This window comes from Octodon degus, unplaced genomic scaffold (assembly GCF_000260255.1).
Source record: "Octodon degus isolate 3935 unplaced genomic scaffold, OctDeg1.0 scaffold00254, whole genome shotgun sequence".
Classification (NCBI taxonomy): domain Eukaryota; kingdom Metazoa; phylum Chordata; class Mammalia; order Rodentia; family Octodontidae; genus Octodon; species Octodon degus.
Window position 1 is genome coordinate 2,451,239 of NW_004524830.1, and position 109,131 is coordinate 2,560,369.

General features: G+C 54.3%; 2 protein-coding genes across 8 annotated transcripts; one reads left to right on the forward strand and one right to left on the reverse strand.

Moving 5' to 3' along the window:
- Positions 1–19,087: 19,087 nt before the first annotated feature.
- Slc6a6 (solute carrier family 6 member 6) lies at positions 19,088–71,110 on the forward strand. Of its 5 annotated transcripts, none has more exons than XM_023706360.1 (15): positions 19,088–19,250; positions 28,666–28,709; positions 45,654–45,893; positions 46,544–46,678; positions 47,729–47,963; positions 53,498–53,630; positions 57,143–57,277; positions 57,894–57,997; positions 58,108–58,232; positions 61,065–61,177; positions 63,804–63,941; positions 64,548–64,650; positions 65,014–65,114; positions 66,441–66,611; positions 68,081–71,110. In XM_023706360.1, exons 3-15 carry the CDS (start codon positions 45,665–45,667, stop codon positions 68,219–68,221), a joined length of 1,863 nt encoding a protein of 620 aa, XP_023562128.1. In that variant the 5' UTR covers positions 19,088–19,250; positions 28,666–28,709; positions 45,654–45,664; the 3' UTR covers positions 68,222–71,110. The 5 variants fall into 5 exon arrangements, with proteins under 5 accessions (XP_023562128.1, XP_004646167.1, XP_023562131.1 ...); XM_023706361.1 differs by lacking the exon at positions 19,088–19,250 and adding an exon at positions 22,256–22,274; XM_004646110.2 differs by lacking the exon at positions 28,666–28,709.
- Positions 71,111–74,530: 3,420 nt separating this feature from the next.
- Grip2 (glutamate receptor interacting protein 2) lies at positions 74,531–91,686 on the reverse strand. Of its 3 annotated transcripts, XM_023706390.1 has the most exons (20): positions 91,559–91,686; positions 90,535–90,621; positions 90,012–90,087; positions 89,371–89,516; positions 88,812–88,959; positions 88,556–88,725; positions 87,736–87,885; positions 86,594–86,780; positions 86,145–86,290; positions 85,789–85,869; positions 84,817–84,883; positions 84,596–84,741; positions 84,383–84,527; positions 83,178–83,317; positions 82,692–82,871; positions 81,834–82,005; positions 80,844–80,955; positions 77,631–77,774; positions 76,641–76,787; positions 74,531–76,309 (listed from the first exon to the last, which is right to left on the reverse strand). In XM_023706390.1, exons 1-20 carry the CDS (start codon positions 91,605–91,607, stop codon positions 76,151–76,153), a joined length of 2,652 nt encoding a protein of 883 aa, XP_023562158.1. In that variant the 5' UTR covers positions 91,608–91,686; the 3' UTR covers positions 74,531–76,150. The 3 variants fall into 3 exon arrangements, with proteins under 3 accessions (XP_023562158.1, XP_023562159.1, XP_023562160.1); XM_023706391.1 differs by lacking the exons at positions 74,531–76,309; positions 76,641–76,787; positions 77,631–77,774 and adding an exon at positions 80,116–80,150; XM_023706392.1 differs by lacking the exons at positions 74,531–76,309; positions 76,641–76,787; positions 77,631–77,774; positions 80,844–80,955 and adding an exon at positions 81,075–81,188.
- Positions 91,687–109,131: the final 17,445 nt, after the last annotated feature.

The following is a 109,131-nucleotide window of genomic DNA, read 5'->3' on the forward strand; positions in this document are numbered from 1 at the left end:
GACAGGCAGTGCAGCAAGCTGTTACAGATGTCCTGTGCAGCTTGAAGACGGGTTAGAGGGCAGCAGCAACTCAACAGCAAGGAGAATTGAATACCGCTCTCCGATTGGCTACTTGTAAACCTCTTGCCCAAAAAACAATGGCCAAGGATGTTTGTGGTTTCCGTGAAATTTCAGGACATTCCATGATCAATTATTAGTTAAGTTCTAAGCAAAAATCTATGAAGGACTGAGGCCAGAGCTCTGAAACATGACTTCCCCAGGGTCCACTCTATTTGCCTTTCTCTCTGCCTAGGGTCCCTCTTGGTAAGCTCCTATTCATTCCTCAATACACAGTTGAAAACCATCCCTCATGGTCACCCTCCTATATCTCTACACGCAAAGTCAATTTCTCCTCCATACCCATAGGAGAATTTGGTGAGTATCTGTCCCATTGCTTGGGAAGGCCTGGGGGGCAGAGGGTCTGCAGAACCCAGGGAAAGTATACAGTAGGTACTTGATTACTGTTGACTGACTGGAGGCACAGATGAATATACAAAAAAGTGAGTGAATGAAGTGTATGTGATGGTGTACACCTATAATCTTAGCAGTCTGGGAAGCTGAAGCAGAAGGATCCCAAGTCTGAACCAAGCCTGGGCAATTTAGCAAGACTCAGCATCTCCCCTGCAGGCTGCTGGCCAATCTTCCGGCGTGCCTGGCAAGTGAGTTTGTCACTGAGCAGCAGAGTGCATGGTCCTGGAAGCCAGCTGGGCTGGGCCTTGGACATGGCTCTGTTGCTGCCTAGCCAAGTGGCTTTGGACAACTCAATGGACTGCTTGTACCTCAGAGTCCCCATCTGTGAGTGGGATGGCAACAGCTGGCTCACACAGCTGCCTGGGCTGTGTGGCACCTTGGAGGGCAGGGAAGACCCGGCCCTAGCCCCAAGACCCTGCTGTCAGGAAGTGGAACACGGCATTGCTGTGAGCGTTTGATTTTGGGCACTGTTTCTAAATGCCAAATGCTGGGTAATTCGTTTGCCATCTGTGAGTGACCCTCACCCCCAACTAGTGTTGCCTGTGGCTCCTGGAGGAGGGCCTTGAGGCTTGGAGAAGCCGCCCCATCTGTAGGCAGTGCAGGATGGAGTTGGCAGGATTTCTGCAGCAGTGCTTGTGGGCCTAGTTCTTGTCACAGGCTAAGGCAGAATTCATCGCCTGGTGTCAGCTCAGAAACACAAACTCTGGGGTGCAGTTGGGCATCAGAGAGCCCTAGGAGATGGTGCCCAGTGACTGACTGGGCAGGACATGTCCAGAAAAGATCAGGAAGCCCTAGTCTGCAGATGCCCGTGCCTGGGCATGGGTCAGTCTCACCTCACCAATGCCCATCACCACAGTCTACCCGATCAAGCCTGGGGTTGCAGCTTCACTACTTCTTCACTGCTATCCCTACCTTGGTCCTGGAGGAGAAATGGGAGCCAGGGACTCAGCCCAGCACCCTATGGCCAACCTCCAGTATTGCAGGTGACAGGGACGAGGCGAGAGCCCAGGGAGTCTACCTTCCCAACCCTGAAGCAGAAGATGGGGGATCAGGGTGCCCTGTGGGCTCAGCTCCCTGGCAGTGCAGCCTCAGGAACAAGAGAGCCCCATTTGGGAAGAGTGAGAGACAGCCCAGGCAGAGATCCCAGGGTTCCCCAGGCCAATCTTGCCCACATGAGTCCAACCTGACACCTACCCTTGGGACTTGGAGACCTCAACTGCAGCCTGAGCAGAGGCAGGAGCTCTGGGGAGAGCTCCTCCCAGGTTTCAACCCCAGCTTCTTTGCAGGGCCACTCTGTCCCAAGTCTCAGCACCACCCCTTGTCCTCTCAGTGTCACCGATGTTGCATGGCCAAGGCTCCAAGGTTGGGGCACCCAAGAGAGCCAGGAGGAAGAGTGTGTCTCTGGGACACTGCATGGGTGCCGCCCTCATGTTTAGAGGATGGAGGTAGGGAGGGCCTTATCTCACAGGAGGAAGGCAAATGACATCTGCATCTTCTGGGACATCCTGGGGATTCTATGGAATGGTAAGATGCCCAACCCAGTCTGAGCCCAGCTGCAAAGTGTGCGGGGAGCAGAGATTTCTGTCTGCAATGGTATTATGGATAGCCAAGTTAGGCAGAAATGTCGTAGGCCATCAGACAGGGCTGGGCCCCTGAGGGAGTCAGTGCAGAGGAGGACACAGCACAGCTGTGGCCAGAGGCATATCTGTTGGAGGCCAGGCTTAAAGATAAGGATGAAATGACCAGGCCTCCAAGCCTCCCCAGGGGATAAGCAATATACTATAATTGGTATCACCTGGCCAAGGGAAGTCTCGCTAGACATCAGTTGCCCAGGGGGGTGACCAGGACCTCCTGACTCACCTCTTTCAGAAAAGTCCTGATTTTTCCCATGCATATTAGCTGGGTGATCTGCTTCCCCATTGGATCAATTACCTAAGCGGCTATAGTTACAATCTTATTTGTTGATCATAGTTCCATCTCACATTGTAGCCACCCTATGATTTTGCTCTATAAAACTTCCGCTGGAAAGTGGGGTCCTTGATAACCTTCTTTCAAGTTCCCTCTTACCTCTCTCAGGAGCTGTGCCTCTCAATAAAATTTCCTACTCTTAGCCTCTGTTGTTCCTTAGAATTCATTCTTTGATTTTGGGGAGTATGAACTTGATGCACTGAAAATCTAGCCAGTTTGGAGTTATAATATTGCCTGTATGTCATTAGAAGGTCCTGTATCAATGGGAACATTTAAAAATTTCACGTTTTGCATTTTTAAACTTGGTGGTGAAAAAGTGGGATGGCCCCAGACCTTTTTTTAGCAAGGCCCTTGCTGTGTAGTCCATGCTGATCTTGAACTCACTGTATAGCCCAGGTGATCCTCCTGCCTCCGTCTCTCGAGTGCTGGGATTGCAGATGCACACTGGAACAGAGAGGTGAGAATAGGTAGATGGGAGAGCTGGGGAGGGCTCAGGGCTGCTGCAGAAGAAGGGCAGCATGTGGAGACACACCTGCCTCTGCTCACACTTCCCAGGGCATGATGGGCATTAGCAAAGACACTCCTCTTGGTGCTCCTCGCCAATTCTGGCCAGATCAGGCTGGGCACTCAGCAAGGGCAAGAGGCCCCAGCTCAGGCTGGTTACTGCGTCTGTAGCATCCATGTTCCAGCACTGGCTATCTGCTTCCCAAACCCTCACTCCAGACTCTGGGTACCACTGTGGAGTAGACACCAGCACCCCCATTGCACAGATGAGGAAACTGAGGTTGAGAGGGCCCAGAACTCTTGAAGAATCCCCCAACTGGGACTTGAATGCACTGCCACCTTTCTAGCACCACCTCAGGCTTCGTCGTTGCCCTGCCTCACCTGAGCTCCTCACCACATTGGGCTCAAGTTCCTGCCAGGTGAGGCAGAGACTGAGATCCTGGCTCAGCTCTTCCTGGGCTCCAACAATGAGGCTGCTTGAGGAGGGGGGATGGGCGGCTGCGGCCTGCAGCAACCCTGGTTCCACCAGGCCCCGAGGGCAAGTGGCTGTTGGTATATCTGTGTACCTGACCAACTGGTCCAGTGTATCTCACTGTCAGGAAGCCCCGCGACTCCTCAGTCCTGGCTTGGGTCCTGGCCCTGCCACCTACCTGCTTGGTGGTCTGGGCCAGCATGTTTCCCTCTCTGGGCCTCCATCTAGGCAAGAAAGCAGGGGTATCTGCATTGAGGGATTTTTGGAAACATTGCGGGGTGAAGTGTGGCTCAGCACCCCAAGAGTGTTGGGGGTCAGCTATCATTGTCATTATCCTTATTATGATGATTTTGAGATTGAGTCTAGCTACATAGTCCAGGCTGGCCCTGAACTATCTGTGATCCTCCTGCCTCAGACTCGTAAGTCTGGGATCACAGGCATGTGCCATTGTGTCTAGCTCTTCTGGCAAATCACCTATGTATGATATCTCATGTCTAATATAATTCCAAAACAGCATAAATGGTTGTCACTGTCACTTAGGGCATAATGGCAGGGAATGAGTCTGCTTGCTCCATACAGATGCTATTATTTTAATTTTTGGTTACAGTTGCCTTGAGCCTGTGACTGCTGAGCCATGGACGCTGAGGCCACCATACCACTGTGAGCACATAGGATAGTGTGTACTGGGTGAGTCCTCATGCCCCCCTCTAGGTGCCGAGCCATGTGTCTTGTCACTGTCCCCTTGCTCTGGGCCCCTCCAGTAGACTGGGGCACAGCCTCTAGGCCACAGTCACCCCTGTCCGGGATGGACCCTGATTGGCTGAGTTGCCTATACAAGTCAGGCCTGCTCAGCTACCAGGCCCTAGCAAGGGGACAATGAACCCAAACCTTCCAAACAGGGAAGGGAGCATCGGATCATCCTGGGATGATGTGCTTGGGTGTCAGGGTCCTGTTTGCAAGGCCCACTTGGCCCCCCAGAGCTCTACAGGTCTTTGACCTGGAGTCTTGGCAACTTTAGGGTCCAGGCCAGGGACAGTGACTTGGTGGTAGTCAGTGCCAGCACTGACTCAAAGGGGCTTGGAGGAAGCTTTCTTGGGGCATAAAGCATATAGGGGCAAAGGCCACACCGTGTGGAGCCTCTTGGTTTCCTCACTGTGAACTGTGAAGCACAGAGCATCACTAGTGTCACGGGGTCAGTACATACGAGGCTGTGCAGGCCTGGGCTTCTGCCACAGTCCCTGCCTATTCCTTCTGGGCAGCTCAGACCTTCTAACCAGGCACAGGAGCCCGACAGATGCAAGTGTCTCCTCTTCATGGCGGACAGAGGCTTAGTGGGCCTGGCACTGTGCTATCCCTAGCACTTTCTGCTCTGAACCTCAGTCAGGATGGGACAGTGTCCACTGTCACAAAAACTAAGCAACTTTGGCTGCTCTTGGCTCTTGACCTGCACGACCTCTCATAGGTGGCACCTTGCAGTGTCTCTGGTGCATCTGCTGAGTGACACTAGCACCCACCTGCCAGATGGGGCAGGGGACCCAGAAAGGCCCTTCATGGCAGGAAACAGTGCGGGTTCCATGAACTACCAAGGCCCAGGGCCATGGGGCCACCTAGGCAGGGGACAGCTGCAGTGGCTACCTAGGGATGAGGTGCAGTCTCCTGCCACTCAAGGCTAGCTCAGCAGAGCACACTGCACCCCCTACTTACTGGGTGTGGTCTCAGGCAAGACCCTCCCTTCTGAGCCTCAGTAGCCCTGGCCAAGGAGTCAGTGACTGGTGCAGGATCCCAGGTACTCCACTGTCCTGACCACTATTGACATCTGGGATGAGGCCAGAAATGAGCACGGTTTCAGTTCCAACAAATGTCCCATGTTCGTAAGTGCCTGGTGTCATCCTGTAGGTTTCCAGGAGGCTGAGGTGGGAGCCCCTCCCCTGAGATGAGAGACGGGTGAGGGCAACCACTGTAAGTGGCCCAGGTATGGGACAGAGAACTTGGAGTCCCTTGCAGTATATGGGTACGTGGGCCTCTCCATTTCTTTCCCTTGAATCTGTGTTGGGGTGCAACGGGGGCCAGATCTGTCCCTACCTCCTCAGCTTGGGAGGAGTTGGGAAGACAGAAGCCCTGGGTTGGTGGGAGGAGGCTGGGAGGCCTGGGACCAGGGCAGGTGCCCATGGGGAGACTGGGACCTACAGGAGGGGTAGATGTGGGGCTGCAAAGGCTGAACTGAGGTCAGTGAGCATTCAGAGGACAATGGGAAGTCGCAGAAGGCTCTATAGAAGAGACTCAGGGAACTTCAGGCCTACAGCCTGGGAGCAGCTGGCAGGGCTGGCTGCCAAGAGGCCTAAGTCAGGAGGGTCTGGTGTACCCATACAAACTGTCTCCTAGGAGTGGGGACTGAGCTGGGAGTGTTGAGGCCGAGAGGAGAGGCCCCCATCTGCACAGGTGGAAACTGAGGCCAAAGGGAGGGTCCTGTCAAAAGCCATGTATGCCAGGAAAGACCTGATATCAGTCATACTATGGGGGAGAAATGGCTCACCACTGTAATCTGAGCACTCTGGGAGGCTGAGGCAGGAGATTGGCAACTTTGAGCTCAGTCTGGGCAACTCAATAAGACCCTATCTCAAAAAAAGGGTTGGGGAGCTAGGGATGTAGGGATGTAGCTCAGTGCCAAGGCCCTGGGTTCAATCCCTTTAGCACCAAGAGGAGGAGGAGGAGGAGGAAAGGAGGAATGAGGAGGAAGCAGGAGAAGAAGAGCATCCAGCAGAGGGAACTGCATGGTTAAACCCCATGTGGCTGGGGTTAGAAGCACCTGGTCCCCAGAGAGGCAGAAGCAGGGCCCAGGGGAAGGAGCTTCATCAGGGACTCTTCTGGGAGAATTTGTGCAGACGCTTCCTTCTCCAGGAAGGGGATGTGCAGGGGTACCAAGTGCTTGGTTTTAGAGTTTTTATTTAAAAATGATCTTAGAGCTGCAGGTGTAATTCAGTGAAAGACTGGTCTCCTAGCACTGGTAAGGGTCTAGTTCAGGCTCTAGGGCTGACAGAGGGAGAGCAAGGGCAAAGTAGGGAGGAATCAGTGGGTCCTCCCAGGGGATGGTGAGTGCTGTCTGTGATCTGGACTCTCCCTCCACCTCCCACCTCCCCCAGAGATGACAGATGGCCTAGGTGCCCTGGTGCCCTGCTCTGGCTGGGTCTGATTCCGGTCCTTACCTGCTCATCCACCATTCCCTAGGTGACTTTCCAAGGTTACAACCTGTCTGGCCTGAGTGCCGTTTCCCCCACACAGACTGTGCGAGGCTCACCCTGGGCTCCTGAAGCTGTGACCTCGCCTGGAAATGGTGATTTGTTGCAGAGGTTGCCTACTAATGTGAAAGGTCCTGGGGTCCCCCAAGACATCAGGACCACCAGAATCTTCCCAAGAGGGGGACTGAGACCTGAGACAGACAGGAAGATGACCACAGGGACTCCTGTAGAATGCCAAGTGGAGAGGCTCAAGCCAGGTGGCTCTGGGGAGTGACAGAAACCCTAGAATCCAGAGTAGAGGGTGGGAAAATCTTGGAGACTTTCACCCTGCCCTTTTTTGTTGTTGCTGTTGTATAGGGGAGCAAACTCATAGTCTTGAAAGTGTAGCATAAGGTACACCCCCAGCTCTTTTTATTTTTTATTTTGAAAAAGATTTCACTAAACTGCCTAGGTGGGACTGGAACTTGTGATCTTCCTGCCTCAGCCTCCCCAAATACAGGGGCTACAGTCATGCCTAGCTGCGAGGTCCCTCAGGGCTCCGAGGAAGTCCCTTCTCTGCTTGCCCTTCTATTTCAGGTCAGGAAACTGAGGCTCTAAAAGGTTTGGGGCTGAGGCTGAATGATCCTGAGTGCTATGAGAAGTTCTGGTTGGGGCCAGGCTGTCCCAGAGTGACACAGCTGGCTATAAGCTCTGAAGACAGCCAAGCCCTGGTGCTGACAGTGGCTGGGTTCCTGCCCTAGTGATGGTCACAGATCTGTGAATGGAGGATGTCAGGGCCCTCCGACTCCATCCCCACACCTTCCTGTGGCCCTGACCATGTGGAAGCACCCACTGGTGACATCCTCTCCTTTGCCCAGCTTGCAGAAAGTGGCATGGGTATCAAGGGATGAAGGAGACGCATGGTGACACCCCTGGCCAAGATCAAGTTCACATGGGGCCGGTGCCCACCACTTACCCTGTCTGCCAGCACAGTGAAGGTGTGGCTTCTTGCTGTCCCCTAGTCACTCTCAGGGACCCACCCCAGACCCCTCAACCATACCTGAACTCTTTTTCTGTTTATCTTGTTTTTGAAACAAATTCTGGCTCTGTTGCCCAGGCTTACCACAAACTCAAGGCAATCCTCCTGTCCCAGCCTCCCAAGAGCTAGGATTATCAGTGTTCACAATCATATCTTGCTTGATTCTTCTCTTCCTGTCCCCCCTTGCCCTGTGGTCTGCTCTTGGTGACAGACAGCAGGGTGACAGTCATGACTAATGCTCTTTCTGACCTGGGCCTGGCCTCCCCTTCAGTGCTGCTGGGACCTGCCACTGGCTTCATGAAGCTTGGCTCAAGCTGACCCTTGCAGAGCCTGTGGCCTGACCCTACCCTGTCTGGAGCCCCACAACTGCCCACAGCTGGAAACTGAGAGGGGTGACAGGGATTGTCTCAGCTGTGTTGTGTGGCCAGGCATCTGTCATTTGTCCTCCTGAGCCTCTAACCCCTGGGAAGGTTGCCTGGGGGTACTTGGGTCACCTAGGCCAAGGGACTTACAGGCTCTGGGACTTAAGCCAAACCACCGGCCAGGAACAGAGGACCTGTGGGGGCCCAATCAGTGTGGCCTCGGATCAGGCCATAAGTGGGAACAAACCCGGCTGTGCTGCCTCCCGGCTTTGTTTATTGTCTGCAGGCTAGGAATAGTTTGAATTGTTGTGTTGAGGGGGGTGGATAACTAAATAGAAGGTGGCCACAGAGAAGCTCAGGCAAGCAAGAATGCAGGGGAAGTTGACTGCAGAGGGATGAGGGACAGCTGTGGTTACCTGGGCGCCTGGTACCCCGGCCATGCCTTCTGGGCAATATCCACTACTGGGATAGTCTTATTATTTCTGTTTGAGTTTTGAGACAGGGTCTTACTACATAGTTCATGGTAATCCTCCTGCCTGAGCCTCCTGTGTGCTGGGATAACAGGCATGTGCCACCAGGCCTAGTGTAGTACCCTTAGCGGGGTAAAAAGAGAGATTTGTGCTCAAGTAAGTTAAAATTTATGAGGGGAGCCAGGCACATCAGGATTCTGTTTTCTGGTGCTGGGGATGGAACCCAGGGCCTCATGCATGCCAGGCAAGTGCTCACTATCGAGGGGACACCCAGGTATGCCTTGGGGGTTTTAAGTTTCCCAAGTGTGATGGGGCCTTGGAGTGGGGCTCTGTTGCCAGGGCTTCTACAAGCCCTGGGAACTTGTAGAAGATTGCAAGGTACTGCTCCTCACAACCTCTGCAGAGGCTGGATGGGGACCTACAGCCTCAGATCCCAGACCTGCTGGTTGACAGGGTCCTGGGCTTTACGGGTAGAGAAGGCCACTCTGGGTCACCTTGACTAAGCTGCTGTGGGCACAGAAAGGAAACTGAGGCAAAGTGAGGAGGTGGCCATCAGGGCTGGAGTCACTGGGAGTCCACTCTGGCCATCCGTAGAAGAGAGGAAATCACACATGTGGGGACAGGTACCCTGTGAAGACCACGTGGAGATGGGGCACTGGCTGGGCACTGCCTGGCCGCACTGCCAGGCTCTGGGACTAGACAGACAATGGGGCCCTGGCACCTTCCATCCCTGTCAGATGGGCACAGACACAGAGGGAGCACAGGGGCCATAAGCTGGGCCTCCAGGCTAGACATGAGGCAGCAGTGGGGGAGTGGAAGTGGCTCCTAACACCTTAGTGCCATGGGGACAGTTGCTACCCCACATTGTCAATGGGATGAAGAGAAATTCGTGTGAGTTCATGTGTGGTTCTTTTTCTTCACTTAACATTTTCTTTATTATTATTATTAATTATTATTATTTTGTAGTGCTGCAGGTTGAAACCAATGCCTTTATACTGAGCTATATCCCCTGCCCCATTTTTATTTCTTCTTTTGGGCAAGGTCTTATTGAATCACTAAATTGTCTGGTTAGACTTGAACTTGTGATCTTCCTGCCTCACCTTCCCAGAGTATAGGGACTGTGGGCATCACTGTATACCTGGCTAAAGGATCTTTGGATTCCAGAGGCCTGGCCACCACTGTATGCCCTGCTTTCTTCCACCTTTAGTTCATGGCAGATGGTACTTGCGTCATGTTGGAACTCATGGCCTGTGGTTTACTTGTAGAAGTTGAGTCAGTCTGGGTCTTGATGTCCAGGCATGGCAAACTTCTGAGAAGAGGTGACCAGTGGTCATCACAGACCTCTCCCCATACAGCCCACCAGGCCCTGAGGCCTAGGATAGAGCTCCAAGTCAAAAAGTGCCTCTTGCTGGGTGTGGTGGTGTGCACTGATAATCCCAGCTCTTGGGAGTAGGCTGAGGCAGGAGGCCGACAAGTCTGAGGCCAGCCTGAGCTACTTAGGGAGACTCTGCCTCAAAACAAACTAAATAAAATACCTCTCTTTTCTTCAGGGCCTGCTATGAGTCACTCCAACTCCTCCCACAAGCTCTGGTCCTTAAATCAGTATTGCTGTTCCCATCCAGGGCTTGACAGGTAAGTGCTGCTCTCGGACCCAGGGTTGCCAGCTCACAGATGAGCTGCTCTAGAAGAAGGGGTTGTGGTGACCTGGGGTGGCCCATTACAGTATCTGCAGCAGTGGCCAGTGAACCGCACTCTCTCTGTCCCTGGCAGGTATGGTTTTGGGGCCTTCTCCTGTTCCCACCAAGGGGAGAAAAATGTGAGCCCCTCTCCTCCCCCCGACTCCCGCCATATCTGTGGTGTTTTCTGATGACCCCTGTGCTCCAGGTCCCACTGGGCACTGCCCAGGTTGGGATGCAGGCTTCAGGAGGGCCCAAGACATCAGGATGGGGGTACTTGAGGGGGCACAGTGTGGGCCACACCTGGAAGTAGGGTTGGGAGTCAGAGTTTGGTGTCTCCTCAAAGGCCCCTTCTGCTGCCAAGAGCTCACCTGCTATACAGGCTCTGTCTGCCAGGCCCAGGCCCAGCAGGTGGCACAGATGAGCCAGCAGATAGCTGTGGTACTGGTGCCAGGAATTGTGACAGATGGGTCACTGCTGCAGTCTGGCCTTGTACTCTGGGGCTCACAGGACCCTCCTGCCTTTGCCTCTGCTAGGCATAGAGCTCAGTGAGGAGGCTGGGTTTACTACTTTGAGTTATGGATGAGGAACAGGCCTCACAGCAGGTCTGTGTCACACTTGTATGTCCCTTGGCTTTAGGGAAGCTCTCCCTCATGGTCATTCTGCAGGACAAGTTCCTTCCCAGCATTCCCTGAAACAGAGGCAGGAGCACTTCCTGACTGCTCCTCTTTTCTCTCTGTGACTCTGTGTGCTTGGACAAGTTTGCCTGCTGCATTGTACTGGGGGTTTAACCCAGGGCCTTCGCACTGAGCTGCATTCCTAGCCATTTTTACTTTTTGAGGCAGTGTCTCCTTAAATTGATAAATTGTTCAAACTGGGCTCAAGCTTGAAGATAGGGACTCATTGGTGTCTCAATGTACCCTGGGGAGAAACAACAGCAGGAATAAAGAAAGGATAGACAAGAAGACAAGATCTAGGTTAGGTGGTAGCCTATGCCTGATTGGCAAAAGACCCCCAGAACAATATTAGGGGCATTTATTTATACCTTTGCAGTTAGCATCATGTGACAGAAGGTGGCCCAGTGACTAATAGCTGACATTGACCAGGCAGGATGCTTTTCTCAGGACTAAGGTAGCTTGACTGCTTTAGACACTGAGACCTAGTCCTGTTCTCATACATATGACCAGTTTCCAACTTCAGTGGCTCCCAACATCTCTCCCTTTTTTGTTTTGTTGCAATTGGAAAAGCTGTATTTGGAGAACTCTTTAGAAGACCTTTTCATTCTTTTTTTAAAAATGTATTTTTAGTTCAGGTTCTACAGGGTCTCACTACACAGATCAGACTCATAGTTATCCTCCTGTTTTCAGCCTCCCAACTGCTGAGATTACAGTTATGCGCCACCATGCCCAGTCTCAGTCACTGTCTCAGCGTGCCCTAGGGGGCAGGGCTGGGATGGCATGCTGGGGATGGAACCCTGGCCCCTGCACCTGGCTAAGCAGACCTTTTCATTCCTGATGCCACTCCAAAGATTTTTCGTAGTTATATTCAGCAATTTAACCCTATGTAGTCCAATAGTCCACAAAAGTAGTGAGTTATCAGTACAGTTGGCAATTGTCAGAAGTTGTTAGTGAATTGAACCTTTAACAGGTCAGCATATTATTATGGTGTTTCTTTTCACATCTTGTGGTTACTGTTTCTGCTGGATAGTTAAGATCAAGTTAGAGTGAGACCTGTATTAATAAGAATTAACTTCCTGATCTCTATCCAGGCCATTTAAAACTCCCCAGGATTCACCTTGGAACCATGTCCAGCACCTCTTAGATCTTCTGTCAGTATCAGCCACCTGGATGAGTCATGGCCATTGCTTGACCAACTGGCTTTCTGTGAAAGCTTAAGAGGTTTTTTTCTTTCCAGGTGACTCTCTCTAGACACACTGTTGATCACTTTCCTCTGTGTTTCCATAACCTCCTTGATCAGAAAATCAGGGACTCTGAGTTCAATCCCTGGTACCACCAAAAAAAAAAAAAAAGAAAAGAAAAGAAAGAAAGAAAGAAAGAAGAAAATCAGGGACTCAACTGAGTTACAGGATGTTGCAGCAGAGTTCTCTTATGTCCTCACTGAGTTAGGAAGGCTAGGGCCAAAATACTGGCTATCCGCTAGGCCATCTGTCTCTACTTTTTTTTGTCTCTAAATCTCAGTTGTTAAACATCCAGAAGAGAAACTTAATGACATTATCCTGTAAATGGAGCCAGTAAGTATAACATTACTATCTTATCTGAATATCAAACACCTAAGAACATAAAATAGAACTGTTATTTTCTTTAAGATATGGATATTCTAATATTTAAATTCTTATAGAATGTTAATGGATGACAGTTACATATTTTTACACACAAATTTACAAATCAAAGCTATATGTAACTTTAGAGCATGACGATCCCGGTGACATTTTGTGACATACATTTTCATTTTGACATAACATAACCCCCTGAACCAATTATCTCTATGTAATACATAAAAAGATTTAACCTAGTTTGTCATTCTTTCATAGGATATACATCATAAGTTTTTGTTAAAGGCAAAGGTATAAATCTAAAAGAAAAATCTTATCACAATAAGCAATCTTTGTTTTACATTTTGGAATACCTGTACTTCCAGAATGATGAATACATTTAATACATCAGGAGACCAACAGCTGTGAATTACCATCCACATGAAAACCTTTGTTTCTTAATTTAGTTTTGAATCAAGAGCACCTTTTATGAGAAAAATTATTGTAATTAAAAAAAATAAACTTTATCTTTCCCAATGACTAATTTATTTTGGGTGTCTCCCAAAAGATTATTGAGATGACTTGGGGTTCCTTATTGATGAACAAAGGCTGGTCACCCCGGTATTCCCCAATTGGAGTCCTGTCCAACAATTTCCCCCCACTCTAAAGAGTTGTTGTTTAGTTACCTTAATTTTTAAATGAGCTCTTAGTAAAATGGTATCATTTAGGCTAGCTGGTAACTTAGGAAAAGTTACCATGCTTTGAAGTCTATAGCCCAGATTGTATTATGAACAAATGGTTGAAAAAGAGAAAAAGTTTTGAGCTCAAATAAAAGGAGGAACAGCTGTTCACAGAATTACATATAAACACATGAACAAGTACACAGAACACATAAACATCTTTACAAAATAAGATTGCACTCAAATACATTTTTGACCAAATTTAACTATAGTAACTCTATTACAATTTTTAGAAATTTGTAATCATATATACACAGATTTTGTTATTCTTCAATTAGCAGACATCTCTTATCAGAAAAATTTTGGAGAAATAGAATCTTTTATCTATAATTAATATGTATGTTTTATATTTTATCTTAATAATGGTAACTTTTAATTCAATTATCCCTCTATATTTTATCATTTATTTAGACTTTTGATTTCCATTTTGTCAGTTCCTTCAATAAGCCCCACATCAAATCTAGTCTTATCGTTGCCAACTTCTCCAGATCTGGCGTGATGATATAGCCTGACAGCATGCTCTAGTACCCAAATAGGTTGCTCAGCATTCTCTGGAAAAATACAAGCATCTCCTCTGTCCCAGGTAAGTAGTGGACTGCGTCCCTTTCATAGTCCAGGGCAGAGATCTCTCTACCTTTCTTAGCCTTTCGGTTTTACTTGATGGAATTGTCTCTCTGCTGCTGTGCTCATATCTGTAGAACTTAAAAAGTTAATGGTATATATTGCCAAGTGAAGCCTATTATGTGGTATAAATTTTGTAGGGAAAGATTCCCCCTTATGTTTTTGTAATTGAATTTTGATCATATGATGAGTGCATTCAACAATTCTTTGACCTTGAGGGTTATAAGGAATCCCTGTGATAAGGGAAATACGAACTTTTACAAAACTGTTGGTGGCAGCACTTGTGTATGCTGGGCCATTGGCAATTTTAAGTGTTCATGGGCAGCCAAGGGCACTACAGGCATCCAGTAAACAATGACATGTTTAGCTGCATCACCAGTGCAGGCAGGAACAAAAATGAATCCTGAAGAAGTGTCCATTGAAATGTAGACCCAGCATAAATAACCAAATCCAGGAATGTGTGTGACATCCATCTGCCAAAGATGATTGGGGTGAATTAGGGATTGGCTCCTGTAGAAGGACTCCTGCAGAAAGTGAGGGAAGGTGTATTATACATGAGAAACATTTTTTAAAAAAATGTATTTGGTACAAGGTCTCACTACCTAGCTCAGACTGATAGTGATCCTCCTGTCTCAGCCTCCCAGCACTGGGATTACAGGTGTGCACCACCACATCTGTTTTGATGGCTGGTATGGCACTCCCAGGAACCTGAGGCTGGCACAACATGTTGTACCAGGTATCAAACATAGGTCCTTATACTTGCCAGGCAGGTGCTTAGACTGCCAAACTTTCTCCCATCCTAGTGGCAGTTTTAATGTGGCACAATACACTATAGACATAAGCACTATCTGAAAAGAGGTTAATTGGAGTGGATGAATGATCTTGCAGGGCCCATATGACTGCTGGTAATTCAGTCTTTTATACAGAAGAGAAACCTATTTTCTGTATTCTGGAAGAGGAAGCTGTTACATCAACTCTCCTACCCAAAAGCTGACCCCTGTGTGAAGTTGGAAATGCCCCCCTGCTACGGGTACTGAACTTATTTTTGAAGGGAAGGCAAAGGGTGTGAGGGAAGCAAATTCAATTAATTTACCTGAAGGATAGTGACAATCAATAACACCAGGAAGTTAGCCAGTGCAGACTGCCAAAAGAATGAAAATTACCATAAAGATTTTTGTTGGACTGAAGAAAAGGGAACAATGATAGTTTGCACCTCATGACAAAGGGTTGCATTGCACGCATTCATCCACATGTGATCAGTTCTGCCACAGCATTATGACAAGGAGTAATAGTTTTATGTGGAGTATGTGGCATATGTAACTATTGTAAGGGACCCCAAGGCTGCCAAAGAACCCCAGTGAGCACATGCTGAGTTGGGAAAATAACTAAAAGCATTGGCAGAGATGGGTCAACTTTAGAGATCTGAGCATTAGAAAGAGTCAGATTAACTATCTAAGGCAGTTCTAACCTCTGTTGTGTTCTTTTAGAAGTAGGGGCTGAGTCTCCCTTGAGAACATAGAAGAGAGGACTTAAATCATGAGTAGTTGCTTAAGAGCTGGGTGGAGCCAATCAGTGTTACCAAGTAAAGTCTGAAAATCATTTAAGGTTGTAAGATGTTTAACCTGGATCTGAACAGTTTGGGGCACAATGTTTCTGTTGAATGAGGTGTCTCAAATATGAAAAGGGTGTCATAGTTTATACCTGTTTGGTGGCTATCATGAGACATCGTGAAGAGTATCATCTAATTGGATAAACATTTGATGTAAGATGGATAGGGACTCATGTGCTAGAAGAATATCATCTATGTAATGGGTAAGGTATGCAGATGGATAGGCCTGTCGTACTGCAGCCACAAACTCTTGGCATAGTTAGACTTCACCATTTCCTGTGGCAGAGAACACCACTGAAAGTGTCACATAGGGGCCTGATTATTAATAGAGGGTAAACTAAAAGTAAAACTTTTTTTTTTTTGTCTTGAGGGTAGAGGGGGATAGAAAAGAAACAATCTTTTAAATCAATCACAATAAGAGAAAAATGTAAAGGGATAGCTTCAAGATTGGGCAATCCCTGTTGCAGCACTCCTGTAGGTTCCATATTTTGGCTGCCCACAAGTCCTATAGCAGTTTCCATCTTCCTGACTTTTTTTTGATCACAAAAATTGGGGTATTCCAAGGGCTATTGGAGTATTCTAGGTTTCCTGCCATCATCTGTTCATGAGCTGACGTTTTCTTCTCCTGAGTGAGGGGTTGCTGATCAACCCAAACAGGGTTATCAAACATTCACGTTATCTTGGACACTGTCTGTGGAGAGGGAGAGAGATCAAAGCCTCTCCTGAAAAATGTGAGGATGAGTAGCCTATTGCCAAAACAGTCCCTTTCAGGAATAAGTGGAAGAAGTTGTTTTGTCCCTTGCTTATTTTTACCAAGCCCTTGAGAGGAAAAGAAAACTTGTTGCAGCAACTAATGCCTTACCAGGAAGTTAGATCTGGCCAAAAATGGTCCCATGTTATGACCCCATAGACTGGGGAGGCCATAAGGAGAGAAATATCCAAAAAGGCCTTCTGCATCCCTCCAAGTTAGCACTATGATAGGGTAAGAAATCTTGCCCAACCACTGTAGACTTGTAGTGGCCACATCTAGAGGCTATGCTTCACGCCAGTGGTGCCAGCACTAACTGCAACAAACATTTTTTTTTTTTTTAAATTTTATTGATTTATTTGTGTGTGTGTGTGTGTGTGTGGCCAGCTCAGCCCACCAGGGGGCGGGGCTGACTGGCATGTGGTGCTGGGGGATTGAACCGCATAAGGAATTTTGTGTGTGTGTGTGTGGCCAGCTCAGCCCACCAGGGGGCGGGGCTGACTGGCATGTGGTGCTGGGGGATTGAACCGCATAAGGAATTTTGTGTGTGTGTGTGTGTGTGTGTGTGTGTGTGTGTGTGTGTGTGTTTTGCTCCTTGAATGCCTTCAGGGCACTTTTGCATGGCTGGAGTGTTGTGGGGATCAACTACAGCAAACTGAGGCTGCCAGCATTGTGGAAGCAGCCACTTAAAGAACTGAGCTAGGGCTGGGCCCCCTGAAACAAACATTTGCACCTTTCAATATTTTTACTTCAATAGCCAATTCCATCTTGGGGCGGTTTTGTTTAATCTGTTGAACCAATAGATGTTAGAAGATCTAAAACCTCTGGACTGCTTTTTCTTATTTATAAATCTTCCAATTTTTGCCAAGGGAAAAATGGACCAATTGAACAACATGAGTGTCTGAGATGATCTGAGCAATGATTTGGGTAGACTGAATGATAACCTTGATTTCTCCTATATATTCAGCATGGATGACACCAGGGAAAACCTGAGACAAAAGTACTCTGAGACAAAAGTCCAGAGACTCCAGTAGGAATAATTTGGGGCCCCATTTTAGGAGTTAATAGGGATCTAGAGGAGAAACTGAGGCCCATGCCTCTGCTGTCTGTTGTCACTTACCAGAGGTCAGACACCCATGTAGCAGGGGCGGGTGGGGCTTGGGGGGCACTGAGGAAGGCACCCCCACTGTTTGATGTGGCTGAGGTGGGCCCCAATGAAAGTTTGCCTACATGGGTCAGTTTTCCACATCAGTTTTAGATCCATTCATTTCTCCAGTGGTCTCCCAGAGTGCTGGGAATAAAGCCATGCATAGCACACTCAGCTTCTAGTGCTGTTTTCTGGTAGAATTAAGGGCTGGAGGACTAAGTGCCACTGGTTACATCCAGGTCCTGGGACCAGGATTCCACATGGATTATCTACCAGATGAGTGGCCTCCTGACTTGCGTCCCTTGGTGGCTCTCTGCAGTTGAATATTTTGTTCTTTATAATAAAGAAGGACCAGCCAAATAGTTCAGCAGATTAAAGCGCCTGCTGAAGCAGAATCAGGGGCCGGGAGTTTGATCCCCAGGCCTGATCCCAGGCCTGCCATGCTGGCCCCACCCCTGGGGCACGCTAAACCAGCAATTGAGACTGGGCATGGGGGCACATGTCTGTAATCACAGCATCTGGGAGGCTATAAACAGGAGGATCACTACGAGTCCGAGTCTGATCTAGGCAGTGAGACTCTGTAGACCCTGCCCTAAATACAAATAAATAAATACAGTAAGGAAATACTAGTGCTGGTCTCCAGCAATGTTATAAGGAGAAAGGCTTACATTTACAGGTCTTGCACAGAGCCTAACACACAGTAACAGCTACAGGTAACTGAGGCTGAGGCAAGAGAATCTTTAGACCACAGAGCCCAGGTGTTCAGGGTCAGCCTGAGCACATGGCCTAGCCTAGTCGCAAAATACAGTTAAGTGTAGTTGGGCATGGTAGTGCATGTCTGTGATCTCAGGACTCAGGAGGCTGAGGCAGGTGGATACTTGAGTTCAAGACCATCCCAGACTACATAGCCGGACACTGTCTCAAAGAAACCAAATATCTATAAATAACGAAAGGAATGACGGATAAGCACCCGCCCTGCAGGAGTTAGCAGACCCCTACATTAGAGAGGCCCAAGAATCAGACCCCTCCAGAGCCTAGCTTGATCTTCTGAGCCTTTTGTTGCCCTCCATCCCCTTTGGGTCAGACTCCCCCTTCCACCTTACCCCTTACTACTTGCCCTGGGCTGGGAAGTCCAGGTGCAAGGGTCACCCTGGAACCACTCTTGGGTCTTTGGCCTTTCTGCTTTGATTTGCAAGGCCCACATGCCCAGGGAGCCTGAGCCCTGTTCATGGGGCGGGGGGGACCCGCAAGGGTGGGGGCCGGGGCGCCTGCGCCCCCCTGGCGAAGCACCCCGGGCTTACATCCCCGGGATAAGGTTGGTTGGTTTGTCTGTTGCAGACCGCGGGGAGTCCAAGGCTCTGGACGCCACCGGCCAACGTGCCCACACTGGCTTTCAAGTAGAATCCCAGGAGGCACTGCCCAAGGCATTGGGGAGGCTGCTCGGTTCTCCCCAGAGCCCAGTGGGAAGTAGCAGTGTTCAGAGATAGTTGCCGCGAGGCGTCAGCGCTGACACGAGGTAACAAGCTTTACTAGCCGGGTCTTTGTGCTCCCGGGCCGGGTGAGCGCGCCGGTGCGAGGCTCATGGGCGGAGCTGTAGCTCGGGCCCCGCCTCACCCCGCCCTCGCCCTCTTGGCCCCGCCCCACTCGGATCAGACTCCGCCCCCACACCGGGCCCCTCCCAGGCCCCGCCCCACTGCCCCGCCCCGCCGGTATTTTTCCACCCGGCAGGATGGGCGCTGCAGAGCCGCCTGCTCAGACAACAGCCGCGCGAGGCCGGGACGCAGTAGTCGCCCGCCACCCGCTCCGCGTCGCCAGCTCGCGCCCGCGCCCCGAGCCCGGAGTTCTGGTTCTGGTAGGCTGGCAGCTCGGTCTGGGGGAGCCGCACACGCACGCCCAGGTAAGCCCGGGCGGGACCTTTCGCTGGCGGGGGTCGCGGTGGCCGGGGCGCAGGCCTGGTCCGGCGGGTGGGGGCGGCATGGTTGGGCCCGGCTCCCGGGGTGCCTGGGTCCCCAGTCTCGCGCTCACGTCCGCCGGCGGGCGCCGTGTGGCCGAGCCCAAGGCCGAGCGCGTGGCGCTGTGTCTGCCGCGTGCACGTGTGTCCCCGAGCCGTTGTGTCCGGACGCCGTCCGGTGCGGAGCGGGTGGCGGGTGGCAGGCGGCCTCGCCTCGGGGACAGGTGGTCGGGGTGGCCACGGAGGCGCGGGGACAGGGAAGGGGCGCGCCCGGGACAGGACTCCCGCAGTCCCGGAGCGGACGTTCGCGTATTCCCCGGGCAGCGTTGGGCCCGGGGACCATCGCCGGGGTGTGTCGAGTACTGACACCGGTGTGCTGGGCACTGTCGCCGGGTGGTAGGCAGCCGGGCCTGGCTATTTTAGTCCTGCCCGGCCTCCAGTGCCACCTCCGGCCGGCCCCTATCCGGGAGGTGGAGGACGTGGTGGCCGTGATCGGGGGTCTGCGGGCCTGAAGTGTACATGAGCACAGCGCCCCGAGTTGGCATCGCCAAGGAGCACAGAAATGTCACCGAGGAGATCTTTTTCAAATTAAAACATTTTTTTGTTGGCTAGAAGGGAGGGGATCTGGTCCAGCGTCTGTAGCCAGAAGGAGTTTATTTTTATGAGAGCGAGCGGGTAAGCGCTTAGCAACCGCCTGCCCGCCTGCCCGCGACCAGGGAGTCATCGCAGGGAGTCATTGCGGTGCGGGGTGGCACGAGCCGAGGGGTGGGGCGTGCAGGGGCGTGCAAGGATGTACTGCGGGCACCTCAGGAAACTGTGACTCTAGGGAGCTGGTAGGATGGTTGGAGGTCGCCTTAGACCTGGATGCACCCCTGTTGGCCATGGACATCCCTTTTGGGCTCAGTTTTGTCATCCTTAGGATGGGCAGGGTATGTCAGTGGGCTGGGGAGGACTGTGACCTTGGGTGATTCCCCAGGCAGTGAGGACGCTGCCCCCCTGCTGTGCGCTGGAGAGGATTGAGCCAGGCTGCCTAAGCCGTGGTAAGCTGTAAAGCCGGTGGGGCTGTGGGCTCCGATTAGAGGACATCACGCGGCCCCAGGTCACTGTGGAATGTGGCAAGGGTCAGGTGCAGCACCAAACCTTTGTCCTTTGAAATACCCTGCACCTCACCCCACAGTGGCAGTCAGCCTCTGTGTCCTCCCCAGCTGCAGCTGCTTGGCAGAGTTGCTTAGCCTGAGGCAGTGCCACCCATTTTACAGATGGGCTGACTGAGGGCCTCCTAGAAGACTTAGCGGGGTATGGGCAGCTCCCTCAACAAGCAGTAAATTTGGACTTGGGAAGTTTGGTTACTGATTTCTGGGGGTACGTGGGTTTGGACTAGAGCCTAGAAAGGACTATTCAACCCCCATGTGTCCAGGCCTTGTCTGTCCCAGGAATGGGAGCCTTTCACAGTCCCTCCAGAGGTCCCAGTTACATGGCAACTGTGGTCACTGGGTGCATTCCAGTGTAGGAGGGCTGAAGTCAGCTGTAGTAGGGACTCTTGAGAATGTGCCTAGTACTGCCCCCAGGACCTGGGTAGTAGCTGGGGTGTCCTTTGTGGCAGCTCAGAGCACCCATTCTGCTGGAGGGCCCAACACAGGCAGACGCTTGAAACTAGTGTGCCTGTGTCCAGTGTTCACATGGTTGCCTGAGCCAGGGCTCAGATCTGTGGGTTCAGTGGCAGGCTGCGTCTGCAAGCCCTGAGGTGGCCTTCAGGAGAGAAGGAGGTTCCATCTGCAGCTTAGCTGGTGATGGAACCTCTGCTGAGGCAGCTCTGTGTGGTGTTGGAGTTAGGGTAGAAGCTCGGCTGTCCAGGAGCTCATGGCTGGGGTGAGGGCTGTAGGAGAGAGACTGTGCTGACAGGGAGACTTGGAGACCCAGCATGTTGTTGTTGAGCAGCATGGCTTCTGAGGGCAGGCTGTGTCGGTGCTACTGTCTTGTGTGGTCGGCCAGGATGGCTCGCTTACCTGGTTGGGGCATAGTAGGTGCCAAGACACCATGGCATAGAGTGGCCGAGTATGTTTATAGAACATGTCCCCTGGGTCCCTGCTAGTTCTGGGCAGGCTTTGCCAGGAGCGAGATGGTGGGGCTGTGGGTGCTGGGTAAGTGGCTTGGGTTTTATCTGGAGGGCAGCAGGGATAGAAATAGGATTCCACAAGGTTTAGGGACAGCAGGGCAGAAGCTGTAGAAGCCAGGAGCCTGGGGGCACCCGAGAGAGCCTGGTGCTGAGTGAGGAACTGGGCAAGGCTCCAGGAGATCCGGGGTGGCTGGTGGGCAGGGCACGGAGCGCATTCTGTGCCAGTGAGTCCTGCCCTGAGCGCTTTCTGTAAACACGGGGCGCGGCCTGAACATGCTGTTTAACAGGTACACAGGCCATTAAGTCCCAGCTGCGGCCTCGCTGGAACCCGTCCTGGGCCTTCAGAGCGTTACTGACAGGGCTATGGGGTCACCTCCCACTCCACCTGGTCTCAAGCTGCATCTGGACGCTAGAGCAGTCCAGATGGAGAGTGAGGATCGCTTTTCTGTTCCAAAACCAAGCCCTGTAAGCTGTAAAGGTGTCGCGGTAGGGAGCAGTGTGGCCAGGCATTAGATTCATCTGGACAGGGCACAGTGGCCCACCTGTGCATGGCCTTTGTGATCCCAGCACTGGGGAGGCTGACGTAGGGAGATAGATGGTGGCCAGGAGTTTGGGGGCTATTCCTGGCAACCAAAGCCATCCCTGGTCTCAAAGAAAAATAATTATCTGGTAGACTTTAAATCAATGGAGGTGGGACTAGAGTCTGGGAATATGTATCTTAAAAGTTTTGTGTTAGGAAATTTTTCCCCCCATTGAGGTGGCGTTTTCTCTCTGCTCCCCAGGCTGGGCCTGAGCTCCTTGGCTCCAGTGTTCCTCCTGCCTTAGCCCTGACCCCAGAGCACTGGAACTGCAAGGTGTGTGCCCCTGTACCTTCCTGGACTGTAACAAAGTACTGAGGTGCTAGACGGTGTGCACAGTGTCAAGCAGGCCAACCCCAGGCTTCATCCCAATGCACACATAGATAAATAAGTAAAATAAAACATGAGGTACCTGGGGTCCCCATTCCTGTCCCCGCTGTCCCAGCTCTCATTATCCACAGTGAAACCCGCAGCCTAGAGTGTTAAGAGGAAAATGGCAGGAAGGAGGACTCCTATGTATGATTTTGGTACACATATTATAGCTGTTCTGTTTTATTACCAGCGACGTTGTTAAACTTGTAGGGTCCTGATCTGCCAGCATTGCGGGCTGTGTATGGAGGGGAGACCCTAGGTAACTCTCTCTTGGGGTCACTCCGAGGGTGAGGGGCAGTGTGGTTGCTGCAGGACAGTTTCACAGGTCAAGCTGCTGATGCAAGCAGGAGTCTGTTTTCAGACATGTTTTCATCTGTCTGGGAGTGGAGCTGCATGCATGTTGACTCATGAGAAATTGCCAAAAGACTCACATTTATTTATTTACTTATTTGTTCCAGTTTTTTGAGACAGGATCTATGTAGCCCAGACTGGCTTTAAACTAGTGATGATCCTCCTGCCTCAGCCTCCTGAGTGCTGGGATTGCAGGTGTGTGCCAGTATACCTGGCTGAGAAGATTTACTTAAATTTAAAAAAAAAAAAAATCTTTTATGTATTTATTTGGTACAGGGTCTCACTACACAGCTCAGACTCATAGTGATCCTCCTGCCTTAGCCTCCCCAGTGCTGGGATTACAGGCATGGGCCACCACATCCAGTTTTGGGTGCCAGCTCGGCTGCACAGCATGAGTGCTGGGGAATTGAACCTAGGTTCTTGTGTTTGCCAGGAAGGTGTTTAGACTGCTGAGCTATCTCCCCAGCTCCGAGAACATTTACTTTTAATCACATAAATAATACACCTCAAGTGTTATAAAACTGCAAACTAACAAGAGATCCTCTCAGCACTGTCAGAAAGGCCTGCACACCCTGCTATTCTGTCCTCGAGGGGTCCCTAGGCCTAGCCCTGTGATCACATCTGGGTCCTATTCCCATTCTGACATCCCCTGACCTGGCTTCTTCCAGACCTGCCTAGCAGGCTGGGTGTCATGTGGTCAGAGCAGAGTGGTGTTGCGGTGTTCTTGGGCTATGCTTGGTCTCTCACCAGTAGACCATGTGTTCCTGGCTCTGTCAGAATGGAGCAACCTCTATGGGCTCTGCCTGTGGGGCAACTGTGGGCAATCTCCATACCCTCTGGCCATTGACTTGCCCTGGGGGCAACAGAGAAGCACCCTGGGAAGGAACCTTTATTTTTTCCTTTTTCTTCAAGGTGGAGTCACTGTGTTGCTCAGACTGGGCTCCAGAGAGCCTCCTGCCTCAGCCTCCTCATAGCTAAGACTCCCCTCAGGTATGCTCCTGTGCCTAGCTGAGAACCCCTGTTTACTGAGCATCTGGCATGAGGCATTGATGTCCTTCCAGCACCCCAGAGGGGAGCTCACTCACCAGAGAGGTGGGTTGGTCCAGCCCACACATCTCCAGGAGGCTGGATATCAGGACTACAGGGGAGAGCCAGATATCAGGACTTGGGTTGGTAAATCGGATTAAACCCTGAGCCCCACTTGTTCTTCTCATGGTGCGTGTGTATTGAGCACCTAGTGTGTACCGACAGTCAAGGAAGGCAGTGATAGATAACACACTCTGGGCTCCAGTAGCTGGGGGGCTGACGGACAGTGCTCTAGGACAGGAGCAGGACCCCAAGAAGCTGATACTGTGGTCAGGCGGAACAGAGAGGAGCTCGGCTGTAAGTGGCCCGTGACCGTTCCTACCTCCCTTCCACTCAAGGTGCATGGAGTCTGAGTGAACTGTTGGGGATGGTGGGGCTGTCTAAAGCACCCTGTCCACACACTCCCTCTCACTAGTGAGCCTGTGGATGCTTCTAGGGGCTAGTGGAACATCCCGTCAGGGCCATCACCATACTGCAGATGCCTCCTGTTGTTGGGGGGGAGCCAGGAAACACCCCACCCCTCTATCTAACCCTATCCCAGCCCCATGCCAGGTGGCTTATACCTCAGCCCTGGCCTTGTGCTTTTCTGCTGCTGTTTTCTGAGATGGGTCTCAGTGTAGCCCAGGCTGGGCTTGAATTTACTGTGCTCCTCGTGCCACAGCTCCTGAACGCTGGGATGGCCAGTGTGCGTCACCATGTCCTGCTCTGGCCCTGGTCAAGACCCCAGATGCTGGCATCAGCTGGTGAGAAGGGACGTGTGAGGCTGAACCACTGCTGGGCAGGTCCCCAAGTGGGTTCTAGAGGGAGCTCCCTGGCAGGGCAGGGAGCTGGCACAGTAGGTGATGGTCCCAGGCTGAGGGTCACAGGATGGGCTGGGGATCCTGCCTCCCACCCTGTGGCTGCTCTGGCTGTGATTTCAAGGATTGTCCTTCCCTCGCTAGATGGCACTGGTTGTTGGTTCTACAGAGAGACAGTGCCCTGCCCAGCAGTTGCTGCCTTGCCAAGCCTCCATGTGCGGCTCCAGCTCAGGTGTCTTCTGTGGCTCTCTAGAGCTAAGAGGTCAAGTTCACCACTTCTGTGGCGGACACTTCCTGACCTGACACTTGCCTCGGAGCCTCTGCACTCTCAAAGTCTGGCCAATTTGAGAACCTCAGGCTTATGGAGCTCTCAGGCCCTTGCTTCCTCCCATGGCACCTTCTGCCTGCTCTTAATGGAGCCTTGCGCTGCCTGGTCAGGAAGGGTTTGCACTCTGAGCTCTGTAATGACCCTGCTGTGTGCAAAGTGTGTGGAGACCAGAGTCCTAGGGCCCAGCAGCCTGCCCTACCCAGAGCCCAAGTTCCTTACTACTAATAAGTTCCTGCTACTCTTCCTCTTCTTCCTCGTGCTTCTCTTTCCCCTCCCCCTCCTTCCCCTCCTCCACTTCCCTTCCACCCTTCCCTCCCCCTCGTCCTTCTCTTTTTTCCCCCTCTCCTCTTCCCTTTCTCCTTCCTCCTTTTCGTCCTCTTGTCTTTTGCAGTACTGGGCATCAGCCTTTGCACTGAGCTACATCCTTAGCTCTTTTGAAGTTTTTGTTTTGACAGGGTCTTGTTAAATTGTCCAGGCTGAGCTCCATGTTGCCGTCCTCCTGCCTCAGCCTCCCAGAGTGCAGGGATTACAGGCATGTACTCAGTGCCTCGTTCTGAGACCTTTTGCTGGCCTGACGGGGGGTATGAGGAGGGAAAGTGCTCCCACTGGCAGTGGGCATTTGGCTCTTAGTGCCATACAGGCTCCCAGTGGTGCCCAGCACAGCACAGAGCAGCACAGTGCTGGTCTCCTGCTGAGGGAGGATTGTGATGCAAATGTGTGGGCAGTCTGGGCCTGGGGCTGGCACTTACTGCATGGAATGTGAAAGCCCAAGGTTCGACCTCAAGCACTGCAGAAAGACAACACAGTTCTGGGACACCAGAGGGTGAGGTGGCCAGGTACAGTCAGGGCTGTCCCCAGACTCTGCTAGTCCCTGACCTTGTGAGTCCCGCTGTCTGGTCCTGGTGCAGGAGGGACACCTGCAGGACCAGCCCCCCCCCCAACCCTGTTAGCCTGCACACAGCCTGTTGGCCTCCAGAATTAGGGTCTGGCGCCCTGAGGATGCCAGGCAGGATGCATGGTTCTGGGGGACAACATGGATTTTTTATCCACTCTGACTAGAAAAGTGTACTTTAGAGCAGACCTGAAGCTGAGCATAATAGGCTGAGGCAGGAGTATCTGAGAGTTCTAGGCCAGTGAAGCTACAGAGCCAAGACTCTGCCTCGAAAATCCTCACAAAAAAGACTAAATCCCCTCACAAAAACCAGGAAAAAAGAGAAAACAAAGCCCCAGGCTATGGGAAAGGCTGTTTATGGCTCCCTACCCACCTACAGAGCTCCCCTGGGGCCTGCTTGGCCCCAGGGGTTTGCGTTAGTTTTCTGCCACACTGGGGGTAAAGTCAGGCCTTGGCCTGCTGCCCCCTCCCCACAGTGCCTGTTGCCTGGTGCTCAGATTGGAACAGTGCTGCTTCCTTGGGTTTGCAACTGGGTGAGCAACTGATGACCACCCATCCTGGCACCACATAGTCTCTCCTGTCACCGCAAAGTCCCTCGCTCCACTGGGCTCTTGTGTCTGGGCTGGGCCACTGCTGCCTTCCTGGGCAGCATGTACCAGCTGGGGGAACTCGGTGTCTCTGAGCATGAAACTTATATGTCTGCAGAGAGGAACAGAGGTTGCCAGGCCTAATCTGCCACCTGGGTGCTATCCCCTGCATCTTACTGCTTGATGACTGTGACATGTGCGTCCTGCCGAAAGATTTGTCAGGACTCATTCAGGACAGAACCTCCAGGTCCTACCTTGTTTGCAGCCATGTGGAGGCAGGGGTGGGTGGGCGGTCTGGGGCTCTCTCTCATGTTTTGTTTTGTTACCTGACTTCAAGCCTGGGAACTGGGTCCAGGAAGTCCCAGTGGCTTAGTCACATCATGCGGCTATGACAGGATGATGAACTGAAGTCATGATGACAACAAGTGCTGGCCCTGGACTGGAATCAGACTCACAGTCTCTCTTTTCATGCGTCAATGGGGCCCAAGGCCTCATACATGCTAGACAAGCAGTCTACCTTTTATTTTATTTTGTGCTAAGTCCTTGCTGTGTAGCTGAGGCTGGCCTCGAATTCAAGGCGATCCTCCTGCCTCAGCCTCCTGGGTGCTGGGGTTGCAGGCATATGTCATTGTACCTGGCCATTATCTTCCTATCTTATATGTGGAAGCCCCGATCCTGGCTGAGACCAGGTAACTCCCCCAAAGTCCCAGGCTGGGAGCTGGCAGGGCCAGGCCCTGGGCTGGTGCCATGTTGGAAAGGCTGCCTAGGGGAAGCCTCTTGCTGCTCCCGGTCCTCAGTCCAAAAGCCACAGGAGACTTTACGGCAGCCAAGTAGGATATAGGATGCATGCTGCAGAGGCTTTGGCGGGCTGCCCCAGATTTGGTTAGAGCCCTCCTCCCTGCTGGGTCAGGTCGCCTGCCATGACCTGGTGCCTGACTCTCTTCATACCCCATGGTATTTGGGGGCTTTGGTGATGGCAAGGGGCTATGGCCAGTGCATGCCTGCCTGTTCCCAGCAGGCACCAGGTGTAAGGGGGGGTGCCCATGTTTCAGCAGTAGCTGGTTATAGCCCCACCCCAGGCTGCTGCTGGTCCGTCCCTTCACGGGCTCCCCCCATCCCATTTCTGAGCCAACTGCACTGTGAGAAGCACACCCAGTTGGGACAGATGAGGGCCATAGGCATGGGGCTGCCTGGGCACCACACAGCAGGTGACCTTGCAGCCCAGCACTCGCTGTGCACATCCTCTGCTGCACTGAGTCTGGAGACCCAGAAGAGAGTGAGGTGATGAAGCCAGTCCTATTTGGCATGGGGGCTGCTCCTGCAGGTTTGCTGTGGGCAGAAATCAGCTCAAATCTAAGCAAACAGGAAGCTTAGTGCCTCTCCTCAGGACCCTGAGGAGAAGGCCAAGGCTGAGTACTTCAGGTGCAGCTGCATCCAGGTGTGGAGTCTTGGCCATGAGCTGGTCCGCCTTTGCCAGACTCCATGTCCCTCTGTGCCCTGTGCATTCTCTTCTCTTCCACTGTTCTCTGTTGCATATATGGGAGGCACTCTCCAAAGCCTGGAGGGCATCTTGGCCATTGTTCCTGTTGTCCAGCTGTGGTTAGTGTGGTCCTGACTGGGGGAGGAGGGTAGTGCTTTCTGAGGGCCATGGTGCCATTCTCTGTCCTGCAAGAGCCACCCTCCTTGGTGCCCTTTGGGACTGAATTCTTTGTCTCCCAACCTACCTAGTGTCACTGGCTGCACAACCCCTGGGATGGATGAACTCAGCAGTGCCTTCATTCCTGGTGCCAGCTGTGGGATCTGGCTGTAGCGGGTGCCTATGGACTGTTGATGCAGTGTCCACCTGCAGCCCAGGTGGGAAGCAGAGCAGGGCAGGCTGAGGAGGAGGACAGTACCCAGGGCCCACATCCTCCCAGACCCATTATTCATGGCGATGGAGACTCCAGGGCTGCAAGGCCAGTTCCACATGTGCCCATCTTCAAGTTCTGGAAATCAGGAGAGGATCCTGCCTTATCTAACTCCTCCCCACCCAAGGGGTTTTGGAAAACCAGAACACAGAGTATGAAAACCCAAAGCAGAGCTACACCACATTCCCCGAGCCTGCCAGGTCTTCTCCAGTCCTGGGGAGTGGTGGCCCCTGGCTGCCTAACCCTGACTTGGAGATCAATATGTGAGGGAGGGTATGCATGAGTGTGGGTGCATACCACCCCCACCAGCCACAGACCCCCCTGACAGTGTCCCCTCCTCTGTGCAGGTCCAGATCCGGAACCGCAGCCCCCACTGAGGAGCCTCCTGCCTGTGAGTAGTCGCAACATCTCCGTACCCTCAGCATTTAGGGATGGCCCTCTGGGAAGGTGGGCCTGTTTACTTATTCGGCTTGGCTGGCCTTGAACTCAGAATGATCCTCCTGCCTCAGCCTCCTGAGTGCTGGGATCACAAATGATGTGTACTATCACACTCAGTTCCGAAATTTTTTAAATCTTGAAAGCATTGGGGGTGCTTGCAGCGTAGGACAGTGAATGGCTATAGCCTCAGTGCACTTCCTGGTCTTGGCCCTAGCCCCACTCACCCCTCTCCTCTGTGTTCTGTGGAAACTCTCAGGCCCAAGGCTTTCTGCTGAATCACTGGGCCAAGAGCAGGCGTGGGCACCCCTTTACCCAGTCCTGCTGAGTTTCGCAAGAGTAGAGCCATTGTTTTATGGGCCCCAGCCAGGCATCCTGGAGTCCGCTATCTAATCTCCAGCCTTCACAACTTGCTGATTACCTACAGCATTGCTTGGTTTGCTTTCAGTTCAAGGTCACGGGTGTCTTTAATGGCCTCTTCAGCTGATGTAGTTGATTTCAACCCTGGCAGGTCACCCTTTCATCCCCACCTGCTTCAGGAAACACCAAGATGTGGCGTGCGCAGCTGCCCAGCTCCAGGCCTAGTCTAGGTGTTCCACATTTCTGGGCAATGTTGTCCTGTGTTTAGAAAACAACAGCCCCTGGGTGTAGTGTCACTTGTCTCTCTTCCAAGCACTGGGAAGTTGAGGCAGGAGGATCATTGTGAGTTGGAGGCCATCCTGGACTACATAGTGAGATCCTGTCAGGGCTATGTCACTAGAGGTCTGGGTGCTGGCTTCTCTAGAACCCACTTAGCTGGAGGGGTGGCTCTTACACTGTTGGTACTATGGCTGGGCACTGCTATAGCCTCTGCAGACTCTGAGAGCTGGGCACTGATGCCGCCTGCACAGCAAAGGTGAGAAACTGAAGCCTAGATAGGTGATTGGCTCTTCCAATGCCATATAGCCCTTGGGAGTTAAACCTGGAGTTCTGATCTGGAACATACAGTGTGAACTCCCAAAGCCTCAGGAGGTGCCTTCTACCATGTGGCTAGAATGTGCATCTACTTCCAGGTGGAGCCTTCTGCGGGGCTGAGACTTCCCATACCTCCTCTGTACCCCTTAGAGCCTGGGTACTGGCATAACAGGCCTGTACCACCAAGCCCAGCTTTGACAAAGTCCTTCACCCTAGACATGGCAGATGCCAGGATGACCACACACTGTCACATGAGACCCAGTCACTCCTGAGGTGTGGCCCTCCTCCTGAAGGTGATCCTCTTAATGTGTGCTGGCTAATGGCTTGAGGAGCCAGGAGCTAGGAGGTCCCATGTTTGAGTTCCAGCCCCAGGGTAGCATCATAGCCTCAACCCCAGCTCCTGCTGCTGGGTGACCTTGAGCTCAGTCTCTGAGTCTATCCAGTCTCACTTTTCCTGCCTATGAAGTAGGCCCACAGAGGGCCCCCATGGGCACAGAACTTGGGTGGGAATGGGGACTGGACACCATTGCTGTCTGAGAGCGAGGTAGCCTCTTTCATGTGTGGACACATAAGGGTCACATAAGGGCTAGTTTTGCTCTCCCAGATGCCTGGTGGCTTCAAGATGCTCCCTGCTCTCACTGAGTTGCTCAAGTTGGGCTTGGACTTGGGGTGCTCTTGCTTCAGCCTTTCTTTGGAACAGCTGAGGTTGCCAGATCCCCATACCCCACTTCTGTGTGTGTGACAAACCTGCCACCTCCAGCCAGCACAGCTGCAGGGTGACACAGTGATTAAGAGGGCTTGCTGTGTTATAAAAGCAGCACATCGTTCATACAGAAGATGCAGAAAGGGGCTAGGTGCAGCTCAGCGGTGAGCATGGGCAGGAGTGGTGTGCAGGGCTTGGAGTGTGCAGGGCTCCAGAGTCCAGCGCAGCACCACAGAAGAGGAGAATTTAGGAGGCACTGGAGAGTCTAAGGAGAACGGAGCTCATCTGTGTTCCCACCACCAGAGATAGCGGTAGTGTTATTTAGTGCACGTTATGAGAAGCCTTCCTTTTTTAAATTTAGTATTTCAAGATGGAGTCTTGCCACATGACCTAGCCAATCCTTAACTCCTGAGCTCAAGCAGTCCTGCCTCAGCCTCCCGTGTAGTCTGGGGCTGCAGGGCACCTAGCCAAAATTTTCATTTTGAAACAGAGCCCCAGCATGGATGTCAGTGGGAGTGTGATTTCAGCCTCTATGACATACTTCTGGGTTAAAAGAAAGGTTTGTTGGTTCCTTGACTTGGATAATTTTTTTGAAAAGGCCAATGGCTTTTTAGATTTGTGACTGCGTGGTGTCCCCTTAGCTGACCGTACCCCCCACAGTGACACAGTGACTACAGGCAGCTATGCAGGTGAATGGGGGTGCTGCTGGTGCAGGTAAGACCACGTTCACCAGCACAGCTGCGGGGGAGGAGCGCGGTCTGTGGCCCAAGTTCTAATGTGTTGGGCAAACTATTTATCTAATTAGTCCCTGGTGACAGAATCCACTGGCTGTAACGTCTCTCTGGTTTAATCCCTTTCTATTTTTAATTATAGTATAATTGTAATATAGCACATGACAGATCACCCTGATCTTTTTGCTGTGTTTTAACATTTGGCAGTGCTGGAGTTAGAACCCAGGCCGTTCACAACAGGCAGCACTCCCCACTGAGCTGTACCCGACCCCAGCTTTCTGCCCTGAACTTCAAGGGTACAACTTAGCACTGCGAGTGTGGCCAACGTGCTGCATGTAGCAGAGCGTGGTGATACCGTGTGCGTCTGTGAGCGGGGTCCTTTCCGTGCCAGTGTGCCAGGATACCGCAACTCTAACCTAGCAGGGATACACCTGTACTCCATTCATTGCGAGGGCTCAAACCCAGGCCTTGCACATGGTGAGCATGGCTGCCGAGGGGCTACCTGTCCTTTGGGCATCCGATGCACACTCCCACGTCACAAATACCCAGGAACCACCCCAATTTTCATGCCTGTTCCATAATGTCTGTGGGTGTGAAGGGGGTGTCACCACCACCCAAGGATCCCACAGCAGGCCTTTGAGGACAGAGCATGTGATTGCCTCACTCCCTGCTCTGAGAAAGCAGCTCCTGGTCTGAGACAAGTCAGAAGTATAAAGGGCTGTGACCTGGGCTCCCGGTTTGTGGGTGTTGCTGGGCCTTGCTATGCAGCCTGGAGTGGTTTCTGGGTCCTCAGTCCTGCGCCACTGTGGTGTGTTGCATTGTCATGTGGGCTCCCCTCCAGCTTTGAGGGTTAGGGAGGAAAACACAAAAGCCTTTGTGTGTGTCAGTGCACAGCCCCCCTGAGCAAGTGCGGCCTATTGGTCACTCTGGGGCAAGGGCACTGTCACATCTGGGTGATTCCCTCTCAGGGAGTTAGCACAGCTTCAGAGGTGGCACTCACAACCCCTCACTTGCACATATGTGGTCCTTACGCTTCTTGTCCTCAGGACTCTTGTCAGCACTCAGGGATAATGGGGAGCTGAGGGTTTCATGAGGACCTGGGATGCGGATGCCTTCTGAGAGCAGGGCTTCTCAGAAGGCATCCCTTGCTCCCATCCCCAGGGACGACGAGTCTAGACAACAGGTACCCACTACAGGGCTGATCTCTGTCTCTGCATCCTGTAGTCAGCCCCACCCTGTGGTCAGCTTGGTGACACCCACAAGCCACCTGGACCTTGGCCCCAGCAACCAGAAGAGGTTCTGATGGTGCTCCTGCCCCTGTACCCCTTCTAACTGGGGGATGGGACTCTGTGTGTAAGGCTGGGGCCAGATAACGGAAAGTGGTCACCACCCACATAGAGTGTATGTCCAGGGGCAGGAAGGTGGCACTTGTGGCCAGCTAGATAGCTCGGTGGATTTAAGCACTTGCTTCGGCAAACACAGGGGCTGGGGGTTCAATCCCCAGAATGCCATGCCAGCCCCACCCCTGGGGCGTGCTGAGACAGCAAGGTGATTGAGACTGGGTGTGGTGGTGCACACCTGTAATCCCAGCACTTGGGAGACTGGAAACAGGAGGATCACTACAAGTCCGATCTATGTAGGGAGACCCTGTAGACCCTGTACTAAATTCATAAAAAAAAAAAAAAGTGGTCACCACCCATGTGAGTGTATGTCCAGGAGCAGGAAGGTGGCACTTGTGTCCATGTGACATCCTCAGTAAGGGACACAAATTGGGGGTGTGGCACATCTGTGGCTGCATCATGTCCAAGTGGAGGAGTGCGGTGACCTCACAGGCCTGTGAGGCAGAAGGTGACAGTGTATGGCTCCAAGAGCATGTGGCCCTCTCGTTTCCCAAGTATCCAGCTTTCACTGGGTTCTCTGTGTACACTGGGCCAGGCTGCCAGGTCAAACACAGGTACCAGGCCCAGGAGGACTTCAGCGTGTTCAGTGTGCTGTATCTTGTGTGGTGGCTACTGCCGGTGGCAGACCACTACTTGTCAACAGCTGATACCTGTCTGTCTCTAGGCAACAGAGGGCTGCTCAGTGGACCTCGGGTCTGGTTCTGATTGGGCCACAGGTGTGAGGGAGGCAAGGGAGATGGGACATGTGGCATCATGGGGACAGGGCTGCTGGGTCGACCTGCTCACTCTCACTCTAGAACTGCCTTTAGTGAGTGTCCCCAGGTGGTGAGGGCACCTTGGGAGATGACAAGGTCTCTAGGAGGAGGGTCAGAAGGCAGGCTGGGGTCTCAGTTCTCCTGGTTGGGACGGTGCACCTTCCCACATAAGCTGCAACCCACCCCCATACCCTCCTGTGCTGCCTCCTGGGCTAGAATGTACCCCTCCCGTGCCTAGGAACTGTCAGAGTGAGGGACTCTGCTGTTTCTCATTTGTTTAGCACCTGCTGGCTCTGGCTCCTGTGCAGCACTGGGCTACACTCACCTCCTGCCCATCCCTTCAGGAAAGGCCACCCAGAGGAGTCTAGATACCTTCAAGGTTACACAGGCTGCAGGCTACCTGCCACCACCTCCTGGCTGTGCCCCCCTCCAAGTCTGGCCCCTGCTTAACTCAGTTACCCCCACCAAATGAGGAGCAGAGGGGACTGCCATGGAGCTGCCAGTCACTGGTACTCAAGGAAGATGTGGCTTGGTTTTTGGAAAGTTGGTTTTCTTTTCTTTCTGAGACATGGTCTTATGTGGTAGCCCAGGTTGACCTGAATCTTGCAGCAACCTTCCTGCCTCAGCTTCCCAAGCGCTGGGATGACAGGTGGAATATTACTAATTATTGTGTCCTCTTCTGATCATTGTGCCCAAAGGATGCAGGATGACTTGTCACATTTATACAGTGACATTGTGCACTGAGAAAGACAGCACCAGCCTGTCACCTCTTGCACCTAAGGGCGCAGCTTAGATGTGTCCACAGGCAGAGGTGGGACTTTTCCCTTCCCTCAGGCCCTTCTGGTCACCAAGTAAAATTCCTCTTCACTGCTGGCAGCTTTGGGAAGCAGGAAGGGAAATCAAGATGATCTCTGGGCACCTGGAACTCAGCATCAAGAGCATGACCTCTTTTTCCTGTCCCTTTGGTGGCCAGGCCCTTGCTGGCCTGGGGTCTCAGTGATGTGCAACCTGGGTGGCCCTGACACATCCAGCCCTGAGGAAAGTGAGGACACTGGGGATCAGGACACCAAGGTCCCCTGCCCACACTGCCTTGCCTGTCCTGAGCTGCACCCCAGCCCCTGAGGTTGCAGAGATCTCCAGGGACAGGCTGACAGCCATACAGTGGCACAGGGAGGAGGAGGAGAGGACTCCTGAAAGGGTGGGGCCAGATGGGGTCTGGCTGTGGCCACCATGGCTGTGTGCAGATGGCCCTGAAGCTTGCTAGTGGCCTGCATCCTCACCTTGTAGGATGCAAGGGCCATGTGATTTATGTTTTGTGTGACTAAATGGTCTTGCTTTAAGAGCTGTCCTATGGCGGGAAAGCAAAGCGGGGAGTTGTGTATGGCTGCTGTCTTCAGTTCCCTAGGGAACTCTCCATGAGGTGAGAGCCTGTGGAGGGAGGGCTATGCTCACCCCAGCTGTGGTGTCATTGACTCCTCAGGTCCTGCCACTTCACAGAGGCTAGAGTAGAGCCTTCTCCCTGGGGTGACGTCCTGGGGTCACTATTCTCCCACTTCAAAGTGGTGGATTAGGGGATGCGTGGAGGTGGAAGAAGTGCACTTGGGACCTTGGGACTTGAGAGTGAGGGGGGAGTGGGAGGGGTTAATGTAGAATTCAGTCACAAGGGTCACAGTGACCAATAAATAGGTGAGTCAATTAAATTAAAGGATGCTTTCTTACCTATTTATAGAGGTGGCCTAAATCCAGGTGCCCTGGCCCAGGAGGAGGAGGAGGAGAAGGAGGAGGAGAAGGCTTTTCCGTGGCAGCTGGGCTGGGGGTGGGGGTGTGCCTGAGTGGATGGGCTGGGCCTGGGACTGGCTGGGGCAGGGAGGGGCCTCTGGACAGCTGAGATTCCACCAGTGAGATAAGCTGCAGTACCACCTCCTTGGACTTCAGTCACCTCTGCGCAGCCAGGCTGAATGTGAGAAGGTCCGCCTGAGCCTGGTGGGCATTGGTGAGCACACAGGCCTCCTGCTCACCTGTCCTGGTTCTTCCTTACACAAGTGCCAAGTATGAACTGCCAGATTTGAGGCTAACAGAGTGCAGGTATGGTCTTGGCTGACACTTGGATTCCGATCCTTGCCAGTGATTTGCAAAATGACAAAACAACTGCACCACCCCTGCTCCTCCTGCTCCTCCTGGGTCAGACTGAGGGCTGAACTAAGGTTCAAAGGCCATGACTTCAGCATCTTGGTGAGGGGTTCTGGTTTATCACCCAATACCCCTGGGTGGGTTGGGTTGGTCCCACAGTGCAGCACAGGGCAGCTGTGGAGTCAGAGCCATGGCTGTGACCTCCTTACCTGGAACGTTAGGAGACATGAGCAGCCACTTCTGGAGATTGGTGTAGGACAGGAGGAAACCCTCACAGTGGGGTCACGGTGCTTGGCCATACCTGGCACACAGCTAGCTATATCACCACCCCTCCCCACCAGCTTTCGCGTGGGAAGCATGGAGGCAGAGTGGCCGTGACAGTAATGTTCAAGGACAGGTGGCCCTGCCCCAGAGCCCTTGCTGGCTTCCTGCAGGAAGTATAGGGTTGGGCTAGAGGGACAAGTCCCAGTCAGCCTCCCAGGAAATGTTCTTCTCTCTCCTCCTCATCCTCATTTTTATTTTCTTATTTTGAGACAAAGTCTCTCTGAATTTCCCAGACTAGGTTCAAACTCTTGGCCCTCCTGTCTTAGCCTTCTTGAGTGCTGGGCTTCTGGACATACCTTACCACTCTTGCCTTTGAGGTGGGGGTTTCTGGTTAGCTGCATTTTGTGGGAACCCCAGTCTCTGAGGGAAGTGGCCAGAGGGAAGCCCCAGCCAGGGCCTGGGCACCTGCGCTGCACCTCCTTTCTGGGAACCGTGCTGTGGGTCAGAGCAGCTCTGGGTCTTCCAGGGAGCCCTGTGGGGGAGGGGAAAGTGTGGGCTCTTGAATGGTCATCTCCCTGGGCACCTCCACAGCCCTGGCACCCTAAATTGGTTTTGCAGTGTATACCATGCACCATAGGAAGTGGTGCTTTTGTTGTATCCATGTTTGACAGAAGAGAAAAGTGAGGCACACAGCAGGCTCCCTGGCTCACTTGGCAGCATGGGATGAAGGCACTGGCCCAGAGTTGCTGGGGAGCTGTCAGCAACCTGGGGATTCAGGGGGGGCTGGGTGCCTGTTAGAGCCTTATGGGGCATCAGGGCTGCAGTGGTGGTCTTTCTGATGCACGTGCCTCATGGCACAGCCTTTGTCTCCCAGCCTGTGCCTATCAGGTGCCGCTATGCAGGCCAGGCGCAGACAAGGCTCCTCAAGGCACCCGGACCACAGGAGGTGTCCCCATATCCCTTGTTCCCACCCTCACCCTCCTCCTCAGTCAGGGTCGGAGTCACGGAGAGGCAGGGCTGGGGGATACTCCAAGCTGCAGGCTGGGCTTAAGAGCATCTGATCCAAGTCTTCTGGCTACTCTCTACCTTCAGGAAATGCCCAGCAGGCCTTGTCCTTGGAGTTTACCTTAACAGAACTTGTTTCTGATTTGTCCCCATTCCTGAGGGCAATAATGTCGCTCACCCTGTCACACTGCCACCATGCAGGTGCTGTTATTGTTCCCATGTAGTAGTTGAAGAAACCTAGGTACATAGAAAAGGGCGTCCTCACCTGGGATATGCTGTGTGTGGGTGTGGACAATTGGGACCTGACTGTGTGGCATCTGGGGCCTTCTCTTGTCATTGGTCCCTGCTGGGGAGCTAGTGGCACCACCCATATCCTGCTTCAGGGAAAGGTGTCTCTCCCACCCTGGGCAGCTGTGGCCAGGTCCTCACTGCCCTGGGACTATCTGTGTCCCCTCTCCTCCATCACCTTGTGCCTAGACACCTTGGCCTTGATTTCTCCATTGCATTGGTTGGGTCCTGGTGGTACCTGCCCTGTGGTGCTTGCAGTGGTTTAGCCTGGTGACCCATGAGGGGTGTTCAGGTGGCTACTCCATGGGAAATGGGAAGTGAGGCTGCAGTGGAGAGTACACAGATACCTAGGTGCCACCAGGTACTCCAGAGTCAGGTTCATGTGCAGTCTTCATGCCTCTCCTAGTCTCCTGAAGCCAGGTTTCCAAAGGGTTGACAAGTCCCAGCCCCTATGCAGAGGCGACACGAAGTCCACAGGTCTTACCACATGCCAGATTCCTCCGGGTCACAGGGACGTTTCCAGATGGAGAATTCAGAACCTTGCTCAGGTTGCCAAGTGCTTGCTGAATGGTGTGTGCGAAGGAAGGGGGATGCAGCTCGAGGACCAGGCCACAGAACTTGGCACAAAGCTGGACTATGAAGGTAATGCCAGGGAGGATGAGGAGCCTGGGACCTCACACCAGGCAGAGGAGGAACCTGGTGCCAGACACCGAGGACAGGACAGAGGGTGTGGTGAGCTTGGGTTCCAGGTGGAGAATTTAGAATGTCTCTAGCTGGCCAACAGCTATTGGGGTCTGTATGAGCAACATGGTGGAGAGGAGGTCTGGGCACCTGAGACGGTGTGGCTACTCCTCTGATGCTGTGTGACAGGCTGGGTGACCATGCCCTATGTCCCAGCTCAGCCTGGGCAGGTGGAAATGCTGGGGTGGCCCATGCAGAGAGTCAGATACCCTGTCCCCAGGTATGAAGCAAACTTTCTCTTCAGAGTCCCTCCCCATTTCCAGCCTCAGTTTCCCCCTGGTGAAGCATGGTTCCTCCTAATCTACTGGGTGTCTTGTGTCAGGACCTGTGTTATCTGTTGCAGCCCGAGCCTGACTATGTGTGGGTCTGGGCACTGGCCTGTGGCACTCTCAGGAGACATCCAGGGAGCAGTCTGGGCAGTGGATGCCAAACCCCTAAAGATCTGGGGTCATCTTAGAGAGAGAAACCTGGCAGAACTTGGGCCTTTGTGGGGGCACTGTGTCCAGGGCCACGCATCCCAGCCACTCCTTGGCTCAGTCGGTGGCAGCTGGAGTCCTGGGTCCCAGATGCCTAGTGGACTTTGATGTGTGAGTTCTGTGCCAGGTGCAGCTGACAGTGGAGGATGGCTGTGACCGGGCTGGGGGAGGATGCACAGCTCACTTGGGGCGGCTAGTGAGGGGAGGAGCCCGGGCCCCGGAACAGCTGCGACGGGTATGCTGCGACACCGTCATGTCATCCCGGCCACTCGGTCCTGGCACTGTGTAATGGAGCTGCCCTGAGCCAGGGTGAGGTAAGGGTGTGGTGAGGAAGGAAGGGGCCTTTCCTGACTGAGAGAAAGAGGAACCCGCTGCACCAGAGAGAAAGGCTGTTGACAAGCAGGGGCAGTGCCAGATGAGGGGGGTGGCCTGGCTGGTTCCACAGAGCCTGGTTACAGCAGTGGACATGACACCATACCCTGAATGGTGGTGTCATGGGGTGAGGGAGTCCTTTCCCCTTGATTTTTGAGCCCCCAAGGTGCTCTGGGTTCTCAACATGAAAGGGGAAGTGGGGCAGACACTGCACTGCAGGGGGCTGTCCAGGAAGTGCCCTCGCGCCTGCCCACTTCCGGGGTGTCAGGAAAGTGACATAGTTGATGCCTGAAGTGCTGCTGACTCACCCTCGCCCTTTGGGAGGGAGGACCTCGCTTGGAGCTCTCACAGCCCAACAACCAGGGATGAGAGCCTACAGCCTAGGCTCCCAGAGCATGTCACTGTCACCTGGGTGACAGTGACTGTGACCTCATGGTGGAGGTGGCCTGCATTTGCCCTCAGGCAGCCTGACCGTTTCTGTCCCCATCTCTCCTAGCCAACTTATCTCTGATTCAGTGTCCTTGTGTTACTTCAGCATTTGCAGGGTAGGATGGTGACTTCTGCCTGGTAGGCACCTGGCCTATGTGTGACAGTGGAGGCTCTTGCCCCATCATCTGTGTTCCCTGCCTTGGAGAGTGGCCCCTTGCTGCCTGGACCATGTGAGACTGTGGGGATCTCCAGCTCTCAGCGCTGCTCCCCCAGAACTCTGCCACACACAGCTCTACGGTCAGAAGCCCAGGCTCCCAGCTGTGGTTGCACAGCCCGGGCCTCCTGCATCCTGTTTGCTGCGTCTTCTCCACTGCCTGTATGAATCTCTAGGGCCTTCAGTCAGGACCTGGCTCCTCAGGAGGGGATTGAATAATCGGGATCCCTGTCTAGGCCTTGAATTTATAAGGGGTGACTGTGGGGCGCTGGATGTGACCCATACTGTGCTCCTACCTGGCACTTCCCAGAGGACAGGCTGTGAACTCTGCTCACCCACTGCCTCTGGCTAGTGCAGCCCAGGGGGCTCCTGCCTGGAAGTTGCCTGGTGCCTGAGATCACTGGGCAGTCAGGCCACACACACACACACACACACACACACACACACACGCACACCCCTGTGTGCCCTTACCAAGTGATAGCAGATGAAGCAGCACAGGCACAGGGAGGATTGTGGCCCGGGGCTGAGCAGGCAGTAGCAGGGTCTTCATGTGGACAGACTGTGCTCTGGAGCAGTCAGGCCAGCAGATGGAACACTTTGCCTAGGTAGATACAGCTTGTCCCCTGTCCCTAAGGTGGCCGCTAAAGTCACACCCTATGGGCCTCACTGTCATCCGTACCAGAATGTCCCCCATTGTTTTCAGCTTTGTTTCAGCCAAGACTATGCCCAGCTTCCTGGCAACCTCACAGGCACTCGGGGGCTGGCCACAGGCTGGCATATTCAAAGCACACACCTCCTCCTCCCTATACCCTGTGATCTAGCCCCCATGATATTGAGAACACCATAAGGGGGGGGGAGGTGTGTGTATGTGCATGCCTGTGCCCTAGAGTTCTTGCGTATGTATGTGTTCAGGATCTGGCCCCAGGTGGACTCCAGCCTGGGCAGCTTTAAGCTGCCCCCTCTATGCTCCCCAACTCTTTCCTGGGCACCTGGCCTTTGCCCGCCAGGCCCCAGGAGGCCTTGGGCTGTTACACTTGAGTTAGCCTTTTCTCAGAACAGATGGCTAAAGGATATGGACCACGTGATCCCATTAAATGATTAAATCTTTTGAACGTTTACTTTCTATGACAGAAAAAAGCTTTGATTTTTTTTTTTTTTTTTTCCTTCTTCTGGAGCTGGATGGAGCCCAGGCCCTTGCATGCTAGGCTGATGCTCAGTGCTGAGCTTGCTATGCTTATCCAGCAGTACCTATTGAATACTCGGGGCCCTGGTGGCACCCAGGAGCATGCAGGTTGGACATCACAGATGGCCCTGCCCTTCTGGGGACACAGGAGCTGCTCTGGCCCACCAAACACAGCCTGTGCATAGCATCACCCTTCCTGTGGCCGCCTCCCAGTCCCATGGTGTCCCTGTTCCTGGCCCACTCCTCTGAGCCTGGACCCCTGTGCCCACTGGCCTGACTGAGTAGATTGCTCATTAGAGATGCAGGTAGCACCTCAAGGAGTCAAGAAGGAGGATGTTGGAGGCTGGAACAGACCTAGGAGCTGTTCCCTTTTCAGGGGTTTGACTGGCAATGTGACCTTGGTGAGTGATATCATCTTAGGCTTGGTTGCAGAAAGGGGGTGGGCAGCGCCTGAGGAGAGTCAGCTGGGAAGGCCTGAAGCTCTGCACGGGGCCCTGTCTGTCCTGGGTGCTCAGGGTGGCACAACATGGTGTGGGGAGGACGCCGAATGCCGTGTGTGAGCCCTCCTGTGCTCAGCACCTTCCTGCCAGGCAAGGCCATCTAGAGTTCATGGCCTCACATTTCCAGTGTGCAGGGCCTTGTCACTAACTACAGGCAGGGCACACGGGGCCAGGCCCCCCAGTCTGGCTCCTCATACACAACCCAAACCTGGTTCTGGCCTCGAGCCATCTCTTTAGCCCTGCACAGCACCTGCCACACATGTTGAGAGATGCAGGTGTGTGTGTGTGGCCATTGTCCCCAGAGCCAGGCACTTGCCCTTTGTGCCCTGAGTTGATCCCGATAGGATGAGTATGACTTTTCACCTCCAGATTTCTTTTCTTTTTTTTCTGTATTTTAGGGAAGGGTCTACAGGGTGTTCAGGGTCTCACTACTAGATCGGACTCGTAGTGATTCTCCAGTTTACAGCCTCCCAAGAGCTGGGATTACAGGCGCACGACACCACACCCAGTCTTAGTTTCTATCTCAGCACGCCTCAGGGGTGGGGCCTGCACAGCAGGCCTGGGGATCGAACTCCTGGCCTCTGTGCCTGCCTGCAGGTGCTTTAATCTGCCGAGCTGTTTGGCCAGCCCTCACCTCCAGATTTCACCAGACAAGAAAAGCAAGGCACAGAGACATCATTTGCTCAGCCTCTCAGGCTGTGGAGTGGGTGGGTGCTGGGTGTGGAGGGCATACTTACCCAGCCCTCCTGCCACAGCCCTCACCCCACTGCAGGGTTGGTGAAGATTTGGGGGGGCAGGTGCCAAGGATGGGCAGGCTGACTGAGGCAGTGAGGTCTCAGGTTCCCCAGGGTCCTGCTTTTACCTCCAGGGCACTGAGGGAGGTGGGTATCACAGGCCCCAAGCTACACCTCCTCCTCCAGGATCTCTGGCACAGCCCTGGCTTTGATCTCAGCACTGTAAAAAGAAAAAAAAAAAAAAAAAAAAAAAAAAAAAAAGAAGAAGAAGAAGAAGAAGGCAAAGTTTCCTCCCTAATCTGAGAGTTTGGTGAACAAGTAGGAAATAGTTTATAACTACTTCACCCCAGTGTACTATACCCAAAAGCCTCCTGCTTTTTTTTTTTGTTTTGTTTTGTCTTATCTTTAAAATTAAGTCTCATTTTGTAGTCCAGGCTGGTCTAGGTCTTTCTATGTAGCTCAGGCTGGCCTCAAACTTGTAATCTTCCTACCACAGCCTCCTGAGTGCCTGTATCACCAACCCTGTCCAAAAAATGTGGTGCTCGGGGCCAGGGAGATGGCTCAGTAGAATAAGTGCTTCCCTGGCAAGCACAAGGGCTTGAGTTCAATCCCTGGTTCAAAAAAAAAAGGTGGTGCTTTAAAACTGGTGGGGAGAAAAGGAATGCCTTACAAGAAGCTCACAGCCTTGCTGCTGTCTGTTGAATGGGGCCATATTTGTGCCAAGACTTGCCAGATCTGCATGCAGGCCAGCCTTCAGGCATGGCTGGATCTGGCTGTCGGCTGGGAGCAAAGAAGTAAGCATTTCCAGCTGGGCAATAAAGCAGGTTCTGCCAGGGCTTCTTTACCCAATGTCCCCCTAATCGCTGGGCTGTAGTGACTGAAGAGGAAGCTCTTAAAATGGGGAATTATAGCTGTCAGCCACTGCAAAGTAACCCTGGGCCCCATGCCAAGGAAAACAGGTCATGTCTGCAGGGACAGCAGGGTGCAACCCTGGCGTGGTGGGACCCTGTGACTTTCTGGCCCCTCGGGCGGCCCCTGGTGGGGGCCACTGGCCTAGCAGGGCCGCTGCAAATATGCCATCAAGAGGTGTAGGTGTCACAGGGCCTCTGCCCACAGCCTCCCTCTCAGCAGGACTGTGGTAATTACAGTCTTGGAGATGGCAGGGACAGCAGGCCTGCTGCATGCCACTCGCTATCCAGGCAGCCCCATGCACCCTTCATGTGACCCTCATCACCCCGTGATGCAGCTGGTGTTGGGGACCAGATTTGCTGAGCCAGGTGCCTAAGGTCAGTAGCTGGGAAGAGGCCTTGGCATAAGGGTTGGGGCCAGCAGCAGGGACTGAGATAGTTTGGGGGCCATGGGGTGGTTCTGATCCTACTTTATTCCCCTGTTACCTTAAGTAGCTGCATAGGGGCAAATGGGTGGCCAGGTTGCCATGGTGATGAGGAGTAGGGTGCGTGTGGAAACCCACAGATACCAGATCTTCCCAGGTGGTTGTGGGAGATTGGAGAGCACCTGAAGGGAACATTGACTTTAAGGGACTGAGGCCCTACGCACGTGACCCTTCAGGGACAGAGATGGCCCCGAGCCCTGTGCCCTTAACAGCAGCTATAAACTCTGAAGGGCCTCCCAGGTTCCTAGGAAACAAGGGGGCCAGCCATCCTGCCCTGGCTGGAGCAAGCAGGCCATAGGTGGGGGCCATATTTTATTTCTTTGTTTTTAGACAAAGTCTTACCATGTAGTCCAGGCTAGCCTTCAACTCACTATGTAGCCCAGGCTGTCCTGAAACTCACAGGGATCCTCCTGCCTCAGCTTCCTAAGTGCTGGGGTTACAGTTATGCACTGTCACTCCCAGTCCTTGTTTTATAGGACACTAGAGTGTATAGTATGAGGTCTTAGGGAGCTCCAGAGGTAATTCCCACATTTCCTGAGGGTTCTTGTGAGTGCCCATAGTGGGCAGAGCAGGACCTTTGGGTGCTCCCCCCACCCCAAGCAGGCTGGGCCTTTCTAGTCCATCTGGCTATGTGGTTGGGCACTTCAATACCCTCCCCATGGTGCTGGCACTTCAATACCCTCCCCATGGTGCTGGCTAAGAAGCCAGGCTGACCTTGGGATGTCCCCACAGCCTCCAAGTCAAGGCAGCATCCAGAAGGGTGGGTCTGGCCACCTTGGGCTGTTCCTGCACGCGTCCCACATCCTCCAATTATGTGCCCACCCTGCTGCCACAATGCTGCCCGCCTGATAAGCATCAGGGGGCGCAGGTTCTCTCTGAAACAATGCTATGGCTAGGCTATTTTTGCAGTGGCGCGGGCTGCGGAGCCTTCTGGCCCCGCGGGAGCCGGGAGAGAAAGGCGTGCGGATGCCCCGCCAGGCAGAGGAAGGGCTCTGGGCTCCAGGAAGCCTCTGTCTGCTCCCCGCCAGACAGTGAAACAATTGGGGTCCCCACCCGAGCAAAGAGAGGAAGGAGGCGTGGGGGAAACACAGCGTTGTGCTTTTGTGCTGCTGCCCCTTGACGCAGCCCCTGGGACCTGGCTGCACGTCCCTGTCCACCCCCAGGTCCAGGCACCCGTCTGGCCACGTGTCCCTGTCCCTGTCCACCCCAGGGTCTAAGACTCTAAGGCTGGTGTTCACTGTGTGTGTGCACAGCAGAGGAGCTGGGGCAGGGGCCACTTGGGTTCACCTGTCCAGCAATATCTGCTGGCTGCCCTCGCACCCAGCACAGCACTAGGCCCCTGGAGCATGGCTGTGTGATGGGTCCTTGTCCTCCCCGTCCCACTCCCTGCCTCTTCTGTGGCCTAGGAGTTTATGTTGCCCTGAGAAAGTGTACTGGCATTGTCTTCATGATTGAGCTTGCCTCTGATTACTAAGAGGAATAGGGCCCCCGACCTTTCTAGGTGCCAGAGACCCTTGACAGTGTCACTTTTCTCTGAAGTCTGATATTTCAGTGTTTGTTCTTTCTTTCTTTCTTTCTTTCTTTCTTTCTTTCTTTCTTTCTTTCTTTCTTTCTTTCTTTCTTTCTTTCTCTTTCTTCATACTAGAGATTGAACCCAGGGTCTTTGTACTGAGCTGTATCTCCAACTATTATTTTACTTTTTTTTTGAGATAGGGTCTCGCTAAGTTGCCCAGGCTGGGCTGGCCTCAGCCTCCCACAGGGCTAGGATGAGCGGCATGTGCTATGACACCTGGCCTTCAGTCACTAATTAGAATCAAGAAGCCGATAAGTCGTTACCAGGGTTGTGTGGTGCTGAGGCAGCCACCTTGGTTATCACCATATCAGCCTGTGGAGCTGAAGGCCAAAGCCAAGAGGAGGGCAGCTATGGCCCCTTCGGCCTGAGCCCCCAACTTGCATAATTTCTGCCCTCTGGGAGTCAGGCCCTGATGGCCAGTGGGGTGGACAGATGGACAGACAGGTGGATGGAGATGCCCAGGGCCTCCCTCTTGCCCATGCCAGGAAGGGCTGCCACTGAACTGCAGGGTGATGCTTGGACTTCTTGGGCTTCTCTGGTAAAGCACGGTGTGCCTTCTGCTGTGGACATGTGACTATTCCTACATCACAAGCATGCTGTACAGGTGTCATTCCTGTCCTCCGTGGGAGCCCCATTTCCTGGTCTGAGTCCTGAGGTACATCCTGGTATTCACAAATAGACAATCCCTGTAGGCAGGCTTGAAGCCTTAGTGACACTGAAGTGGTCTTTTAAAAAAAAAAAATATTAATTTTCAGTTCTTTTTGAAACAGTCTCACTGTGTAACCCCAGCTAGCCTAGAGTTCATAGTCCTTCTCCTCAGCCTCCAGAGTGCTAGGACTCAGAAAGTCAAGTTTGTCTGTGTCTGGCAGCAGCACGCAGCTGTTTTGTGGCAAGTGCTGGGTCTGCCTGGGCTGCTGGGTTTTGTAGGACATGATGGCTCCATGGGGGGGGGGGTGCTGTGGCTCACTCTTTGGAGTGACTGATGTGGCATGCGCTAGAAGAAGGGACACCCAGTTTCCAAGTCCCACAGTGCTCTGCTGTCCCTGTCCCTGCAGGAGCCACAGCCATGGCCACCAAGGAGAAGCTGCTGTGCCTGAAGGACTTCCACAAGGACATCCTGAAGCCGTCACCGGGCAAGAGCCCAGGCACGCGGCCTGAGGACGAGGCGGAGGGCAAGCCACCCCAGCGTGAGAAGTGGGCCAGCAAGATCGACTTTGTGCTGTCTGTGGCAGGTGGCTTCGTGGGCTTGGGCAATGTCTGGCGTTTCCCGTACCTCTGCTACAAAAATGGTGGAGGTGAGCAGGGCCCTGTTTCCCTCCCAACAGCCCACTGCACCTCCTGACTTGGAGGATTTTCTGATGTCACCAAACACCGTGCACACAGCTGGCTTCTTTGTACCCCATAAATGGGATGCCAGCATCAGTTGTTGTAATACAGAGGCGTCAAGGCAGAAGATGCACAGTGAGACACATTAAGTTGTAGGTCTTCATCTGTGAGATGTGGAGGTCTTGAGCTTTTTGTGCTTTGCCTGAGAGGGCTCTGGGCAGTGCCCTTCCAGGCTGCAGAAGTAGTGGGGACTGACCACTACAACCCAGTCTCTTAATCTCTGGGGATCCTAGCCCTAGGGGGCTGCCCTGGGAGGGCTTTAGGAGCCCCCTGTGAGGGGCAGAGCACACACCCCAGGCCCAGTGCCCATGGTTTTCCAGGGTTTCCAGACCCCCTAAGCCTATTAGTAAGTGCCGGTAGGGTGCCTACAGAGGGCTCACCATGCTGGGCAGTGGCCTCTGAGATGGTGTTGCTGAAGGAGGTGGCAGGGGGCATAGCCACAGCTTAAAGGCTCTGCAGGTGACCAGGGACCTGGCAGGTCAGAAGTGGAGTCCCCGGGAGGAAGTGACAGTAGGGCCACAGTACTCCTCACACCTCACCTTGTTCCACATGTCCTCAGGTGCGTTCCTCATCCCCTACTTCATCTTCCTGTTCGGGAGTGGCCTGCCCGTCTTCTTCTTGGAGGTCATCATTGGCCAGTACACCTCTGAGGGTGGCATCACCTGCTGGGAGAAGATCTGCCCTCTCTTCTCTGGTGAGCTCATACTCAGGGATGGCTGAGGCCAAGGCACCTGCTGTAGCGCTGCACAGGGCAGGGTCATGGAGGACAGGGCAGGGTGCGTGGTGCCTGGCTCAGGGCAATGCCTCCCCCGGGACCTTGGGCCAGGTGGCTTCTGCCTGGGGTCAAGTCCCATGTCTTGCCCTCCATAGTCAGGTAGCCTTGGAAATGTCACTCTGTATCTCAGTTTCCTCACTTATTAAGCACAGTGGTGCACTTGTTAGGGCTGCTGTGCACATAAAGTGGCATGACTGTATCTAAGTGCTAAATGTACTTAGCACCACAGTTTGGTTGTGCAGAGTCCCATGCTTGGCTCTAAATATGCACTCAGATAATTACTGTTTAAATTTAATTAAGAAGAATGGGATATGAGGGAGTCCCTTATGAATGCACCCATCCACTCCCCCACCCACTCATCCATCATCCATTCATTTCACTGCAGTAAATTATACTGCCTACCCATCTACCAGTCACCTTCTTATCTACTTGCTTATCTACCATTCATCCACCACCTAGATCCTAACCAAGTACACACACCCTCCGGCAACAAAGTGCATATCCACCCAGCACACATCCATTTGTCTGTTCTCCTATCTGCCCACCCATCTAGACATCCACATATGTCTATCCATCTGCCTGCCCATCTGTTTACCTGTCTACCATTCTCTTCACCCACCAACCCACCCATTCATTCTCCCACCCACTTATGTTTTTCATATGCTCATCCACCAGCCACCTGTGATATTTGTTCCTTAGTTTGCCAATCCCTCTATCACCTGTTCACTCATCCCTTCACCTGTCCTCCCCTCTGTTGTGCATTTATCCATCAGCCTATCATATGTGTCCATCTGAGTCCTTCCAGCTGCATGCTGGCTGACCACCCATCCCATTCTCTGTCCTACATGTGTCCCTGCACCCAGTCTTCCATTTGTCCCACAGACACCTGTTGGCTACTGGCAAAGCCCCCCTGGCCCAGGCCAGGAGTATCATCCTGCCCCAGCTGACATGTGCTTATCTGGCCTACAGGCATTGGCTATGCGTCCATTGTGATTGTGTCGCTGCTGAACGTGTACTACATCGTCATCCTGGCCTGGGCCACCTACTACCTGTTCCAGTCCTTCCAGCGGGAGCTGCCCTGGGCTCACTGCAACCAAAGTTGGAACACGCCAAAGTGCCTGGAGGACACACTTCGTAGGAATAAGAGCCTGTGGGTCACAACGAGCCCCACCAACTTCACGTCCCCTGTCATCGAGTTCTGGGAGTAAGCTGGGTTGGCGGGGGTGGGGTGGGGGTGGGCTCCAGTCTGAGGCTGAGTCCAGCTCTACCCTGTCTCACTGTTTGGCCTTGTGCAGGCTTTAGTTTCCTCAATGGTCCCCCCAAGGGAAGTGAGTTGTTGCTATACCCTGAGTCTCTGTGATGATTGCTGTCCCCCACACAGGGACATGTACTTAGGTTATCTGAAAAATGATCTTATGATCTTAATGTGTTGTAGAAAATGCATTTTTTTGTTATTACACAGAGAACAACACGTGTGGGGGTGGTAAAGGAGTCACTCCGGGGAAAAGGTGAGAAGGTAGATTTGTAGTATCTGTGAGCTTTCTTTATTTTTTATTTTTTTGTACTGGAATTGAACTCAAGACCTCATACTTGCCAGGCAGGCACTGTGCCACTGAGCTATGCTCCCGGCCCAGGTTTTTTTATTTTCAGAAAAGGTCACACTAAGTTGGCCAGGCTGAGCCTGAACACAATATCCTCCTGTCTCAACCTCCAAGTGTTGGGATTATACCTACCATGCCCAGCTACCATGCCCAGCTTGTGTCTTGTCAGCTCTTGCTGTGCAGCAGTCAGCTCCAAGCTTGCTAACTGTAGACTGGTGCTAGTTAGCTCTTGATTCTGCTTGTGGGTGGTATGAGCCTGGGGCTCCTGCAGGAGCCTGCAGGAAGCTGTGGGCCCTTGAGTTAGCTCTTCCATGATGGGTGCTGATGTCTGGGTGCCAGGAGTGATGACTTGAAGTCTCAGACTCTAGTCTGGCCTGTTACAGCCAGCTTGGGAGCAACTGATAAGTGAGCCCAGGGCAAGAGCTGTTTTAATCTGTGCTGGCCCTGGGAGTGTATCTTCAGGACAACCCTAGTCCCTTCATGGGAGAGTTGAGCACTGCAGCACCTGCCATGGACTACAGCATAGCTGACAGCTGAGCAGGTCCACAGCAGGTGGACACAGGTGCATGGTGGTGGTGTGAGTGTGGGCTGGCCAGGCATAGATGCACAGAAGGTATGTGGCTGAGGCCAGGGATACCCAGGGTGCTGAGGAGTGGGGCAGGAGAGCCCACTTGTACCTGTTGGACCTGGACATCATGTTACAGCCAGGGTTCCACCCTAGCCTGCCTGAGTGTCCCTGCTACATGGTCGCCTGGGGACCCCTCCAATGGACCTTCAGGCTTTGCCCTCCCAACTTAGCCCCATTCTCTGTCCTGGTCCCTAGTCCTTCTGCTGTTTCCCTCAGAGCCCTCGCATGGCTATCCCTTACTGTGACTTTACCCTGTCCAGAGGAGCAGGGAGAGAGCTTTCATGGAGTAAATGCCCGCACAGAGCCCTTTTTTCTTTTTGGTTCCATGTCTGCACTCAGCTGGCTATGCAGCCTTGAGCACCAAGTCCCTCCCCCTCTCTAGCCTCTCTTCCCCATCTGCAAATGGAAGGGCTACATAGGAGCTAGTCTTTGAGGGATGAGTAAGAGCTCACCAAGCAAAAAGAAAAGAGATGGTCATGAGAAGCCTTGCCTCGTGACCACACCCTGCAACCCAAGTCCCAGCCCAGCAGAGTCCTAAAATGGAGATGCATAGACCCCATTGCTGGCTCCACATGTGGCTGAGCCAGTCCCCTCCTATGAGGAAAAAGAGGTCATTTCAGCAAAGGCATGGGTGAGAACAGCAGGAGTATAGGTCAGAGATGGGGACCGGGGCCAGGATGGGGAGCCATGACAGGCTGGGGAGGCTGGGTGTTATCTTGGACTGACAGAGAAGGGGAGGCATGAGATTGAGTCTGCTCTGCGTGTTCCCCAGGGAAGCTGGGCAGGTGGCCAGGCTAGTGACTGAGTGTTTGCAGTATACAGACAGGGCCCCCAGCCTCAGGAGCTCTGGCCCCCCACCATGACCAGTCCTCCTTGCAAACAGCGTTCAAGGGGTAACGACACCATGGGGTCTCCACACCAGGCCTGGCACAGGGAGGTTCCTGGTTGCTCTGTCCTGCCAGTGCAGCCATCTTGTCTCCCAGCCAGGCCACTCAGGGTTTGAGAGACCAAGGGTCTGAGGTGGGGAAACTGAGACCCTGGGCTCCAGGCAGAGCAGGCAGGGACCCCCACCCCGGACACAGCCACATCTAGCTGGTGATTCAGCTACCCTCTGCATCCTTCCTTCCCTGGGTGGAGCCCTATGTGGATGTGGGGCATCACCTGCCTTGGCTCACCCACTTGACCCATCTTTCCCTGTGGCCAGGTCCGCAGCTCAGGACCTATCACATGGGTCTGAGCATCTGTCTGCTGGGAGCCTCGACTCATGACCACACCCTGCAACCCAAGTCCCAGCCCAGCAGAGCCCTAAAATGGAGATGTGTGGACCCCATTGCCGCTGAGCCAGGCCCCTCCTACCTGCCCAGCCTGCTTCCCTGGTCCTTGCTCCCCAGGTGCATGCCACCTGCTGCCCCTGGGCCTTCTCCAGCCTCTGCATGCATCCTCTGGAGGAGGCAGAGGAGAGGCTCGTGCCAGGCAGGCAGACGACAGCCTTTCATGATGTTGCCACGGTCACGGGGCCCGCGGCCAAGGCCGGGTTGGCCTGCGGTCAAGAGGAAGGCATCGGCCGCACTCCATGCTTCTCCTCTCGAGTGTGGCTGGCGGCGGCCGACTGGGGCCGATGTCCAGCTCGCAGCTTGGGCCCAGCCCAGCCGAGTCACAGTGATTGTTGCTGAGGAGGGCAGTGCCTGCAGGGAGACAAGAACAGAATGAATCCAGGTGGGCTCTGGTGATGTCAGGTAGCTTCCTGAGGCCAGTCTAGACTCAGTTTCTCCAAATAGCTGTTGTCTTCATTCTCTCAGCTGGTGTTGGGTGGACACCCTCTGTGTGCCAGGTGAGCACTACTTGATGTCCACACTGCAGGCTCTGGCCTGGGACCCCAGGCAGGTCAAAGTAAAGGCCAGGAAGGGGCAGAAGTGAGGACCTTATCTAACATAGGTGACCAGGGACAGGTGGCTGAGGCAGGATATACCTGGCCAGGAGGAAGCCCAGGTCAGTGTGAGACAAGGTAGGGATGGGGCAGAAGTGCCTCCAGTTCACCCATGTAGGACCCCACCCTGGTGTGTTTGTGTGGTAAGACGGCTCAGGGCCACTGGCTGTAGGAAGCAGGATTCACAGGAAACTGTGGAAAAGAGGGTTCCCTGTGGCCCAGACACAGGAAGGCAGAGCAGAGGCTGCCCACATTATTCTCGGCACCAGAGCCGGGAGAGTCAAGAGGCATGTGAGTCGCTTCTGCAAGGCATCACCTTGAGCAAATGCCGCACCATGCGGAGTGCAGGATGGGAGAGGCCATGGTCTCAGCTGCTACCCCAGCGACTTGGAGACTCAGGGTCTGACATGGAGAGACTCACGGGGACATCAGATAGGGTTTGGGCCACCCGGGATGGCATTAGAAATGGTGGTGCTCAGTGAAAAGCATCCATTCCGTTTCTAGGGCATTTGAGTGGACTTGGACACAGCTTTTTCCATGTCTAAATTAATACGTTTTTAAAAAATTCATTGTTAGGTAGGGACCCTGCCTCACAGGGCAGAAATGCCTTGCTCCCCTGGGTCCTGCTGAGCGTCATCATGTTTTGTCCAGAGCCCTCTCCCATTCAGGCCTTCTGCCTGGACCTTGGCCTTGGGAGGGTAGACACTGTCTTGCCACATGTGTGGCCATGACTGGAGGACGTAGACTTATTGGTCAGAGCGAACTGCCTTCAGTGTCCCTGGATGGTGCCTTGAGATCCCACTAAGTATGGCCAGCAGCATAGAAAAACTGGCCTGTGGTGTTTGCTACGGGTGACGTGGGCAGCTGCCCAGCACGAGCTCACAGCAGCCTGGGCACCACTGCTCTGCCCAGTGTAGGAGAGTGGGCATAAGGGGCAGTGGCAAGAGCCAGCTGCAGGTGCAGGACCAGTGGGACTTGACCTGGGTGCAGTAGGGACTGAACTGCTCTGGCCTGGAGAGACGTTTGCTCTGGTAACCCAGCACCTTCCCTGTACTTGTCCAGGGACAGCCTGACCAGTGTCACTGGGAGAAGGACTGTGGCAGCCAAGGTCAGATAGGTCCCCACAGTGCCACCCAAGGCTGTGGAGGCAGAGTGTGGAGTGGGGTGGAGCATGTGCTTCTCTTCCTGCTGGCAGCTCTATCCTCACACCTGGCATTGGGTCTCCTGGAGATGGCCCTCTCCTGAGCCCCAGTGCCCCATGTTTCAGAGGACAGAGGAAGCCCTTTTACACCAGGGCTGAGCTTCCTTAAAATCAGACTTTGGCATCCAAGATAACAGAGCACTGGCTTTCAAGGCAGGCCTCATTTTCTCCACCTCTACAGTGTGGGTCTGGTGAGAGACCCAGCCCTACAGGGGCTCTTGTCCCATGTGCACGGGGCAGTGTTGGTGCTGAGAGCAGCAGAGCTACAGAGGTGGAACAGGAGCTAACTCTCTAGGCCTTGTGTAAACTTCTGGAAGATAGGAGGTCAAATGTAAGCCAGTTTTGGCGTGAGAATGTCCTCAGGACAGAACCCTGACTGTGATTGCAAGGGTTTCCTGGTAGCATCCCAGGCAAGGATGAGTTCCCACTTAGGAAAAAGAAAACTGAGGCAGAGTCGCTATGTTCTGTTGAGGCTGCAGCCTTCAAGTAGGGAGCCACCCAGGAGCTGGCAGCTGGGCTCAGGCAGGCACAGCAGGTACCATCTGTGGGTGGCAGGTCGAGTCATCTCAGCCAGCAGCATCCCGCGGGCAACACCATGAGCTTTGCCATGTGTTCCTCAGGGGGACTGATGGCTTCTCTGTGCTTTCACCCTTTAAAACTTTTATCCTGCTCCTGGGGTCTCCAGGACCACAAGAGAGATACAGTGTGCTGGGGCCGCTCTGGGCCTCTCACTTTTGCTTCCTACAGTGCTGGGGATTGAACCTGGGGTCACCAGCAGGCGCTGCCCTGGAGCTCTGAGTGCCATGCTGGTCACAGGGCAGGCTGACTGTGCTAGCTGCACCCAGACCCTGGATTTAGGGCCTGGTCTGGGTTTCTCCTCTCGACCTTTCAGGATACCACAGCATACTCCACCTTTTCGAAGACTACAGTTTAGGGGAGACCTGGGTGACCCATGGGGGACACCATGAAAAGGGGTGAGACAAGAGCCAGATGGAGAACCCACGGTTGTGAGCAAACAGGAACTGAAGGGACCCAGCCTTCCCACACTGGACACTGAAGGAGGCTGAAGAAGGCTGTCCTAGGCCCCAGGAAGGGCTAAATCCCTGTTTACAGATGACACTGTGAAGCTCAGGGTCTCATGACCTGTCTGAGGCTGGCCTAGGCTGAACACAGTTCATCTCACCCTGTATCTAAATGCACACTTTTGCTTTTCTCCTTTCTCCTTTGGGTGCTGACAGTGGCACCGAAAGCCATCTTGTACCAGACAAGTGTTTACCACTGAGCCACATGCCCAGCCAGGCCCTCAAGAGGAAGCCTGGACAGGACAGAAAGATTCCTGGGGTGGTGCTGCCCACTGACCTGGCTCTGTGCTTCCTCCCAGGCGCAATGTGCTGAGCTTGTCCCCTGGGATCGACCACCCTGGCGCGCTCAAGTGGGACCTGGCACTCTGCCTGCTGCTTGTCTGGCTGGTGTGCTTCTTCTGCATCTGGAAGGGTGTGCGCTCCACAGGGAAGGTAAGCGGCCCCCACTCCCCCAAATGCCATGGAACAGAGCCTTGGTGAGGTCCCTACCTTCTTGGGCCACCGACATCCTCTGTGGCTGCTTCATGTTGCTTGTGGTTTAATAGGTGGTTCATGAAATTCCTGGCTACCAAAACGGCCTGTGAGGCTCCATGTCCAGCAGGGTGGCATGAGCTGTGTGAGTGGCTCACAGGTGCTCTTAGCCCTGAGCTAGGAGCCACAGGGAGGGCAGGATAGCCAACTACATGGCAGAGGCCCCAGCTCCAGTGCCTAGGGTTCCTGTGCAAGGGGTGTTTTCAGCATGGCCTAGGGATGGCTATTGAGGCCTATTGGTCGAGGTGTCCTCTAGCTAGGATCTCCGCCGTGACCTTGATATTGGTCCTTGGGGAAGCAGAGCTGCCCTCAATATCATCCACCAGCAGCTGGGACGCTCAGTGGCTGCCCCATAGCTAGGGAACTTGGTACGGCTGCCTTGTGACACTGTGGCAGGACCTTAACACTCATGGAAGTAGACACAGGTAGTGAAAACCTTAGCCAAGAGCCCCCTCATCACCAGTTAGTGCAAGAGTGAATGACGGGGAAGCCTTGAGGACAACACTAGTTCCCAGGGACATAGCTCTAGGCTGCTGGGCCCTGTGAGACTCCTGTGCTGAACTGGGTCTGGTTACAGACACTCTTAAGACTGAAGCAGCCCCAAGTTGGGGGAGCCCCCAGGTAGCAGGTGAGGGCACAGGTAGAGGGTGCAGTTGGGCAGGCCTGGCTGCCCCCACTGTGTCTCACTATTGATAGAGGCTCAGCCCTTGGGAATGAGGAGTCCAAGGTTGAACAGTCTTAGCTTCCTTCTCTCACCTTTGGGGACCCAAGTGAGTACCCCATGTGCTTCAGCTTCCCAGTACTATGACATATCCCTCAGGACAGAAGAGGCTGAATGAGCCCCAGTGTAGAAGGTATGGTCTAGTCTCTGGCCCTCACCTTGGCCTGGGCTCAAGTGCTCAGCCAGGAGGCTGCGACCCTTGCAGGGTTGAGAGGTCAAGAGAGGCAGGAAAGTGGGTGCCCTGTCCTCTAGGACACAGTGACCTGGCCTCAGGGACCATGCCTCCCAGGCCTCAGCACCTTCCACACTCAAATCTCATCTCCTGGACCAGCTGTCCTGTTGCCATCTTGGGACCCAGGCCTCAAAAACCTGCTCCCTGGACAGGGGCAGGAGGGATGAAAGTTGGTGTCCCAGCCTCCTTAGAGAGCTCCCACCTCTCACACTGCCCCTTTTCCTCCTTGACACCCTCACCTCAGCCCCATTTTCTCTATCTGTAGCTTAGTGAGGGTTCAGATCCCCAACACTGTGGGCCTGGTGAACATGAGTTGTTTTCTTTGTCCTGCCTCAGTTTCCCTACACAGACAGTACATAGGAAACTTCCCAGGAGCACAGGGGCTGTGCTCTGCAGTTCAGAGTTCTTGAGCCTCCCCATGTGCTAGGAGCAAGGGCTGCAGTATGGGGAATGCAGGCGGGATGGTGTGGTACAGGACAGCAAGAAGCATGGGTGTCATTTGAAGTAGGGCAGCCAAGTGGGGCTCAAAGCAGAACACAGGTGTTCAGAAGGGAGACTGCAGCGGGTGTGGCCATGCAAAAGCCCTGAAGTCTGTCCCACCACAGCCTTGGGAGCCTCGGCTTTAGGGAGGAGGCTGATGTGTAGTGGGCACAGAGCAGAGTTCCCTGGAGGGAGACGTGACTTATGGGGGCCCCACCCAGCAACACCCTCCTAGTGCTGGGTGAGGTCCCAAAACAATGGCCTGGCCCGGGCAGCTCAAAACAGCCAAGACAAACAGACCCTGGGGACCTCCTTGAGGCTGGCAGCCTCTGCTTTGACCCCATCAGGCGGCCACAGACGCCTTTGTGGCATTCAGGGCCAAGGGGTCTGGCTATAGCATCGTTGCTCCACACATGAGTGTGGCAGAGTGCCCTTGGAATGGACCAGGGGTCCCATGGCAAAGATGGGGAGACAGAGACTGAGTGTTGCACAGTAGTGGATGGCCTGCCTAGCGTCACCCCGTGTCCTGCCATCCTAGAGCGTGGAGCCCTGGGCAATGTGGCTATGGGCTAGCTAGGCCACTGGGTTGGGTTGTCTGGGGTTCAGAAGCAGGGTGTGGGCATCAGAGTGGGATCTCCATTCTGTCTTCCAGATCTGGCTAGCTTCCTGCTCCTAGCTTCAGATTCCTTACATGGAATGAGTTAGCAATTCCCCACCCTACCAATAGGCAGCAGGCAGTGACAATTGTTTCTGGCTGTCCGGACTTCAGGGTTTGGGGTCGAGTGCTTGGAGCAGCCAGGGATGTTCTCTGCAAGTGGAAAATCACTGTGGCCCGCTGTGGTGCCTGGCACAGCTCATCAGGACCCCGGGGAGCCCGGGAAGCTGGGAGCACAGCTCTCAGGGGCACAAGGCTGCAAAACAAGGCAGCCTTCAGAGGAGGCTGTCGGGACAGACAGGTCCTCAGGCCCCAGGCCCTGCCTGGCCACCGAGTCTGCTTTGAAGTGTGGGAGCCTGCCAGGCTGCTGTCTGTGGCTATTGTCCACAGGCAGGGTATGGTAATATGGGCAAGATGGCAGCTTTGCCAATCACCTGCCTGCCTGTCCACAGGAAGGGAAGAGCCAGGCCCATCCTTTTCTGTGACTTCCTGACCTGCCCTTGTTCTTGTCTATCTGCCCTGCCTTGGAGAACCATGGGGTCCCAGCTAGGAGAAAAGAGCTAAGAGTGTTTGGGGAAACAAGTCTGGAGGAAGGGTATGTGCACAGGGAGGGTGGTGGAGGTAGGGCGGGGGTCGTCCTGGTGGAGCGGACGGCTGAAGATGCTGGCTGCGGCCTGTTACCAGCTGTGGTAAGGTCTTAGGATCCCAGAGCTTGGGGCTCAGCCCTGCATGTTGGGTAAGTGGAGTCTGGGTGCCTTATGGATGGTGTTGTGAGCCTTCTCACCCCTTTGTGAGGCAATTCCATGTCTGTACCAGAATGGAACCCAGGTCTTACAGCTGCTAGGCCAGGCCCCAACCACTGAGCCATAGCCCCGGGCTTTGCGGTTTTATTTGGAGACTTGATCTCACTTAGAGGGCACGGCTGGGTGTGAACTTGTAATCCTCCTGCCTCAGGCTCCTGCATAGCAGAGGCTACAGGTGTACCCACTTCATACATGGAGAACCATGCCCCAGAGAGGTTAAGCAGTATGCCCAGTGTCCCCCAGGAAATGAAGGTCAGAGATGGCCTTTGCACCAGGCTTAGGACCCTTGACCATGGGAAGTGAGCTAACAGTTGTGTTCTTTGATGCCCCCTGAGCTGTATCCCACAGGGCTGGGACTCAGTTCCAGCCTTGTCCTTATCATCTGAGCTTGATGATACTCTGGTAATGAGAAGAGCATTCTTGGATTCCCCCAGATCCCTAAGATCCTCAAGGCAGGGGTCAGGTTCTGCCCAGGTCCCAGCCCAGGGTGAGGCCCCGGCCCACTGCCTGTTGTCCCTGCAGGTCGTCTACTTCACAGCCACCTTCCCATTTGCCATGCTGCTGGTGCTGCTGGTCCGTGGGCTGACGCTGCCCGGCGCAGGTGCGGGCATCAAGTTCTACCTGTACCCCGACCTCAGCCGCCTGGAGGACCCACAGGTATGTGGCTTGGTAGGCTGAGCAGGGGATCCTGGGCTCGGAGCCAGAGCTGCAAGCATCTTTCCTGCAGGACTCCTGAGATGTCCCCCAGGCTGGTGCCCTGACCCTGCAGCCAGGGATGCCTACTTCAAGTCCATCATAGTGGCCCCTGGGAATGCAGGGCAGATCTGAAAGGCATGGGACCTGAGGATACTCCTTGTCCCTTGCCCCTTGAGGGCAGAACAAGAAAGAGGCAGAGGGGTGGCCAGTCTGGAGCCATAGGAGAGCACTTCCCCAGCCATGGAGCTGCATGCTGGCTCTGAGCCACCTCACCCACACAGCCCAAAGAACTCAGGTCCCTGACAGCAGCCATGATGGTCAGGGTCGCAGTCTTGACTCGCAGCTTTGACCCAAATCTGTCTTTCTGAGAGGTGAGGGCCAGTTCCATGGGGTGGGATGGAGTCCTTGCTCTACAAAGGTGACGTCTGTGGCCCTGTGAAGATGGTCACTCCTTGCCATTTCGGTGGGTGCAATGCCAGCCCTGTGGCATGGGAAACCCAAGCATTGTCACCAGGTCCCTTACTAGCCGCAGGGTGCGTGGCCCTGAGGGCACCCACTTCTCTCCCTGCCTACCTAGGTGTGGATTGATGCAGGGACACAGATCTTCTTCTCCTATGCCATCTGCCTGGGCGCCATGACATCGCTGGGGAGCTACAACAAATACAAGTACAACTCGTACAGGCAAGTGTCGCGCCATGAGCCACGCCGCCGGCCGCGGTGCCATGCACAGACAGTAGGGAGCCCAGCTTCCTGTGCTGTGATTAACTTGCTCCCTGACATGTGTGACTTAGGGACTGTATGCTGCTGGGATGCCTCAACAGTGGTACCAGTTTTGTGTCTGGCTTCGCAATTTTTTCCATCCTGGGCTTCATGGCACAAGAGCAAGGGGTGGACATTGCTGATGTGGCTGAGTCAGGTACGGTGGTGTCGGTGGCAGTGGTGGTGGGCACTGCCACCTAGTGTGCGAGCCCAGCGCTGCCGGCGCGAAGCCAGACCCCGGGTCGGGGGGAGCCTGGTTCTGAAGCCCCCGCCAAAGGCCCCGCCTGCACTGAGGCACCATCCAAGGATTGTCACACAGTGTGGCCCGAGGGGCAGCGAGTGTGGGTGTCAGGTTGGGAGAGCGCAAGTGGCCTCCATCCCTTCCTGGTCACAGAAACCACTGTCCTGACATGGGCTGGCCACACTGCACCTCTATGCAACCCCCCTCCTCATTCCTTCCACTGCAGCACAAGGGGAGAGGGATGGGGAGGTAAGGCCCAGGAGGCTGTCATAGGGTGGAGACAGAGGACTCCACACTGTCACTCTGAGGCATGGCCCAACTGGCCACATGCCCCTCTTTGGGACTCCTGGAGCCCACAACCTAGGATGTGGGACCTGGGACCCCAGAGCCACAGGGGAGGGCTGAGCACTGAACTCCACCATGGTGCTCTGGGTACCTGAGTCCAGGACAACTTAGCTGCTGGAGTGTGGATGTGGGTACAAGGGGTGGGGTCTCCCAAGCCCTTTGGCTTGTCCATGCCCTGTCGTGCCCATGCCCAAGCAGGGGTCACCAATTATCCACAAGTTTCTGTGCTACACACTGAGTTGAGGCCCAGGTTGTGACTGGGACCTCTACAGAACAGGCACACTGGGCAGACCAGGTCATACTGCAGTTCCCCAGACCTGACCTGAGTGTCACACAGAGGGTCAGTGGGCACCTGGGCTGATGCCCATATCACAGATGGTGTTGGCCTTGGTGTTAGGTTTGGAATTAGGCTAGGGTTAGTGTTAGGGTAGATTAGTTAGGTTAGGTTCAAGTTAGGTTAGGGTTAGGCAAAATGCCCATCCGTTCACACTGCCTTTTCCCACATGACAGGTCTCTCTCCAGGCCCTTGCTCCCCAGAGGTGTGACCACCTTCAGCCTTCTGCTGTGACAGTGTACTGGGCTTCCCGGTCTGGAGCTATGACTCTGTTCCCACACCTAGGGCTGTGGTCCCTTGTTCAGGATCTGCCCAGACCCACACACCTCTCTCACCCAGCCTCTGAGCTACTCTTTCCCTCCTGATGGCCCCAGAGCCTGTGTACCCTGGTGGAGTGGCAGGGACCAGGTCACCAGAGCCCATTTCACGTGGTCTTTCAGCAGATAACTAGGAAACCAACTCCAGTCACCAGAGAGCCACTTGTGGTGAGGGCATGACACGCCCTTCTTGAGGTGCTCTGTGCCTCAGCCTCAGTTGTTTTCTTCCTGTCTGTTTGTCCTCAACCCTTTGCTGGCGTCTGAACAGGGGCACAACGAGAGCAGTTACATTTCTGATGCACTTGGCGCCGGCTTGAGCTGTGCTCACAAGAAGATGTAGTTATGCAGCTGTGGGCATGTAGTTGGGTGTAGCCCAGCTCCTCGACAGCGGGAGTCTCTGGGCTCTGGTCCCTCCTTGGGACTTCCGTGGCTTTGGGTTTCAGAGAGGGACATGAGGACTTCCAGAGGCTCGAGGAACGTATAGCTGAAATGTAAAATCAGAGAGAGTTGGGGCTCTTCCAGCACCCTGGTGGGTAGGGGTGACGTGACCCCACTTTACTTGTCTCGCATCTGGCTGGACTCAGTTTCTCTCTCTCGGTGTGCGTCAGCCAGAACCAGAGCTGTGCATTCAGGGACCTTAGGGTTCCCCGCCCAGATGGACATGCAGTATCTTTGGATGCCAACATCATTACAGAGTATGTCCAGGGGTCCTGGGAGGGGCAGGTTTTTTCGGAGCTGGATCCTTGTCTCCTGCTTGTCCCTCGGGTGGCCTGAGCGTGGTAAGGACTCCATGCTCAGCGCCGCTATCTTGGCGGGGTTCTCAGGCGAGCTGACTTTGCGTTGTGGAAGACTTGCCCTCCCCTCATGTTAGAGACTGTCGTGCCTACAGTGTGACTCCTGGTTCCGATTTCTTGCAAAAAAGTTTGTTTTTGTGGGTTTTCTTTTCCCTTAAGCCATTCATGTGGTTCTGGTGTCTGCTTTAGAACATGTTCCAGGCTTCCCGCTTGTAGCCCTTATTGTGTCTTGCTTCTTGGGGTGGTTTTGCTTTGCTTTTTAGCAGTTGGTTGGACATTACAGCCAGGCCCTGGGGTTGGCCTTTGCAGAGTGCTATGTTGGTAACCCCAGTCATCCTCGGGTCCCATGGAGGCTGGAGGAGGCCACATCTCCATGTGCAGGGTGATTCCAGGGCTCCTTGGGGGCCCTGGCTTCAAAGCTCAAGGCAGCTGCCTCAGGGAGCTGAAGGAGTACAGCTCTGGCCTCTGTCCCAAGGGGAGGCCAAGCCCCAACAGGCCTGGGCAAGGGTCCAGGAATGAGGCTGGGGCTACCATGTCTGGCCAGGCTATGCCCTGCCTCCTGGGCACCACAGAGGGCCCTGCCCTGCAGGCATAGTGCTGTGTTCTTTCGTTTCCAGTCCCGCAGTAATAGCTAGTAGCTCAGCAACAGCAGCATCTTCTTTGCAGTCCGTCCAGGGCTCAGGCCCCAGTAGGCAGACTCCCAGCCACTGTCCTGCGGGCCGGTGGCTCTGGGGTGGGAGGGGGGGTCTGCCCTCTCCTGGGTCCCAGCTGAGGAGCCTGTGTCCCGCCCCAGGTCCATGAGGGGACACAGGTAAACGGGAGCCCTGTCCAGTCCCGCATACCTGCTTCACAGAGCAGACCTGGCCTGTACTCAGCCAGACCTTGGCCTGAGCGCTCTGAGGCCGGGTCTGAGGCTGTGTAGCTCATGGCCTCTCTTCATGCCCCGTTCTCTCCTCAGGGCCCGGCCTGGCCTTTATCGCCTACCCGAAGGCAGTGACCATGATGCCGCTGCCCACCTTCTGGTCAATTCTTTTTTTCATTATGCTCCTCCTGCTGGGACTGGATAGCCAGGTAGGTATCTGCACGGCTGCTCTCAGGGAAGGACTCCAGTGGCAGCAGGTTGACACCTGTCCACCCCAGTGCCCCAGCAAGGGGAAATGGCTAGGACACTGGAGGTCATGACCAAAGCCAGGGTATGTGACATGGGCCTACTTCTCTGGCTACTGTCTATGCCAAGAGGCAGTCACTATGCAGCAGAAGACTACTGCAGCAAGCAGGTGGTCATCCTCACCTCAGGCTCCATCAGCATCTAGGCCTCAGCCTCCTAGTGTCCTGGCCTTGGAGCAGGACTTGACCCATACTCAGTTTGTTTCCCTGGGGGTGGGGCCAGGAGCCACCTAGACCTCATACACGCAGAGCATGCACTCTGTGCAACAAAGGGTGCCCTCCATCCTGTGCTTCCAAGGCCAAGCTGGCCTTTCCAGCTGGGCCCCTGTTGAGGGTGTGTGGCCTCAGGCTAGGGCTGTAGTATGCAGGGCAGGTAGCATGGGATACAGGCCTTATGTGGTCCCAGTTCCCTCCCCAAGGGCCATAGCTGTCAGAGGCCAGAAGAGCGGGTAGCTGGCAAGGTTAGGTATTGGTTGGCAGGCATCGGCAGGAACTTCACAGGGTCAGGGAGGAGACAGGGTGAAGAGACCAAATAAACATGTGGTGGTTGTAGACCAGAACTTGTCAACAACAGGGGCACAGTTCCAGGCCCTTCCAGAGCCCAGAGGGAGAATCCACCTTTGACCTGGGGTCATGCATTCCAATGAGGAAGGGCTCTTGCACTAAATGTCCTGGAAAACCTCTGGGAAGGTTGTTAACACCCCTCACTCAGAGAGGGGCTGGAGTCTACTGCCAACTGGGTCCCTGGCCTCCAGCACTCAGACCATGGAGGAGCTGGCATCCGAGCTGAGTGTGCAGTGGGCTCCTCGCTCAGCATGTTTGCACTGGCAGTGATGCCACTCTCCCTCTGACAGATGGTCAGGGAAGGTTTGCAGCTGGCAGTGATGCCACTCTCAACAGGATCGAGATTCCAAGGGTACCAGGTATCACCAGATTTGCCCCTGCCCTACCTGCAGTGTTATCTTGGGCTCATGTCACCCATCAACATCAAGCTTCTAGGGCCATTGGCATCTTCCCATGCTGGGAAGCCATGTGCACACCAAGCCTCCCCAAGCAGGAGCCTATGCTAAACATATGCTATCCTCTTCCCCTTCTCTCCTCTTCCTGTTCCTTCTCCTCTTTATCTCTTCCTCTCTTCCTCCTCCTTTCACGGAGGCTGAGAGAAACTGAGTCCTTTTCAAAGCCACACACAGCCAGTTAAAAGCAACCCTGGGCCACCTGTCCCCAGATGCTCAGTGCCTTAATTGCTTTGGCTCTGAGTCCCCAGGAAGGGCATTGTATGGGACAGGGAGATAGCAACACCCTCCTGCTTCCTGGAGATGTTCCATATCCAGTGCCAGCAGACGACTGTTGATATGAGGATGCTCAAGGGTGTGCAGCCTGGAGCCATCAGCTCCAAGTGCCGTAAGCCAGGCCTTCCTTTCCCCTCTACCCAGGAGCCAGAGCCAGCACAGTTACCTGGGTCCTGTTTGGCTGCAGACCTTGCTCAGCATCTCCTTACAGTCACAGAAAAGCCTGGAGGGGCTGTAGAGGGCTTGGGAAGGAGGTTCAGTCTCTGCCCTTCATGTATGTACAGTGGCCCTGGACCGTCCTGTCTTAATTTCCTGACTTGGGAAAGGGAAGGACCTTTCTTGCAAGGCCTGATGCTGAGGCATGCATTGTCTGTAACGGCTGCACTTTTGCTCCCGGTCCCTGTAGCCCACAGAAGCCCCACTCCACACCTGCCACCACATAGTGCAGGACAGGGCTTCTCTCCACTGGCATCCCCTTCCTGTCCACCCCACAAAACCCCAGAGGAGCAGAAGGAAATTGGGTCTTGATCAGGTGGCTTGGGGCAGCTGGAGTACAGCCTGTGCCCTTGGGCCTTTTGAACTTAGTATTGCACCCGGAGACCTCAGTGCAGAACCAGCTCCAATTCCTGTCATGGGTAGAGAAAGGGCAGGACCTGGACAGGTTGGGCTGATGTTGGTTGGTCTATGTGCAGAATGTGGGGCCTTGTGCTGCCACCAGAGAAGTGGGGCTATTCTCCGTGTAATGACAGGGCAATATCTCTGAGAGAAACTGTGAGGCCCCAAGACAGGGAGACTCAGTAAACCTGAGAGTCACTCCAGAATGCTACCTGCAGAGGGGCCTTCCTGGGAGCCTGGAGAGGGGTTCCCAAGTCACAGACACAGCCATGGCTTACCCACATGGGTGATTGCCACTGTCAGAGACTGCCCTGGGAACCTACCTAAATGGTCACTGATGGGAAAACAGGCCCAGGCTTGTCCTGAGTCACTCAGTAAGTTAGTGTTGAGGGCCACAAGTTTGTGGCTTGGCTTGGCATTCAAGGCCTGGAGAAGACCATGATGAGGAGGGCATTTGTCTTGGTGACACTGGGGTCCACACATCCTTCCAGACATTCAGGGTTCATAGCTGAGCCTGGGTGATGAGTCGGTGCTAGTGCGGGAAGGACCTGCATGTGACCACAGGGTCAGGTCTGGCCCTTGAGGGAGTCATGGCCGCCGCTCAGGCCTGTCTTCTCCCACAGTTTGTCGAAGTCGAGGGACAGATCACATCCTTGGTGGATCTTTACCCATCCTTCCTAAGGAAGGGTTATCGCCGGGAAGTCTTCATTGCCATTGTGTGCAGCATCAGCTACCTGCTGGGGCTGACGATGGTGACGGAGGTAGGTGGTGCCACATCCCCAGCCCTGCACCTGCACCCTGCCAGGTCCTGCTGTGCCCTGCTGGATCCCGCTCTCCCTTGGTCACATTCTACCTCCGTCCCAGTCTGTCTAGGCCTGCTGTACCCAGGAGCACTGATCCAGACCTGGCAGTGCCTGGGTCTCAGTCCCTGCTTTCTCCTCCTGTGCTGGGAAAGGAGCCTTGGCCTGGCAGGGCCTCGAGGGTGCTAGGTAACATACAAAAGCCTGGAGCCTGGAGCTGGGAGTGTGGGTGGTGCTCTGTCCTGTGGGAGGCCGAGGGTGGTACTGGTCATCCGCAGCCCAGCTCAGACCTGAGGTCTCTGCTTTTCCTTGTTTATTTGTTCTTTGTTTTTTGTTTTTTTGAAACAAGGTCTCACTATGTAGTTTAGGCTGGCCTTGTACTTGTGGAGACCCTCCTGCCCCAGGCTCCTGAGTGCTGTTTTAGTATTAGAGGTAGAAGTGGGGGTCTTGGAAGGCGGTCCCCAGCACTGAGCTGCACTCCTGGCCCTAGGGTTTTATTGCTCGCTAAGCTCTTTGCATAGGAAGGACTTAGCTCAGCACCAACCCCATGCGTGGTTTCCTCCGCAGGGTGGCATGTACGTGTTTCAACTCTTTGACTACTATGCAGCTAGCGGTGTATGCCTTTTGTGGGTTGCATTCTTTGAATGTATTGTTATTGCCTGGATTTATGGTGAGTACTGGGTCTACTTGTCCTCCCTTCCCTTTCAGCTCATTCCCTACACACAGCAGGAACGGGACTGAGCTGCCTCCTGCTGGAGCGCGGGGTGTGATGGGCATTCTGACATGGCAGAGGGGTTAACCTGGGTTTCTGAGCTGTCCTTGACTCCTACCCTGGGGTCCAGAAATGACCCCTGGAGACCTTGGTGGCTGCTATAGAATTTGGGGCCTGCCTATGTTGCCAAACAAGCCAGAGGGCCATGGCCCTGACTGCCCAAGTGCTCATCTGTATGGTGCAGGGATGCCCTGGCACTTTGTACCTGGGCAGCGTGACCCTGGGTGCTGCATCCTCTCAGCTCCCTGCTGTCTTTTGCAGGGGGTGATAACTTCTATGATGGTATCGAGGACATGATTGGCTACCGGCCTGGACCCTGGATGAAGTACAGCTGGGCTGTTGTCACCCCTCTTCTCTGTGTTGTAAGTGTCATATGGCCTGCACTCAGGAGCTACTCCCCATGGGGTGGGCTTGGGCACCACCTGGGACAGTGAGGGATGGCTGTCCAGACAGCTGCTTTGGGTTGAGTTTTGAAGGTTGAGTAGAAGTTTGTTGGCAAGAGCATTTCTGGCAGAGGAACAGTGTATGTAAAGCCGGTCACAGTGACAGAGGAGGGTATGGGCTGCAGAAGTCTAGTGTCTGCCTGGGACACAGTTTCTGTAGCCCCTGTGGCACTGAGCTGCTATGGTGCTGCTGCATAGGACCTTTGGGATGTCAAGTAGGAACACAGACATCCATGTGAGGTAGAGGTAGCTCACTAGGAAGGGACATCCCCGCAGAGGGCAAGAAAGCCACAGCAGCCCTGGGCACAACTCTTCCCATCTCAGAGGTAACCTTGGCATGTCGCATACCCTCATGCATCAGGGTCATGGATTCCTCTACAGTGAACCAGCTCTGCCACTCAACTTGCACCCTGGGGGCGGGCACGGCCCAGTTGTCCTTTGCACTTGGAACTAGGTGCCAGTGATGAGTTGCCATCTTCCAGCAGCTCTGATGCTGGATAAGTGGGTAGCACTGTGCGACCCAGGCCATCCTGAGCCCTCACTGGCCTCAGATTCCTTGTTTGTAAAACAAGGAGGTCACTGTCACACCATATTATGGTGGCCTTTGTCCCTGCCAAGCATATATTGCTCCCCCCACCCCATAATCCCACAGCCGCTACCCCTTGGCAAGTTAGGTACAGTCTGCAAGGCTCCAGCCCAATCCTGTCCCCTGACCCTGAAGTCTCATTTGTAGGTATCTGACCTTGAGGAGAAGAAGTGTGAGCAGGTGGCCTGGTCCCCGTGCAGCCCATGATGGAGTCAAAGGACCAGGGCTGGGTAGGGGTGCTACTGTCCATGGCCTATGATGTCCCCTGAGACCTCAGTGCAGACCCAGCTCCAATTCCTGTCATGGGTAGAGAGGAGGGTTTTCTTCTGAGCCTGGAAGTGCAGGACCTGAACAGGTTGGTCTGACATTGGTTGGTCTGTGCGCAGAGCATGGGGCCTTGTGCTGCCACCAGAGAAGTGGGGCTGTTCTCCAAGTAATGACAGAGACCAAAGTCAAGTCAGGTTTTCTGTTTTATTGGCTCCCAGTTTGTAGAGGTTTCAGTTCATAGTTGGCAGGCTCCAAGGCAAGGTGGCATGGCGGAGGGGCCCAGTGCTAAATGCAAATGGGTGTTGACTATAGACCAGGTGGAGAGGCTGGGCGTGCACACTGCTCCCAGCTGGACTGCCCCTGACTCCATCTCTCCACCTCTTCATACACAGGGCTGTTTTGTCTTCTCGCTCGTGAAGTATGTGCCCCTGACCTACAACAAGGTCTACAAGTACCCAACCTGGGCCATTGGGCTGGGCTGGGGTCTGGCCCTGTCTTCCATGGTGTGTGTCCCTCTGGCCGTGCTCATCCGCCTCTGCCGCACCAAGGGGCCACTGCGTGTGGTAAGCTGGTTGGGCGGGGTGGGGGGTGGTGGCCATCTCTGTTGTGTGGCCATCTTCCTACACTACATCTTCCTGGCCTATGTGGCTGTGGACACTGATGGCTCCTTTGTAGTGGTCAGAGGAGGAGACAGGGTGGCACATTCTGCATAGGGTTGTGGCCTCTGGGACCTGCCCAGGAGAGGGAGAAGGACACTAAAGTAATGATAGCTTCAAGTACCAAGCTAGCAGCTGGGCTCTTCCTCAGGAGGGCGTCAGTCCTGTTCCAGCCAAGTACGGTACCCATGATAACCTGGCCAACAGAAGCCACCTCCGGTCCCCCTCCTCCCGTGGGCAGCCAGGTCCCAACCCATCTCTATCTCTTCCTCTCAGACTCCTCCAGCGAGGGAGCCCAGGACCCTTCCCAGAAGCTCCTTAGCCTCCCTGGGCTTGGGCCTGCTCTGTGCTCCAGATTCCAACACCCGGCCCAGTGGGTCTGGGCTGCTTGCATATGACTCCCTTAAAAATCTGTGCTGAGGCGCTGCTGCCCATGAACAGTGGACATGGAGCCATGGTGGGGACAGGGATAGAGAGGAGAGGAAACAGCAGTGGTACTTGAAGCTAGGCCTGTCGCTCAGGGCTGGGCCTGTTGTGTGTTTGAAGGCTACAGGGCCAGATCCCAATGGCCCTGTCAGGTGCCATGGCACTGAGGGCTAGAGCCTGCCCTGTATCCCTTCCTGCACAGACAGCGGTTCTTGTGGGGCAGGGTCTTTAGAGGTCTGGATGGCCTCTACTTTTGAAGCTTAACTGTGAATACTGCTCCTTCAAGAAGTTTGTGGGTACACATTGGCATCAGAGAGACAGAAGTGGGGGTCTCTACCAGCTGTTTCCAAGAGTGCCCTTGGCCACTTCCCGGGTGTGCAGCTCCCCCAGCTCCAGTGGCTGAGTTTCCAAATCAGCTTCCTGGCAGATTCCAGCCGTAGCTGATTGTCTGGCCTGAACTGCCCAGCCTACATGTGTCCAGAGGAGTGTTTCTAAAGGAAACACCACCCATACTCCAGTGCTTTTCTCCTTTGGTGGGGCTGTGGTGACACCCAGGTCCCCACATGTGCCAGGCAAATGACAAGCAGCTCCCTGATGGGTAGCACGGGAGGTGCACGTGTGCACCCACCTGGATCATCCACCCACAGAGAGCAGCCAGTGCAGTTGTTTGGAGCTTCTCCTTGGGGAAGGCTAGAGACAGCAGACTCACAGCCACAGGAGTTGGGCTGCAAATGGCTGAAATGGCAGGGGCCTGGCTAAGGAAAAGCTGGTCCTGAGTTGGGGCCTCTTGGGATCGTGGGATCATTTTGGTTCATGTATCCTTGCAAAAAAGACAAAAAGGAGTTTCAGGAAGGTGGCAGTGCCAGGTGCCAGGCAGTGTACCGTGAGGTTGGGAGAGGGCAGCAAGGTCCCCTCCTCTGGCCTCACTGGCCCCTCTTTATTCCCCACAGAGGCTGAAGTACCTGCTGGCCCCGAGGGAGCCCAACCGCTGGGCTGTGGAGCGTGAGGGGGCCATACCCTTCGCTGCACACCCAACCGCCAATGGGGCACTCATGCAGCCCACGCACATCGTGGTGGAGACCATGATGTGACCCCGACACCACCCTGCTGTTTACTAACATTAGATCTCATAGGACCAGGTTTACAGAGCTTTATATTTGCACTAGGATTTTTTTTTTTTGTAATTGTCACAGAAAACGTTACTCCACGTGTGTGTGCGTGTGTGTATTGTGCGTGCGTGTGTTTTACTTTGATTTGGGAATATTTTGTACAAAAAGAAAACTCACGGGCAGAAGTCCCCGGGGAGAAGCCGAGCTTTCATACGGGATTAGATGTATTTTATGGGAACTTGGTAAATTTTTCTTTGTATTTTTTTCATAAAATTATATACACTTTGAGATTGTCATACACTCTACCACATGAGTGGACCTTCTTGCCAGCAAGATCTCGTTTTCAAAAGCAATTCTGGTGCTTGCAGAGCTGGCACAGAGCTCCACCCCAAGCCTGCAGGGCAGGGTTTTCCTAAGACGCAGACACCACGCAGGTGCAGCCTCCAAGCCAGTCCAGGTGGGCAGAGGGTACCGTGAGGGCACTGTGCCAAGAAGAGTGACGCCAAGACAGCCACCAACCCCCTGACCAGAGGGGCTGCCCAGAGCCCAGAGAAGGGTTCTTGGCAAAGCTGAGCATGGTAGAAGGGCCAAACTCCACCTTTAATTTTGCAATTGAGGTTGGAAGGTCAGCAGGACCATCAGAGCCAGGTGGACATGGAGTAGTTAGGGACCTGGATGGGTAGCAGGGGACAGGGCTCAGGCTGGGGTTTCACCAGGCTTCCTGGCTATCCCAAGCAGATCCCTAGGCTGAGAACCAGTCCAAGAACAGCTAGGGTCTACCAGGTGGGTCCTTGTCGGTCTCAGGCCATCCCCAAGTACGGTGTGGCCCAACTGCACAAGTACCCTCTGCCTGGGCCACCTTCCTGTTTTTGTTCTCAGGGCTAGGAGACCCCTGACACCACCCAGCTCCCAGTAAGTTTGGCAGGAACAGCATTCAAGGCAGGGCCTTGGTCACAATCAGTGCATCCTTGGTTCTTCACCTTTAGCCCTGACCTGGCTGCCCCAGTGTCCTGGTCCTTAAGCCAACCTGGCAGTCACTGCTGTCAGACATTTGCTGTGTGAGGGTCAAGGAAGGAGGTGGGAGATGTGTAGAGCAGGGAGCCAGGGATCTGGCACCCCAGAACCAGTAGAAGTGCAGCACATTGATGCCGCCCAGCACAGACAGCCTGACCTGGAAAGCTCAGAGCAGAAAGTAGGACCAGTACAGAGGCAGTAGCAGTCCATGGAGTGGGAAGCAAGCAGGCTTCAGCATGCAGAGCAGGGCTCTCAGAATTCTGGAAGCCCCCCCACCCCCACCCCACGATTCAGGAGTTGGGACATCTTCAGCACCCCTCCCTAGGGGCAGCACTGGACCTCTCGTCTGTGATGTGTGTATTTCTGCCTCCAAAGCTGTAAACTCTGCCAAACACCACCCAACTTTTCACAGCCTTCGGACATCCTGTGTCCCCATTTCCTGTGTTGGTGGTCGCTGTGTATGTGATTTATTGGACTCTTTGTTTCCTCCTGGTTTTACCACATGGCATTGTGACTTGTCATCTTATCTTATGGAATTTATTAACCACTGTCAGCAAAAGAAGGCAGGCGATGGCTGGTGGCCTGGGCTTCTGTGGTCATTGAGCTTCCCTCTGGCTCCAGCCCCACAGGGAGTTTGCATGTGTGGGTTGGAGACAGACAGCTGGAAGACCTTTCTGCATGGTTCTCAGACCAAATCCTAGACCAAAGACGTGCAGGCTGAGTGCCCAGGCCCCACCAGACACCTGTCTTCCTCTGGCCTCGTTCCTGCCCTGCCAGTTCATGTACAATGTCACCTGTTTCTGTCCCCATGGCAATGCCACTGCTGGTGAGAGCCATGGCTCCAAGAATAAGGAGGGTCCCCACTGCTCTGCCAGGTCTGGATAGGAAGAACTATGGACCAGGATGAGCCTCAGCCAGGGAGCAGCCCAGGGTAACCCTGGGGGCCCCATAAGTAAGCAAGGGACAGTAAGATGGGGAAGGGGTGGCAGTACCTCCACAAGATGGTGCCCTGGACTTCCCAGGCCACCATCTTTCTTCCTCCCAACCCTCTGCGAGCTAGGCGCTGAGAGCCCTGTTGGCATGAAAGGAGGCTGAGGCCCAGGCCAGCTGATGAAAGGTGCATAGGCGAGCTTCTGCTGGCCTGGTGTCACCATGGTGCCCATGGCCTCAGTACTGCTCTCTCAATGAGGTGCTGGGGGCAGCCAGTCCAAGGGCAAAGTACCCCCGTCTCCCCAAGACCCAGCCATGGGCCAGGAGAGGACCCAAGAGTGACCTGGGCCCCACTGGCCCTCATTCCCATATCCACCTTGTGCCCTAAATACCTCTGGGCAATAAGGAAGATGCCCACAGTGAGGGCCCTCAGTGCCGGTGGAGTCACCACACTGGCAAGTGTTTGGGAGTGGGGCACCTGTTATATTTTTGGCTTCAAAGTAAAACAGGAGCTCTGGTTTTCTACCGGGCAATTCTTTCCAGTCCCTGACAACTGTGACGCTGTATTCAGCACAAGAGAAATGGAGACGTGGGTTTCTCCTCCTTCCAGAAACATGTCTGGCTTATCGGGAATTTTGTAAAGCATCAAAATATTTTTAAGATATTTTAAACTTTTGTAAAAAAAAAAAAATCAACCAACAAAAGACTGCATTGGGACAAGATCTGGGTATGTAATTCAGTCCCATGGTATACAGGCTTCTATGTGTAAATGTTTTATGATCCGAATCCCTGTGGTGTGTGGGGGTTTTCCCCCTTTTGCTTTTTAGATAAATATGTATATTGATATTTTAAATTCATCTTTGCTTTTTTTAGAGGAGTTTGTAATCACCTTATAACATGACAATAAACATTTCCTTTTTAAAATTCCATACATATGAGGTGTGTTTTATTTTATTTTATTTATTTTTATTTTAATTTTGCGGAACTGAGGATTAAATTCAGACCCTTGCACTTGCTAGGAAAGCACTTATTCTACTGAGACATCTCCCCGGCCCCTGGGGTGTGTTTTAGTTGGTGGGGGGCGGTTGCTGTCTCTTCTGTTTGGCAAGTGCTTTACAGTTTGTAAAGAGCTCTCTAAACTGGGTGTGGTGGCGCACACCTATAATCCCAGCACTCAGGAGGCTGAGCCAGGAGGATCACTATATTTAAAACCAGCCTCAAATACATGAAATCCTGTCTCAAAAAATAAAAAATCATAGGCAGATAGACAGAAGTAGATAGGCAGGCAGGTAGACTTTCTGCCCAACCTGAGGGTCCTCAGCAAGAGAAATTTCAGGCTGAGTGTCCCTTACCCAGAGGGCTTCAGAAAGGGGTTTTATCTGAACCTCATGGGATATCCTGAAAATTGGACCTGAGTCTGAATGCACCGTCTGCCTCTGAAGATGGACTGACATCTTGCACTGATGCCTTTTTAGTGCACCTGTATGAGTGGCGACCTGCCACTCCGGGTGGCAGGTTGGGGCAATGCAGACTTCAAGTGTCAGTGGAGCTCATGGAAGAAAGAAGTTCTATGGCCCATGGGCGCTGAGTCTGCTCTGCTGGCTCTGCCTGTGTGCCCAGCCCTAAGCCACGGGGGGCCCTGGCATGAGTCTCCCGAGCCTTAGTTTCCCCATCTGGAGTGACCCATCACCATCATCACTGAAGGCAGCCTTAGGAATTAGAGTGGTGGTGGGAGGTGACATGAGTGCACCTTACCTGCAGGGTCACCCTCCTGGGGGTTGGGGTAGCCTTTTGTGTGTACAGAGCCAGGGCTGCTGGGTCATGCCTCCTTCCCAGGACCTCACAGAGACCACGATCAGACCCCCATGTGTCTTGACAGCATGGCTGGGCACATTCTGGCTCTTCCCTGGGGTGCCCTCACCGCTCTTGCTTGGTGCTGGCACAGTGAGAGCTCAATCTGTAGGCTGTGGAGGCCCATTCGTGTCCTGCCAGGCACATAGAATGGCTCCACACTGCCTGCTGATTACATCCTTGCCAAGAAGGGCTGCTCATTCCCACCTTGGAGCCACAATTCCCCAGAACTCACTTCGCTCTGGAGACAAGGCAGCCCCACTGTGCCCCTCACCTACCCTTGATTCCCTGCCATTTATGTCCTTGGAGCACCCCTACTCCCTCCTGGAACCTGCCACACTCACGCCTACCGAGTGTTATAACCTGTACAATTGATTCAAATGTTTAACTTTGTATGTTACCACTGTAACTTCATTAATGAGGATTGTGTGGTATAAGCTGACAACTTAGACTCCATCTTTGTAGCTCAAGCCTCTGACCTCTGAACACAGTTTGTTAATATTAAACTATTCCTTTGTTCTGAGTCAAAATTGCTAAGAGCAATCTATACAATGTCTCCTGTGATCAACCCCATTTCCTAAGGTAAAAACTCTGTTCTAAGGATGACTCCCCGTTTCCAAAATTATCTCGATATTTCTCTATGATGTTCTGTGACCAACACCACGCCATAAAGTTAATTATTTGTAATTATTTATTCCTTGAAGTGTAACCATATGTTAAAAATTGTAATCTGTTTCTTACAAGTGGACGCTGACCCCTGTGCTGCATTTCTCTCGTGCTTCGATCACAAAACCTCTCCCTCCTGCGGTTTTCAGCTTTATAAGCCCCTGTCTCTCCCTACCTGGGCGCACGCCTATTTGGAGCCAAGAGCACGTGCAGCTGCTGAGCTCAGCTAAAGAAAGCGCTTTTGTATTTTTGAGTCCGTTTTTGATTTTTGGGTTACAACACCGAGGGGCATGTGCTATGTGGGAAACTTCCTCCAAGGCTCTGCGCAGCGCCTTCCCTCAGTTCTCATTGCACATGCCACTTTGTCACCTTCACCACAGGCCCTCTGTTCCCTACTGGCTTCCCACACACACACACACACTACTGGGCATTGCACCCTGGCTGGGCCTTGCATAACCTAGGCAAACACTGTACCACTAGATGACACTCCAGTCCTTTTTATTTTACTTTGAAACAGGCTCTTTCTATGTTGCCCAGGGTGGCCTTAAACCTGAGATTCTTTTATCTCAGCCTTTTGAATGCTGGTATTATAGACCATTAAATTGTAAATATTATAGACCATTAAATTGTAAATATGTACAGGTCATTAGACAGGGTTGGGCCCTCAGGATAGAAGACAATTGTGGCCAGAGGCACATTCCCTGAAGGTCAGGCTTCAAGAAAAAGAGGAAGGACTACACCCACATACTTCCCCTAGGGATGAACAGCAGTGATACTCTAAATAGGCATCAATCACCTTGGGGGGACCATAAACTGCCTGAACTCCCCCCTTCCGGAACGTGAATTCCTTTGTTGTATGCTAGCTGCGTGACTTGCTTAGATCACCATTTAATCAGTATAACCTAAGTGACTAAAGTTGTGAAGTTATTGGTTCACCACAGTTTTGCCCCACCTCACACCCACTTTGTAACTTTCCACTGGGTCAGTGTTACCTAAGCGACAGGACTTTTTTTTTTTTTTTTTTTTTTTTAATGTATTTAGTATAGGATCTGTAGGGTGTCACTACACAGATCATTAACTCATAGTGATCCTCCTGTTTTTTAGCCGCCCAGGAGCTGGGATTACAGGCACGCACCACCATGCCCAGTCTCATTTGCTGTCTCAGTGTACCCTGGGGGCGGGGCCGGCATGGTAGGCTGGGTATCCAACCCTCTACTCTCACCCCAGCCCCTGCGACTGCCTAAGCAGGTGCTTTGATCTGCTGAGCTATCTGGCTGGCCCAGTGACTGTACTTGTAATCTTATTAGTTGACTACAGTTTTGTTCTACTTTGAACCCACCTCACCTTGTGGCTTTGCTCTATAAAATAGCCTTGAGAAGTGGGTATCACTGGGGCCACCCCCCTGGGAACCTTTCTGTCTCTGTCAGGCAGAAATTTTCTTTCAATAAATTCGTCCTACTCTTAACCCCAATTGTTCGTGGAATGTACTTTAGAAAACATGAACTTGGCATTTTGACCATCTAGCATGTTGGGGATTGTATTTCCCTTATATTATCTGGAGTTCCACAGATCATCCGTGTATCATATGTACTGTGTAACGGCGGTCACAGGCATGCACCACCACACCAGCTCCCTGTTTTGTTGTTTTCATGTGCTTGACTCCTGCAGGAATTCCTTATGTCGTGCTGCCTGGCTCACTGTCCTGTACTGGCACGAAGGCTGTTGAAGGCATGAGTGGCAAACTTCAAGTGGGTGAATGAGTTAAAAAGCAAGTAAGATGCCGCAGGATCCACACAGAAACTGGCCCTCTCCCACCAGTGGTTATTGAGAAAGCAGTTACCTATCCAGGTGCACTGAATAATTTTATTTTAAAAAGTCACTCAACAGCACTGCCCCACGGTTAGCACATAACCCCCAGATGGCCTGAGCCAGGTGAGCTGTGCTTCCCAGAGCCCTAAGAAACTGAGTACAAAAATACTTTACAAGGGATCTGCTCTAATCCCAGCCACAGAAAAATACAGCTTTGGGATGGGATGGGCCACGGCAGTGCCCAAGTGCATAGCAGGCAGGATGCTGGGGAGGGCGGGGAATGACCAGGATGGCCCAGAGAAGCAGGGAATTGCATACGAGGAGGAAAGGCCACTGGCCTCAGCGGAAGCCCTACCCGCTGGGGGCCAGTTGCATGTGTCTGGAGGACCACGGGGCAGCCAGTGAGGGACACATCCTCCCTTGCCCTGAGCCTAAGGCAGCATCCTAGCAGTGTCCCCACACTGCCACCAGCCCTGAGAGCATGTCCCCCTTGTCCCTCAGGAAGCTGAGCCACCTGCCCGAGCTGACATCGCAGCCCTCAAGGGGGCTTCTAGCTTTTTGTTCAGTGCCCCTTGCAATTCCCTGTCCCCTGGTGTGGGTGTCCAGCTGAGCCCTAGGCAATTGGCTGCAGGTGTAAAGGACCCTCAGGTGCACTTGGAAATCAGGTTAGAAGTTGGGGGTACAGAGCGAGGTCCTGGCTGTGACTGGAAGCAGATAACTGTTCAGAGACTTCTGCCTCAACTATCTAGCATAGAATGTGACTAGGGGGTCACTCAGTCAGGGACTGAACCTATGACCCCACCTGTCCCCACAGAGGAAATGAGTTCTGGGCTCTTGGGTTGGGTGGTGAAGATGGTATGGGCACCCTGCCCTCCTGAGACTCTCACAGAACCAGGTAAGGCTGAGCTGTTCCATAGCAGCCCCGCCCCATGCTCATCTCAAAATGAAAAGGGCTCCTTTTGCTTGTTCTTAGCTGCTTACTCTGCACTGGGCCTGAAAAAGCAGCACCTTCACCAATAAGCACTGAGTCTTCGCCATTTCCCAGTCCTCCTCCAGGGGGCAGATGACTCACCAGAACCTCCCCATCTTTTGTCCCCAGAGGCTCCTGCCCACACAAAGGGTGACACAGGCAGGAGGGGCACCCACAGCCTGGTGCCAAGTCACCCTGGGACCAAAATCCCTCTCAAGTTCCAGATTCTGAGAGAGTCACACACTGACTTCCAGTGCCCTGCTTCAGGCCCAGAGCAGGAAGCCCAGCCCCGAGTTGGGTGCAGGGTCTCTGATGCAGTGGATCCATCAGGAAGCTGACCCTGAGCCCATGTGGACCACATCTCGGCTGGCCTCCAACTGCACTGATGTCCAGCACTGGCTTGTTCAGCTGTGACTGGGAGCTCTCTCCCTGGAGGTTCCTGGCTGCTCCCTACACAGCTTCTCCAGGGGCCTCTCTTCCTGGCTGAGCCTGTGGGAGGGCTCCAGATGTCACTCCAGCTGAGGCAGGGACCTCACCCCAGACACCTTGTCTGCCACAGGACCGGAGAACAGACGGGGTCTGCCAGCTTGACAGATGCACAGTGGGGTTCTCTTATCTTCAGACAGTCCCACAGAGGTCCCCAGCACCCCAATGTCAAGATCTCCCTGGCTTTAGAGCATCCGGGGGCTTTGGGGACCAGGTGTCTTCGGTGCCTGGCTGCCCGGTGCTAGCGGGTTTCTGCTGATCACTAGCTCCAAGACATCACCCGCCTCAGCCAGGAGCGGCACTGCCAGGCAGCAGTCAAAGTCCCGTGTGCGGACATGGTTGACCTGTATGTAGCACAGCAGGGTGGAACTCAGGTATTGTCCGGCCTGGCTCAGGTTAAGTTACACATGTGAGGCCTCTGTGCAGGCTTCTAGCCAGACCTCATCTTCCCACCCCCTAGCACCTGCTTTTCTTCCTGGAAGCTGAACTCTTGACTTCACACTGAGCTACATCTCCATCACTTTTCTCGAGTCAGCATCTTGCTAAGTTGCTCGCGCTGGGCTCAAGCTTGAGGTCCCCCTGACAGCCTCCTGAGCACTGAGATCACAGCTGTGCCCACTGTGCCCCCACCATGACTTTCACAGATGAATAGCTGTGTACCCAAATTCTGTTTACCTGCAGGACCCGGTCAAAGGGCCGCAGGCCCCCATGCTGGGCTGGCCCACCAGGGCGCACAGTGTGCACGTAGACACCCCTTTCCAGGAGGCCGTCAGACACGCTGAAACCAAAATCATGCCGTGTGCGGTCTCGGTGCAACATCACCTGGGAGCAGAGGAGGGTCCCTGCAGCTCTGACCTTGGCCCAGCCTCCCAGAGAACTGGAGTCCCTGGGCCAAGCCCCCCAGTGTCCTGCATGTCTTCCCTCCACCAGACCGGGCCTCTACTTGCATCATACATGCAAGGAGAGGTGGCTCTTGAGTCCCTTCCTGTGCCCCCAGACAGCAGACTGTGGAAAACGCCAGGTAAGGGACTTCTATTGTCTTCCCACAGAGCAAACCATCAAGGGTCATGGGGAGTTGGCTCATGAGGTAGGTGAGGGGAAGCAGGGAGTAGGTGTAAAGGCCCTGGGATGCCACCTGCCCTCCTCAGGTCCATATACACACTCGCATTTGTCTGTTCTGGTCATGTCTGGGAAACTCCCAGTCTGTGTGCACATGGTGTCAGTTGTGCTGTGCTGTACTTTTAGGGAATAAGGACCTGAAAGTCTTCCAGTGCTCAGAATAATGCAGTTTCAGGGCATACACTCCATGTGTGAAAGGCTGCTTCTGTAGATACAGGACTTGTGGTAGGTAAGGGCAGCTATGCACACACACACCCTGGTAGGGCCTGACCTCTGTATATGTGTGCAAATATACATATCTCCACATGCTTGACTATGCACGTATACTCATACACTCAAGTGAGGATAAAAGCAAATCTACTTAAAGTATTAACTGCACGCATGTGTGGGGTGTTAGCAAGATGGTGAGGATTGTGCAAAACTCAACCTAGGACAAAATCACTGCTTTATAGTGGGAGAACACAGCCAGGAGGGGGCTGCACCAGGGGCGTGGCTACAGCAAGGGCAGGGCTGGGTTGGCAGGCCCTCTTTATTCCCCATGCCCACCTTGTGCATCTCCAGGGCGGTGGGGAGCAGCAGCTCACGCAGTTCCTCTGCAGATGCACGGGGCTCCCGTGTGCCCCTCCAGGCCCGGGACCCAGGTCTGCCCTCCAGGACCGTGCTGGGCAGGGTGCCTGCCATGATGGAAGCCTGTAGCCACAGGGCCTAGGCTCAGGCCACAGGTGGTCAGCAACCCTCCCAAGAGTGACACCACCCTGCACATATCTCTTCAGGGGCAACAGTGAGCTCAAGGGCAACACACTTGTGCCCTAGAACAGCAGTTGGTCTCCACAGCCAGAGACCCTGACCTGCACCCAGTGCAGTGCAGCTATCAGAAATTTCTGCTCATGTAGATGTGATCAGGACCCTGAAGACTGTCCCAGCCTTCCCCAGTGAACATCCACAGGGGATACAGGGACACAGGATGCTGCAGGGACAAGGACTGCCCAGACACCGGTCAGACTCACACACCTGGGCCAGAGATGGGAGGAGCAGAGTGGAGGGAGTTGGGACATCTCATTAGGAGGGGACAAAAGTCACTGAGATTCTTGAGAAAGATAAAATCAAGGACAGATGTTGGGGTGTGAAGAACAGGGCACGGAACAATCCACAAGCAACAGGACAGAGCCCAGCTCCATGCCCCACATTAGGGGAGCAAGCTAGGCAGGCAAGGTCCTGTGACCCCTCTGTGATCACAGAGTGAGCAGAAAAGTGCATTGGGTGCCAGGTCAGGTTCACTTTAAAATAACTAAGTGCTAAACATTACATTATGTGAATTTATCTCAATTTTTAAAAACTTAAAAGGCAATGTCGTTAGAAACACCATGCACTAAAATGAAGAGATAGTTAAGAGATGTCATTTGGACAAAGCCAGCTGAGAGCAGAGCAGGGGAACAGGAGTGCAGCTGGGCAGAGCTGAGGAGCTCAGACGCGAGAGAGTGAGTCCCCGCCTCAAGGACAGAGTGGCCCGGCCCTGATCTTGCTGCCCTCAGGCACAGCTGACTCGAGAGCAGGCCTCTGGGCTGGGAAGGCTGCAAGCTGGCATTTGCTTTGCTTATTTTAATTTCATTTTGCTCATCTAATTTTGCACCCAGCTCATAACTCATTTCTATGATAATGAAAAGCTTTAAGTGTAAAGATTGGCTATTCAAAGTAAAGCCAATAAATTAGGTATATTCACTAAAACTGTAAAATTGAAATTAAAATTCTCTAAAGAGGTAGCAGAGAGAGAACAAACTCAAAAACTTGTCTACACAAAAGAAGAAAAGAGAAGTGACTGGAAGTGTGGGGAAAGCATGGAAAATAAACACTATGTGTTAGAATTAAGTTGAACTATATTAACAGTATAAGAAGTATAAACAGCTACAGTTGTCCCTGAGAGACTCAGCTATATATACCACAGACATACTTCAAATAAGGGCACAGGAAGCCTGAAAATAACTAAATTAGAAAAAAGAAATATTACTAGCAGCAGAACGAACAATGAGATGAAAATGGAATTTAAGGTAGAAAGTAAGAGGGAATGATAATTAATGATAAACAGAAAATTTCACTAAGAAGTCATAGTAATCACGAATTTATGTCAACAAAAAATGTAACATCAAAGGATAGAAAATAAAAATTGTCAGAATCAAGGTCAGCAAGATATCTCAGTGGACTAAGCACCTGCACTGGTAAGTGCAGGGACCAGCCTTTGATTCTGGCACCACATGCTGAGCTGGCCATGCCCCTGGGCATGCTGAGCTGGCCGCTAGGGTCGAGAGTGGTGGTGCACGCCTGTTACCACCTGGGAGGCTGAGGCAGGAGGATTGCTCTGAGTTTGAGAACAGCTTGGGCCACAAAGTAACCTCAAGGCTAGCCTAACTGCATAGGGAAAACCTGTCTCAAAAAGACAAAAATAAATGAACTAATTAACAGAATGTAAGTTTACTATGCTGCTAATAAAAATGAAGATAAAGTCTATACGGTATGATAAATATATAGATTTGAGTAAGTTTATGACTAAATTGATCTAGAGCCCTACATCAACAAAAAGGAGATCACTTCCTTTTGCAAACAAGAAACATCTACAAAGCTATCACAGGGGTCAGGGAGATGGCTCAGTAGAATAAGCGCTTGCCTGGCAAGCACAAGGGCCTGAGTTCAATCCCCGGTTCCCCCCGCCCAAAAAAAAAAGCCATCACATGCTAGACCATGAAGGATTAAATTATAACAAATTCCAGGGAATTAAAATTACTTTTGAATACATCCTCTGGTCACAGTATATAAAGGTTAACAACCAATATAAACTGGCATTTAAAAATGGATTTTAAAAAATAACTAAGTAATCCAAAATCAAAAGCCCTACTTCTCTAGAATTCAAGGGCTTATGTAAAAATGTCAGTGCAAAACTTTAAAAGATTTTAAATTAAGTGGGCAACAAAAGCATCTTTGTTTGGTTCAGTAGCTCATTCCTAGAATCTCAGACCCTTGGGAGGCTGAGGCAGCAGAAATGCAAGTTCAAGGCCAGCTTGGGCAATTTAGACCCTGCCTCAAAAATAAATAAATAAATAAATAAATAAATAAAAATAAAAAATAAAAACAAAACAAAACAAAGACTGAGGATGTAGCTCAGTGCTACGGAGCTTTCCTGGAGTGCATGACGCCCTGGACTCAGTTCCCAGGACCAAGAGTCCAGAATATCACCCATCACAACTGGGGAATCACAGCCAAAGAAGGGCTTTCAGGCAAATTCTTAGCTAAGAAGCCAGGTATATGTCAATACTTAGACATAAAAAGTGTAGGAAAGAAATGGCAAAGCCAAACACAAAAAAAGTAAGGCAGAAAACAAGGATATGAGGGAGACAGCAAGCACCGCAGCCCTGTCCCTGCCCCCCAGCAGAAACTCTGGGAATGAACCTGGGCAAGGGCAGATGGAGTGGGGTTGGGCTACCCAACCAAGACTGTGCAGAACACAGGAGCCATGGTCCCCTGCAGCCTGCCCCACTTGACAGGGACTGCCTAGGGCAATGGTGTCTGCAGTACTGGGTCCTGATCACGTATCACATGCAGATGTCACCCCTGCCCAGGCATTGCACACACACACACAAGGGTCCTGAGGAGCGTGCTCTCCATGTGCATGCAGGGGCACATGGGACAGGCACACATTCACAAGCGTTCACCTGATGCCTGCACACTGCTCACACCTGCTCGCTCTCAGGCCCACAGTGGTGACCATACCTCCAGTTCCCTGAGCAGCTCTGACTGACCGCAGGACTCCAGGTCCTCCAGGGCCTCTCCCAGCGCTGGCCAGAAGCCCCTTTCTTGACTGGAGCCGGGGACAGGGACAGGGCTGCAACGTAGGAACCAGAGCATCAGCTCCGAGAAGTCTTCAGGCCAGGCCAGTTCTGGGCTCAGGGCCATGGGGTGGGCAGATGGGCGTCCTTGGTGGCAGTGCTGGGGCCCCAGGATAGTAGTTGGTGACACAAAATGAGGGGAAGACGCAGTTAGGGGCAACCAAGACTGTCGGTGGTCGGTTAGAACAGGGGCAGACGAGACGGGGTGGACAGCGGTGACACAGGATGCCTGGGGAGAGATGACAGACAGAGACAGGAGATCCATTGAACAGTCTGGAGGACATCCTGCCCACCCAGACACATGGTGCTGTTGGACAGGTACAGGACAGGACAGATGACGGAGAGGTGGAGGGTTTGCAGTGGCACCCCGGGTCACAGGCAAACATGCCACACCACATGGCCCGGAAGTCTCTCACTGCTGTGATGCAGATGCCACCAATGCTCTTGGGTCCAAGGATGGTGGGGTCAAGGTATGTCACACTCAGGGAGCTGGCCTCTCCCCAGGGCCAAGTCCCAGGGCCAAGCACAGTGTCACAGAGAAAACATGATGGCTGGGACACTACCCAGGGAAACAGCTGTGGCAGGTGCTACCCAGGGAAACGGCTGTGGCAGGAGGGCAGGGACTCAGCTGTGCTCTGAGAGCTGAGTAGGACAGGCCCACTGGGTTGAGGGTCCTTGATATCACCTGGCACAGCTGTGCCCAGTTTCTTGGAGGCTACAAGGGTGGTGTGCCACAACCACTGCCTTCTCTGCCACTGTGCCCTTCCTGATCCATGGCCCTGTGGCTCTGTACAGCATCCTCGTCACAGGGGCCCTCTTGGTCATTAAGCCCCCATACCCCAGCCACTGTGTCTCTCCTGTGCCCACCACCGACCTCGCGGGTGACCCCCAGTCATTGTCCACATCCTCAAGGAAGGACTGCTCGCCAGGGCCCGGGGTGTAGCTCGTCCTCCGGGGCTCCCCAGGTGGGGGACTGCCCCGCAGCCTACTATGTCGCCGCTGCTGGGGGGCTGCTCCCTGGATGGCCACCTGCGGGGTGTAGGCACCTGGGGGTGCAGAAGGCATGTCTGTGTTCAGTCCCTTCTGCCTCCTTGAGACCCCATTTCTGGAGTTAGAGATTGCTGATCCTCTAGGCCTGCATGACTTCTGCCATCCCAGGCCTTCCCTGGAGCTCCCAGCTATAGCAGAAAGTGGCCCCAGATGTAAGACCCTGTCCCCATCACCTCCCAGAGAGTGTGGCTCATGAGGAAAAAGCCCACCTCATCTTGGCACTCAGAGGCCCTGCCCAGGGTTCCCACAGGAGGATAGGGATAGTGGGACCAGAGAGGACAGCTGTCCATCCCATGAGAGTCAGGCCAGAGCCCCCAAAGCCCCACTGACCTGGCTCATTTGTCCCCAGGGTCCCAGTATGCACAGAAGGCACAGGGGAAGAACTGGTACATCTCCCCAAGTTGAGCTTTTAGGGGATGGGGAGGGTGCCTTCTGTCCTCCTATCTCCAGCTGGATATGGGGAACATGGCCTGAGTACTTGTGTGACCTGGGCCTTAGGTGTGGGAACAGAAATGGGGTCACAGTACAGCCACACATAGATGCTCCTGGCCAAGGTCCCAGAACCAGTGACCCCTAGGAGTGGCCATGGGAGTAGGGTCCTCAGAAGTATCTCTAAAGGACAAGGCCATAGCAAGCCCAGGAGTAGGACAGGAACCCCCCACAGAGGAGGCCTGATAGTTACCTGGGCCCTCAAATCCACCCTCAGTAGCCAAGCTGTCCCAGGATTCCACAGCGCTGTCCACACTGCACACTGCAGACAGAAAGCGGGTGGCCAGCGCACCGGCCTTCAGGGCCTCAGGTGGGTCCTCTTCAATGTCACTGGCCTCGCTGACACTGCCCGACTTGAGGGGCGCGAGTGGGCCTTGGGGAAGAGGTACTGCTGACCAGGGGCCTCAGACAGGGAAACTAAGGCCCAGGTCACGCAGCCTGCAACTCAACTCTGCCCACCACCAAAGCTGGGGACAGGATCAGGGACTCTGAGGATGGATAAGGTATTGTCACAGACACATAAGAGATAGTATAGGTAGAAGGGAGGGGACATCAGCCACTCCAGACCTGTTGAAATCTGTGATCCAGGGCCACTGCCTCTTCCCTGCCCTCAGCAGTAACACCCAGCTGACCCTCCCTGCCTGAGGTCCCCCACCTCAGGGCTGGGCCCCAGGCTCACGCTCCAGTTGCTTCTTGATCTTCAGTGTGACAGTCTCTCCAGCGGCCTGCAGCAGATGTATGGCCTCACTCAGTGGCCGGCCCTTGAGGCTCACATTGTTAATGGCCAGGATGCGATCCCCCACATGGATGGCACCAGTCCTAAGGGTGGGAGGACAAGGCAGAATCAGGACCACCCAGACCTGAGAATGGGCCTCTCTCTCAGGGAATCCTGGGGCCCAAACTGAATCCGTAGTCAAACCCATTTATGCCCAACTGAAAAAGAAGGTAGACACTGTGGTCTTGGGTTGAATTCGGATTTTTTTTTTTTTTTTTTTTCTGGCACAGGCTGCCTTAAGGTTGGGTCTGGGGATCAAACCACGGGTTTGCCTGACTGGGTTTGCGCAAGCAGGTGCTTAAAAAACTGAGCTAACTCGCAAGCCCCCTTTGAGTTCCATTAACAGAGTCCTCAGTCTGGAACCTAGGAGGGGATGGCGCAGTGTGCATCTAAAGAACTGTTTGGAGCCTTCATAGAGGCTGGGACTAGGCTCCCGATGTCTTGGTAGAGTCTAAGATCCCAAGAGTCACACATTGCTAGGAGCTGCTCCCACTCTTACTCTGACCTGGGTGCAGCAGAGATGATGGCATCAGAAGGGTGCAAACTGTGTGTCCACTAGCCATGGCCCTGACGGGGTGGCCAGTAAATTCAGGTGGGGTGAGAGGCAGCCTAGCTGAAGTGCCACACAAGCGGTCTCAGGAAGTGCCCTGCCGCTGTCTGCAGCAAGGATGTTTTGACTCGAATTGATTTTTCATCCTTCTAGAAGAGGTTACTAGAAATCTGACCATTTGGTTTGTAGCTCGGACTCCATTCCACAGGCCACACAGAGGGGAGGGCAGGAGACTGTACCAGTGCCAGGTGGCCTCGCTGGAGGGGACAGTCAGCACGCCCATGTCCCACAACCAGCAGGGGGCGCTCCAGGCACAGGGACGCCCTGTCTTGTTCCTCCTCTCTACCTGCTGAGGAAGGCCGGGTGTGTGCTTATACTCTAGGGACCCCTCCCTGGGGCACTACCCGGCAGGAACTGGCCTAGATGCATCGTGGGTGCTGAGTTCGCCCCACTTCCTTGGGGAGCCCCTAGTGTCCCCACAGCCAGGTTACAGACCCTGCCTGGCGAATAGAGGAGACACATCTGTGTCTGGCCCCCACTGTCATGCTCAACTGCTCACCTCTCAGCCAGCCCGCGCTTGGTGAGGCCCGAGATGACGATGGGGTCGAAGGGCTCCTCGGTGCCTGAGATGGTGATGCCCAGCGGGCCCCCGTAGCGCTTCAGCTCAACGGTGTAGCTCACGGCGCCCGTGGCCTCCTGCTCATCTGCAAGGGCAGCGTGAGCGGGCAGCGGGGCTTGCGGGGCTGGGGGCGGCTGGGGCCCGGGCGCGTACCGGAGTTGTCCTCGTCCTTGCGGACCTTCAGCCTCACCAGGTCCTCGCACTGGCGCAGGATGCGCACGGCCTCCTCCATGGGGCAGTCGTCCAACCGCACATTGTCGATGGCCAGCAGCTTGTCGCCCGGCTCCAGGGTGCCGGTCCTGCAGGGAGGACGGGGACCAGCTGTCCCTCACGCTCAGGGCGTCTGCTACCCTCGTGCCCGTGGCCTCGCCTACCTGTGTGCCACGCTGCCCTTCTTGATGTCCGAGATGATGAGGTGCTCGCCACGCCGCCTGCTGGCCGCTGTGGGAGGGCGCGGTCTGACGAGGGGTGGAGGCTCCCTGGGGGCCAGCCTGCTGCAGCCGCCTGTCTCTGTCTTGCCCTTTCCTCCCTACCCGCATCCTGAGCAAAGCAAACACCTCCCGGACCCCACTTGTTCCGCGACACGCCACATCCCACGGGACAAAGCACAGTGGAGGCAGGCGAGGGACGTGGGCTTAGGACCCTGCCAGCCACGTAGGCGCTCAGTGCCTGCTGCCTTCTCCTGTTCACCTTTCCCCCAGCCGACTGCATCCTGAAAGGGCAGCCTGGTTGTTCTCTGTGCCCACGGCAGAGACACAGCCCCAGGGAACCTGACCAGGGACCAGAAGGATAGGAAGGACAGGGGTGGCTTCTTAGATGAGAGAGCACTGAGAAGAGTAAGACAGAAAGAGCGGCATGGAGGACTGAGGCCATGTGTGCATGTGTGTACGTGAGTGTGCGCGCGCATGTGTGCTCGCATGTGCACAAGGCCAGCGTGCTCCTCTTAGCCACATCCCTCGGATGGATGGGAAGAGAGCCAAGTGCAGAGCTGTGTAAAGGCCCTGAGGTCACAGGAGCAGGGATGCTAGGCCTTGTTGGCTGAGCCAGGGCTTTGGCTTTTGCCCATCCCAGATTTACCCAGCACATGAGCTGGACTTTTCTGCCACCTTCATTGTCCTTCCCTGCAAATGTAACTCAGCACCTGCTGTACTCCAGCCTTTTTGGGCTCTTTGAGCAAGGAGTGGGACCAGAAATCCGGCCAGTGCAGCATGTGGCCCTACAGGTTGCTTGTGAGACCCTGGGGTGCCTCCAGGTCCATGAAGAGCCCCTGTATAGAATGGGGAGTGGGAACACCACACACCCAGCACGACAGCTGTGCTGGCCCTGGGTGGATGACGGGGACTCACAGCTGATGGTGATGCCCAGCTCCACACCACGCCTCTTGGGCAACTTCACGTGGAAGGTGCCACTGCTTGGCACAACGGACTCTGCAGAGATGGATTGGACCAAACTATGGGGATCCTTACCTGTGGGTATCCTACTTGGACCCCCACCTCTGCCTGCTCTGCCCACCCTGACAGAGGGGGAGCCAGGGAGCAGTGAGAAGCATCAAGTGCCATGCCATGGATGTGGCAGCCCTGGGCCAGCGCTCAGAATTCTTTGGGCCCCACCCTGTAACCTCCCCACCAAGGCTGCAGATGCCCAGAGGATGCAGGGTGTGGGCAGCAGAGACATCAGGCAATGGAAGAGCGTACCCACTCACCCGCCACATCAAACTCCACCTCCAACACCACCCTGCGGGCCAGTGCAGCATCCCGAAGCAGCTGGTTGGCCTCCTCCATGGTTCCATCCTCCGTGGCAACACCGTTGATGGCCAGGACTCGGTCACCCACCTGAAGCAGCCCACACCTGGGCCCAGCAGGGGCAGAGTCCATAACAGAGCCATTCCTTGGCACTCATGGATGCCAGCTTTGATCCCTCTGTCTCCTGGGGTGACATCACCAGCCAGACCCAATGCCCCACAAAGGACAGAAAGGACACCCGACTGTATGGCCCCAGGCCAGGGAGTCATCATCTCTGAGGCTCAGCCTCACTGAAGGGAGATGGGGCTGATGGAGGCCTTGGATGAGGGAGGGAAGTGCCTGTGACTCAGTTTCCCTGCTGTCACAGAGCCTCTAGTCAGGGTTGGAAGGCCCCGGGGAAAGGGCTTACCTCTCTGCTGGGCTGTCAGGTTCAATGAAGCGCACGAGGGGTGGGGATGACAGGGTCTCAGTGGCAAAAATGCCACCCTGGAGCTGGAGGCCAAAACCGCCGAGAGGGTCCCCGCACAGCACCACCTCTGTGGTCTCCACATGCACAATCTGCCCACCTGGCCCCACCATGCTAGACGCCAGGGACACTGTGGTGGGACAAGGGGACATCACTCAGGGACCACAGGGAGTACCCCCATAGTTCCCCCCTTGTTCCCGCAGGGACACAACAGCAGGAAATACCTGGTCGTTTCCTCCCATGTTTCCTCCCATGGGGACTCCCTGTGATGAGGTTAGTCACGCTGAGAGGTTGTCAGTACCCAGTTACCAGGTGAAGCAGCCATACCACATCCCATCCTATCTGCCAGCCCCTCGCTTCCATGCTCTGGGCCATGATTAAGTCATGTCAGGGCTTTGGGCACAAGTCCTGTCCTATGGTGACAGGTGAGGGCAGAAAGGGGCAGGTTGTGGGGCAGCTGGCTTTGGCCAGTCAAATGAAGGGACAGAAAGATTGCTTAGAGGCTTCACTAGCTGCTGGAGTCACGTGTGGTCCTTTGTGCCTGCCCCTCCATCTGCTGTCTCTGAGCTATCTGGTCATGGTGACAGAACCCAGGAGAGGACCATACTCGTGCACATGCTGGTATTCTGCATGCTCTGTCTGAGGTGATGGTGCATTGAGATATGAGTCATGTCTGTCACAGCCATTGCATAAAGTATGTAGTTCTGTGGGAGTAGTTGTGGTGACATGTGTCCCAGCCCCATTTTAGGATGCATTCATCACTGCAGAGGATACCCTGGCTTTGTGTGGCATATGTGGAGTCCCGAGTTCCATCTCTAGCACAGGAAAGAGGAAAAGAGGGAGTAGGGGTAGGGGCCAAGGGGAAGGAAGGCAGAGAAGAGCTGTTCTCTGTTCTCTAGCCTCACCTTGCCCAGACTAGCACCTGCAACCATCAATCCACTTCTGACTCTGCAGCTGGCTCTGTCATGGGATAGACATCCCCAGGGTCTTTGGTGACCCTGTGTGCTGAGGAGTGACCAGCTATACTTGGGAACTGCTGGGGCCTCTCTGGTGCCCATGCCCACCCTGAGACCAGGTCTACTTACGTGAGCTCCTGTGCTCCCTCCTGCGTGGCCACCTGTGTCCCGGAGTGGTGCGTGGGCTCCCAGGTGGTGGGCCCCGGGGCAGGGTACTGGGGTGCATGCGTGGAGAGGTGTGGTCCACAGGTGGTGAGGAGAAAGGGCTGGAGGACAGGGCTGGAGGAGGACACATGGGTCTTGCTGCATGGCCCAGAGAGCCAGAGCCCCACATGGGACCCCTGACATATAGGGGACAGTGGGCAGCCCCATTTCTGGACCCCCCATAATCCTCAAAAATAGGCATCCGCACCTCGGCTCTGCTCTGGGCCCCAACTGGGCCGTGGGCTATGGCAGGAGGGCACGTGGGGGTCCCAGCCAGGGGACTTGAACCTCTGCACCTTCACTGTGGGCAGGAGAGAGGGGCTTGGCAAGGAGGGCAGGGCAGGGCAGGGAGGCTGGGGTCTTCCATCCAGGGGCACCTTCCATGGCCTCCTTTCTCCTTCCAGGACAAGGCATCAGGTCTAGGCTTGGCAGTCTCAGCCATGGGTATTGCCACGGCCACAGCTGCCCTCTGTCCGCCACAGTGTGGCCACCCTGGGCCATGGCTTACATTTCTTTCTCTTTCTTGCACACTTGGCCCATGCCTCCCCAAGTCCTGCATGCCCTACTGTTTCAGGATCCCCATCCCAGACACTGCACCCCACAAAGTCTACACTCCCAGCAGCACTCCCTCCAATACACTGGCTGCCTGGCCCAAGAGCTCAAGGGATCCAGTGACCCTACCCAGCTGCAGGGCTGGGGCAGGTAGTACAGCCTCTGTGTGTCTGGGCCCAAGCCTGGGACCCACCTGCATCTACAGGCTGTAGGGGCCACCGGCTCTGTGGTGAGGGCAGGACCTCAAGCCGCACTTTCTCTGCCACACTCGCCAGCAACTTGGTGGCATCTTGCAGGGAGCAGCGTTCTGTGCTGGTGCCATCAATGGATAGGATGTGGTCTCCCGCACGCAGGGCCCCGCTCCTGAATAGGTAGACATGGAAACTGGTCTAGCCAAAGCTCAGCCCCCCACCCTGCACACCCCAGAGGAGGTGCCCAATGGGCCTCACCTATCCACCACACTGGCTGGCTTGATGCGGTCAATCGTGATGACTGGCTTGTTCCGGTGGCAGCCAGCAGTGAGTGAGATGCCCAGGGCACAGCCTGGCGTCTTCACAATCTCCACGACCAGTGGCCCGGTCACCCCAGCCACCAAGTCTGCTCACAGAGACAGGTGGGTTGGGGGAAATGGGGTATACAGCCCTACCCACCCTGCTCTGCACCTGAGTGGAGAGTGAGTTCCCTATTCCACAAAGAGGGGGTGGAGTAGAGGTAACATCTGTGACAGTCACTGTCATCAGAGAACAGCCAACCACACACCTGGGTGGCAGCAGGATCCCAAATTCCTGTCCCAATACCCCACACCTTCCACCCCTAAAACCAGGTTTGACTCTCTTCCTGCCTGCCTGACAACCAGTGGACCACACTACCATCTGTTTGGCTGCCTGACTTCCTTTCCTCACTGGATGCCAGCTCTGTGAGACAGAGGCCTCATCTGAACTGTACTCCATGGGTCCCCAGGCTGGCCCCCTACCCAACACCCAGCGTGCGCCTCTCCTGGGCCAGCACCTGGGGCGGCCACATCATACTCTGCCCGGAAGAGTGCCTCATGGCCGCACTGCTGCAGGGTGGCCAGGGCGGTGGCATGACTAGCCCCATGCAGTGGTATGCCGTCCACGCTGAGCAGCCGGTCTCCTGCTTTCAGGGAGCCCTCCCTGCAGGAAGGATAGGGAGAAGGTAGGGGTGCCCTTTAGTGATGGGCCAAGGAGAGTGTGGGTCCTGAGAGAGGGCCAGGCCTTCTGGGGCCACAGGGCACCAGCATGTTCCCACCCAAAGGCCCTGTTCCACTTTACCCTGGTGACACCACCAGTGGGAAGGACCCCTGAGGGCCCCAGGAGAGCAAGCAGCTCCTTGGCTGATGTCCCTCCAGCCCTGAAAGTTGGCCCAGGCTGTTCCAGGCCATCCTGGAATAGCTCAGTTGGGCCCTGTCCCAAGACAGATTTAGATTGGCCATGAGGCTGTGCCAGGACTCTCCAGGGAGGGCAGCACTCTCAGGCTCTGGGCCATCTCAGATCCAGCCCAGGGTCCCTCTCCTGGGGCCTCATCTGGTCTCCATGGGCTCAGCCAGGGAGGACAGCAAGGCCCCACTTGCCCACTGCACAAGGATGGGTGTCCCCAGGCAGTGTGGGTCTCCTCAGGCTCAGGCTCACCTGTCAGCTGGCCCCCCTGGCCGCACATGTGTCAGGACGAGCGGGCGGGACTTGTGCAGGTCTTCGTGCGTGCCTCCTGGGCAGGGTTCAACAGGAGGCGGCACTCATCTTCACATTCCTTCCCCTCTGTCCACAGCCCAGTCAGCCCTGTGAATTTCCCTCAAGAATACCTGCCTGACACCTTGTCCTTGTTACTAGTGGGCTTCTCCAGACACCAACTGTAACTTCCCCAGAGGTGGACCAAGGGACAGGACCCAGGTCCCAAATCTCTCTGCTTCCTTTTCTGAGATCTCATCTTATTTCCCTTTTTGTTCTGATTGCAAGGCAGCTCCAAACTTGTTTTCAGTCTCCACAGTGATTTCCCAGCCCTTTTCAGTATCAGAGGCTTTCTCGTTTTCCCTAAGCCCTGGACACTTCACTTAATAGTTTAGGGTTCTTTAGAGTTGGAAGCAAAGCCCAATGTACATGGAGTAGTCTATATTAGCCTCTCCTTGTCCCTGAGTCAGGTGGTTCCCACACTGACCTCTGAGGACAAAGCCGAAGCTGTTGCCCTCCTTGTAGAGGGAGACATCCACTGTCTTCGAGATGATCCTGGGGTTGTTCTCCGGAGCTGTAGAGGAGAGGGAGACCTGTGAGTCTCCAGCAAGTGCCATGCTGGCAGCTGTTCCCAGAGCCCATCCCAGGTGCGCTGGGTAACCAGCCTCAGGACCTATGGAATATGGGGGGGGGGTTGAGGAGCCCTCGCCCCATGCCCACTTTACCCCCTGAGGAAGAGGAAGGCCCCACTCACTTCCAGGAGCCAGGAGGCCTTGGGCTCCAGTCTGTGGCTAGACTTGCCCAGGCTCCAGAGCAACACTGAGAATTCAGACCCCAAGGTTACGGGTTCCGAGCAGGCCAGGGATGACACCCGGCCAGGGCCCCAGATCTCCCTGTGCTATGAAGAGCCATAGCCAGCCTGGGCTTTGCAGCCTCTGGTAACAGCCTTAGCACACCTCTCCCGCCCCCGCCTGACATGGCCCTGGCCCGGCCTCCGAGGTGAGGCACCCACCGGGCGGGGGCAGCTCATACTCCACCTCCAGCACCACGCGCTCCCCAACGTTCCTCAGCAGGGCGACAATCTCATCATGGCGTAGCCGGGCCAGGCGGATGCCATTCACCGACCGGATGTGGTCACCCACGGTCAGCAGGTCACTCCTGTGTGAGGCCGGCACATGGTGACTGGTGGCCCGGCATTGGCATTCACACCTGTCGCCTGGGACCCTTGAGAGCTTCTGATTCTCATTCTACAGAGGCTCAGAGAGGCCACTCGCTGGTCCAGGGTCATACCACAAGCAGGACGGTCAGAGGGCTTCCCGGAAGAGCAGCGGCCTGTCTCACACGGGAGAGGATGAACCGCAGGGAACAGGCCCCAGGGAGAGGGAATGGCACAGCGAAGGGACAAGTGGAGTGCCGGGGCCTGGGGCCTCAGAGAGGCCAAGTTCAGGAACGAACACTTTCTGCTTCTGTCACCGCACTTGGCCTGGTCTGCTGCCCACACCACAGCTCACCTGGCCGCGAGCCCCCCAGGCTTGAGGCTGGAGACCCTGGGCTTCCCATCCTTGTCGGTGCCACCTGAAACAGTCAGGCCCAGTGTGCTGCCCTCGCTCTTGGTAAGCTCTACCACAGTGACACCACGGCACTCCTCTGCCAGAGACAAAGATGGGCAATAGGTAGGCAGTGAGGCAGCGTGGCCAGGGCCAGACAGAGGACACATGGGGGCAGGGGCAGGGAGGCCATACCTGGGATGCTCTGTCTGCGGCAGGCCAGGGCCCCGTCGCCACCACCCACGTCCTCGCCGCCTTTGCAGTAAGGCCGGTCGTCTGTGGAGAGACTTTTCCTGAGTCCTTGTCCTCTGGCCTGGTTCCAGGACCCTTCCAGTGTTGTGCAAGGGTTCCTCTGTGCCAGTGCCCTGGGTCTGGGTTGAGTCCTCAATGGCCAGTCCCCAGGGAGCACCTGCACTCTTCTGGCTGAGTGGCTCTGTAGGTGTCCACCACACCCCAGATATCACAGCTGCCAGATACCCAGGACTGCTGAAATGACCCCAGCACACAGATTAGGAAGCTGAGGCCTAGACAAGACAACCTATGTTCCCACCATACAGCCAGGCACTGACAGTAATGGTGAGATTCAGGTCTGTTGGCTCTTCTTGGGGGTGTGCTTGCACACCGGCTGGGATGAGGGCTTGCACACATGCACACAGGTGCTGATATGCCAAGAGGTGGCACTGTACCAGCGTCCTGAGTGGACCCACGAACTGTGACCTCATGGGGCCTGCACATTACAGTGTATGAGCCATGTCCTCCAACATTCATGGCACCCCAAGGGGACGTTCCAGCTCCCCGGGAAAAGTACTCTTGACTTCCACAACCCAGAGCCCACCTCACCCTCGGGGTTCCTGAAGCCCCCATCTTTCTGGGATGTATCTAATCTGCAGTGAAATCTATCTTTTGGGAGGTTTTTTTAAGTTACTAGGAAATTTTTCATCTATTACGAACATCAGAAAAGTATAGCCAGGTATAGTGACTCAGGCCACCATCCCAGCAGTGTGAGGCTGAGGCAAAAAGTTCACAAGTTTAAACCCGGGCCGGGAAATTTAGTGACTACTCAGTGAGATTTTGCTTTAAAATAATAAAAAATATAGATGAAAAGAGCTGGGGAGCTTAGCAAAAGCCTTGGGTTCCAATCTAGGACTATAAAAACAAACAAACAAAAAGGGCAGGCAGCTCTCTATCCATAGATTCCACATCTGCAGATTCTGCCACCTGCAGGGGAGAACAGCTAGGAGCAGAAGCCATGTTCTATGTCTGTACCTGAGCAATGTTCTTCTTTTCCTCCCCAGACACGCAGCATGCAGCCATGGGCAGAGCACTGGCCCTGTACTAGGTCTTATTAGAAACTAAACGCGATTTAAGGTACAGTCATCTGAGTGCCCAGAACCACCAAAACACCCCAATCTGCAGACACTCGGGCCCTCACTTGGCATGGTACCATGTGACAGCACCCAAGCAAGAGCGCTCCTGTCACCCTGTGTAGCACAGACACAATGGATGCGAGTTCCTCACACCACTTCGGGACAACAAGAAACAAAGGCTGCACACTATCGGCGAGGGTGCCGTTCTTTTTCAGAGTTTTGACACAATCAGTTGAACCCACAGTTATGGGGTGCTGACTGTATACGGGGGTGTGTATAGTCATATGCCAACATGAGCTGCTTTATTCAGGGCCCTGGAGCTGTGGAGTTGGGTGGGGCCCTGTGATCTATAGACTGCAGATCGGCACAACACAGGGTTCCTACAACAGGGTCTCTGGCAGCAGGACCCATATGGCTGCAAACTGGACAGAAATGTAAATGTTGGGCCTCACTGAGGACTTGATAGTCAGAGACTTTGGATAGGGTCTGGCAATCTGTACATGAGTGTCTCCATGTACACTCTGTGGAGTGCATTTCATCCCTGACCACCCCCAGCTAGACTTTTCCATCCCCCCCCCCCCGAGTTCTCCTTCACTGCTTGTTTATATCCATCTCTCCTATCCTCGGGTCCTGGTTAACATGGATCCACTCTGGCCCCGCGATTTCTTGCTTTTTCCAGAAGGGTGTGAAATAGTTGCAGAGTATGTATATCATTGGTTTTGAGTCCTGTTTTTATCATGTCACACAGTTGCTTGACGCTTATGCATGTATGTCCATAACCATTTCTTCTTGATGTCCACACATGTACCACAAAATAGGTTGTTTAACCATTCACCAGCTGAAAGGCGGGTTTTATTGGCCCTAAGATGGGTGATTTGGAGCCAAGCATGATGAGAAACATTTACTGTGAGCTTTTGTTTGCATAATTCCTTTGCCTGTGGCCAGTGGTCCAGGAAGGAGTGGAGGGTTGTGTGGAAGGGATTTGGTTCACTTGGCAAGAAACTCTAGATGGTTCTGAGGGATCATTAGAGGGTGGTGTAGGTAGGGATCATGTGGTATATGGCCTGGATGGCTGATGTTTGTATACTTACCACAAGCTTATTGTATGGTGGGTACTCAAGGAAGTGGGTTCTTGTGAAATTATTACATGTACTCACATGTGCTCCTGAGGCCCCTGACTTTCCTCAACTCAGAAACAAAGGCTAAGACCTTGCCTGGGGAGATAGCTCAGCAGTCTAAGCACCTGCCTGGAAAGCACAAAGTCCTGAGTTCAATCTCTGGCACCGTAAGCTGTGCTGGCTGCAGAATCCCAGTCACACAGTGCTGGCCCTGAAACCCTATGTGGTGGCACACACCTGTAATCTCAGCACTGGTGAGGCTAAGACTGGAGGATCACTATGAGTCCAAACTGCATGGCAAGACCCTGTACCAGAGGCTAAAACCCTAGTTGGCCCAGATTACATGATCAGTGAAACAGCTATTTTAGAAACCAGCTTACCCCATGAGTTCAGTGCTCCCCTGACCTTTGGGAAATTTGGTCAAACTCCCCCTGCCTTGTAGCGTGTCCTGTTACCTGCAGCTGTTCCTTGCATTCCCAACCTTATAAATAAAACCTTTGCTTTGCATTAATTTCATTTCTGATTTCATCATTTTGCACCAGACCTGACTTCCCTGTTCTCCACTGGGGGCCTTCAGTTCTGAGCCAGGTGCACCCCACTTCCCTGTTCTTCATAGGAGTGGAGTTGAGGAACCCAGAGATACCCAAGGGGAGACAGGAGGTCCTTGAGGACCCCTGACCCCTTCAAAACCATCTTCCTGATGTAACAGTTTCTCTTCTTCCCATCAGGCTGGATCTACTTGCTTGGGTTATATGGCTTTTTTTTTTTTTTTTTGAGACAATGTCTTGCTACATAGCCCAGGCGGGCCTTAAACTCACTACAGAGCCCAGGCTGCCCAGGAACTGGCAGCGATTCTCTTGCCTCAGCCTCCCAAGTGTTGTGATGATAGTTATATACCCTCATGGCTGGCTTTCAGCTTAGGTCTTTGTCTTGTTTCACTAGCAAAGATCTTGGACCTCTTTCATGTTTTCCTGGGTATTTGAAGCATGTTAAAGCTATTATAAGGGGCATTGTTTTCAAATGTTATTTACTAGTTGCTTTGGATGCTTAAAATACAATTTTATATTCTTTAACTTTTAAGACCGTGTACTAATTTCTTTTTTCTGTACCAGGAATCAAACTCACAACCTCACACTTGCCAAGAGGGCACTGTACCAATGAGCTCTATCTCTGGCCCATCCACATGCTAATCCTGTTAGTCTGTAGATTTAAAAAAGATTTGTGTATAAGTGATCATGTCATCTATAAAAATGACCGTTTTATTTCTTATTGTTGAAATGTCATATCTCTTTTCATAGTTTTCATTTCATTTCCTAGCACTGGCCACACCCTGAGAACTGAGGTGGGGGACCAGGCACATCCTGGCCTGTGTTGTCCTGATTCTCCCGTGAACCAGCCCTCTGCACCCCCAAGTAGTTCCAGGTCACCTGCTAGGTGACAGTGCCAGCCCTCCCCCCCTGTTTCTCCATCCTGCATATGCCACGTGTGCTTAGGTCCAGCCCACATCCTGTGCTGCTGCCCCTGTATCTCTCACCTCACACAGTGACCCTAGCAAAACGCTGGTGCCACTAATAAGTCCTTTAATGGAAGAGGAAACAAAAGTGCGCATAGGGAAGGCTCCAGCTACTGTTAACAGAGACAGGACCAGATCCCAGCCCTGCCACCCTCTGCTTGAGCATCCTCCATCAGGCTGCCTATGTACCAAGCCACCTGTGCACCCAGTTTCCGGAGCCTCCTTGCCAAAATGTCACCAGCTCCCAGGCCCAGGCCCTGTATCACCCAACCCTGCTATCAACCAGGTCCCTTCCAAGCCTGGTCCCTGCTCTCAGCTGCAGAGGAACCAGACCTTCCCTTGCGTGGGCAGCCAGATAGTGTTGCCAGTCAGGAAAGCCTGTGGGCCCAGGCCCAGCTGGGGACCTGGGGGGTTCACATCTGCCTAGTCTCTCTGCCACACCAGGACAATTTCTAGACCTCCACACTGCAGGACAGTCAGCAGCACATCAGCCTCTAATCACAGATGCTGGGAGCACCTGTGACAACAGAGGGATCAATTTCAGACACAGACAAATGTCCTCTAAGGCAGCAATGTCACACCAAGAGAAGCTCTGCTCTGCAGTTGGAGCAAGGCTCTGGTAAGGGATAGGGCTCAGGCTGGGAAAGGGGTGGGGCTTGGCCCTTCACTCTGCCCCAAGCTGCAAAACCAATAACTAACAAACATACCACAAGGAAGCCTAAATGGTATCTAGGCCTCTGGAGCTACCCTGGCTCAGTCTCCTCCAGACCCTGCTCACATGAGCACCCCCTTGTACATGGGCAACATGCCACCAGGCAGAGTCTTTCCATGACAACCACCAGAGCCATTTCCTGAGCCCCAGATGATCCTTAAGTACTGAGATCAAAGCCAGTGCACACCTATATGACTGCTGCATGGGTTTCCCAAGAGACACTGCTATGGTCCTGTCCCATCAGCATGGGGTCAGCAAGGCAATCCAGCCCCTAGGCTCTGTGTGTGTGTGTGTGTGTGTGTGTGTGTGTGTGTGTGTGTGTGTGTAAGGGGAGAACAGAGGCATTTCTTGGGAAGGACAGGAAAACTGAGGTCCAAGCTCACTCAGGCCAGGCCTGGGAGCCCCAGGGAGCAGATTAGGACCAGGGACCCCTGAACCCTGATCACAACCATAAGAGAAGAGAGTCCAGGCCAGGTTCAGGGCACAGCAGGGCCGACCTGGTCAGGTGTTGGCTGCCAGGGGGATGGGATCTCTGCAGGGTGACATCCCCACCTCCAGAGTTGGTTCCCAGCTTCTTCTGAGGCAGGAAGTGTCTGGGCGTTCAAGATCTGGAGTGCCCACTTTTAAGAGTCCCTGAATGGGGAAAATGAGGCAGCACTCAACTCAACACTGAGCAGGGTCAGAACCACTCACTAGCTGTAGGCCTGGCATCTCTACCCTTGTCTGTAGCATGAGGGCTGCCCCTCCCTGAGGGCAGCTGGCCGAGACATTAGGGCAATTATTTATAGAAACTACGGGCTCGCCTGGCTCCAGGTCCTGCGTACACTCGCATGCTCACTCTCATTTGTTCTGGGACCTGGTAATTATATGCTTAGAGATGAAGGCTTTTCAAAAACAGCTTTCCCACCAATTTTCAGCTGGAAATGTGCATAAAAAACAGGGATATTTTTATCCTTTTTTTTTTCCTGTCTCCTTCCAGCAACGGGCAATTAGTGCCTTGCCTTTATCCACATCCTGTAAGAATTTGCTTGGAGGGAGATCAGTTTCCACAACTGGGCAGCGTGGGCTGGGCACAGGAACAAGGAGGGGAAGACACAGCCCAGGCAGACCCCAGCCCCTTCTGCCCTGCTCTGGCCACGGGTGGGTGAGACACTCTTTCATTTTATTTCTCTCAGTATTGTTGCCAATTTGCCTTTGTGAGTGGCCTCTCTCTGGGTTCCTGGGGAGCTATTGAGCTCTGACAAAGAAAAGGAAGTTGATGGCTGCCAGGCAGCTGTGCCAGGCTCCTGCCTAGGCAGGCGCTGAGTGGGCACTGCCCAAGCCTGGCTCCACAGCTGTAAGGAGGGGCATTGAGGATTGAGAGGCCCTGACAGGATGAGAACCTGTAGGCTTCCTGGACAGCAGTGATGGCTGTCATCAGCTGGGCTACTCGAATGCTAGCGATGGCCCATGACTGTGATCCCAAAGCACAGGCTGAGGCAGAAGAATCTGAGCTTGTGGCCAGATCAGGCAGCCTGGTCCAACTCATCCCAGTGACTGGGGAGCAAAGTGAAACAGTCATTTCTCTCTGAACCTCAGGTTAAGCTCCTGAAAAGAGAGGTGCTGGATGTACCATGATGCTGGGTATGTGGGGGCTGTGACCCCTCCGTCCCTTGTGGAGGATTTGATTTCCCTGGTTCCCACCACATCCACACCGATTGACAAGCATAAAGCCTGTTCTGCGTGCTTCTGAGGCTCAATTTCACTGACTCCTCACTGCTTTTGAGGTGGTAGAATCATCATTCCCATTTTCCAGGTGGAGAAACCAAGCGCAGAGGAGTTAAGTAATGTTGAGAGGTAAGGCCAGTGTAGGCCACCCAGGCCTTGGTGTAAGAGCCTTGAGGTTTCTAGCATTTTATATTTATGGTCATCCTAAGCGGTGGAGGTCATCGTAAGCAGTGAAGGCCACCATCATCCCCATGTTACAGATGAGGAAACTGGGGTGCAGAAGGGGCAAGGGAACTCGTCAGGGACACACAGTCCATTGGTAGCAGATCCAGTCTTCATACTGGGCTGTGTAGCCCCTTATGAGGCCCTCGGCCTGCCCCCTGCCCAGGACGGAGAAAAGGGACCCTCCCTGTGGCACTGGAGTCCTCAGCTTCAAAGCCTTAGTACCCTGGGTGTCTCCACCACCAACACCCTCTGCCCATGGTGCTGGGACAGGGATACATGGTGGTGGGGGCAGAAGCAGCCTTCTCTGGATGGACACAAGGTGACAGCTCATCCCATGGGCCTATCTCACAGACAGGGAGCCCATGGCACAGAAAGGTGAGCAGAGTGATGGAAATCCAGGCTGGGCACCTCCCCCCAGCTGCTCCTCACCCCAGGTCTCCCTTCAGATGGGCAGGCGGTGCCCACACAGGGAGTTCTGGCCCCACAGAGCAGGGAGGATGCTACAAGTGCCCCCTGGAGGACTTCCCCTCCAGGGACAGTCATGCCCCAGGGTCTCTAGTGCCAGGCCCCACTGCCCTCAGACATGCACATCCTGTCTGCTTCCTGCCTCCACGTCAGGGAAAGAGACACTGCCCAGTACTGCAGTGCCCAAGGGTCTGGCTTGAACTCACTTCCCATTGTCACCAGAGAGCAGACACAGGGAAGAGGTACAGATGACCAGAGGAAAGGAAGGGCAAAGCCTTGCAGAGAGATGCACAGACACAACCCTGAGCTCTGGGCCATAGCCTGACAGGGGGCCAGGGACCACACTGCAGAGACTATGCACCCAACAGGACCCTTCAAGTGGTAGAGGTGAGTGGGGCCCTGGGGGAGGGGTGTGGGCTGAGGAGAGACCCCAGCAGCACCAGAGCAGGGTGATCCCCCATGGGCTCCATGGAGCCCCATGATCAGGTCAGGCCCTGTAGCCAGCCCAGCGTCCTGGTGACAGCATCTGAACATCTGGACCCCACAGTGACTGAAGCTCCACTTCAGGGCTTTCCTAACCAAACTTCAGCCATGTCAACTGAGGCTGGAGTGATCACCAGGCTCTGAGACCTGGGGAGGAGGCCAAGTGGAGTCACGTGAGTGAAGCTGGGTCCAGGAAGTCATTGAAGAGAGGAGACACCAAGGAGGCCTGAAGAAGCCTTGAGTGCCAGCACGGGAGCTGCAGTCACATGTGGGTCTCAGCAGGTCCCCACCATGGACCCAGGCACCCACTAGGAAGCAGGGAGGACCTGTCCATAGCCCAAGCCAGGGTAGGGTGTGGTCCTTGGCACTGACCCTTCAGACTGAGCTGGAAGGATGGGGCACCGTGGCCAGGAAGGTAGTGCCTGTTATCACAGCACCATATGGGGCCAGGCTATCCCAATCTGCTGCATGACAAGCATGTTGTGTGACAGCCAGGGCCTCAGTCTCCCCAGTTGCCAAATGGGGAGAATAAAATACCTGACTTTGGGTGTCACGAGGATTGAGTGACTGCCCTGAGTCTGGCGAGGTCTTGCCTCTGTATCCACAGTCCCCTGGGCCCTGCTATCTGCTTACCTTGCCCTCTCCAACCTATTTCCCCTCTGCCAGCAGCTATGCCAAAGGTGAAGGCACCAGGCAGGGTGGGACCAAGGTGTGAGGGAAGAGTGACCTCCCTCGGGAGTCAGACCAAGACCAGAGAGATGGACAGAGGATGGGGCAGCCATACCCGCCCTCCCTGCCATGGCACTGGGCCCCTCATGAGTGCCCACAGCTCCCTGCACCCATGTGGCCTGGAACCCACCCTGGTGTGACACAGAGCCACCTGGAGTCCTTGGGCTCCTGGGGATATCCAGTTTCCCTTCTCTCAGTGTCCTTGAGCACTCCCCAAGCCCTGGGCCCTGGGAGGATAACCTGCTCTAGCCACCCTATCCTGTCTCTGGGCAGCAGCCCTAGCACCAGAGTGCCAGCTGTCATGGCTTGTCACCACCCCTGCCCCTCTGCCTGTGTTTGGGCATGACCTACCCTCTGTTCCAGGGGTCTCACCACGCAGCCCACACAGCATGCTGCTTTTCATTGTTGCCCACCACGGCCTGCAGTGTCGCTGTTCCTGTCCCTAGGGAGGGGTTAGGGGAGGGACACAGTTCCCAGGCGGGCGGCTCTCTGCTTAAAGGGGACTCACCATCCTCAGTGCTCGGGACAGGAGTGTGGATGCCCAGTATGGATGGCCAGTGTGGGCGTGAAGTGTGGATGGCTCTAGCAGGTGCTTGCCTGGCCTGGGGCATCAAAAAGGGATATGAGCTTCGTCCAAGTGTGGTAACTTAGGGCTGCTCAGGATCCAAGGTGAAGCACAGTGGTACTTGGGACCATAGTCCAACCTGGCCTTCCCACAGGTCCCAAGACTCCTCCAGTACCAGTTTCTCCTGTGAGCTGACCCAGGCAGGGTGCTGGCAGCCTGGTAAGAGCAGCTAGGCCTCTCCAGCCACAGCTGGCAGCTGCCCCTCTGCTCAGCCAACCACAGCCCTGATCATCTCAGGGATGCCTGGGACTCCTCTAACCACCTGCCTCCTCCCCCCTTGTCCTCATCCACCAGCCAACAGCCAGAGGTCATTCAGGTACCTGGGGAGACAGGCAGTGATGAGGATGCTGGGACTTGCACAGGGGTGTCAACAACCCATGCAACAGCACAGTAGCACAGTGCACCCCTGATGGCAGCAGACACAGAGGATCCAGGCTGCATTGGGAACCAGCAGGGGTGTGTGCTACCCAGCACTGGGGTCGGAGGCTTGGAGGTCTGCTCAGAACCCTGGGGCCCATATTTGGTGTCTTCTCTCCAGCCAGGGTGGTACAGCTGGGGTGCATGGAGCCGCCACATCTCTCCTGGCAAACAGGAAGCCAAGCTTGGCCCCAGCTTTTCCCTGGAATTTACCTTTGCAGGCAAGGAGCCAGGGAAAGGTCACAAGGATTATGGGCTTTGGGTAGAGTTTCCAGGTCTGCCAACTCCTAATACCTGGCTGCTCACTTTCACCTCATTTCACCCACACTGTGGACTATTTTGGAATGAGGCAGGAGCTACATCAGTGACTCTGCACACAGCGGCTAAGCAGCCTACCCTCCCAGGGCTGCTCAGCTCAGGGCTTTGGGTGCAGAGGGGTGAGGATGCTCTGTCCTGGCTCCCTGGGGATCAACTTTGGAGTCTGAAACACAAGGGCATGAAGGAGCAGCAAGAGGGGAGGCCATAGCAAGGGACAAAGCTGCATGCAGGGGTCCATGCAGGTAGGAGAGGCAGGGACCAAGACAGGCCAGACAGGAATGTCAGACCAGCACAGCCTGAGGGCCAGCATTAGTGGCACCTTTGGGCAGTGCAGACTCAAGCTTCTTTCTGTGTGTGCTGCCAATCTCCGGCATCTAGTGGATGCCAGCCAAGTCTCACCAAGCTAGGTGGGTCTTGCTGTCACCATCCCAGGGCTTGGCCAGTGGTGCAGCGGCCATTACAGTGCTGATGGCAACCTGCTCCATAGGGATGAGTAGGAGGCTGAGGACAACACAGGGTGAGGGTGGCCACAGCCTTGTTCCAGCTCCCTTGCCCAAATGAAGATGTAGTTTTGCTTTGCTTTTTTTCCTAAGATATCACTGAGTAGTCCAGGTGACCTGGAGCTCGATATCTTCCTGCCTCAGCCTGCTGAGGGCTGGGATTCTCACAGACTTGTGCTGCCACACCTGGCTGTCAGAGAATGTCTACCAAGCACCCAGTACCTGTGAAAACTCAGTGGGGCAGAAGGGTGGCAGGCATCTAGCAGTCAGACCTGTGATCTGGCTGGGCTGCACAGGTACTTGCCTGGCAACAGTTCCCAGGGGACATGGACCAGGCAAGGTGTCTGGGGGCTGCAAGGGGAAGAGGATGGCACAGAGAATGGGGACTTAGGGAGGAGACAGGCCAAATCCTAAGAGGAAGAAGGTGGTGCTAACTCCCCAACCTAGGAACCTGGGGCAAGCTTGAGATTGTCCTCCTCAGCCTCCATAAGCTAGTTGGGGTCACAGGCATCACCACTATGCCAGCTTGAGTCGGCACTGCCCAAAGGTGCCACTAATGCTGGCCCTTGTTGACATTCCTGTCTGGCCCCGTCTTGGTCCCTGCCTCTCCTACCTGTGTGGACCCCTGTGTGGAGCTGCACCCCTGCTGGCCTTCCTGCCTCCCCTCAGTTTCCTCCAAGGTAACTGCTAGAGTCCTATAAGGGCTGTGGACAAACTGACCACAACTGGGTGGGATCCCAGCATGTCTTGGGGTGTCCTTTCGATCAAAGGGGTCCCCAATTTATTGGAGGAAGTGCTTATATGTCTCTGTCTATTCCTGGCACCCAAGTCCTCATTGGTTAGAGCCTCACATGTATATGGAGCTCTGAGCATTGCAAGGACAGGACCTGAGGACAGAGGGACATGCCAGCTCTGAGGGCTGAGCTGCAGCCTGGTCCCCACCCACTAGCCGGGAGCTGGAGGAAGCAGCCTCAAGCTCCCTGTGAGCAGCTGGGTGGCTGGGAGGAGAAAGCTGCACCTCCGTCCTAGCCTGGACCACAGTGGTCCTGTGGCCCCCAAGCCACTTGTGCAGGGCTGGAACCTGGCCTAATGTTGTCACCCAGGTCACGTGGCTGCTGCCATCACATCTGCAGTGAGTCACCTGCACCTCTGCCAGACACAGTGGGCAGGCGGGGCTGAGAGGCTGAGAGGCAGTGTGGCCTGAGAGTGGCTGGGAAGAAGGGGGGCTCCCACGTGGGGACCAGAGCCAGACACAGAGGGAAAACTGAGGTTAGGAAGCACAGTGACTACTCGGGACAGAGGGAGATGCACAGCCTCTGCAAGTGTGCAAGTGGGACAGGTGATGCTGCCTCGCTGACCACCTGGCTACAGACACAACCAGAGCCAGGTGTGGGACCTGGACAGGGTGGAGGCCAGCACTCAGCGGTGCTGGAGCTGGGACCGCTCCGACCACCTTGCTTGGCCTCAAGGCTGCAAAAATGACTGGGCTGGACAGCAGGGAAGAGGGCTGCAGGGCCAGGCATAGAGAAGTAGAGCAAACTCTGCCAAGCCACCAGGGAGGGGCCAGAGGGCAGAGCAGCTAGGGAGCCCCTACTCCCTCTCTCCTTTCTTGGGGGGCAGACCTTGGGGAGCTACTTCCTCTGAGGCCTCAGTTTCCCCTAATGCCAGATGGACAATTCAGCTCACAGGTCACACCTATTCCAAGTGTGCACAGTGCCACACATAGAAGTCACTAGATCAATGCTTGGAGAACAAAGAACCAGCCGGAGCTTTGCAGGTCTCTGGGATCAAGCAACCAGGGATCAAGCTGCAGGTCCACAGGTCCTCGGGGTGGGGTGGAGCCTACTATGGCCCGAAGTATGGGGACAGGGTTGGGGTCCTAGAATCCTCTTGTCCTGCAGAGCAAACCGACACCACCCTGTACTCAAAGCTGCCTCTGTTCTCTCAGCCTCAGAGCTTCCTGTGACCCCTGCTCGCCTGGGGCAGAGTCCCAGCCTCACAACCCCTCCTCCTACAATGCCTGGCCCCTCCTCCCCATGCCCATATGCTGAGCACAGGTCTCCCCGATCCTGCAAGGAGAGCTTTCAAGCTGCCAGACATTTGCACAAGCAGTACTCCCTCTTTTCTACCCAGCAAACTTCCACTTCTACTTAGGCCCCCTGTCCTCTCAAGGAAAGTCACTGCTTTCTTCTCTCGGCACCATCAGGAGCCTCAAACTTCAAAACTCAAGAGGGTAGTGGTTGTAAAGCAATTGTGAGGTGAAGACAGAACTTGAGGTCTTACCCAGGAAAGATTAAACATGTGAGCCAGGGAAAGGGGTGCCAGGCATTAAAATGTTTGCATTTTTAAAAAAAGGAAAACTTCATTATGCAGACTCATAACTGCCCAGGCAGTAGGTGCCAGTACATACCTTGCCCAGGAGCCACAGGCCCAAAAGTGCAGCCCAGCACAGCTGCCTGTCCCCAGAGGGGACCCTACCAGCAAGGCCTGCTATGTGGCCTCAAGCAAGTTGCTTGAGCTCTCTGTGCCTTGGTTTCTTCCTGCACCATCAGGATAGGGTAGGGTGACTCCCAGTGTGCAACAGCACAACAATAACACCCAAGCTGCTGCACCTGCTAGCCAGTGGTTATTCTTAGTTCACATCCTGAAGCACAGAGCTTGCAAATCCACCCTGCTTTTCACGTGCTCAGGCAGGCTGTGGGCACTGTGAGGCCTGGGGTCTCCAGCTGCGGACCCAGCACCCTTCCCCACAAGGGTGGTAATGGAGTGACCCAGGATGGACAGAGACCAGGAAAGGGACCCAAGAGAACAAGGACAGGCAGTGAGGACAGAGAGGACAGGATAGGAACAGAAAGAGACAGAGACAGAGACAGAGACAGAGACAGAGACAGAGACAGAGATAGGCAGAGACAGAGACAGAGACAGAAAAAGAGGCAGAGACAGAGAAACAGAGGCAGGGAGGCAGCAGCCCAAACAAAGAGAGGAGGACAGAGAGGCAGCAGAGGCCAGGGGACCCTGACCCAAATCTGGACTTCTTTGCCCACTCCCACCCATCACTGTACCTTTGGTCCTCCGCCTGGCCACGCCCAGCCTCCACTTGAGTGACACCGCTAGCATTGTCCTGCGGCCTGCGGGTTGGGCGGGTTGGGTTGGGTCGGAAGGGGTTTCAGCAGCCTCTGCACTGGCCCAGGAGCCCAGCTGCTGCTGAAGCCCCGCACCGCCTCCCTCCTCCATCCCTCCCGCCCTCCCGGGTTGCTAAAATAGACCGTCCTCCCTCCGGAGCTGAGTCGAGCAGCGCCTGCCATCTCTGCCCTCCTCCCCCTCCTCACAGCCATGGCTGTGAGGGCCTGGTGGGTTCCAAGTCCTCTTCCCCAGACCCTCTGCTGCGACCCACACTACTGGCCCTCCTGGGCACATCCCCTTCCCTTCCACCTGGGGTGCACTAGCCTACAGCTACCTGCACAGCTGCCTGTACCCCAGGAAGGACCCACATACAGCACCGCCCCTACACGGGCTGCTTCAGGTGCTCACATCTAGGGTGGTGAAGTACAGTGGGTCACTGCTGGTGTGGGTCCTAGTTTTAGTGAGAATGGAAATTTAAACAAAAGTACATGTTGGAGGATAGGCTTTGATTAAGGCGAGAGCCTAGCCTGAGTGGCTGGGGGGAGCTTTGACAAGGAGGACCCTGCAGACAAGACCACTTCATGGGGCGCTTGGAATATTGGGTGTGGGTATGGGATAGGTGCATAGATCACTGTAACTCAGCCAGAATCCTTCTGACCAGGGTGTCACAGTCTCTTGGGCTTTGCAGAAGTCCAAGGTCACTGGGTTCTATGCAATGGCCACTCCTCTGGGCGTAGGTGCCTGTGGTTCTGAGGGGCCAAGAACTCAGGCTGCCTTACACTCTGCATGGAAAGGACTGGGATTTAGCAAGCAGCATCCAGGCCTTGCGCCCCAGGCCCAGGGGGAGGTCACGGGTTTAGCAGAAGCCACTCTAAATCCCTGTCTGTGCAGAAGAAACACAAGCTGTGGTCTTCATGGTCTCAGCTGGTGGCCAGAACTGAGCAAGTCCCAGGGTCCCCAACAGTGTCTTGACAGGGCAGCTTGGGAGTTCCCAGGACACCACTGGATATCTAGGCTGTGCCGACTCAGCCACCTAAGATGTATGAGAGGAGTCGGAGCCTCGTGGAGGCACAGGCATGTGACCCGCTCTGGACACCAGCCCTGACAGGTGGGTAGCACCAGAGAGTAAGCAAGCTGGGTAAAGGCCGGCACACAGGCTGGGTGGGTCAGCACCTCTCAGAACACTAACTAGCACGAGAGTTGTTTATTTCTGAACAGACCAAATGAGTTATACATGAGTTATACCACTGCCGTTTTGGAATCCTGGTCCCAGTGGCCACAGGGGATAGAAATCATGGCTACTGTCATGCATTTCATATATTGCTGGGACTGCCCTCCTGTCCCCAAGGTCCTGTGTCCCAGCAGCAGATAGCCCCATGCCAGGCCTCAGATGGAGTTGCATTGGGGCCTGAGCCACTGGAGCCGCTTCAGGCTCGGCTTCCTTGCCAGCCCGTTTGGGTGGCTGGGGCTGAGGGGACCCTACACATGTATCTGACAGAAGCTCTGTGAATTTGGCACCTGTGAAACTGGCACCCAGCAGCCCCCAACCTCCCAATTTCATTCCTGAGGTAGGCAGGGCAAGCACATTGCCTCTGGAAAGACTAAAGCAGGACCCTCAGCCCCTGTGTCCCCTGCCTTTTTTCCATACACCTGTGGCAAGTGACACACACACCTGATATGCTCTTGGTTTCATGGTTGCCAAGAAGTCAGGCTGTGGGAGACCCAGGACAAGACTTTGGAGGGAAGTGGAGGCCTCCTGCCTCAGCCTCCTGCCTCAGCCTCCTTCCTCCCAGCTTTGCTGCTGTCTTGGCCAAGCACAGACACTGTTGGGAAGCAGAGACTCTCGGGGACACCAAGGATGCTGGAGGGAGACACAAGGGCTCCCAGCTCCTTGTGGGGACAAAGTGCCAAGGGCAGAACAGAGACCACAACCTCCCACTGGACAGCAGGGCTGGGGGACACACATGGTCCAAACCCAGCACCCCACACCCTGGGCCTTGGCTTTCCTGCTGGGCTCTGCAGTGGACAGCTGCTTAGAACCCCGAATTAGGGCGGCACACTAGGTGCTCCATCCCAACAGACAGTGGCTGTGCACTACGACTGCTGGCTGGGGCCGGGCCCTGTGCCCAGAAATGGGAATTGAGGCAGGAAGGGCTCCATGGCCTTCCAGGAATTCCCCCCTAATGCCCAGCACCCTGGGGTGACCTTAAAGACCCAGTCTCACCAAAGAAAAGGAAGCTCAGGGAGGTAAGATGTCATGGGGCCAGACAGTTCCACAAGGCTGAGTCAGTTTGGGGTCCCAGCTGGGGGGCTGCTTGGGAGTGGAGTCTGCCTCAGGGTCCCTGAGGATAGGCTGCCCCCACCTTCTGCCCATTTGTGAGGAGAGTAGGCCATACAGCAAGGACTGGAGCACAGGTGCCTGACCCCATGCCTGTGTTTGCCATGGGCAAAGGATGCCTGGACCCATGGGGCAGGGGACATCCAGTGCCACCGCAGACCTGGATAGAAGGGTTCAGTGGCTGTCCTACTCACCCTGGGCTGTCCACCTGTGTAGCCCTGGGTTAGGTGGCATCCCCTTGCTGTCCCTAAAGGTCACTGTCACTGCCTAGTTATAGGTGTTGCTCAACCTGATGCACCTCAATTTCCTTGCCTGCTTGAAATTGTGGCAATCCTCCTGCCTCAGCCTCCTGCGTGCTACAATTACCATCACACCCAGGGCAAAGGGAAGAAAATAACAGGGAGTGCCTTGTCCTGGGCTGCAAGGACAATGGAAGTCCCCCAGACATGAATTCCCCTCAATGACTGGCTCATAGCACGTGCTCAATCACTGCTCATGTGCACCTGGCACTGGTGCTGTCAGGGAGCAGAGCTGCACTGAAGTTGGGATGGAGCGCAACAGTGCTGCCCTGAGTAAAGCTCCGTACATGGATGGAGCTCAGCAGGGTCCCCTCTCCCCATCCACAGCCCACCCTCTCCAATCTACCACACTGTTCTGCTGCCTTATCCCCAGGTCCAGACTGCCCTGCAGCCAGTGGTCATGGCCTGGCCTACTCCATCCCTAGAGTCCCCAGATGCACAGGGCCACACTGGAGGCTACAGGGCTGCCATGGCACAGAGGCATGGAGCTTACCATGACACTGAGAGTGCAAAGAAAAAGTCCAACAGAGGATACTATCACAGCAGCCCTGGAACCCACTGCGGTGTCCTCGCTCTGTGGCCCAGGAACCAGAGAGGGTCCTCCTGTCACCCAAGTTCACACAGCTATATAAATGACCAGGCTGGGACTCATACACAGGACTGAGCATTCTTAGAAGCACACTCAGGGGCCAGAAAATGGGAAGAGGAAAACCCGGGAGGGAGGAGGCACCTGTGCCACCCTGCTGCTCCCCTCCCTGCATCTCATCTGTGCCGCCTTTCCCTCCCATCCCTCCTGGCCCCAGTGATCTTTCTGCCTGCTGCCTGCCCAGCCTGGGATCTATAAGAGCCTCTGCAGGTGCCTCCTGTTCTGCACCATCCAGGCAGGTAGAAATGCTCACCTTGAGGGAATAGAACCAGGCGACATGGCCCATGCCCTGGTGGAGGGGCAAGTGACAGGAGTCACAAAGAAGCCACAGCCGCCCCTGGCAAAGAAGTAACCACGTGTGGGAGGGTATCAGGGCACAGTGAGCTGTTTCCTCAGGTTGTTTGCCCTGAAAGGACCTTGGCTAATGGTGATCTCTACCAGAAGGAAAGGGAGGGACACGGCCAGCCCTGTGCCCCAGATCTGGGCTAGCCTGAACTTCAAAAGGTAGAGCAACTCAGAATCTGTAGAGCTCTTCTAGTGGTAAAGGGTTCAGAAAAGAACCTATTGGCCCCTTCAGAGCTCCTTAAGGCTCCCATTGGCACTCTATCTACAAACAAAGGAGGTACCTATACCCCACTCACAGGGAAGTGACAGGGCTGGGAGCCCCAGTGTCCATGCTGAGGAAAGAGGGGCTGGCACAGACTCCACTCAGTGGCTCAGCATGACACTCAGCGTTCAGAGAGACCAGGAAACTGGACACATGAATTATGGCTCACACTAGACCCAGCTTCAAATCCCAGGGAAAGGGACAGGAGTTGGGGACAAAGGAACACATCAATGACCCCGAGCATATTCAGCTATGTCACAGTTGATCATTAGAGTGGGGACAAAGGAGACAAAACACTGCAGATGACAGAGCACAAACATGTATGGCTTGGGAACCATGGTGGGC

What these genes read in the sequence shown, in the direction of transcription:
- Slc6a6 (XM_023706360.1), top strand. Translation starts at nt 45,665, where the DNA reads ATGGCCACCAAGGAGAAGCTGCTGTGCCTGAAGGACTTCCACAAGGAC. An exon ending in GATCTGCCCTCTCTTCTCTG is followed by an intron (nt 46,679 to 47,728) that starts GTGAGCTCATAC and finishes TCTGGCCTACAG; the next exon opens with GCATTGGCTATGCGTCCATT. An exon ending in TGCTGGGACTGGATAGCCAG is followed by an intron (nt 61,178 to 63,803) that starts GTAGGTATCTGC and finishes CTTCTCCCACAG; the next exon opens with TTTGTCGAAGTCGAGGGACA.
- Grip2 (XM_023706390.1), bottom strand. Translation starts at nt 91,607, where the DNA reads ATGGGAAGCCCAGGGTCTCCAGCCTCAAGCCTGGGGGGCTCGCGGCCA. An exon ending in GAGGGAGCACAGGAGCTCAC is followed by an intron (nt 86,781 to 87,735) that starts GTAAGTAGACCT and finishes GTCCCACCACAG; the next exon opens with TGTCCCTGGCGTCTAGCATG. An exon ending in CAAGGACGAGGACAACTCCG is followed by an intron (nt 84,528 to 84,595) that starts GTACGCGCCCGG and finishes CTGCCCTTGCAG; the next exon opens with ATGAGCAGGAGGCCACGGGC.